The following is a 136,327-nucleotide window of genomic DNA, read 5'->3' on the forward strand; positions in this document are numbered from 1 at the left end:
CAGATTATTACTACAGCTATAGGGGAGAGCAGAGAGCAGCAGTGACAGACTCTGCTGATGTGAAGTCTCCCCAAACGGGACAGTTACGGAGTTTATACACCTTAGGGTTATACAACCCGTTCTTCACCAAAACTATGTCAGATAATAAGGATATGGCAAATAACAACAGTGATTAAAATCCTTCAGATAAGGAGGCTTTAGACAGTACATCCTTTCACAAATAATCCACTCCGTTAATGAAATCGTGATGACTGGCAAGACAATTAGCTGCAAATGTTTCTTAACTACTGAGGTCTGGAAAGGCCTATGAGACATTAACTATTTTGCTTCCACACTGTCTATAGCCAAGGTATTGCAGGTCTAAGCTTGCAGTGGAGCTGCATGCCCATGTCCAAGTTATAATTCATGTGGCTGCAGGGGACATTTAGAATTAGGTGAATCATGGCTATGACTCCATTGACTGTATTAATGAATTGACTTTACATGGCAAGGTTTTGGTAGCAGGGGGGCTACAGGGGTGAATTCTGTGAGAAGACACCAGAAGCTGTCCCCAAGTCAGACAGAGCCAGTAATAGCTGGCTCCAAGACAGACACACCACTGGCCAAAGCTGAGCCAATCAGCGACATTGGTAGTGCCTCTGTGATAACATATTTAAGAAAGGGAAAAGAAGTTACAGGGGAGTAGCAGTTGCAGCGAGAGAGGGAAGTGAGAATATGTGAGAGAAACAACTCTGCATACCCCAAGGTCAGTGAAGAAGGAGGGGGAGGAGGTGCTCCAGGTGCCACAGCAGAGATTCCCCTGCAGCCCGTTGTGAAGACCATGGTGAGGCAGGCTGTCCCCCTGCAGCCCATGGAGAGCCTGTGCTGGAACAGGTTCCTGGCAGGAACTGCGGTCTCGTGGAGAGGAGCCCACGCTGAAGTAGGTTTTCTGGCTAGACCTGTGGCCCTGTGGGGGACCCACACTGGAGCAGTCTGCTGCTGAACAACTGCACCCCTTGGAAAGGACCCACTCTGGAGCAGTTCATGAAGAACTGCAGCCTGTGGGAAGGACCCACATTGGAGGACTGTCTCCCATCGGTGGGACCCCACGCTGGAGCAGGGGAAGAGTGTGAGGAGGAAGGAGCGGCAAAGAGAATGTGTAATGAACTGATTACGACCCCAGTTGATCCCTCTCTGTCCCACAGCTACTTGGTCCCAGGGCAGCAGCAAGAACCAACCCTTTCACTCCTGACTGCCCAGGAAAGGGCCAGTGATGCCAAAGGCTGATGGCAGCCTCCTTCAGCCCCACATGCCATGCCTGGGTACTGCACCCCAGGGACTGTGCTGGGCCGCCTGCTACGGGTTCACCTCCTTGTTGTGATCCCAATAAAGAAGCAGCCCGATTTCTTCACAATGTGTGGGTATCTTTTATTTATGTAACAATAGGAAGTAAGAAAAACAACCCCTGTAAAGAACCAGGATCATCTGAGAGTGGCATGGTTCCCAGGGTTGTCTGCAGCCCAAGGTAGCCCAGAACAATCAGATCCAACTTTTTTTTTTTTTTTTTTTTTTTTGCCAGAAAACACCAGTATCTCCACTGGGCCCCAAAACCTGGAGGGTGGAAGAGAGCTTTAGCCAATCCTGCCCTCTCCAGAGACATCCTGGGGTAAGAAAAGACACCTGCTCTATGGAAAGCTTGCATCACATGCCTTCTTTTGTCCTGGTGCCTGGCTGTGGCACCTTCTCTCCCCCTCAAGGGAAAGTGCCAGAGAGAAGGAGCTTGGGGCTCGACTCCAGGCTGCCCAAACCTTTCCAAGGGGAAGGTGCTCCTGGGGCAGCACAGCTGCCAGGCTGGGCTCTGTGCATCTTGTGAGCCTGCGTACTATGCTGTTTTACAGAATGCTGACCTCTCCAGCTAAGGGGCTGTCATGGTTTAACTCCAGCCAGCAACTAAGCACCATACAGCTGCTCGCTCACTCCCCCCTGGTGGGATGGGGGAGAGAATCAAAAGAGTAAAAGTGAGTAAACTCGTGGGTTGAGATAAAGACAGTTTAACAGGTAAAGCAAAAGCCGCGCACGCAAGCAAAGCAAAATAAGGAATTCATTCGCTACTTCCCATCAGCAGGCAGGTGTTCAGCCATCCCCAGGAAACCAGGGCTCCATCACATGCAACGGTTACTTGGGAAGACAAGTAACTCTAAACGTCCCCCCTTCCTTCTTCTTCCCCCAGCTTTATATGCTGAGCATGACATCATATGGTATGGAATATCCCTTTGGTCAGTTGGGGTCAGCTGTCCCGGCTGTGTCTCCTTCCAACTTCTTGAGCACCCCCAGCCTACTGACTGGTGGGGTGATGTGAGAAGCAGAAAAGGCCTTGACTCTGTGTAAGCACTGCTCAGCAATAAAGAAAACATCTCCATATTATCAACACTGTTTTCAGCACAAATCCAAAACATAGCCCCATACTAGCTACTGTGAAGAAAATTAACTCTATCCCTGCCAAAACCAGCACATGTTGTCAAAAAGAGGTGGCATAAACAGGCCATGTGTCCAGCAGAGGGGTGGGACTTCTGGGGCAAGAGAGACATGCGCTGGCCCAGAGGATGGGATTCCACCCACAGGACAGGACTTTCATAGGAAGCTGGGGATGTGGCACTTGTGACATTGTGGATAAAATTTGCCCTTATACTGCCAATCTGTTCCAGTGTTTTATTCCCTAGTATTAAAGACAGAATTACCAAGATAAAGGAGCATAGTAAAAAGCTTTGGTTTCTTTTCCGGCCAGAACCTTCTGTTCCAGGTGGAGTATTTTGTTCTCTCCCTCCACATGTATCAATGGCTGTGTCAGCATAACCACCCATGACAGCAGATTTATCTTGTCGCTTGTGACTGCAAGCTGCGCAGCTGAAACAGAAAAGCCATCACAAAGACATCCAAATTCTTCTAGACACAGGCAGTCTGTGGCAGGCTTTCTTACAAATGCACACACACACTTGCTACAGGTGTCTACAGGGAGCTGTTATTGAATAATGGCAAAATGCTGTGAAATAGATCACGTGTGGGTTTATGCCTGTTTTCTCAAGGTGCTGTTACTGCTGGAAAAGAAAAAAGAAGACAGAGAGGAAAAAGGCATTTCCTTCCTGATCCCAAAAACAACCTTCTTCCTTTTTCCTTTCTCCATCCATCCCTCTCTCTCTTACTGTCTCTTCTGATGGACCTGGGACTAATGTTTATAGATGTTGTATTGGGTTTATATGGAAAGGTTTTGGTAGCAAGGGGGAAAAGAAGGGAGCGGGAGGAGGGGGGCTTCTGTGAGAAGACACCAGAAGCTGCCCTCATGTTGGATAGAGCCAGTTTCAGCTGGCTCCAAGATGGATCTGCCACTGGCCAAATCTATGTCAATCAGTGACATTGGTAGCACCTCTGTGATAACATATTTAAGAATGGGTAAAAAACATTGTGCAACAGCTGAGAGAGAGAAGTGAGAAAATGTAAGAGAAACAACCTTGCCAACATCAAGGTCAGTGGAGAAGGAGGGGGATGAGGTGCTCCAGGCACCCACACTGGAGCAGTCTGCTGCTGAACAACTGCACCCCTTGGAAAGGACCCACGCTGGAGCAATTCATGAAGAACTGTAGCCCGTGGGAAGGACCTACATTGAAGAAGTTCATGGAGGACTGTCTCCCACGGGAAGGACCTCATGCTGGAGCAGGGGAGCAGTGTGAGGTGGAAGGAGCAGCAGAGACAAAGCGTTATGACCTGACCACAGCCATTCCTTACCCCCTTGCACAGCTCAGGGCAGTGAAGGAGGAGGTAAAAGAGTCAGGAGTGAAGTTGAACCTGAGAAGAAAGGGGGTGGGGGCGAAGTGGTTTTAGATTTGTTTTATTTCTCACTACCCTACTCTTATTTATTGGCATTAAATTAAATTACTTTCTCCAAGACAAGTCTGGTTTTACTGTGACGGTAATTGGTAAGTGGTCTCCCTGGCCTTATCCCAATCCACGGCTTTTTTCATCATATTTTCTCCCCCTGTCCTGTTGAGTAGGGGAGTGATGGAGCAGCTTGGTGGGCACCTGGTAGCCAGCCAAGGTTAACCCACTACAGATGTGTATAACTGTGGGAGCTCTCTGTTGCCCTGCAGATGTGAATTTTTCCTTTTACAACATAGATACATCAATCTTTTGCAAAGAGAGCAGGAAATTGAAAGTTCTTTTCCTGTTAACAGTATTAGGATATCCCAGTCTCTCTCATGGCTGACACATGCAATGCAGCATGCTGTGGCTACCACTTTCTTCCTGCATGTCAACACCTCTAGGGCTTACTATTCCCTCCCTTCCAGCTCTGCTTTCTGAGTACTCAGGGACCCAGGAGAAACCCAAGATGACAGGGAGTGGGAAGTGGGATGTAACTTTCACAGCAACTCCCAATTCTCTCACCCTGCTGGAGGTGTCCTGGTCCCAGCACATAAGGGCCAGGCACTACAGGCTGTTCCCTGGGGCTCTGGGCAGCAGCAGAGCAGGGGCACAGCACAGCTCCCCTACCAGGCCATCCTACAAGAGGTGATGGGCATTATTGTACTGCAGAATCCACACTGAGCTGAGAGCTCTGAGCTCCTGCCTCAAACCACTGTCCATCTTGCTGTCTCCAGCCTTCCAGTTCTTGCTGCGGAGTCAGGAACATGTTGCCTTCTCCAGGATCATCTGGATTGTGCAGCCACTGACTCCCACTTTTTCCAGATTCCATGGACCACTGCCACTCAGCAGAAGGGACTAGTCATGGTGGAGGAAAGAGGCATCTTCCAGACTACCAGCTCTTATGAGACATACAACTTTGGTGCCATGCTCTGGTACCAGCAGAGGGGAGGCCAAACTCCACATCTGCTGCCGTATCACACAGCAGCTGACCTCAAGCAGAGCAGCCAACTCACAACATTGCTGAACACCACGGGGAAATACAAACTCCAGCCGGTGGAGGAACTGATGCCGGTTTGTGTCTCTGTGCTGTCCATGACACTCTGGTGCAGGGAGCTTCCTTGGCTGGGCAAAAACCTGGGAAAGGGAGGAGGTGTTCCTATGCAAGGCTGAACTGTGGGGCCATCTCTCCCCTGGCTGTGCTATTTCACCTCCACAGCCAGGAATGCCCAGTCAATGAACTTCTTTCTAAAAGTGGCCACTCTTCAGAGGATGGACAAAGTGGTGAGAAAGCCTCTGCCATGGAAATTTTCTCTCTCCACATCCCAGGTCAGGACCACACTCACTGTAGGCTACACAGGGATATTTTGACTGGGTCTCACTGCATGGTCCAAAGGGCTGAAACAAACTGGTAAAGGCTCCTCCAAGTCCAGCAGTCCTGTGTCAAAAACTTTTTTGCTCTCTGCAGAGGACTTTTTCAAACAATACAGAAAGAAGGGATTATTCCCAGATGGAGCATTTATGCAGAACAAAAGAGATCCTGGCATGCAGCTTCCATGGGAAGTGGACACACAGCCCACAAGACAGTGGAAATTTTATGGCATGGGAAGGATTGCCAAATGTAGACACAGTTATCTGGTGCACTGGAGAAACACAGTGGCACTCTGGATTAACTTTCCCTACACGGAGTTTGAGGTTAGTCATGGGTGTAACTCACAGAAAAATCTCTTTTGCAGTTGGAATATTATCAGCCAGCTGGTTTTGGAAAAGGCAGAGAAGTTTAGAAACCACAGAGTAACCCAATGACGATTAAGCACACTCTAAGCAAGCCTATGTTAACACTTACTGCACAACTATCCTCAAACACCTCCTCCCAGAACCAACTTTGAGCAACATCTCTCTGCCTGGGCACCTTCGCAAAGCGTCTGCAGGGGAGAGGACGAGACGAAGGCATGGGCGGGGATGCAGCAGAACTTTAATGCGTCAAAAGAGGGAAACGAGGTCGATCCGAGTGGAGACCTCAGGGCAGGGAGCAGCTTTAGCAGGGGAGACACCTCCTGCCGCAGAGGCGGCCGCCCAAGCCGGAGAGGCCAAAGCCCCCGGAGGAGATGGGCACTCCCTCAGAGCTGAGGATGCTGCCAACGGCAGCGGAGGTGGAGGATCCCACGGCGGTGCTCTGCGGGAAGGAGCTGAGGATGGGGCCGGGCAGGGTGACCACCACGGGGGAGGGCTGGATGACGACGGTGGAGTCCTGGCACTGCCTGACACAGGGCTCATTGCAGCTGTTGGCCAGCGGGGTCGGGCCGCAGGGCTGGCATGGCAGGCACTGGCTGTAGCAGGACATGTCTCGGGGCCGCAGGTGCACCTGGGAGAGAGGGCAGGGGGAAGCAGAGCAGGGGAGATGGGTGAGGAGCAGCCTGTCACCCCACCACGAGGGAGCCAAGGCACGAGCTGGAGACATAAGCTGGAGGCTGTGTACGGAGACCCACAGGCTTCTCCTCAGCCCGGAAGAGCCCTACCGTGAGCTACCAAGCCCAGGGAGATCCCCTCCAAGCCCATAGATCAGGAGACACCTCAGCCAAGCCCCAGCTTCTCTCCATAGCAAAATTTCTGCCCCCTCCCCTCCCCCACGACAAGCCGCTCCAAGACCCTGCATGGGACAAAGGGGCACGTATGCGTTGAGATACACTGGAGGAGAACGACGACGAGCAGGAGAAAGGGCTTCAGACTCACCTTGTTCCCAAGGAGATGGAGGCGAGAGGAGTGGATGAGAGAGGGAGGAGAAGGGCCCGCTTTTATACTGCTCCTGCACCGCCCCAGGCGCACAGTCACTGCACGCGGGCACTAATTTTCCAACGGACTCACCTCCAAAGCAAAATATCCTACTTAATGGCACAGGTTGTGCTTTGGTTTCCCTCAACGCTGCCATTACATTTCCTCATTTCTGACACGACCATTAAGCCATCGCGGCTCTTTTGAAGTATCGGGGTGAGAGGCCCAAGCATTTCCTGAGCTTGGGCTCAGTCAGTACAGGCAGAAGATGTTCCCGCGATTGCTGGAGGGCTCTGTGCAGACGGAGGACATCAGTCTCAGGAAACGTGGTGAGGTTGTCTTCAAACCCCTGTGCAGGAAGGCGCGCTTGTCTTCCCACCAATGCAGTCCTCTCCTGAGTGCCCAAAGGCTTCTCCGAATGAGGACATGTCGCATCCTTCTCCCTCCCTGCCTGCCGCCCTGCTCGCTCCAGCAGTCACTGATCATTGCCCCTATAGGCAGGTGGGCTGTGCTACTGATTTCACATGCCTCCACCCAAGGAAAGCTTCTCCTTCTGGGACGACACGGTATATTTGGCAAAGTCATCCCCTCTCATGGCAGTCTCTGGGGGTCCCCAAGCAGTGCCGACAGCAGGCTTGCGGAAGGAGAACACTGCCCTCCCAAAACCTCTGATTACTCAACAAGCCCTGTGGAGTCAGCTTCCTCCCCTCTCACTGCCAGAGGGTGTGCTGGGGCTCGGGACAACATCTTGTTCCTCCCACTCTCCTCACACCACCGTGCACGTTGGCCGCATGCTTTGGACCCTGACCAGCATGACACACAAAGGCCTGGCCACTTTTCCAATACACGCTGACTGTCCTGCAAGCCCCGCGAGCTACGGGAGTGCCGGCAAGAAGGTGAGGCTGAGGGCAATGGCCGTTGGGGCTGCCTGGAGCTGTGTGTCTGGGCACAGCCCAGTGCTCAGAGCTCGTTTTCCCAGGGCAGGGAGGGAACTGCCCTGTCCAGAAAGGAACTCAGCCCTGCATGGGACACGGGCCTGCAGACAGCACGCACTCCCAAGGGCATTCCCTTGCCCTCCTGGAACGCGTCCCAGCTGCCTCCATCTCTGCAGGGCAGGGAGGCGCATCGCCTCCTCGATGTAGTCTGAGAGCTGGTTTTGTACGCAGGGCCCTTCTGAGCACCTCCCCTCCCCGCGCATCCCCAGGCACGGCGCACTGCAGGGTCCTGCCAGCCCTCACTCCCCGGGCCGTTGGAGGAACTTTTCTTGCCTCCCCACTGGAGCTGGTTTGTGCTCCCGGCTGAGGAGGCCTTTGGGGCACGGGAGGGGAGGCGTGCTGAAGCCCTAATGCCGGGAGAAGATGTATCGCCTGGGACCCAGGGATGAGTCCCAGCCGGTGGGGAGATGTTTTCCGCAAACCCTTCTTTACCTTCATGAAGGTCCTGCACCAGGGTTGGGGCAATCCCCTGTATCAATACAGCCTGGAGGATGAATGGTTGAGAGCAGCTCTGCAGAGAAGGACTTGGGGATACCGGAGGTTGCAAAATTGGACATGAGCCAGCAAAGTGCGCTTGCAGCCCAGAAAGTCAATCCTTTACTGGGCTGCATCAACAGAAGGGCGGCCAGCAGGTCGAGGGAGGTGGTTCTCCGCTTCTAGTCCGCTCTCACGAGACCCCACCTGGGACACTGTGTCCAGTCTGGGGTCCCCAGTACAAAAGAGACGTGGACCTGATAGAGCAGCTCCAGAGAAGGGCTACAAAAATGATCAGAGGCCTGCAACAGCTCTCCTATGAAGAAAGGCTGAGGGAGTTTGGGTTTTTCAGCCTGGAGAAGAGAAGGCTCTGGGGAGACCTTATTGCAGCCTTTCACTACTTAAAGGGGGCTTTTAAGGAAGTCGGAGAGAGACGTGAAATCAAGGCCTGTAGCGATAGGGCAAGGAGCAACAGCTTAAAAGTGAAATAGGGTAGATGTAGATTGGACACAAGGAAGACATTTTTTATGATGAGGGTGGTGAGACACTGGAAAAGGTTGCCCAGAGAACGATGGGATGCCCCATCACTGGAAGTGTTCAAGGTCAGGTTTGACGGAACCTTGAGTAACGTGATGCAGTGACGTGACAGATATCCCTGCCCCTGGCGGAGGGGTTGGACTAGATGATCTTTAAAGGTCCCTTCCAACCAAAACTATTCTCTGATTCTATGGGCCTATGGTCCTATGATAGGCAGCCCACTGCACTGTGTCCCTCCCTTTGAGGATGCTATGGTTAGGATGGGTTCTCCTGGCCTCTCCTGGGAAGCTAGTGCCTATGTCTTGTCAATACCACATTCCTTCCTGACTACTTGCATCACAGTGTCGAGCTTAACGAGGAGAAAGAAAAAGTGTGCACCACAAAGTGGATGGTAGTCACTGAACTACGTCGGGTAATTCTAACCAGACCCAAAGAGGCGGACAAATTTAGAAACTAGAGGATCACCCGATGCATGACTAAGCACACTAAATGCAAGCCTGTGTTGGCAATCAGTGCAAAGCCATCTGCAACAACCCCCTGCCAGAACCACCCTTGAGCAACATCTCTCTGCCTGGGCATCTTGGGAGAGCATCTGCACGGGAATGGATGACACAGAGGGGCAGGCTGAGATGCAGCAGAACTTTAATGCGTCAAAAGAGGGAAACGAGGTCGATCCGAGTGGAGACCTCAGGGCAGGGAGCAGCTTTAGCAGGGGAGACACCTCCTGCCGCAGAGGCGGCCGCCCAAGCCGGAGAGGCCAAAGCCCCCGGAGGAGATGGGCACTCCCTCAGAGCTGAGGATGCTGCCAACGGCAGCGGAGGTGGAGGATCCCACGGCGGTGCTCTGCGGGAAGGAGCTGAGGATGGGGCCGGGCAGGGTGACCACCACGGGGGAGGGCTGGATGACGACGGTGGAGTCCTGGCACTGCCTGACACAGGGCTCATTGCAGCTGTTGGCCAGCGGGGTCGGGCCGCAGGGCTGGCATGGCAGGCACTGGCTGTAGCAGGACATGTCTCGGGGCCGCAGGTGCACCTGGGAGAGAGGGCAGGGGGAAGCAGAGCAGGGGAGATGGGTGAGGAGCAACCTGTCACCCCACCACGAGGGAGCCAAGGCACGAGCTGGAGACATAAGCTGGAGGCTGTGTACGGAGACCCACAGGCTTCTCCTCAGCCCGGAAGAGCCCTACCGTGAGCTACCAAGCCCAGGGAGATCCCCTCCAAGCCCATAGATCAGGAGACACCTCAGCCAAGCCCCAGCTTCTCTCCATAGCAAAATTTCTGCCCCCTCCCCTCCCCCACGACAAGCCGCTCCAAGACCCTGCATGGGACAAAGGGGCACGTATGCGTTGAGATACACTGGAGGAGAACGACGACGAGCAGGAGAAAGGGCTTCAGACTCACCTTGTTCCCAAGGAGATGGAGGCGAGAGGAGTGGATGAGAGAGGGAGGAGAAGGGCACGCTTTTATACTGCTCCTGCACCGCCCCAGGCGCACAGTCACTGCACGCGGGCACTAATTTTCCAACGGACTCACCTCCAAAGCAAAATATCCTACTTAATGGCACAGGTTGTGCTTTGGTTTCCCTCAACGCTGCCATTACATTTCCTCATTTCTGACACGACCATTAAGCCATCGCGGCTCTTTTGAAGTATCGGGGTGAGAGGCCCAAGCATTTCCTGAGCTTGGGCTCAGTCAGTACAGGCAGAAGATGTTCCCGCGATTGCTGGAGGGCTCTGTGCAGACGGAGGACATCAGTCTCAGGAAACGTGGTGAGGTTGTCTTCAAACCCCTGTGCAGGAAGGCGCGCTTGTCTTCCCACCAATGCAGTCCTCTCCTGAGTGCCCAAAGGCTTCTCCGAATGAGGACATGTCACATCCTTCTCCCTCCCTGCCTGCCGCCCTGCTCGCTCCAGCAGTCACTGATCATTGCCCCTATAGGCAGGTGGGCTGTGCTACTGATTTCACATGCCTCCACCCAAGGAAAGCTTCTCCTTCTGGGACGACACGGTATATTTGGCAAAGTCATCCCCTCTCATGGCAGTCTCTGGGGGTCCCCAAGCAGTGCCGACAGCAGGCTTGCGGAAGGAGAACACTGCCCTCCCAAAACCTCTGATTACTCAACAAGCCCTGTGGAGTCAGCTTCCTCCCCTCTCACTGCCAGAGGGGTGTGCTGGGGCTCGGGACAACATCTTGTTCCTCCCACTCTCCTCACACCACCGTGCACGTTGGCCGCATGCTTTGGACCCTGACCAGCATGACACACAAAGGCCTGGCCACTTTTCCAATACACGCTGACTGTCCTGCAAGCCCCGCGAGCTACGGGAGTGCCGGCAAGAAGGTGAGGCTGAGGGCAATGGCCGTTGGGGCTGCCTGGAGCTGTGTGTCTGGGCACAGCCCAGTGCTCAGAGCTCGTTTTCCCAGGGCAGGGAGGGAACTGCCCTGTCCAGAAAGGAACTCAGCCCTGCATGGGACACGGGCCTGCAGACAGCACGCACTCCCAAGGGCATTCCCTTGCCCTCCTGGAACGCGTCCCAGCTGCCTCCATCTCTGCAGGGCAGGGAGGCGCATCGCCTCCTCGATGTAGTCTGAGAGCTGGTTTTGTACGCAGGGCCCTTCTGAGCACCTCCCCTCCCGCGCATCCCCAGGCACGGCGCACTGCAGGGTCCTGCCAGCCCTCACTCCCCGGGCCGTTGGAGGAACTTTTCTTGCCTCCCCACTGGAGCTGGTTTGTGCTCCCGGCTGAGGAGGCCTTTGGGGCACGGGAGGGGAGGCGTGCTGAAGCCCTAATGCCGGGAGAAGATGTATCGCCTGGGACCCAGGGATGAGTCCCAGCCGGTGGGGAGATGTTTTCCGCAAACCCTTCTTTACCTTCATGAAGGTCCTGCACCAGGGTTGGGGCAATCCCCTGTATCAATACAGCCTGGAGGATGAATGGTTGAGAGCAGCTCTGCAGAGAAGGACTTGGGGATACCGGAGGTTGCAAAATTGGACATGAGCCAGCAAAGTGCGCTTGCAGCCCAGAAAGTCAATCCTTTACTGGGCTGCATCAACAGAAGGGCGGCCAGCAGGTCGAGGGAGGTGGTTCTCCGCTTCTAGTCCGCTCTCACGAGACCCCACCTGGGACACTGTGTCCAGTCTGGGGTCCCCAGTACAAAAGAGACGTGGACCTGATAGAGCAGCTCCAGAGAAGGGCTACAAAAATGATCACAGGCCTGCAACAGCTCTCCTATGAAGAAAGGCTGAGGGAGTTTGGGTTTTTCAGCCTGGAGAAGAGAAGGCTCTGGGGAGACCTTATTGCAGCCTTTCACTACTTAAAGGGGGCTTTTAAGGAAGTCGGAGAGAGACGTGAAATCAAGGCCTGTAGCGATAGGGCAAGGAGCAACAGCTTAAAAGTGAAATAGGGTAGATGTAGATTGGACACAAGGAAGACATTTTTTATGATGAGGGTGGTGAGACACTGGAAAAGGTTGCCCAGAGAACGATGGGATGCCCCATCACTGGAAGTGTTCAAGGTCAGGTTTGACGGAACCTTGAGTAACGTGATGCAGTGACGTGACAGATATCCCTGCCCCTGGCGGAGGGGTTGGACTAGATGATCTTTAAAGGTCCCTTCCAACCAAAACTATTCTCTGATTCTATGGGCCTATGGTCCTATGATAGGCAGCCCACTGCACTGTGTCCCTCCCTTTGAGGATGCTATGGTTAGGATGGGTTCTCCTGGCCTCTCCTGGGAAGCTAGTGCCTATGTCTTGTCAATACCACATTCCTTCCTGACTACTTGCATCACAGTGTCGAGCTTAACGAGGAGAAAGAAAAAGTGTGCACCACAAAGTGGATGGTAGTCACTGAACTACGTCGGGTAATTCTAACCAGACCCAAAGAGGCGGACAAATTTAGAAACTAGAGGATCACCCGATGCATGACTAAGCACACTAAATGCAAGCCTGTGTTGGCAATCAGTGCAAAGCCATCTGCAACAACCCCCTGCCAGAACCACCCTTGAGCAACATCTCTCTGCCTGGGCATCTTGGGAGAGCATCTGCACGGGAATGGATGACACAGAGGGGCAGGCTGAGATGCAGCAGAACTTTAATGCGTCAAAAGAGGGAAACGAGGTCGATCCGAGTGGAGACCTCAGGGCAGGGAGCAGCTTTAGCAGGGGAGACACCTCCTGCCGCAGAGGCGGCCGCCCAAGCCGGAGAGGCCAAAGCCCCCGGAGGAGATGGGCACTCCCTCAGAGCTGAGGATGCTGCCAACGGCAGCGGAGGTGGAGGATCCCACGGCGGTGCTCTGCGGGAAGGAGCTGAGGATGGGGCCGGGCAGGGTGACCACCACGGGGGAGGGCTGGATGACGACGGTGGAGTCCTGGCACTGCCTGACACAGGGCTCATTGCAGCTGTTGGCCAGCGGGGTCGGGCCGCAGGGCTGGCATGGCAGGCACTGGCTGTAGCAGGACATGTCTCGGGGCCGCAGGTGCACCTGGGAGAGAGGGCAGGGGGAAGCAGAGCAGGGGAGATGGGTGAGGAGCAGCCTGTCACCCCACCACGAGGGAGCCAAGGCACGAGCTGGAGACATAAGCTGGAGGCTGTGTACGGAGACCCACAGGCTTCTCCTCAGCCCGGAAGAGCCCTACCGTGAGCTACCAAGCCCAGGGAGATCCCCTCCAAGCCCATAGATCAGGAGACACCTCAGCCAAGCCCCAGCTTCTCTCCATAGCAAAATTTCTGCCCCCTCCCCTCCCCCACGACAAGCCGCTCCAAGACCCTGCATGGGACAAAGGGGCACGTATGCGTTGAGATACACTGGAGGAGAACGACGACGAGCAGGAGAAAGGGCTTCAGACTCACCTTGTTCCCAAGGAGATGGAGGCGAGAGGAGTGGATGAGAGAGGGAGGAGAAGGGCCCGCTTTTATACTGCTCCTGCACCGCCCCAGGCGCACAGTCACTGCACGCGGGCACTAATTTTCCAACGGACTCACCTCCAAAGCAAAATATCCTACTTAATGGCACAGGTTGTGCTTTGGTTTCCCTCAACGCTGCCATTACATTTCCTCATTTCTGACACGACCATTAAGCCATCGTGGCTCTTTTGAAGTATCGGGGTGAGAGGCCCAAGCATTTCCTGAGCTTGGGCTCAGTCAGTACAGGCAGAAGATGTTCCCGCGATTGCTGGAGGGCTCTGTGCAGATGGAGGACATCAGTCTCAGGAAACGTGGTGAGGTTGTCTTCAAACCCCTGTGCAGGAAGGCGCGCTTGTCTTCCCACCAATGCAGTCCTCTCCTGAGTGCCCAAAGGCTTCTCCGAATGAGGACATGTCACATCCTTCTCCCTCCCTGCCTGCCGCCCTGCTCGCTCCAGCAGTCACTGATCATTGCCCCTATAGGCAGGTGGGCTGTGCTACTGATTTCACATGCCTCCACCCAAGGAAAGCTTCTCCTTCTGGGACGACACGGTATATTTGGCAAAGTCATCCCCTCTCATGGCAGTCTCTGGGGGTCCCCAAGCAGTGCCGACAGCAGGCTTGCGGAAGGAGAACACTGCCCTCCCAAAACCTCTGATTACTCAACAAGCCCTGTGGAGTCAGCTTCCTCCCCTCTCACTGCCAGAGGGGTGTGCTGGGGCTCGGGACAACATCTTGTTCCTCCCACTCTCCTCACACCACCGTGCACGTTGGCCGCATGCTTTGGACCCTGACCAGCATGACACACAAAGGCCTGGCCACTTTTCCAATACACGCTGACTGTCCTGCAAGCCCCGCGAGCTACGGGAGTGCCGGCAAGAAGGTGAGGCTGAGGGCAATGGCCGTTGGGGCTGCCTGGAGCTGTGTGTCTGGGCACAGCCCAGTGCTCAGAGCTCGTTTTCCCAGGGCAGGGAGGGAACTGCCCTGTCCAGAAAGGAACTCAGCCCTGCATGGGACACGGGCCTGCAGACAGCACGCACTCCCAAGGGCATTCCCTTGCCCTCCTGGAACGCGTCCCAGCTGCCTCCATCTCTGCAGGGCAGGGAGGCGCATCGCCTCCTCGATGTAGTCTGAGAGCTGGTTTTGTACGCAGGGCCCTTCTGAGCACCTCCCCTCCCCGCGCATCCCCAGGCACGGCGCACTGCAGGGTCCTGCCAGCCCTCACTCCCCGGGCCGTTGGAGGAACTTTTCTTGCCTCCCCACTGGAGCTGGTTTGTGCTCCCGGCTGAGGAGGCCTTTGGGGCACGGGAGGGGAGGCGTGCTGAAGCCCTAATGCCGGGAGAAGATGTATCGCCTGGGACCCAGGGATGAGTCCCAGCCGGTGGGGAGATGTTTTCCGCAACCCTTTCTTTCCCTCCGCGGAGTATTCAGGAGAGCTCCTCACCACTGCCCCGTCTCCTTGGCCAGGAAGATGAGGCCTCTGCATCCGTTCCCTTCCACGCTCCCACTCTCTCCCCAGTGCTGACCCTGCCCCCGCGGGCAGATCTACCCGGAGGAGGTCTGTGGGCTCTAAGATCGTAGCATAGTTCTGTCCCCAGTCTGTACTGATGCAAGACGTTCTTCCTTTCCAGGTGCAGGACTTGCCATTTGTCTTCCTTGAATGCCATGAGGCTCCTGTGGGCCCATTCCTCCACCCCGTCTAGGTCTACCTGTACGGCAGCTCTGCCCTGGAGCACATCAGCTGGTATGTACGGGTCGCCTTTTCCCAGGCAGGCCTTGATTTGATGCCCACCCGCTGCTGCAAAGGCTCCCCCTCCTTCCTTCAACTCTTTCAGAGTCCACAGCGGCCTGGGAGACCTTGCAGGTGAAGACTGAGACAGAGAAGGCATTGACTCCCCACAGCCTGCTCTCTGTCCGCTCTTCAGGAAATCAGCTGCCCCACTCAGCAGCGGGCCCACATTTTCCTCCATCAGTCTTCAGCTGCTCTTGTAGGACTGGATGTTGCTCTTGACGCTTGTGGCCTGTTTCTCTCGATGCCCCTTGCAAGACTCAAAGCCAGACGAGCTTTGCTTTAATATTCTTTGCTCGCCTGTGTGGCCCTTTGCTGCACTCCGGGATGGCAGTGCGTCTCTCCTACCGAAGAGCCGCGAGCTCGACGCATTTCATGGCAGTTGTGGTCTCAGCAGTGCTGAGCAGTGAAGAGGGACCACCTTCCGCCATCTGATAGCAACCCTCTTCCTCATGCAGCCCAGGATGCTGTTGGATGCCGTTGCTGCAAGGGCGCAGGGCTGCCTCACGGTGTCCACCAGGACCCACGTCCTCGGCTGCAAAGCTCTTTTGCAGCCCATCGGCCCCAGCCTGTAGTGAGGTGCATGAGGTTCTTCCTCCCCCACTGCAGGACTTTGCACAAAGAGGTGTCTGCATTTCCCTTGGCTGAACCTCAGGACATTCCTGTCTGCCCATGTCTCCAGCCTCTCAACATCCCTCTGAACAGCAGAGGACAGCTGTCTGCTCGATCAACGCCCTCCTCCCCCAAGCTGCGTCTCATCTGCAGACTTGCTGAGGGTGTCATCCTCCCAACCCCGCAGGTCATTAAAAAAGGGCTTAAACAATACTCACCCTAGTCTGGATCCCTGCGGTGCACCAAGAGTGACTGGCCTCTGCCTGGAATTGGTGCCACTCATCACGACCCTTGGGCACCAGCAGCCCTGCCAGATTTCAATCCCCTGCACTGCCCTCGTCCCCAGCCGGTATTTCATCAGTTGGCCTGTAAGGATGGTTACAGCAGACAGCATCAAAAGCCTTGGTTAGATGAGATGAACAACATTTGCTGCACTTCCCTCACCCACCGGAGCCAGGCACGTCACCAAAGGAGGCCGTGAGGTTGGTCAGGCCTGCTTTCCCCTCCATAAATCCATGCTGACCACTCACGATCCCCTTCTTGTCCTTTCATGTTCGGAAAAGGCTTCCGGGATGATTTGCTCCGTCACCTTTGCAGGGATCGAGGGGACGCTGACGGGCCTGTCATTCCCCGGCTCCTCCTTCGTGCCCTTCTTGAAGACAGGAGGCCCACTGCCTCTCTTCCAGTCCTCAGATACATTCCGTGACTGCTGTGACTTTCAAAGGGAGTTGAGAGTGGCCTTGTAGGGACACCGTGTCACTCCAATCTGTTCAAATGTTCCCACACCTGATCCTCCTCTACTCTGAGTAAGTCTTCCCGGCTCCAGGCGTTCCGAGGAATGTCAGGAGCCCGAATTCTCAACAGCAAAACCTACCAGGAAAGACCAAGGCCAAGAACCCTTTGAGTATCTCCACCTTTCCTGTTATCTCCTCTCCTCAGGCAAGCTGCCCCGTTCAACGCTGGGGTTGCCTTTGCCCAAGCTTTGCTTTTGCTGACGACCTACCTGGAAGAAGACCTTCTTCTTCGCCTCCATGTGCTTTGCCCGATTCAACGCCAGGTGGGCTTTGGCTTTCCTAACCCCAGCCCTCCATACTCAGGCAGCCTGGCAAACGTTCTCCCCAGAACAAACGGGCATCAAGAGGAAGGCAGACAAAACCATTGGCACAGCCTGGCTGCCCAGGGATGCAACGGCCGGTCACTGTTGCAGCGAGCTGAGAGACAGGGAGGAGAGAGAAGCACGTGGCACATCCTTAAAAAGAGGAGCCTTTGGGTGCTCTGCTGACGTGTGCGGTGCGGGGCAGTGCTGGGCCGCTTCCTGCAAAGGGAGTTGCAAACAAGCGCACTTCACTGCACCAAGCCAACACCCCCGGCCTGCATGGGACCCCTCCAGCACTTGGGACTCGTTGTCTTCTGCCCGCACGGACACGATTCTGCCTGGGATATCCTTTGGCCTCTCATCCCAGCACGTGAAAGGAGCCTGCATGGCAGACCAGGAATGTCAGAAATGAGGAAAGGAAATGGCAGCATTGACGGAAACCAAGACACAACCTGTGCCATTAAGTAGGATATTTTGCTTTGGAGGTGAGTCTGTTGGAAAATTGCTGCCCGCGTGCAGTGACTGTGCGCCTGGGGCGGTGCAGGAGCAGTATAAAAGCGGGCCCTTCTCCTCCCTCTCTCATCCACTCCTCTCGCCTCCATCTCCTTGGAACAAGGTGAGTCTGAAGCCCTTTCTCCTCCTTCTCCTCCTCCTCCTTTGGGATTTCTCAGCGCATCCTTGCCCCTTTGTCCCATGCGGGGTCTTGGCACTGCTTGTCGTGGGAGAGGGAAGGGAGCAGAAGGTGTGTCATGGCTGGGTCTTGGCTGCGGTGTGTCCTCAGCTATGGGGAGGTGGGTATCTCCCTGGGCTTGGTCACTCTCAGCGGGGCTCTTCTGAGGGGAAGGCGAAGCCTGTGGGCCTCCCTACACAGCCTCCAACTCTCGTCTCCAGCTCGTGCCTTGGCTCCCTCGTGGTGGGGTGACAGGCTGCTCCTCACCCATCTCCCCTGCTCTGCTTCCCCCTGCCCTCTCTCCCAGGTGCACCTGCGGCCCCGAGACATGTCCTGCTACAACCAGTGCCTGCCATGCCAGCCCTGCGGCCCGACCCCGCTGGCCAACAGCTGCAATGAGCCCTGTGTCAGGCAGTGCCAGGACTCCACCGTCGTCATCCAGCCCTCCCCCGTGGTGGTCACCCTGCCCGGCCCCATCCTCAGCTCCTTCCCACAGAGCACCGCCGTGGGATCCTCCACCTCCGCTGCCGTTGGCAGCATCCTCAGCTCTGAGGGAGTGCCCATCTCCTCCGGGGGCTTTGGCCTCTCCGGCTTGGGCAGCCGCCTCTGCGGCAGGAGGTGTCTCCCCTGCTAAAGCTGCTGGCGATGGCCCTGGGGAAGGCCCCCAGGCACCCACAAGATGGTACCGCACTGGCGACAGAGCATGCGCTTGCTGCTTTCAGAGGGGCTGAGCAATCCCAGCACCCCGTGCAAAAGGACGGGGCCAGCCTGGGCTCTCGGAAGGCATGGCCCATGCCGGCCTTTCCCCTCGTCCACTCTCTCCTTTCCCTCCCATGTCCTTGTCCTCTTGTGCTCCCCTGGGCTGTGAGCTCCACAAAGGCAGCCTAGGGAAGACCTGCTGGCCCTGCTCCCTCTGTGGGGCAGGCAGAGGGACACCTGGCAGGACCTCTGCCACAGCTATGGGGCGCAGACTCCTTTCTGCCTTGGCGCTCCCTGCACTGGGGCCTCCACTCGGATCGACCTCGTTTCCCTCTTTTGACACATTAAAGTTCTGCTGCATCCTAGCCCATGCCTTCGTCTCGTCCTTTCCCCTGCAGACCCTCTCCCAAGATGCCCAGGGAGAGAGATGTGGCTCACGGGTGGTTCTGGGAGGGCTGTTGGGGACGGTGTTGCAGTGATTGTCAACACACCTTTGCATTGAGTATGCTTAGTCGTGAATTGGGTGTACCCGCTCGTTACTAAACTTCTCTGCCTAGGTGGGCTATTCCGGGATAGAATGACCCAACGTAGTTCAGTCACTACCATCGCTTTGTTGTGCACGCCTTTTCTTTTTCCTTGGGAAGCTCAACATTGTGAAGCCAGTAGTCAGGAGGAGCAGGGATGAATGTGTTACTGACAAGGCAGAGGCAATACCTTCCCCGGAAAGCCTAGGGAACCTCTCCTCACCACAGCCCTGAGATTTAGAGTTACGGGGTGAGGAGAAGACCAGCTGGAAAACAAAAGCCTGAGAACAGTAAGGGAACATACTGCCACAGCATCTTTGGGAAAACATTGTCCCAACAGCTGGGGTCCACAGGTCTTGTGGTCTTCTAGCTGCTGCAGCGATGCTTTTTGCAATCGTTTGTTTCCTTCCACAGAGCATTCCAGAGAGCTCCTGCATACTGCCTGTCTCCTCAGCTGGGAAGCTGAGCCCCTCCTCCTCATTCCTGGCCCTGTCCCCAATGGGCAGAGGCACAAAAAGGCGGTCCTGGGGCCATAGCATCATAGCATAATCACGTTGGAAAGGACCTCCAGAGGTCATCGGGCCCAACCCCTTGCTCCAAGATCAGTCAGCCATGAGCGTCCAAGGCGGGTGACTGCACAACCTCCCCAGGCAACCTGTGCCACTGCTTGACTCTCCTCTTGGTGAAGACCATTTTCCACCTATCGAGTCCAAACCTCTCATCTTTCAACGTGAGCCCAGTGTCTCTAGTCCTCCAGCCACGCACCGCCACAGTGTCGAGCCTGGATCTGTCTTCTGGGGGACCTCACCACAGCTACTCCAAAGCTGCTCTTAGGGCTCCCACCAAAGCCTTCTCTTCACGCTCAGCAAGCCCCGTGCCCACAGCCTCTTCTCCCCAACCAAGCGCTCCGGCTCCTCACCAGCCGGGACACCCTCTGCTGAACTCACGCCACTTGGTCAAGGTCTTTCTTGCGTTACGTCATTCTTGTATTAGAGCAGCGCTCTAGATGCCATCAGGTGAGTGCTGAGCACAGTGGGATAGTCACTACCCTCTATCTCCTAGCTCAGGTCCTGCTCATATTGCCCAGGATGTTGAGGACAGTCCTTGGTGTCCAGGAACAGTGCTAGGAGTCGCACCTGTTTTGATGGCCTTACCGCAAAAGCACCTTTTCCTGGCCCTGCTTTTGGGCTGCTGCTTCTCAGAGGCTCAGGGATTCGTGGGGAGACAGGGCTGGTTGCTACCAAGCCAGCTGCCAAGCGGGGCTCTGGCGGACGTGTCTCTTCTTGTCCAGCTGTGCCCTGCAGCAGTTCAGCAGCTCCTCTTCCTCAGCTGCCAGTCTCTCTGCAGCCTTTGCTGCTGGTCACCGCACTGCTTTGGAGAGCTCCTGGACAGCCCTCCGAGACACTCAGCCTGCACCCGCTGCCTCTCTTCCTGCCCTATGTCTCTCCCTGCCTCCCCCTCTCCAGAAACTTTCCCAGGAAGCCCTGGGCGCAGACAGGGAAGGAGCAGGGCAAGGACCACATGCACTGCCTGGGGGCCTGTGTTGTGTGGTGACCAGCACTAAGCACCCACCAGCTGTTCTCTCGATCTGCTGTCTCAGTGGGATGGCGGCAGAACTGGAAGAGCAAGAGAGCAAAATACCACGGGGTCAGGATCAGGACACTCTAAGACGGGAAGGGAAAAAAGAGAAAAAGACGAGTGAGGGTGCAATCACCCACCACCTCGCACCAGCACACCGATGCCCAGCCGTTCTCCAAAGAACAGCTACTTTGGAAAGACTGCCCACAGTCTTTCAATTAACAATCATTGTGTTAACAACCACTGCAAAACCATCTCCAACAACTCCCTATCAGAAGCACCCCGAGGAAACACCTCTCTCCCTGGGCATCTTGGCAGAGCGTCTGCACGGGAAAGGACGAGACAAAGGCAAGGGCTGGATGCAGCAGAACTTTAATGCGTCAAAAGAGGGAAACGAGGTCGATCCGAGTGGAGGCCCCAGTGCACGGAGCACCAGGGACAGAAAGGAGTCTGCGCCCCATAGCTGTGGCAGAGGTCCTGCCAGGTGTCCGTCTGCCTGCCCCACAGAGGGAGCAGGGCCAGCAGGTCTTCCCTAGGCTGCCTTTGTGGAGCTCACAGCCCAGGGGAGCACAAGAGGACAAAGACACGGGAGGGAAAGGAGAGAGTGGAAGAGGGGAAAGGCCGGCATGGGCCATGCCTTCCGAGAGCCCAGGCTGGCCCCGTCCTTTTGCACGGGGTGCTGGGATTGCTCAGCCCCTCTGAAAGCAGCAAGCGCATGCTCCGTCGCCAGTGCGGTACCATCTTGTGGGTGCCTGGGGGCCTTCCCCAGGGCCATCGCCAGCAGCTTTAGCAGGGGAGACACCTCCTGCCGCAGAGGCGGCTGCCCAAGCTGGAGAGGCCAAAGCCCCCGGAGGAGATGGGCACTCCCTCAGAGCTGAGGATGCTGCCAACGGCAGCGGAGGTGGAGGATCCCACGGCGGTGCTCTGCGGGAAGGAGCTGAGGATGGGGCCGGGCAGGGTGACCACCACGGGGGAGGGCTGGATGACGACGGTGGAGTCCTGGCACTGCCTGACACAGGGCTCATTGCAGCTGTTGGCCAGCGGGGTCGGGCCGCAGGGCTGGCATGGCAGGCACTGGCTGTAGCAGGACATGTCTCGGGGCCGCAGGTGCACCTGGGAGAGAGGGCAGGGGAAGCAGAGCAGGGGAGATGGGTGAGGAGCAGCCTGTCACCCCACCACGAGGGAGCCAAGGCACGAGCTGGAGACATAAGCTGGAGGCTGTGTACGGAGACCCACAGGCTTCTCCTCAGCCCGGAAGAGCCCTACCGTGAGCTACCAAGCCCAGGGAGATCCCCTCCAAGCCCATAGATCAGGAGACACCTCAGCCAAGCCCCAGCTTCTCTCCATAGCAAAATTTCTGCCCCCTCCCCTCCCCCACGACAAGCCGCTCCAAGACCCTGCATGGGACAAAGGGGCACGTATGCGTTGAGATACACTGGAGGAGAACGACGACGAGCAGGAGAAAGGGCTTCAGACTCACCTTGTTCCCAAGGAGATGGAGGCGAGAGGAGTGGATGAGAGAGGGAGGAGAAGGGCCCGCTTTTATACTGCTCCTGCACCGCCCCAGGCGCACAGTCACTGCACGCGGGCACTAATTTTCCAACGGACTCACCTCCAAAGCAAAATATCCTACTTAATGGCACAGGTTGTGCTTTGGTTTCCCTCAACGCTGCCATTACATTTCCTCATTTCTGACACGACCATTAAGCCATCGCGGCTCTTTTGAAGTATCGGGGTGAGAGGCCCAAGCATTTCCTGAGCTTGGGCTCAGTCAGTACAGGCAGAAGATGTTCCCGCGATTGCTGGAGGGCTCTGTGCAGACGGAGGACATCAGTCTCAGGAAACGTGGTGAGGTTGTCTTCAAACCCCTGTGCAGGAAGGCGCGCTTGTCTTCCCACCAATGCAGTCCTCTCCTGAGTGCCCAAAGGCTTCTCCGAATGAGGACATGTCACATCCTTCTCCTCCCTGCCTGCCGCCCTGCTCGCTCCAGCAGTCACTGATCATTGCCCCTATAGGCAGGTGGGCTGTGCTACTGATTTCACATGCCTCCACCCAAGGAAAGCTTCTCCTTCTGGACGACACGGTATATTTGGCAAAGTCATCCCCTCTCATGGCAGTCTCTGGGGTCCCAAGCAGTGCCGACAGCAGGCTTGCGGAAGGAGAACACTGCCCTCCCAAAACCTCTGATTACTCAACAAGCCCTGTGGAGTCAGCTTCCTCCCCTCTCACTGCCAGAGGGGTGTGCTGGGGCTCGGGACAACATCTTGTTCCTCCCACTCTCCTCACACCACCGTGCACGTTGGCCGCATGCTTTGGACCCTGACCAGCATGACACACAAAGGCCTGGCCACTTTTCCAATACACGCTGACTGTCCTGCAAGCCCCGCGAGCTACGGGAGTGCCGGCAAGAAGGTGAGGCTGAGGGCAATGGCCGTTGGGGCTGCCTGGAGCTGTGTGTCTGGGCACAGCCCAGTGCTCAGAGCTCGTTTTCCCAGGGCAGGGAGGGAACTGCCCTGTCCAGAAAGGAACTCAGCCCTGCATGGGACACGGCCTGCAGACAGCACGCACTCCCAAGGGCATTCCCTTGCCCTCCTGGAACGCGTCCCAGCTGCCTCCATCTCTGCAGGACAGGGAGGCGCATCGCCTCCTCGATGTAGTCTGAGAGCTGGTTTTGTACGCAGGGCCCTTCTGAGCACCTCCCCTCCCCGCGCATCCCCAGGCACGGCGCACTGCAGGGTCCTGCCAGCCCTCACTCCCCGGGCCGTTGGAGGAACTTTTCTTGCCTCCCCACTGGAGCTGGTTTGTGCTCCCGGCTGAGGAGGCCTTTGGGGCACGGGAGGGGAGGCGTGCTGAAGCCCTAATGCCGGGAGAAGATGTATCGCCTGGGACCCAGGGATGAGTCCCAGCCGGTGGGGAGATGTTTTCCGCAAACCCTTCTTTACCTTCATGAAGGTCCTGCACCAGGGTTGGGGCAATCCCCTGTATCGATACAGCCTGGAGGATGAATGGTTGAGAGCAGCCCTGCAGAGAAGGACTTGGGGATACCGGAGGTTGCAAAATTGGACATGAGCCAGCAAAGTGCGCTTGCAGCCCAGAAAGTCAATCCTTTACTGGGCTGCATCAACAGAAGGGCGGCCAGCAGGTCGAGGGAGGTGGTTCTCCGCTTCTAGTCCGCTCTCACGAGACCCCACCTGGGACACTGTGTCCAGTCTGGGGTCCCCAGTACAAAAGAGACGTGGACCTGATAGAGCAGCTCCAGAGAAGGGCTACAAAAATGATCAGAGGCCTGCAACAGCTCTCCTATGAAGAAAGGCTGAGGGAGTTTGGGTTTTTCAGCCTGGAGAAGAGAAGGCTCTGGGGAGACCTTATTGCAGCCTTTCACTACTTAAAGGGGGCTTTTAAGGAAGTCGGAGAGAGACGTGAAATCAAGGCCTGTAGCGATAGGGCAAGGAGCAACAGCTTAAAAGTGAAATAGGGTAGATGTAGATTGGACACAAGGAAGACGTTTTTTATGATGAGGGTGGTGAGACACTGGAAAAGGTTGCCCAGAGAACGATGGGATGCCCCATCACTGGAAGTGTTCAAGGTCAGGTTTGACGGAACCTTGAGTAACGTGATGCAGTGACGTGACAGATATCCCTGCCCCTGGCGGAGGGGTTGGACTAGATGATCTTTAAAGGTCCCTTCCAACCAAAACTATTCTCTGATTCTATGGGCCTATGGTCCTATGATAGGCAGCCCACTGCACTGTGTCCCTCCCTTTGAGGATGCTATGGTTAGGATGGGTTCTCCTGGCCTCTCCTGGGAAGCTAGTGCCTATGTCTTGTCAATACCACATTCCTTCCTGACTACTTGCATCACAGTGTCAAGCTTAACGAGGAGAAAGAAAAAGTGTGCACCACAAAGTGGATGGTAGTCACTGAACTACGTCGGGTAATTCTAACCAGACCCAAAGAGGCGGACAAATTTAGAAACTAGAGGATCACCCGACGCATGACTAAGCACACTAAATGCAAGCCTGTGTTGGCAATCAGTGCAAAGCCATCTGCAACAACCCCCTGCCAGAACCACCCTTGAGCAACATCTCTCTGCCTGGGCATCTTGGGAGAGCATCTGCACGGGAATGGATGACACAGAGGGGCAGGCTGAGATGCAGCAGAACTTTAATGCGTCAAAAGAGGGAAACGAGGTCGATCCGAGTGGAGACCTCAAGGCAGGGAGCAGCTTTAGCAGGGGAGACACCTCCTGCCGCAGAGGCGGCCGCCCAAGCCGGAGAGGCCAAAGCCCCCGGAGGAGATGGGCACTCCCTCAGAGCTGAGGATGCTGCCAACGGCAGCGGAGGTGGAGGATCCCACGGCGGTGCTCTGCGGGAAGGAGCTGAGGATGGGGCCGGGCAGGGTGACCACCACGGGGGAGGGCTGGATGACGACGGTGGAGTCCTGGCACTGCCTGACACAGGGCTCATTGCAGCTGTTGGCCAGCGGGGTCGGGCCGCAGGGCTGGCATGGCAGGCACTGGTTGTAGCAGGACATGTCTCGGGGCCGCAGGTGCACCTGGGAGAGAGGGCAGGGGGAAGCAGAGCAGGGGAGATGGGTGAGGAGCAGCCTGTCACCCCACCACGAGGGAGCCAAGGCACGAGCTGGAGACATAAGCTGGAGGCTGTGTACGGAGACCCACAGGCTTCTCCTCAGCCCGGAAGAGCCCTACCGTGAGCTACCAAGCCCAGGGAGATCCCCTCCAAGCCCATAGATCAGGAGACACCTCAGCCAAGCCCCAGCTTCTCTCCATAGCAAAATTTCTGCCCCCTCCCCTCCCCCACGACAAGCCGCTCCAAGACCCTGCATGGGACAAAGGGGCACGTATGCGTTGAGATACACTGGAGGAGAACGACGACGAGCAGGAGAAAGGGCTTCAGACTCACCTTGTTCCCAAGGAGATGGAGGCGAGAGGAGTGGATGAGAGAGGGAGGAGAAGGGCCCGCTTTTATACTGCTCCTGCACCGCCCCAGGCGCACAGTCACTGCACGCGGGCACTAATTTTCCAACGGACTCACCTCCAAAGCAAAATATCCTACTTAATGGCACAGGTTGTGCTTTGGTTTCCCTCAACGCTGCCATTACATTTCCTCATTTCTGACACGACCATTAAGCCATCGTGGCTCTTTTGAAGTATCGGGGTGAGAGGCCCAAGCATTTCCTGAGCTTGGGCTCAGTCAGTACAGGCAGAAGATGTTCCCGCGATTGCTGGAGGGCTCTGTGCAGACGGAGGACATCAGTCTCAGGAAACGTGGTGAGGTTGTCTTCAAACCCCTGTGCAGGAAGGCGCGCTTGTCTTCCCACCAATGCAGTCCTCTCCTGAGTGCCCAAAGGCTTCTCCGAATGAGGACATGTCACATCCTTCTCCCTCCCTGCCTGCCGCCCTGCTCGCTCCAGCAGTCACTGATCATTGCCCCTATAGGCAGGTGGGCTGTGCTACTGATTTCACATGCCTCCACCCAAGGAAAGCTTCTCCTTCTGGGACGACACGGTATATTTGGCAAAGTCATCCCCTCTCATGGCAGTCTCTGGGGGTCCCCAAGCAGTGCCGACAGCAGGCTTGCGGAAGGAGAACACTGCCCTCCCAAAACCTCTGATTACTCAACAAGCCCTGTGGAGTCAGCTTCCTCCCCTCTCACTGCCAGAGGGGTGTGCTGGGGCTCGGGACAACATCTTGTTCCTCCCACTCTCCTCACACCACCGTGCACGTTGGCCGCATGCTTTGGACCCTGACCAGCATGACACACAAAGGCCTGGCCACTTTTCCAATACACGCTGACTGTCCTGCAAGCCCCGCGAGCTACGGGAGTGCCGGCAAGAAGGTGAGGCTGAGGGCAATGGCCGTTGGGGCTGCCTGGAGCTGTGTGTCTGGGCACAGCCCAGTGCTCAGAGCTCGTTTTCCCAGGGCAGGGAGGGAACTGCCCTGTCCAGAAAGGAACTCAGCCCTGCATGGGACACGGGCCTGCAGACAGCACGCACTCCCAAGGGCATTCCCTTGCCCTCCTGGAACGCGTCCCAGCTGCCTCCATCTCTGCAGGACAGGGAGGCGCATCGCCTCCTCGATGTAGTCTGAGAGCTGGTTTTGTACGCAGGGCCCTTCTGAGCACCTCCCCTCCCCGCGCATCCCCAGGCACGGCGCACTGCAGGGTCCTGCCAGCCCTCACTCCCCGGGCCGTTGGAGGAACTTTTCTTGCCTCCCCACTGGAGCTGGTTTGTGCTCCCGGCTGAGGAGGCCTTTGGGGCACGGGAGGGGAGGCGTGCTGAAGCCCTAATGCCAGGAGAAGATGTATCGCCTGGGACTCAGGGATGAGTCCCAGCCGGTGGGGAGATGTTTTCTGCAACCCTTTCTTTCCCTCCGCGGAGTATTCAGGAGAGCTCCTCACCACAGCCCCGTCTCCTTGGCCAGGAAGATGAGGCCTCTGCATCCGTTCCCTTCCACGCTCCCACTCTCTCCCCAGTGCTGACCCTGCCCCCGCGGGCAGAGCTACCCGGAGGAGGTCTGTGGGCTCTAAGATCGTAGCATAGTTCTGTCCCCAGTCTGTACTGATGCAAGACGTTCTTCCTTTCCAGGTGCAGGACTTGCCATTTGTCTTCCTTGAATGCCATGAGGCTCCTGTGGGCCCATTCCTCCACCCCGTCTAGGTCTACCTGTACGGCAGCTCTGCCCTGGAGCACATCAGCTGGTATGTACGGGTCGCCTTTTCCCAGGCAGGCCTTGATTTGATGCCCACCCGCTGCTGCAAAGGCTCCCCTCCTTCCTTCAACTCTTTCAGAGTCCACAGCGGCCTGGGAGACCTTGCAGGTGAAGACTGAGACAGAGAAGGCATTGACTCCCCACAGCCTGCTCTCTGTCCGCTCTTCAGGAAATCAGCTGCCCCACTCAGCAGCGGGCCCACATTTTCCTCCATCAGTCTTCAGCTGCTCTTGTAGGACTGGATGTTGCTCTTGACGCTTGTGGCCTGTTTCTCTCGATGCCCCTTGCAAGACTCAAAGCCAGACGAGCTTTGCTTTAATATTCTTTGCTCGCCTGTGTGGCCCTTTGCTGCACTCCGGGATGGCAGTGCGTCTCTCCTACCAAAGAGCCGCGAGCTCGACGCATTTCATGGCAGTTGTGGTCTCAGCAGTGCTGAGCAGTGAAGAGGGACCACCTTCCGCCATCTGATAGCAACCCTCTTCCTCATGCAGCCCAGGATGCTGTTGGATGCCGTTGCTGCAAGGGCGCAGGGCTGCCTCACGGTGTCCACCAGGACCCACGTCCTCGGCTGCAAAGCTCTTTTGCAGCCCATCGGCCCCAGCCTGTAGTGAGGTGCATGAGGTTCTTCCTCCCCCACTGCAGGACTTTGCACAAAGAGGTGTCTGCATTTCCCTTGGCTGAACCTCAGGACATTCCTGTCTGCCCATGTCTCCAGCCTCTCAACATCCCTCTGAACAGCAGAGGACAGCTGTCTGCTCGATCAACGCCCTCCTCCCCCAAGCTGCGTCTCATCTGCAGACTTGCTGAGGGTGTCATCCTCCCAACCCCGCAGGTCATTAAAAAAGGGCTTAAACAATACTCACCCTAGTCTGGATCCCTGCGGTGCACCAAGAGTGACTGGCCTCCGCCTGGAATTGGTGCCACTCATCACGACCCTTGGGCACCAGCAGCCCTGCCAGATTTCAATCCCCTGCACTGCCCTCGTCCCCAGCCGGTATTTCATCAGTTGGCCTGTAAGGATGGTTACAGCAGACAGCATCAAAAGCCTTGGTTAGATGAGATGAACAACATTTGCTGCACTTCCCTCACCCACCGGAGCCAGGCACGTCACCAAAGGAGGCCGTGAGGTTGGTCAGGCCTGCTTTCCCCTCCATAAATCCATGCTGACCACTCACGATCCCCTTCTTGTCCTTTCATGTTCGGAAAAGGCTTCTGGGATGATTTGCTCCGTCACCTTTGCAGGGATCGAGGGGACGCTGACGGGCCTGTCATTCCCGGGCTCCTCCTTCGTGCCCTTCTTGAAGACAGGAGGCCCACTGCCTCTCTTCCAGTCCTCAGATACATTCCGTGACTGCTGTGACTTTCAAAGGGAGTTGAGAGTGGCCTTGTAGGGACACCGTGTCACTCCAATCTGTTTAAATGTTCCCACACCTGATCCTCCTCTACTCTGAGTAAGTCTTCCCGGCTCCAGGCGTTCCGAGGAATGTCAGGAGCCTGAATTCTCAACAGCAAAACCTACCAGGAAAGACCAAGGCCAAGAACCCTTTGAGTATCTCCACCTTTCCTGTTATCTCCTCTCCTCAGGCAAGCTGCCCCGTTCAACGCTGGGGTTGCCTTTGCCCAAGCTTTGCTTTTGCTGACGACCTACCTGGAAGAAGACCTTCTTCTTCGCCTCCATGTGCTTTGCCCGATTCAACGCCAGGTGGGCTTTGGCTTTCCTAACCCCAGCCCTCCATACTCAGGCAGCCTGGCAAACGTTCTCCCCAGAACAAACGGGCATCAAGAGGAAGGCAGACAAAACCATTGGCACAGCCTGGCTGCCCAGGGATGCAACGGCCGGTCACTGTTGCAGCGAGCTGAGAGACAGGGAGGAGAGAGAAGCACGTGGCACATCCTTAAAAAGAGGAGCCTTTGGGTGCTCTGCTGACGTGTGCGGTGCGGGGCAGTGCTGGGCCGCTTCCTGCAAAGGGAGTTGCAAACAAGCGCACTTCACTGCACCAAGCCAACACCCCCGGCCTGCATGGGACCCCTCCAGCACTTGGGACTCGTTGTCTTCTGCCCGCACGGACACGATTCTGCCTGGGATATCCTTTGGCCTCTCATCCCAGCACGTGAAAGGAGCCTGCATGGCAGACCAGGAATGTCAGAAATGAGGAAAGGAAATGGCAGCATTGACGGAAACCAAGACACAACCTGTGCCATTAAGTAGGATATTTTGCTTTGGAGGTGAGTCTGTTGGAAAATTGCTGCCCGCGTGCAGTGACTGTGCGCCTGGGGCGGTGCAGGAGCAGTATAAAAGCGGGCCCTTCTCCTCCCTCTCTCATCCACTCCTCTCGCCTCCATCTCCTTGGAACAAGGTGAGTCTGAAGCCCTTTCTCCTCCTTCTCCTCCTCCTCCTTTGGGATTTCTCAGCGCATCCTTGCCCCTTTGTCCCATGCGGGGTCTTGGCACTGCTTGTCGTGGGAGAGGGAAGGGAGCAGAAGGTGTGTCATGGCTGGGTCTTGGCTGCGGTGTGTCCTCAGCTATGGGGAGGTGGGGATCTCCCTGGGCTTGGTCACTCTCGGCGGGGCTCTTCTGAGGGGAAGGCGAAGCCTGTGGGCCTCCCTACACAGCCTCCAACTCTCGTCTCCAGCTCGTGCCTTGGCTCCCTCGTGGTGGGGTGACAGGCTGCTCCTCACCCATCTCCCCTGCTCTGCTTCCCCCTGCCCTCTCTCCCAGGTGCACCTGCGGCCCCGAGACATGTCCTGCTACAGCCAGTGCCTGCCATGCCAGCCCTGCGGCCCGACCCCGCTGGCCAACAGCTGCAATGAGCCCTGTGTCAGGCAGTGCCAGGACTCCACCGTCGTCATCCAGCCCTCCCCCGTGGTGGTCACCCTGCCCGGCCCCATCCTCAGCTCCTTCCCACAGAGCACCGCCGTGGGATCCTCCACCTCCGCTGCCGTTGGCAGCATCCTCAGCTCTGAGGGAGTGCCCATCTCCTCCGGGGGCTTTGGCCTCTCCGGCTTGGGCAGCCGCCTCTGCGGCAGGAGGTGTCTCCCCTGCTAAAGCTGCTGGCGATGGCCCTGGGGAAGGCCCCAGGCACCCACAAGATGGTACCGCACTGGCGACGGAGCATGCGCTTGCTGCTTTCAGAGGGGCTGAGCAATCCCAGCACCCCGTGCAAAAGGACGGGGCCAGCCTGGGCTCTCGGAAGGCACGGCCCATACCGGCCTTTCCCCTCGTCCACTCTCTCCTTTCCCTCCCGTGTCCTTGTCCTCTTGTGCTCCCCTGGGCTGTGAGCTCCACAAAGGCAGCCTAGGGAAGACCTGCTGGCCCTGCTCCCTCTGTGGGGCAGGCAGACGGACACCTGGCAGGACCTCTGCCACAGCTATGGGGCGCAGACTCCTTTCTGCCTTGGCGCTCCCTGCACTGGGGCCTCCACTCGGATCGACCTCTTTTCCCTCTTTTGACACATTAAAGTTCTGCTGCATCCTAGCCCATGCCTTCGTCTCGTCCTTTCCCCTGCAGACCCTCTCCCAAGATGCCCAGGGAGAGAGATGTGGCTCACGGGTGGTTCTGGGAGGGGCTGTTGGGGACGGTGTTGCAGTGATTGTCAACACACCTTTGCATTGAGTATGCTTAGTCGTGAATTGGGTGTACCCGCTCGTTACTAAACTTCTCTGCCTAGGTGGGCTATTCCGGGATAGAATGACCCAACGTAGTTCAGTCACTACCATCGCTTTGTTGTGCACGCCTTTTCTTTTTCCTTGGGAAGCTCAACATTGTGAAGCCAGTAGTCAGGAGGAGCAGGGATGAATGTGTTACTGACAAGGCAGAGGCAATACCTTCCCCGGAAAGCCTAGGGGAACCTCTCCTCACCACAGCCCTGAGATTTAGAGTTGCGGGGTGAGGAGAAGACCAGCTGGAAAACAAAAGCCTGAGAACAGTAAGGGAACATACTGCCACAGCATCTTTGGGAAAACATTGTCCCAACAGCTGGGGTCCACAGGTCTTGTGGTCTTCTAGCTGCTGCAGCGATGCTTTTTGCAATCGTTTGTTTCCTTCCACAGAGCATTCCAGAGAGCTCCTGCATACTGCCTGTCTCCTCAGCTGGGAAGCTGAGCCCCTCCTCCTCATTCCTGGCCCTGTCCCCAATGGGCAGAGGCACAAAAAGGCGGTCCTGGGGCCATAGCATCATAGCATAATCACGTTGGAAAGGACCTCCAGAGGTCATCGGGCCCAACCCCTTGCTCCAAGATCAGTCAGCCATGAGCATCCAAGGCGGGTGACTGCACAACCTCCCCAGGCAACCTGTGCCACTGCTTGACTCTCCTCTTGGTGAAGACCATTTTCCACCTATCGAGTCCAAACCTCTCATCTTTCAACGTGAGCCCAGTGTCTCTAGTCCTCCAGCCACGCACCGCCACAGTGTCGAGCCTGGATCTGTCTTCTGGGGGACCTCACCACAGCTACTCCAAAGCTGCTCTTAGGGCTCCCACCAAAGCCTTCTCTTCACGCTCAGCAAGCCCCGTGCCCACAGCCTCTTCTCCCCAACCAAGCGCTCCGGCTCCTCACCAGCCGGGACACCCTCTGCTGAACTCACGCCACTTGGTCAAGGTCTTTCTTGCGTTACGTCATTCTTGTATTAGAGCAGCGCTCTAGATGCCATCAGGTGAGTGCTGAGCACAGTGGGATAGTCACTACCCTCTATCTCCTAGCTCAGGTCCTGCTCATATTGCCCAGGATGTTGAGGACAGTCCTTGGTGTCCAGGAACAGTGCTAGGAGTCGCACCTGTTTTGATGGCCTTACCGCAAAAGCACCTTTTCCTGGCCCTGCTTTTGGGCTGCTGCTTCTCAGAGGCTCAGGGATTTGTGGGGAGACAGGGCTGGTTGCTACCAAGCCAGCTGCCAAGCGGGGCTCTGGGCGGACGTGTCTCTTCTTGTCCAGCTGTGCCCTGCAGCAGTTCAGCAGCTCCTCTTCCTCAGCTGCCAGTCTCTCTGCAGCCTTTGCTGCTGGTCACCGCACTGCTTTGGAGAGCTCCTGGACAGCCCTCCGAGACACTCAGCCTGCACCCGCTGCCTCTCTTCCTGCCCTATGTCTCTCCCTGCCTCCCCCTCTCCAGAAACTTTCCCAGGAAGCCCTGGGCGCAGACAGGGAAGGAGCAGGGCAAGGACCACATGCACTGCCTGGGGCCTGTGTTGTGTGGTGACCAGCACTAAGCACCCACCAGCTGTTCTCTCGATCTGCTGTCTCAGTGGGATGGCGGCAGAATTGGAAGAGCAAGAGAGCAAAATACCACGGGGTCAGGATCAGGACACTCTAAGACGGGAAGGGAAAAAAGAGAAAAAGACGAGTGAGGGTGCAATCACCCACCACCTCGCACCAGCACACCGATGCCCAGCCGTTCTCCAAAGAACAGCTACTTTGGAAAGACTGCCCACAGTCTTTCAATTAACAATCATTGTGTTAACAACCACTGCAAAACCATCTCCAACAACTCCCTATCAGAAGCACCCCGAGGAAACACCTCTCTCCCTGGGCATCTTGGCAGAGCGTCTGCATGGGAAAGGACGAGACAAAGGCAAGGGCTGGATGCAGCAGAACTTTAATGCGTCAAAAGAGGGAAACGAGGTCGATCCGAGTGGAGGCCCCAGTGCACGGAGCACCAGGGACAGAAAGGAGTCTGCGCCCCATAGCTGTGGCAGAGGTCCTGCCAGGTGTCCGTCTGCCTGCCCCACAGAGGGAGCAGGGCCAGCAGGTCTTCCGTAGGCTGCCTTTGTGGAGCTCACAGCCCAGGGGAGCACAAGAGGACAAGGACACGGGAGGGAAAGGAGAGAGTGGAAGAGGGGAAAGGCCGGCATGGGCCATGCCTTCCGAGAGCCCAGGCTGGCCCCGTCCTTTTGCACGGGGTGCTGGGATTGCTCAGCCCCTCTGAAAGCAGCAAGCGCATGCTCCGTCGCCAGTGCGGTACCATCTTGTGGGTGCCTGGGGGCCTTCCCCAGGGCCATCGCCAGCAGCTTTAGCAGGGGAGACACCTCCTGCCGCAGAGGCGGCTGCCCAAGCCGAGAGGCCAAAGCCCCGGAGGAGATGGGCACTCCCTCAGAGCTGAGGATGCTGCCAACGGCAGCGGAGGTGGAGGATCCCACGGCGGTGCTCTGCGGGAAGGAGCTGAGGATGGGGCCGGGCAGGGTCACCACCACGGGGGAGGGCTGGATGACGACGGTGGAGTCCTGGCACTGCCTGACACAGGGCTCATTGCAGCTGTTGGCCAGCGGGGTCGGGCCGCAGGGCTGGCATGGCAGGCACTGGTTGTAGCAGGACATGTCTCGGGGCCGTAGGTGCACCTGGGAGAGAGGGCAGGGGGAAGCAGAGCAGGGGAGATGGGTGAGGAGCAGCCTGTCACCCCACCACGAGGGAGCCAAGGCACGAGCTGGAGATGAGAGATGGAGGCTGTGTAGGGAGGCCCACAGGCTTCGCCTTCTCCTCAGAAGAGCCCTGCCGAGAGTGACCAAGCCCAGGGAGATCCCCACCTCCTCATAGCTGAGGACACACCGCAGCCAAGACCCAGCCATGACACACCTTCTGCTCCCTTCCCTCTCCCACGACAAGCAGTGCCAAGACCCCGCATGGGACAAAGGGGCAAGGATGCGCTGAGAAATCCCAAAGGAGGAGGAGGAGAAGGAGGAGAAAGGGCTTCAGACTCACCTTGTTCCAAGGAGATGGAGGCGAGAGGAGTGGATGAGAGAGGGAGGAGAAGGGCCCGCTTTTATACTGCTCCTGCACCGCCCCAGGCGCACAGTCACTGCACGCGGGCAGCAATTTTCCAACAGACTCACCTCCAGGAGTGGCAAACAAGACTCACTCAAAGCAAAATATCCTACTTAATGGCACAGGTTGTGCTTTGGTTTCCATCAACACTGCCATTTCATTTCCTCGTTTCTGACATGCCCACTAGGCCATGCAGGCTCCTTTCAAGTGCTGGGATGAGAAGCCCAAGGATTTCCAGTGCAGGAACGCAGCAGTACAGGCAGAAGACAACGAGTCCCAAGTGGAGCCCCGTGTTGTTGGATTCTTCCTCACTACCTGAGGGGTGTGTTGGGGCTCGGGACAACATCTTGTTCCTCCCACTCTCCTCACACCACCATGCACTTTGGCCGCGTGCTTTGGACTCTGACCAGCAAGAGACACAATGGCCTGCCCACTTTTCCAAACACATTGACCATCCTGCAATCCCCTCGAGCTGTGGGAGTGCCGGCAAGAAGGTCATGCTGAGAGCAACGGCCATTACGGCTTCCTGGAGCTGTGTACTTGGGTACAGCCCAGTGCTCAGAGCTCGTTTTCCCGGGCCTGGGATGGAGCTGCCCTGGCCGCGGGGGAATTCAGCCCTGCGGGGGACACGGGCCTGCCGACAGCACGCACTCCTGACTTGGCCTCACACCAAAAGGCTGGCACACAGCCAATCCAAAATTAGAGTGTGACTCGCCACGGGTAGGGAGAGTCTATCCCAGGAAGCTTGCCTACTGAAGGCATTCCCTTCCCCTCCTGGAACGCGTCCCAGCTGCCTCCATCTCTGCAGGGCAGGGAAGCGCATCGCCTCCTCGATGTAGTCTGAGAGCTGGTTTTGTACGCAGGGCCCTTCTGAGCACCTCCCCTCCCCGAGCATCCCCAGGCACGGCGCACTGCAGGGTCCTGCCAGCCCTCACTCCCCGGGCCGTTGGAGGAACTTTTCTTGCCTCCCCACTGGAGCTGGTTTGTGCTCCCGGCTGAGGAGGCCTTTGGGGCACGGGAGGGGAGGCTGCTGAAGCCCTAATGCTAGGAGAAGATGTATCGCCTGGGACTCAGGGATAAGTCCCAGCCGGTGGGGAGATGTTTTCTGCAACCCTTTCTTTCCCTCCGCGGAGTATTCAGGAGAGCTCCTCACCACAGCCCCGTCTCCTTGGCCAGGAAGATGAGGCCTCTGCATCCGTTCCCTTCCACGCTCCCACTCTCTCCCCAGTGCTGACCCTGCCCCCGCGGGCAGAGCTACCCGGAGGAGGTCTGTGGGCTCTAAGATCGTAGCATAGTTCTGTCCCCAGTCTGTACTGATGCAAGACGTTCTTCCTTTCCAGGTGCAGGACTTGCCATTTGTCTTCCTTGAATGCCATGAGGCTCCTGTGGGCCCATTCCTCCACCCCGTCTAGGTCTACCTGTACGGCAGCTCTGCCCTGGAGCACATCAGCTGGTATGTACGGGTCGCCTTTTCCCAGGCAGGCCTTGATTTGATGCCCACCCACTGCTGCAAAGGCTCCCCCTCCTTCCTTCAACTCTTTCAGAGTCCACAGCGGCCTGGGAGACCTTGCAGGTGAAGACTGAGACAGAGAAGGCATTGACTCCCCACAGCCTGCTCTCTGTCCGCTCTTCAGGAAATCAGCTGCCCCACTCAGCAGCGGGCCCACATTTTCCTCCATCAGTCTTCAGCTGCTCTTGTAGGACTGGATGTTGCTCTTGACGCTTGTGGCCTGTTTCTCTCGATGCCCCTTGCAAGACTCAAAGCCAGACGAGCTTTGCTTTAATATTCTTTGCTCGCCTGTGTGGCCCTTTGCTGCACTCCGGGATGGCAGTGCGTCTCTCCTACCAAAGAGCCGCGAGCTCGACGCATTTCATGGCAGTTGTGGTCTCAGCAGTGCTGAGCAGTGAAGAGGGACCACCTTCCGCCATCTGATAGCAACCCTCTTCCTCATGCAGCCCAGGATGCTGTTGGATGCCGTTGCTGCAAGGGCGCAGGGCTGCCTCACGGTGTCCACCAGGACCCACGTCCTCAGCTGCAAAGCTCTTTTGCAGCCCATCGGCCCCAGCCTGTAGTGAGGTGCATGAGGTTCTTCCTCCCCCACTGCAGGACTTTGCACAAAGAGGTGTCTGCATTTCCCTTGGCTGAACCTCAGGACATTCCTGTCTGCCATGTCTCCAGCCTCTCAACATCCCTCTGAACAGCAGAGGACAGCTGTCTGCTCGATCAACGCCCTCCTCCCCCAAGCTGCGTCTCATCTGCAGACTTGCTGAGGGTGTCATCCTCCCAACCCCGCAGGTCATTAAAAAAGGGCTTAAACAATACTCACCCTAGTCTGGATCCCTGCGGTGCACCAAGAGTGACTGGCCTCCGCCTGGAATTGGTGCCACTCATCACGACCCTTGGGCACCAGCAGCCCTGCCAGATTTCAATCCCCTGCACTGCCCTCGTCCCCAGCCGGTATTTCATCAGTTGGCCTGTAAGGATGGTTACAGCAGACAGCATCAAAAGCCTTGGTTAGATGAGATGAACAACATTTGCTGCACTTCCCTCACCCACCGGAGCCAGGCACGTCACCAAAGGAGGCCGTGAGGTTGGTCAGGCCTGCTTTCCCCTCCATAAATCCATGCTGACCACTCACGATCCCCTTCTTGTCCTTTCATGTTCGGAAAAGGCTTCTGGGATGATTTGCTCCGTCACCTTTGCAGGGATCGAGGGGACGCTGACGGGCCTGTCATTCCCGGGCTCCTCCTTCGTGCCCTTCTTGAAGACAGGAGGCCCACTGCCTCTCTTCCAGTCCTCAGATACATTCCGTGACTGCTGTGACTTTCAAAGGGAGTTGAGAGTGGCCTTGTAGGGACACCGTGTCACTCCAATCTGTTTAAATGTTCCCACACCTGATCCTCCTCTACTCTGAGTAAGTCTTCCCGGCTCCAGGCGTTCCGAGGAATGTCAGGAGCCTGAATTCTCAACAGCAAAACCTACCAGGAAAGACCAAGGCCAAGAACCCTTTGAGTATCTCCACCTTTCCTGTTATCTCCTCTCCTCAGGCAAGCTGCCCCGTTCAACGCTGGGGTTGCCTTTGCCCAAGCTTTGCTTTTGCTGACGACCTACCTGGAAGAAGACCTTCTTCTTCACCTCCATGTGCTTTGCCGATTCAACGCCAGGTGGGCTTTGGCTTTCCTAACCCCAGCCCTCCATACTCAGGCAGCCTGGCAAACGTTCTCCCCAGAACAAACGGGCATCAAGAGGAAGGCAGACAAAACCATTGGCACAGCCTGGCTGCCCAGGGATGCAACGGCCGGTCACTGTTGCAGCGAGCTGAGAGACAGGGAGGAGAGAGAAGCACGTGGCACATCCTTAAAAAGAGGAGCCTTTGGGTGCTCTGCTGACGTGTGCGGTGCGGGGCAGTGCTGGGCCGCTTCCTGCAAAGGGAGTTGCAAACAAGCGCACTTCACTGCACCAAGCCAACACCCCCGGCCTGCATGGGACCCCTCCAGCACTTGGGACTCGTTGTCTTCTGCCCGCACGGACACGATTCTGCCTGGGATATCCTTTGGCCTCTCATCCCAGCACGTGAAAGGAGCCTGCATGGCAGACCAGGAATGTCAGAAATGAGGAAAGGAAATGGCAGCATTGACGGAAACCAAGACACAACCTGTGCCATTAAGTAGGATATTTTGCTTTGGAGGTGAGTCTGTTGGAAAATTGCTGCCCGCGTGCAGTGACTGTGCGCCTGGGGCAGTGCAGGAGCAGTATAAAAGCGGGCCCTTCTCCTCCCTCTCTCATCCACTCCTCTCGCCTCCACCTCCTTGGAACAAGGTGAGTCTGAAGCCCTTTCTCCTCCGCCTCCTCCTCCTCCTTTGGGATTTCTCAGCGCATCCTTGCCCCTTTGTCCCATGCGGGGTCTTGGCACTGCTTGTCGTGGGAGAGGGAAGGGAGCAGAAGGTGTGTCATGGCTGGGTCTTGGCTGCGGTGTGTCCTCAGCTATGGGGAGGTGGGGATCTCCCTGGGCTTGGTCACTCTCAGCGGGGCTCTTCTGAGGGGAAGGCGAAGCCTGTGGGCCTCCCTACACAGCCTCCAACTCTCGTCTCCAGCTCGTGCCTTGGCTCCCTCGTGGTGGGGTGACAGGCTGCTCCTCACCCATCTCCCCTGCTCTGCTTCCCCCTGCCCTCTCTCCCAGGTGCACCTGCGGCCCCGAGACATGTCCTGCTACAACCAGTGCCTGCCATGCCAGCCCTGCGGCCCGACCCCGCTGGCCAACAGCTGCAATGAGCCCTGTGTCAGGCAGTGCCAGGACTCCACCGTCGTCATCCAGCCCTCCCCCGTGGTGGTCACCCTGCCCGGCCCCATCCTCAGCTCCTTCCCGCAGAGCACCGCCGTGGGATCCTCCACCTCCGCTGCCGTTGGCAGCATCCTCAGCTCTGAGGGAGTGCCCATCTCCTCCGGGGGCTTTGGCCTCTCCGGCTTGGGCAGCCGCCTCTGCGGCAGGAGGTGTCTCCCCTGCTAAAGCTGCTGGCGATGGCCCTGGGGAAGGCCCCCAGGCACCCACAAGATGGTACCGCACTGGCGACGGAGCATGCGCTTGCTGCTTTCAGAGGGGCTGAGCAATCCCAGCACCCCGTGCAAAAGGACGGGGCCAGCCTGGGCTCTCGGAAGGCACGGCCCATACCGGCCTTTCCCCTCGTCCACTCTCTCCTTTCCCTCCCGTGTCCTTGTCCTCTTGTGCTCCCCTGGGCTGTGAGCTCCACAAAGGCAGCCTAGGGAAGACCTGCTGGCCCTGCTCCCTCTGTGGGGCAGGCAGACGGACACCTGGCAGGACCTCTGCCACAGCTATGGGGCGCAGACTCCTTTCTGCCTTGGCGCTCCCTGCACTGGGGCCTCCACTCGGATCGACCTCGTTTCCCTCTTTTGACACATTAAAGTTCTGCTGCATCCCAGCCCATGCCTTTGTCTCGTCCTTTCCCCTGCAGACCCTCTCCCAAGATGCCCAGGGAGAGAGATGTGGCTCACGGGTGGTTCTGGGAGGGGCTGTTGGGGACGGTGTTGCAGTGATTGTCAACACACCTTTGCATTGAGTATGCTTAGTCGTGAATTGGGTGTACCCGCTCGTTACTAAACTTCTCTGCCTAGGTGGGCTATTCCGGGATAGAATGACCCAACGTAGTTCAGTCACTACCATCGCTTTGTTGTGCACGCCTTTTCTTTTTCCTTGGGAAGCTCAACATTGTGAAGCCAGTAGTCAGGAGGAGCAGGGATGAATGTGTTACTGACAAGGCAGAGGCAATACCTTCCCCGGAAAGCCTAGGGGAACCTCTCCTCACCACAGCACTGAGATTTAGAGTTACGGGGTGAGGAGAAGACCAGCTGGAAAACAAAAGCCTGAGAACAGTAAGGGAACATACTGCCACAGCATCTTTGGGAAAACATTGTCCCAACAGCTGGGGTCCACAGGTCTTGTGGTCTTCTAGCTGCTGCAGCGATGCTTTTTGCAATCGTTTGTTTCCTTCCACAGAGCATTCCAGAGAGCTCCTGCATACTGCCTGTCTCCTCAGCTGGGAAGCTGAGCCCCTCCTCCTCATTCCTGGCCCTGTCCCCAATGGGCAGAAGCACAAAAAGGCGGTCCTGGGGCCATAGCATCATAGCATAATCACGTTGGAAAGGACCTCCAGAGGTCATCGGGCCCAACCCCTTGCTCCAAGATCAGTCAGCCATGAGCATCCAAGGCGGGTGACTGCACAACCTCCCCAGGCAACCTGTGCCACTGCTGACTCTCCTCTTGGTGAAGACCATTTTCCACCTATCGAGTCCAAACCTCTCATCTTTCAACGTGAGCCCAGTGTCTCTAGTCCTCCAGCCACGCACCGCCACAGTGTCGAGCCTGGATCTGTCTTCTGGGGGACCTCACCACAGCTACTCCAAAGCTGCTCTTAGGGCTCCCACCAAAGCCTTCTCTTCACGCTCAGCAAGCCCCGTGCCCACAGCCTCTTCTCCCCAACCAAGCGCTCCGGCTCCTCACCAGCCGGGACACCCTCTGCTGAACTCACGCCACTTGGTCAAGGTCTTTCTTGCGTTACGTCATTCTTGTATTAGAGCAGCGCTCTAGATGCCATCAGGTGAGTGCTGAGCACAGTGGGATAGTCACTACCCTCTATCTCCTAGCTCAGGTCCTGCTCATATTGCCCAGGATGTTGAGGACAGTCCTTGGTGTCCAGGAACAGTGCTAGGAGTCGCACCTGTTTTGATGGCCTTACCGCAAAAGCACCTTTTCCTGGCCCTGCTTTTGGGCTGCTGCTTCTCAGAGGCTCAGGGATTCGTGGGGAGACAGGGCTGGTTGCTACCAAGCCAGCTGCCAAGCGGGGCTCTGGGCGGACGTGTCTCTTCTTGCCCAGCTGTGCCCTGCAGCAGTTCAGCAGCTCCTCTTCCTCAGCTGCCAGTCTCTCTGCAGCCTTTGCTGCTGGTCACCGCACTGCTTTGGAGAGCTCCTGGACAGCCCTCCGAGACACTCAGCCTGCACCCGCTGCCTCTCTTCCTGCCCTATGTCTCTCCCTGCCTCCCCCTCTCCAGAAACTTTCCCAGGAAGCCCTGGGCGCAGACAGGGAAGGAGCAGGGCAAGGACCACATGCACTGCCTGGGGGCCTGTGTTGTGTGGTGACCAGCACTAAGCACCCACCAGCTGTTCTCTCGATCTGCTGTCTCAGTGGGATGGCGGCAGAATTGGAAGAGCAAGAGAGCAAAATACCACGGGGTCAGGATCAGGACACTCTAAGACGGGAAGGGAAAAAAGAGAAAAAGACGAGTGAGGGTGCAATCACCCACCACCTCGCACCAGCACACCGATGCCCAGCCGTTCTCCAAAGAACAGCTACTTTGGAAAGACTGCCCACAGTCTTTCAATTAACAATCATTGTGTTAACAACCACTGCAAAACCATCTCCAACAACTCCCTATCAGAAGCACCCCGAGGAAACACCTCTCTCCCTGGGCATCTTGGCAGAGCGTCTGCACGGGAAAGGACGAGACAAAGGCAAGGGCTGGATGCAGCAGAACTTTAATGAGTCAAAAGAGGGAAACGAGGTCGATCCGAGTGGAGGCCCCAGTGCACGGAGCACCAGGGACAGAAAGGAGTCTGCGCCCCATAGCTGTGGCAGAGGTCCTGCCAGGTGTCCGTCTGCCTGCCCCACAGAGGGAGCAGGGCCAGCAGGTCTTCCCTAGGCTGCCTTTGTGGAGCTCACAGCCCAGGGGAGCACAAGAGGACAAGGACACGGGAGGGAAAGGAGAGAGTGGAAGAGGGGAAAGGCCGGCATGGGCCGTGCTTTCCGAGAGCCCAGGCTGGCCCCGTCCTTTTGCACGGGGTGCTGGGTTGCTCAGCCCCTCTGAAAGCAGCAAGCGCATGCTCTGTCGCCAGTGCGGTACCATCTTGTGGGTGCCTGGGGGCCTTCCCCAGGGCCATCGCCAGCAGCTTTAGCAGGGGAGACACCTCCTGCCGCAGAGGCGGCCGCCCAAGCCGGAGAGGCCAAAGCCCCCGGAGGAGATGGGCACTCCCTCAGAGCTGAGGATGCTGCCAACGGCAGCGGAGGTGGAGGATCCCACGGCGGTGCTCTGCGGGAAGGAGCTGAGGATGGGGCCGGGCAGGGTGACCACCACGGGGGAGGGCTGGATGACGACGGTGGAGTCCTGGCACTGCCTGACACAGGGCTCATTGCAGCTGTTGGCCAGCGGGGTCGGGCCGCAGGGCTGGCATGGCAGGCACTGGCTGTAGCAGGACATGTCTCGGGGCCGCAGGTGCACCTGGGAGAGAGGGCAGGGGGAAGCAGAGCAGGGGAGATGGGTGAGGAGCAGCCTGTCACCCCACCACGAGGGAGCCAAGGCACGAGCTGGAGACGAGAGTTGGAGGCTGTGTAGGGAGGCCCACAGGCTTCGCCTTCCCTCAGAAGAGCCCGCCGAGAGTGACCAAGCCCAGGGAGATCCCCACCTCCCCATAGCTGAGGACACACCGCAGCCAAGACCCAGCCATGACACACCTTCTGCTCCCTTCCCTCTCCCATGACAAGCAGTGCCAAGACCCCGCATGGGACAAAGGGGCAAGGATGCGCTGAGAAATCCCAAAGGAGGAGGAGGAGGCGGAGGAGAAAGGGCTTCAGACTCACCTTGTTCCAAGGAGGTGGAGGCGAGAGGAGTGGATGAGAGAGGGAGGAGAAGGGCCCGCTTTTATACTGCTCCTGCACCGCCCCAGGCGCACAGTCACTGCACGCGAGGCAGTAATTTTCCAACAGACTCACCTCCAGGAGTGGCAAACAAGACTCACTCAAAGCAAAATATCCTACTTAATGGCACAGGTTGTGCTTTGGTTTCCATCAACACTGCCATTTCATTTCCTCGTTTCTGACATGCCCACTAGGCCATGCAGGCTCCTTTCAAGTGCCGGGATGAGAAGCCCAAGGATTTCCAGTGCAGGAACGCAGCAGTACAGGCAGAAGACAACGAGTCCCAAGTGGAGCCCCGTGTTGTTGGATTCTTCCTCACTACCTGAGGGGTGTGTTGGGGCTCGGGACAACATCTTGTTCCTCCCACTCTCCTCACACCACCATGCACTTTGGCCGCGTGCTTTGGACTCTGACCAGCAAGAGACACAATGGCCTGCCCACTTTTCCAAACACATTGACCATCCTGCAATCCCCTCGAGCTGTGGGAGTGCCGGCAAGAAGGTCATGCTGAGAGCAACGGCCATTACGGCTTCCTGGAGCTGTGTACTTGGGTACAGCCCAGTGCTCAGAGCTCGTTTTCCCGGGCTGGGATGGAGCTGCCCTGGCCGCAGGGGAATTCAGCCCTGCGGGGGACACGGGCCTGCCGACAGCACGCACTCCCGACTTGGCCTCACACCAAAAGGCTGGCACACAGCCAATCCAAAATTAGAGTGTGACTCGCCACAGGTAGGGAGAGTCTGTCCCAGGAAGCTTGCCTACTGAAGGCATTCCCTTCCCCTCCTGGAACGCGTCCCAGCTGCCTCCATCTCTGCAGGGCAGGGAAGCGCATCGCCTCCTCGATGTAGTCTGAGAGCTGGTTTTGTACCCAGGGCCCTTCTGAGCACCTCCCCTCCCCGAGCATCCCCAGGCACGGCGCACTGCAGGGTCCTGCCAGCCCTCACTCCCTGGGCCGTTGGAAGAACTTTTCTTGCCTCCCCAACGGAGCTCGTTTGTGCTCCTGGCTGAGGAGGCCTCTGGGGCACGGGAGGGGAGGCGTGCTGAAGCCCTAATGCCAGGAGAAGATGTATCGCCTGGGACTCAGGGATGAGTCCCAGCCGGTGGGGAGATGTTTTCTGCAACCCTTTCTTTCCCTCCGCGGAGTATTCAGGAGAGCTCCTCACCACAGCCCCGTCTCCTTGGCCAGGAAGATGAGGCCTCTGCATCCGTTCCCTTCCACGCTCCCACTCTCTCCCCAGTGCTGACCCTGCCCCCGCGGGCAGATCTACCCGGAGGAGGTCTGTGGGCTCTAAGATCGTAGCATAGTTCTGTCCCCAGTCTGTACTGATGCAAGACGTTCTTCCTTTCCAGGTGCAGGACTTGCCATTTGTCTTCCTTGAATGCCATGAGGCTCCTGTGGGCCCATTCCTCCACCCCGTCTAGGTCTACCTGTACGGCAGCTCTGCCCTGGAGCACATCAGCTGGTATGTACGGGTCGCCTTTTCCCAGGCAGGCCTTGATTTGATGCCCACCCGCTGCTGCAAAGGCTCCCCCTCCTTCCTTCAACTCTTTCAGAGTCCACAGCGGCCTGGGAGACCTTGCAGGTGAAGACTGAGACAGAGAAGGCATTGACTCCCCACAGCCTGCTCTCTGTCCGCTCTTCAGGAAATCAGCTGCCCCACTCAGCAGCGGGCCCACATTTTCCTCCATCAGTCTTCAGCTGCTCTTGTAGGACTGGATGTTGCTCTTGACGCTTGTGGCCTGTTTCTCTCGATGCCCCTTGCAAGACTCAAAGCCAGACGAGCTTTGCTTTAATATTCTTTGCTCGCCTGTGTGGCCCTTTGCTGCACTCCGGGATGGCAGTGCGTCTCTCCTACCAAAGAGCCGCGAGCTCGACGCATTTCATGGCAGTTGTGGTCTCAGCAGTGCTGAGCAGTGAAGAGGGACCACCTTCCGCCATCTGATAGCAACCCTCTTCCTCATGCAGCCCAGGATGCTGTTGGATGCCGTTGCTGCAAGGGCGCAGGGCTGCCTCACGGTGTCCACCAGGACCCACGTCCTCAGCTGCAAAGCTCTTTTGCAGCCCATCGGCCCCAGCCTGTAGTGAGGTGCATGAGGTTCTTCCTCCCCCACTGCAGGACTTTGCACAAAGAGGTGTCTGCATTTCCCTTGGCTGAACCTCAGGACATTCCTGTCTGCCCATGTCTCCAGCCTCTCAACATCCCTCTGAACAGCAGAGGACAGCTGTCTGCTCGATCAACGCCCTCCTCCCCCAAGCTGCGTCTCATCTGCAGACTTGCTGAGGGTGTCAACCTCCCAACCCCGCAGGTCATTAAAAAAGGGCTTAAACAATACTCACCCTAGTCTGGATCCCTGCGGTGCACCAAGAGTGACTGGCCTCCGCCTGGAATTGGTGCCACTCATCACGACCCTTGGACACCAGCAGCCCTGCCAGATTTCAATCCCCTGCACTGCCCTCGTCCCCAGCCGGTATTTCATCAGTTGGCCTGTAAGGACGGTTACAGCAGACAGCATCAAAAGCCTTGGTTAGATGAGATGAACAACATTTGCTGCACTTCCCTCACCCACCGGAGCCAGGCACGTCACCAAAGGAGGCCGTGAGGTTGGTCAGGCCTGCTTTCCCCTCCATAAATCCATGCTGACCACTCACAATCCCCTTCTTGTCCTTTCATGTTCGGAAAAGGCTTCTGGCATGATTTGCTCCGTCACCTTTGCAGGGATCGAGGGGACGCTGACGGGCCTGTCATTCCCCGGCTCCTCCTTCGTGCCCTTCTTGAAGACAGGAGGCCCACTGCCTCTCTTCCAGTCCTCAGATGCATTCCGTGACTGCTGTGACTTTCAAAGGGAGTTGAGAGTGGCCTTGTAGGGACACCGTGTCACTCCAATCTGTTCAAATGTTCCCACACCTGATCCTCCTCTACTCTGAGTAAGTCTTCCCGGCTCCAGGCGTTCCGAGGAATGTCAGGAGCCCGAATTCTCAACAGCAAAACCTACCAGGAAAGACCAAGGCCAAGAACCCTTTGAGTATCTCCACCTTTCCTGTTATCTCCTCTCCTCAGGCAAGCTGCCCCGTTCAACGCTGGGGTTGCCTTTGCCCAAGCTTTGCTTTTGCTGACGACCTACCTGGAAGAAGACCTTCTTCTTCGCCTCCATGTGCTTTGCCGATTCAACGCCAGGTGGGCTTTGGCTTTCCTAACCCCAGCCCTCCATACTCAGGCAGCCTGGCAAACGTTCTCCCCAGAACAAACGGGCATCAAGAGGAAGGCAGACAAAACCATTGGCACAGCCTGGCTGCCCAGGGATGCAACGGCCGGTCACTGTTGCAGCGAGCTGAGAGACAGGGAGGAGAGAGAAGCACGTGGCACATCCTTAAAAAGAGGAGCCTTTGGGTGCTCTGCTGACGTGTGCGGTGCGGGGCAGTGCTGGGCCGCTTCCTGCAAAGGGAGTTGCAAACAAGCGCACTTCACTGCACCAAGCCAACACCCCCGGCCTGCATGGGACCCCTCCAGCACTTGGGACTCGTTGTCTTCTGCCCGCACGGACACGATTCTGCCTGGGATATCCTTTGGCCTCTCATCCCAGCACGTGAAAGGAGCCTGCATGGCAGACCAGGAATGTCAGAAATGAGGAAAGGAAATGGTAGCATTGACGGAAACCAAGACACAACCTGTGCCATTAAGTAGGATATTTTGCTTTGGAGGTGAGTCTGTTGGAAAATTGCTGCCTGCGTGCAGTGACTGTGCGCCTGGGGCAGTGCAGGAGCAGTATAAAAGCGGGCCCTTCTCCTCCCTCTCTCATCCACTCCTCTCGCCTCCACCTCCTTGGAACAAGGTGAGTCTGAAGCCCTTTCTCCTCCGCCTCCTCCTCCTCCTTTGGGATTTCTCAGTGCATCCTTGCCCCTTTGTCCCATGCAGGGTCTTGGCACTGCTTGTCATGGGAGAGGGAAGGGAGCAGAAGGTGTGTCATGGCTGGGTCTTGGCTGCGGTGTGTCCTCAGCTATGGGGAGGTGGGGATCTCCCTGGGCTTGGTCACTCTCGGCGGGGCTCTTCTGAGGGGAAGGCGAAGCCTGTGGGCCTCCCTACACAGCCTCCAACTCTCGTCTCCAGCTCGTGCCTTGGCTCCCTCGTGGTGGGGTGACAGGCTGCTCCTCACCCATCTCCCCTGCTCTGCTTCCCCCTGCCCTCTCTCCCAGGTGCACCTGCGGCCCCGAGACATGTCCTGCTACAACCAGTGCCTGCCATGCCAGCCCTGCGGCCCGACCCCGCTGGCCAACAGCTGCAATGAGCCCTGTGTCAGGCAGTGCCAGGACTCCACCGTCGTCATCCAGCCCTCCCCCGTGGTGGTCACCCTGCCCGGCCCCATCCTCAGCTCCTTCCCACAGAGCACCGCCGTGGGATCCTCCACCTCCGCTGCCGTTGGCAGCATCCTCAGCTCTGAGGGAGTGCCCATCTCCTCCGGGGGCTTTGGCCTCTCCGGCTTGGGCAGCCGCCTCTGCGGCAGGAGGTGTCTCCCCTGCTAAAGCTGCTGGCGATGGCCCTGGGGAAGGCCCCCAGGCACCCACAAGATGGTACCGCACTGGCGACAGAGCATGCGCTTGCTGCTTTCAGAGGGGCTGAGCAACCCCAGCACCCCGTGCAAAAGGACGGGGCCAGCCTGGGCTCTCGGAAAGCACGGCCCATGCCGGCCTTTCCCCTCGTCCACTCTCTCCTTTCCCTCCCGTGTCCTTGTTCTCTTGTGCTCCCCTGGGCTGTGAGCTCCACAAAGGCAGCCTACGGAAGACCTGCTGGCCCTGCTCCCTCTGTGGGGCAGGCAGACGGACACCTGGCAGGACCTCTGCCACAGCTATGGGGCGCAGACTCCTTTCTGCCTTGGTGCTCCCTGCACTGGGGCCTCCACTCGGATCGACCTCATTTCCCTCTTTTGACACATTAAAGTTCTGCTGCATCCCAGCCCATGCCTTTGTCTCGTCCTTTCCCCTGCAGACCCTCTCCCAAGATGCCCAGGGAGAGAGATGTGGCTCACGGGTGGTTCTGGGAGGGGCTGTTGGGGACGGTGTTGCTGTGATTGTCAACACACGTTTGCATTGAGTATGCTTAGTCGTGAATTGGGTGTACCCGCTCGTTACTAAACTTCTCTGCCTAGGTGGGCTATTCCGGGATAGATGACCCAACGTAGTTCAGTCACTACCATCGCTTTGATGTGCACGCCTTTTCTTTTTCCTTGGAAAGCTCAACATTGTGAAGCCAGTAGTCAGGAGGAGCAGGGATGAATGTGTTATTGACAAGGCAGAGGCAATACCTTCCCCGGAAAGCCTAGGGGAACCTCTCCTCACCACAGCACTGAGATTTAGAGTTGCGGGGTGAGGAGAAGACCAGCTGGAAAACAAAAGCCTGAGAACAGTAAGGGAACATACTGCCACAGCATCTTTGGGAAAACATTGTCCCAACAGCTGGGGTCCACAGGTCTTGTGGTCTTCTAGCTGCTGCAGCGATGCTTTTTGCACTCATTTGTTTCCTTCCACAGAGCATTCCAGAGAGCTCCTGCATACTGCCTGTCTCCTCGGCTGGGAAGATGAGCCCCTCCTCCTCATTCCTGGCCCTGTCCCCAATGGGCAGAAGCACAAAAAGGCGGTCCTGGGGCCATAGCATCATAGCATAATCACGTTGGAAAGGACCTCCAGAGGTCATCGGGCCCAACCCCTTGCTCCAAGATCAGTCAGCCATGAGCGTCCAAGGCGGGTGACTGCACAACCTCCCCAGGCAACCTGTGCCACTGCTGGACTCTCCTCTTGGTGAAGACCATTTTCCACCTATCGAGTCCAAACCTCTCATCCTTCAACGTGAGCCCAGTGTCTCTAGTCCTCCAGCCACGCACCGCCACAGTGTCGAGCCTGGATCTGTCTTCTGGGGGACCTCACCACAGCTACTCCAAAGCTGCTCTTAGGGCTCCCACCAAAGCCTTCTCTTCACGCTCAGCAAGCCCCGTGCCCACAGCCTCTTCTCCCCAACCAAGCGCTCCGGCTCCTCACCAGCCGGGACACCCTCTGCTGAACTCACGCCACTTGGTCAAGGTCTTTCTTGCGTTACGTCATTCTTGTATTAGAGCAGCACTCTAGATGCCATCAGGTGAGTGCTGAGCACAGTGGGATAGTCACCACCCTCTATCTCCTAGCTCAGGTCCTGCTCATATTGCCCAGGATGTTGAGGACAGTCCTTGGTGTCCAGGAACAGTGCTAGGAGTCGCACCTGTTTTGATGGCCTTACCGCAAAAGCACCTTTTCCTGGCCCTGCTTTTGGGCTGCTGCTTCTCAGAGGCTCAGGGATTCGTGGGGAGACAGGGCTGGTTGCTACCAAGCCAGCTGCCAAGCGGGGCACTGGGCGGACGTGTCTCTTCTTGTCCAGCTGTGCCCTGCAGCAGTTCAGCAGCTCCTCTTCCTCAGCTGCCAGTCTCTCTGCAGCCTTTGCTGCTGGTCACCGCACTGCTTTGGAGAGCTCCTGGACAGCCCTCCGAGACACTCAGCCTGCACCCGCTGCCTCTCTTCCTGCCCTATGTCTCTCCCTGCCTCCCCCTCTCCAGAAACTTTCCCAGGAAGCCCTGGGCGCAGACAGGGAAGGAGCAGGGCAAGGACCACATGCACTGCCTGGGGGCCTGTGTTGTGTGGTGACCAGCACTAAGCACCCACCAGCTGTTCTCTCGATCTGCTGTCTCAGTGGGATGGCGGCAGAATTGGAAGAGCAAGAGAGCAAAATACCACGGGGTCAGGATCAGGACACTCTAAGACGGGAAGGGAAAAAAGAGAAAAAGACGAGTGAGGGTGCAATCACCCACCACCTCGCACCAGCACACCGATGCCCAGCCGTTCTCCAAAGAACAGCTACTTTGGAAAGACTGCCCACAGTCTTTCAATTAACAATCATTGTGTTAACAACCACTGCAAAACCATCTCCAAAAACTCCCTATCAGAAGCACCCCGAGGAAACACCTCTCTCCCTGGGCATCTTGGCAGAGCGTCTGCACGGGAAAGGACGAGACAAAGGCATGGGCTGGGATGCAGCAGAACTTTAATGAGTCAAAAGAGGGAAACGAGGTCGATCCGAGTGGAGGCCCCAGTGCACGGAGCACCAGGGACAGAAAGGAGTCTGCGCCCCATAGCTGTGGCAGAGGTCCTGCCAGGTGTCCGTCTGCCTGCCCCACAGAGGGAGCAGGGCCAGCAGGTCTTCCCTAGGCTGCCTTTGTGGAGCTCACAGCCCAGGGGAGCACAAGAGAACAAGGACACGGGAGGGAAAGGAGAGAGTGGACGAGGGGAAAGGCCGGCATGGGCCGTGCTTTCCGAGAGCCCAGGCTGGCCCCGTCCTTTTGCACGGGGTGCTGGGGTTGCTCAGCCCCTCTGAAAGCAGCAAGCGCATGCTCTGTCGCCAGTGCGGTACCATCTTGTGGGTGCCTGGGGGCCTTCCCCAGGGCCATCGCCAGCAGCTTTAGCAGGGGAGACACCTCCTGCCGCAGAGGCTGCCGCCCAAGCCGGAGAAGCCAAAGCCCCCGGAGGAGATGGGCACTCCCTCAGAGCTGAGGATGCTGCCAACGGCAGCGGAGGTGGAGGATCCCACGGCGGTGCTCTGTGGGAAGGAGCTGAGGATGGGGCCGGGCAGGGTCACCACCACAGCAGGGGGCTGGATGGCGATGGTGGAGTCCTGGCACTGCCTGACACAGGGCTCATTGCAGCTGTTGGCCAGCGGGGTCGGGCCGCAGGGCTGGCATGGCAGGCACTGGCTGTAGCAGGACATGTCTCGGGGCCGCAGGTGCACCTGGGAGAGAGGGCAGGGGGAAGCAGAGCAGGGGAGATGGGTGAGGAGCAGCCTGTCACCCCACCACGAGGGAGCCAAGGCACGAGCTGGAGACGAGAGTTGGAGGCTGTGTAGGGAGGCCCACAGGCTTCGCCTGCCCCTCAGAAGAGCCCCGCCGAGAGTGACCAAGCCCAGGGAGATCCCCACCTCCCCATAGCTGAGGACACACCGCAGCCAAGACCCAGCCATGACACACCTTCTGCTCCCTTTCCTCTCCCATGACAAGCAGTGCCAAGACCCTGCATGGGACAAAGGGGCAAGGATGCACTGAGAAATCCCAAAGGAGGAGGAGGAGGCGGAGGAGAAAGGGCTTCAGACTCACCTTGTTCCAAGGAGGTGGAGGCGAGAGGAGTGGATGAGAGAGGGAGGAGAAGGGCCCGCTTTTATACTGCTCCTGCACCGCCCCAGGCGCACAGTCACTGCACGCAGGCGGTAATTTTCCAACAGACTCACCTCCAGGAGTTGCAAACAAGACTCACTCAAAGCAAAATATCCTACTTAATGGCACAGGTTGTGCTTTGGTTTTCATCAACACTGCCATTTCATTTCCTCGTTTCTGACATGCCCACTAGGCCATGCAGGCTCCTTTCAAGTGCCGGGATGAGAAGCCCAAGGATTTCCAGTGCAGGAACGCAGCAGTACAGGCAGAAGACAACGAGTCCCAAGTGGAGCCCCGTGTTGTTGGATTCTTCCTCACTACCTGAGGGGTGTGTTGGGGCTCGGGACAACATCTTGTTCCTCCCACTCTCCTCACACCACCATGCACTTTGGCCGCGTGCTTTGGACTCTGACCAGCAAGAGACACAATGGCCTGCCCACTTTTCCAAACACATTGACCATCCTGCAATCCCCTCGAGCTGTGGGAGTGCCGGCAAGAAGGTCATGCTGAGAGCAACGGCCATTACGGCTTCCTGGAGCTGTGTACTTGGGTACAGCCCAGTGCTCAGAGCTCGTTTTCCCGGGGCTGGGATGGAGCTGCCCTGGCCGCAGGGGAATTCAGCCCTGCGGGGGACACGGGCCTGCCGACAGCACGCACTCCCGACTTGGCCTCACACCAAAAGGCTGGCACACAGCCAATCCAAAATTAGAGTGTGACTCGCCACAGGTAGGGAGAGTCTGTCCCAGGAAGCTTGCCTACTGAAGGCATTCCCTTCCCCTCCTGGAACGCGTCCCAGCTGCCTCCATCTCTGCAGGGCAGGGAAGCGCATCGCCTCCTCGATGTAGTCTGAGAGCTGGTTTTGTACCCAGGGCCCTTCTGAGCACCTCCCCTCCCCGAGCATCCCCAGGCACGGCGCACTGCAGGGTTCTGCCAGCCCTCACTCCCTGGGCCGTTGGAAGAACTTTTCTTGCCTCCCCAACGGAGCTCGTTTGTGCTCCTGGCTGAGGAGGCCTCTGGGGCACGGGAGGGGAGGCGTGCTGAAGCCCTAATGCCAGGAGAAGATGTATCGCCTGGGACTCAGGGATGAGTCCCAGCCGGCGGGGAGATGTTTTCTGCAACCCTTTCTTTCCCTCCGCGGAGTATTCAGGAGAGCTCCTCACCACAGCCCCGTCTCCTTGGCCAGGAAGATGAGGCCTCTGCATCCGTTCCCTTCCACGCTCCCACTCTCTCCCCAGTGCTGACCCTGCCCCCGCGGGCAGATCTACCCGGAGGAGGTCTGTGGGCTCTAAGATCGTAGCATAGTTCTGTCCCCAGTCTGTACTGATGCAAGACGTTCTTCCTTTCCAGGTGCAGGACTTGCCATTTGTCTTCCTTGAATGCCATGAGGCTCCTGTGGGCCCATTCCTCCACCCCGTCTAGGTCTACCTGTACGGCAGCTCTGCCCTGGAGCATATCAGCTGGTATGTACGGGTCGCCTTTTCCCAGGCAGGCCTTGATTTGATGCCCACCCGCTGCTGCAAAGGCTCCCCCTCCTTCCTTCAACTCTTTCAGAGTCCACAGCGGCCTGGGAGACCTTGCAGGTGAAGACTGAGACAGAGAAGGCATTGACTCCCCACAGCCTGCTCTCTGTCCGCTCTTCAGGAAATCAGCTGCCCCACTCAGCAGCGGGCCCACATTTTCCTCCATCAGTCTTCAGCTGCTCTTGTAGGACTGGATGTTGCTCTTGACGCTTGTGGCCTGTTTCTCTCGATGCCCCTTGCAAGACTCAAAGCCAGACGAGCTTTGCTTTAATATTCTTTGCTCGCCTGTGTGGCCCTTTGCTGCACTCCGGGATGGCAGTGCGTCTCTCCTACCGAAGAGCCGCGAGCTCGACGCATTTCATGGCAGTTGTGGTCTCAGCAGTGCTGAGCAGTGAAGAGGGACCACCTTCCGCCATCTGATAGCAACCCTCTTCCTCATGCAGCCCAGGATGCTGTTGGATGCCGTTGCTGCAAGGGCGCAGGGCTGCCTCACGGTGTCCACCAGGACCCACGTCCTCAGCTGCAAAGCTCTTTTGCAGCCCATCGGCCCCAGCCTGTAGTGAGGTGCATGAGGTTCTTCCTCCCCCACTGCAGGACTTTGCACAAAGAGGTGTCTGCATTTCCCTTGGCTGAACCTCAGGACATTCCTGTCTGCCCATGTCTCCAGCCTCTCAACATCCCTCTGAACAGCAGAGGACAGCTGTCTGCTCGATCAACGCCCTCCTCCCCCAAGCTGCGTCTCATCTGCAGACTTGCTGAGGGTGTCAACCTCCCAACCCCGCAGGTCATTAAAAAAGGGCTTAAACAATACTCACCCTAGTCTGGATCCCTGCGGTGCACCAAGAGTGACTGGCCTCCGCCTGGAATTGGTGCCACTCATCACGACCCTTGGACACCAGCAGCCCTGCCAGATTTCAATCCCCTGCACTGCCCTCGTCCCCAGCCGGTATTTCATCAGTTGGCCTGTAAGGACGGTTACAGCAGACAGCATCAAAAGCCTTGGTTAGATGAGATGAACAACATTTGCTGCACTTCCCTCACCCACCGGAGCCAGGCACGTCACCAAAGGAGGCCGTGAGGTTGGTCAGGCCTGCATTCCCCTCCATAAATCCATGCTGACCACTCACAATCCCCTTCTTGTCCTTTCATGTTCGGAAAAGGCTTCTGGCATGATTTGCTCCGTCACCTTTGCAGGGATCGAGGGGACGCTGACGGGCCTGTCATTCCCCGGCTCCTCCTTCGTGCCCTTCTTGAAGACAGGAGGCCCACTGCCTCTCTTCCAGTCCTCAGATGCATTCCGTGACTGCTGTGACTTTCAAAGGGAGTTGAGAGTGGCCTTGTAGGGACACCGTGTCACTCCAATCTGTTCAAATGTTCCCACACCTGATCCTCCTCTACTCTGAGTAAGTCTTCCCGGCTCCAGGCGTTCCGAGGAATGTCAGGAGCCCGAATTCTCAACAGCAAAACCTACCAGGAAAGACCAAGGCCAAGAACCCTTTGAGTATCTCCACCTTTCCTGTTATCTCCTCTCCTCAGGCAAGCTGCCCCGTTCAACGCTGGGGTTGCCTTTGCCCAAGCTTTGCTTTTGCTGACGACCTACCTGGAAGAAGACCTTCTTCTTCACCTCCATGTGCTTTGCCGATTCAACGCCAGGTGGGCTTTGGCTTTCCTAACCCCAGCCCTCCATACTCAGGCAGCCTGGCAAACGTTCTCCCCAGAACAAACGGGCATCAAGAGGAAGGCAGACAAAACCATTGGCACAGCCTGGCTGCCCAGGGATGCAACGGCCGGTCACTGTTGCAGCGAGCTGAGAGACAGGGAGGAGAGAGAAGCACGTGGCACATCCTTAAAAAGAGGAGCCTTTGGGTGCTCTGCTGACGTGTGCGGTGCGGGGCAGTGCTGGGCCGCTTCCTGCAAAGGGAGTTGCAAACAAGCGCACTTCACTGCACCAAGCCAACACCCCCGGCCTGCATGGGACCCCTCCAGCACTTGGGACTCGTTGTCTTCTGCCCGCACGGACACGATTCTGCCTGGGATATCCTTTGGCCTCTCATCCCAGCACGTGAAAGGAGCCTGCATGGCAGACCAGGAATGTCAGAAATGAGGAAAGGAAATGGTAGCATTGACGGAAACCAAGACACAACCTGTGCCATTAAGTAGGATATTTTGCTTTGGAGGTGAGTCTGTTGGAAAATTGCTGCCTGCGTGCAGTGACTGTGTGCCTGGGGCAGTGCAGGAGCAGTATAAAAGCGGGCCCTTCTCCTCCCTCTCTCATCCACTCCTCTCGCCTCCACCTCCTTGGAACAAGGTGAGTCTGAAGCCCTTTCTCCTCCGCCTCCTCCTCCTCCTTTGGGATTTCTCAGTGCATCCTTGCCCCTTTGTCCCATGCAGGGTCTTGGCACTGCTTGTCATGGGTGAGGGAAGGGAGCAGAAGGTGTGTCATGGCTGGGTCTTGGCTGCGGTGTGTCCTCAGCTATGGGGAGGTGGGGATCTCCCTGGGCTTGGTCACTCTCGGCGGGGCTCTTCTGAGGGGCAGGCAAAGCCTGTGGGCCTCCCTACACAGCCTCCAACTCTCGTCTCCAGCTCGTGCCTTGGCTCCCTCGTGGTGGGGTGACAGGCTGCTCCTCACCCATCTCCCCTGCTCTGCTTCCCCCTGCCCTCTCTCCCAGGTGCACCTGCGGCCCCGAGACATGTCCTGCTACAACCAGTGCCTGCCATGCCAGCCCTGTGGCCCGACCCCGCTGGCCAACAGCTGCAATGAGCCCTGTGTCAGGCAGTGCCAGGACTCCACCGTCGTCATCCAGCCCTCCCCCGTGGTGGTCACCCTGCCCGGCCCCATCCTCAGCTCCTTCCCACAGAGCACCGCCGTGGGATCCTCCACCTCCGCTGCCGTTGGCAGCATCCTCAGCTCTGAGGGAGTGCCCATCTCCTCCGGGGGCTTTGGCCTCTCCGGCTTGGGCAGCCGCCTCTGCGGCAGGAGGTGTCTCCCCTGCTAAAGCTGCTGGCGATGGCCCTGGGGAAGGCCCCCAGGCACCCACAAGATGGTACCGCACTGGCGACAGAGCATGCGCTTGCTGCTTTCAGAGGGGCTGAGCAACCCCAGCACCCCGTGCAAAAGGACGGGGCCAGCCTGGGCTCTCGGAAAGCACGGCCCATGCCGGCCTTTCCCCTCGTCCACTCTCTCCTTTCCCTCCCGTGTCCTTGTTCTCTTGTGCTCCCCTGGGCTGTGAGCTCCACAAAGGCAGCCTACGGAAGACCTGCTGGCCCTGCTCCCTCTGTGGGGCAGGCAGACGGACACCTGGCAGGACCTCTGCCACAGCTATGGGGCGCAGACTCCTTTCTGCCTTGGTGCTCCCTGCACTGGGGCCTCCACTCGGATCGACCTCATTTCCCTCTTTTGACACATTAAAGTTCTGCTGCATCCCAGCCCATGCCTTTGTCTCGTCCTTTCCCCTGCAGACCCTCTCCCAAGATGCCCAGGGAGAGAGATGTGGCTCACGGGTGGTTCTGGGAGGGGCTGTTGGGGACGGTGTTGCTGTGATTGTCAACACACGTTTGCATTGAGTATGCTTAGTCGTGAATTGGGTGTACCCGCTCGTTACTAAACTTCTCTGCCTAGGTGGGCTATTCCGGGATAGATGACCCAACGTAGTTCAGTCACTACCATCGCTTTGATGTGCACGCCTTTTCTTTTTCCTTGGAAAGCTCAACATTGTGAAGCCAGTAGTCAGGAGGAGCAGGGATGAATGTGTTATTGACAAGGCAGAGGCAATACCTTCCCCGGAAAGCCTAGGGGAACCTCTCCTCACCACAGCACTGAGATTTAGAGTTGCGGGGTGAGGAGAAGACCAGCTGGAAAACAAAAGCCTGAGAACAGTAAGGGAACATACTGCCACAGCATCTTTGGGAAAACATTGTCCCAACAGCTGGGGTCCACAGGTCTTGTGGTCTTCTAGCTGCTGCAGCGATGCTTTTTGCACTCATTTGTTTCCTTCCACAGAGCATTCCAGAGAGCTCCTGCATACTGCCTGTCTCCTCGGCTGGGAAGATGAGCCCCTCCTCCTCATTCCTGGCCCTGTCCCCAATGGGCAGAAGCACAAAAAGGCGGTCCTGGGGCCATAGCATCATAGCATAATCACGTTGGAAAGGACCTCCAGAGGTCATCGGGCCCAACCCCTTGCTCCAAGATCAGTCAGCCATGAGCGTCCAAGGCGGGTGACTGCACAACCTCCCCAGGCAACCTGTGCCACTGCTGGACTCTCCTCTTGGTGAAGACCATTTTCCACCTATCGAGTCCAAACCTCTCATCCTTCAACGTGAGCCCAGTGTCTCTAGTCCTCCAGCCACGCACCGCCACAGTGTCGAGCCTGGATCTGTCTTCTGGGGGACCTCACCACAGCTACTCCAAAGCTGCTCTTAGGGCTCCCACCAAAGCCTTCTCTTCACGCTCAGCAAGCCCCGTGCCCACAGCCTCTTCTCCCCAACCAAGCGCTCCGGCTCCTCACCAGCCGGGACACCCTCTGCTGAACTCACGCCACTTGGTCAAGGTCTTTCTTGCGTTACGTCATTCTTGTATTAGAGCAGCACTCTAGATGCCATCAGGTGAGTGCTGAGCACAGTGGGATAGTCACCACCCTCTATCTCCTAGCTCAGGTCCTGCTCATATTGCCCAGGATGTTGAGGACAGTCCTTGGTGTCCAGGAACAGTGCTAGGAGTCGCACCTGTTTTGATGGCCTTACCGCAAAAGCACCTTTTCCTGGCCCTGCTTTTGGGCTGCTGCTTCTCAGAGGCTCAGGGATTCGTGGGGAGACAGGGCTGGTTGCTACCAAGCCAGCTGCCAAGCGGGGCACTGGGCGGACGTGTCTCTTCTTGTCCAGCTGTGCCCTGCAGCAGTTCAGCAGCTCCTCTTCCTCAGCTGCCAGTCTCTCTGCAGCCTTTGCTGCTGGTCACCGCACTGCTTTGGAGAGCTCCTGGACAGCCCTCCGAGACACTCAGCCTGCACCCGCTGCCTCTCTTCCTGCCCTATGTCTCTCCCTGCCTCCCCCTCTCCAGAAACTTTCCCAGGAAGCCCTGGGCGCAGACAGGGAAGGAGCAGGGCAAGGACCACATGCACTGCCTGGGGGCCTGTGTTGTGTGGTGACCAGCACTAAGCACCCACCAGCTGTTCTCTCGATCTGCTGTCTCAGTGGGATGGCGGCAGAATTGGAAGAGCAAGAGAGCAAAATACCACGGGGTCAGGATCAGGACACTCTAAGACGGGAAGGGAAAAAAGAGAAAAAGACGAGTGAGGGTGCAATCACCCACCACCTCGCACCAGCACACCGATGCCCAGCCGTTCTCCAAAGAACAGCTACTTTGGAAAGACTGCCCACAGTCTTTCAATTAACAATCATTGTGTTAACAACCACTGCAAAACCATCTCCAAAACTCCCTATCAGAAGCACCCCGAGGAAACACCTCTCTCCCTGGGCATCTTGGCAGAGCGTCTGCACGGGAAAGGACGAGACAAAGGCATGGGCTGGGATGCAGCAGAACTTTAATGAGTCAAAAGAGGGAAACGAGGTCGATCCGAGTGGAGGCCCCAGTGCACGGAGCACCAGGGACAGAAAGGAGTCTGCGCCCCATAGCTGTGGCAGAGGTCCTGCCAGGTGTCCGTCTGCCTGCCCCACAGAGGGAGCAGGGCCAGCAGGTCTTCCCTAGGCTGCCTTTGTGGAGCTCACAGCCCAGGGGAGCACAAGAGAACAAGGACACGGGAGGGAAAGGAGAGAGTGGACGAGGGGAAAGGCCGGCATGGGCCGTGCTTTCCGAGAGCCCAGGCTGGCCCCGTCCTTTTGCACGGGGTGCTGGGGTTGCTCAGCCCCTCTGAAAGCAGCAAGCGCATGCTCTGTCGCCAGTGCGGTACCATCTTGTGGGTGCCTGGGGGCCTTCCCCAGGGCCATCGCCAGCAGCTTTAGCAGGGGAGACACCTCCTGCCGCAGAGGCTGCCGCCCAAGCCGGAGAAGCCAAAGCCCCCGGAGGAGATGGGCACTCCCTCAGAGCTGAGGATGCTGCCAACGGCAGCGGAGGTGGAGGATCCCACGGCGGTGCTCTGTGGGAAGGAGCTGAGGATGGGGCCGGGCAGGGTCACCACCACAGCAGGGGGCTGGATGGCGATGGTGGAGTCCTGGCACTGCCTGACACAGGGCTCATTGCAGCTGTTGGCCAGCGGGGTCGGGCCGCAGGGCTGGCATGGCAGGCACTGGCTGTAGCAGGACATGTCTCGGGGCCGCAGGTGCACCTGGGAGAGAGGGCAGGGGGAAGCAGAGCAGGGGAGATGGGTGAGGAGCAGCCTGTCACCCCACCACGAGGGAGCCAAGGCACGAGCTGGAGACGAGAGTTGGAGGCTGTGTAGGGAGGCCCACAGGCTTCGCCTGCCCCTCAGAAGAGCCCCGCCGAGAGTGACCAAGCCCAGGGAGATCCCCACCTCCCCATAGCTGAGGACACACCGCAGCCAAGACCCAGCCATGACACACCTTCTGCTCCCTTCCCTCTCCCATGACAAGCAGTGCCAAGACCCTGCATGGGACAAAGGGGCAAGGATGCACTGAGAAATCCCAAAGGAGGAGGAGGAGGCGGAGGAGAAAGGGCTTCAGACTCACCTTGTTCCAAGGAGGTGGAGGCGAGAGGAGTGGATGAGAGAGGGAGGAGAAGGGCCGCTTTTATACTGCTCCTGCACCGCCCCAGGCGCACAGTCACTGCACGCAGGCGGTAATTTTCCAACAGACTCACCTCCAGGAGTTGCAAACAAGACTCACTCAAAGCAAAATATCCTACTTAATGGCACAGGTTGTGCTTTGGTTTTCATCAACACTGCCATTTCATTTCCTCGTTTCTGACATGCCCACTAGGCCATGCAGGCTCCTTTCAAGTGCCGGGATGAGAAGCCCAAGGATTTCCAGTGCAGGAACGCAGCAGTACAGGCAGAAGACAACGAGTCCCAAGTGGAGCCCCGTGTTGTTGGATTCTTCCTCACTACCTGAGGGGTGTGTTGGGGCTCGGGACAACATCTTGTTCCTCCCACTCTCCTCACACCACCATGCACTTTGGCCGCGTGCTTTGGACTCTGACCAGCAAGAGACACAATGGCCTGCCCACTTTTCCAAACACATTGACCATCCTGCAATCCCCTCGAGCTGTGGGAGTGCCGGCAAGAAGGTCATGCTGAGAGCAACGGCCATTACGGCTTCCTGGAGCTGTGTACTTGGGTACAGCCCAGTGCTCAGAGCTCGTTTTCCCGGGGCTGGGATGGAGCTGCCCTGGCCGCAGGGGAATTCAGCCCTGCGGGGGACACGGGCCTGCCGACAGCACGCACTCCCGACTTGGCCTCACACCAAAAGGCTGGCACACAGCCAATCCAAAATTAGAGTGTGACTCGCCACAGGTAGGGAGAGTCTGTCCCAGGAAGCTTGCCTACTGAAGGCATTCCCTTCCCCTCCTGGAACGCGTCCCAGCTGCCTCCATCTCTGCAGGGCAGGGAAGCGCATCGCCTCCTCGATGTAGTCTGAGAGCTGGTTTTGTACCCAGGGCCCTTCTGAGCACCTCCCCTCCCCGAGCATCCCCAGGCACGGCGCACTGCAGGGTTCTGCCAGCCCTCACTCCCTGGGCCGTTGGAAGAACTTTTCTTGCCTCCCCAACGGAGCTCGTTTGTGCTCCTGGCTGAGGAGGCCTCTGGGGCACGGGAGGGGAGGCGTGCTGAAGCCCTAATGCCAGGAGAAGATGTATCGCCTGGGACTCAGGGATGAGTCCCAGCCGGCGGGGAGATGTTTTCTGCAACCCTTTCTTTCCCTCCGCGGAGTATTCAGGAGAGCTCCTCACCACAGCCCCGTCTCCTTGGCCAGGAAGATGAGGCCTCTGCATCCGTTCCCTTCCACGCTCCCACTCTCTCCCCAGTGCTGACCCTGCCCCCGCGGGCAGATCTACCCGGAGGAGGTCTGTGGGCTCTAAGATCGTAGCATAGTTCTGTCCCCAGTCTGTACTGATGCAAGACGTTCTTCCTTTCCAGGTGCAGGACTTGCCATTTGTCTTCCTTGAATGCCATGAGGCTCCTGTGGGCCCATTCCTCCACCCCGTCTAGGTCTACCTGTACGGCAGCTCTGCCCTGGAGCATATCAGCTGGTATGTACGGGTCGCCTTTTCCCAGGCAGGCCTTGATTTGATGCCCACCCGCTGCTGCAAAGGCTCCCCCTCCTTCCTTCAACTCTTTCAGAGTCCACAGCGGCCTGGGAGACCTTGCAGGTGAAGACTGAGACAGAGAAGGCATTGACTCCCCACAGCCTGCTCTCTGTCCGCTCTTCAGGAAATCAGCTGCCCCACTCAGCAGCGGGCCCACATTTTCCTCCATCAGTCTTCAGCTGCTCTTGTAGGACTGGATGTTGCTCTTGACGCTTGTGGCCTGTTTCTCTCGATGCCCCTTGCAAGACTCAAAGCCAGACGAGCTTTGCTTTAATATTCTTTGCTCGCCTGTGTGGCCCTTTGCTGCACTCCGGGATGGCAGTGCGTCTCTCCTACCGAAGAGCCGCGAGCTCGACGCATTTCATGGCAGTTGTGGTCTCAGCAGTGCTGAGCAGTGAAGAGGGATCACCTTCCGCCATCTGATAGCAACCCTCTTCCTCATGCAGCCCAGGATGCTGTTGGATGCCGTTGCTGCAAGGGCGCAGGGCTGCCTCACGGTGTCCACCAGGACCCACGTCCTCAGCTGCAAAGCTCTTTTGCAGCCCATCGGCCCCAGCCTGTAGTGAGGTGCATGAGGTTCTTCCTCCCCCACTGCAGGACTTTGCACAAAGAGGTGTCTGCATTTCCCTTGGCTGAACCTCAGGACATTCCTGTCTGCCCATGTCTCCAGCCTCTCAACATCCCTCTGAACAGCAGAGGACAGCTGTCTGCTCGATCAACGCCCTCCTCCCCCAAGCTGCGTCTCATCTGCAGACTTGCTGAGGGTGTCAACCTCCCAACCCCGCAGGTCATTAAAAAAGGGCTTAAACAATACTCACCCTAGTCTGGATCCCTGCGGTGCACCAAGAGTGACTGGCCTCCGCCTGGAATTGGTGCCACTCATCACGACCCTTGGACACCAGCAGCCCTGCCAGATTTCAATCCCCTGCACTGCCCTCGTCCCCAGCCGGTATTTCATCAGTTGGCCTGTAAGGACGGTTACAGCAGACAGCATCAAAAGCCTTGGTTAGATGAGATGAACAACATTTGCTGCACTTCCCTCACCCACCGGAGCCAGGCACGTCACCAAAGGAGGCCGTGAGGTTGGTCAGGCCTGCATTCCCCTCCATAAATCCATGCTGACCACTCACAATCCCCTTCTTGTCCTTTCATGTTCGGAAAAGGCTTCTGGCATGATTTGCTCCGTCACCTTTGCAGGGATCGAGGGGACGCTGACGGGCCTGTCATTCCCCGGCTCCTCCTTCGTGCCCTTCTTGAAGACAGGAGCCCACTGCCTCTCTTCCAGTCCTCAGATGCATTCCGTGACTGCTGTGACTTTCAAAGGGAGTTGAGAGTGGCCTTGTAGGGACACCGTGTCACTCCAATCTGTTCAAATGTTCCCACACCTGATCCTCCTCTACTCTGAGTAAGTCTTCCCGCTCCAGGCGTTCCGAGGAATGTCAGGAGCCCGAATTCTCAACAGCAAAACCTACCAGGAAAGACCAAGGCCAAGAACCCTTTGAGTATCTCCACCTTTCCTGTTATCTCCTCTCCTCAGGCAAGCTGCCCCGTTCAACGCTGGGGTTGCCTTTGCCCAAGCTTTGCTTTTGCTGACGACCTACCTGGAAGAAGACCTTCTTCTTCGCCTCCATGTGCTTTGCCGATTCAACGCCAGGTGGGCTTTGGCTTTCCTAACCCCAGCCCTCCATACTCAGGCAGCCTGGCAAACGTTCTCCCCAGAACAAACGGGCATCAAGAGGAAGGCAGACAAAACCATTGGCACAGCCTGGCTGCCCAGGGATGCAACGGCCGGTCACTGTTGCAGCGAGCTGAGAGACAGGGAGGAGAGAGAAGCACGTGGCACATCCTTAAAAAGAGGAGCCTTTGGGTGCTCTGCTGACGTGTGCAGTGCGGGGCAGTGCTGGGCCGCTTCCTGCAAAGGGAGTTGCAAACAAGCGCACTTCACTGCACCAAGCCAACACCCCCGGCCTGCATGGGACCCCTCCAGCACTTGGGACTCGTTGTCTTCTGCCTGCACGGACACGATTCTGCCTGGGATATCCTTTTGGCCTCTCATCCCAGCACGTGAAAGGAGCCTGCATGGCAGACCAGGAATGTCAGAAATGAGGAAAGGAAATGGTAGCATTGACGGAAACCAAGACACAACCTGTGCCATTAAGTAGGATATTTTGCTTTGGAGGTGAGTCTGTTGGAAAATTGCTGCCCGCGTGCAGTGACTGTGTGCCTGGGCAGTGCAGGAGCAGTATAAAAGCGGGCCCTTCTCCTCCCTCTCTCATCCACTCCTCTTGCCTCCACCTCCTTGGAACAAGGTGAGTCTGAAGCCCTTTCTCCTCCGCCTCCTCCTCCTCCTTTGGGATTTCTCAGTGCATCCTTGCCCCTTTGTCCCGTGTGGGGTCTTGGCACTGCTTGTCATGGGAGAGGAAAGGGAGCAGAAGGTGTGTCATGGCTGGGTCTTGGCTGCGGTGTGTCCTCAGCTATGGGGAGGTGGGATCTCCCTGGGCTTGGTCACTCTCGGCGGGGCTCTTCTGAGGGAAGGCAAAGCCTGTGGCCTCCCTACACAGCCTCCAACTCTCGTCTCCAGCTCGTGCCTTGGCTCCCTCGTGGTGGGGTGACAGGCTGCTCCTCACCCATCTCCCCTGCTCTGCTTCCCCCTGCCCTCTCTCCCAGGTGCACCTGCGGCCCCGAGACATGTCCTGCTACAACCAGTGCCTGCCATGCCAGCCCTGTGGCCCGACCCCGCTGGCCAACAGCTGCAATGAGCCCTGTGTCAGGCAGTGCCAGGACTCCACCATCGCCATCCAGCCCCCTGCTGTGGTGGTGACCCTGCCCGGCCCCATCCTCAGCTCCTTCCCACAGAACACCGCCGTGGGATCCTCCACCTCCGCTGCCGTTGGCAGCATCCTCAGCTCTGAGGGAGTGCCCATCTCCTCCGGGGGCTTTGGCTTCTCCGGCTTGGCGGCAGCCTCTGCGGCAGGAGGTGTCTCCCCTGCTAAAGCTGCTGGCGATGGCCCTGGGGAAGGCCCCCAGGCACCCACAAGATGGTACCGCACTGGCGACAGAGCATGCGCTTGCTGCTTTCAGAGGGGCTGAGCAACCCCAGCACCCCGTGCAAAAGGACGGGGCCAGCCTGGGCTCTCGGAAAGCATGGCCCATGCCGGCCTTTCCCCTCGTCCACTCTCTCCTTTCCCTCCCGTGTCCTTGTTCTCTCGTGCTCCCCTGGGCTGTGAGCTCCACAAAGGCAGCCTACGGAAGACCTGCTGGCCCTGCTCCCTCTGTGGGGCAGGCAGACGGACACCTGGCAGGACCTCTGCCACAGCTATGGGGCGCAGACTCCTTTCTGCCTTGGCGCTCCCTGCACTGGGGCCTCCACTCGGATCGACCTCGTTTCCCTCTTTTGACACATTAAAGTTCTGCTGCATCCTAGCCCATGCCTTCGTCTCGTCCTTTCCCCTGCAGACCCTCTCCCAAGATGCCCAGGGAGAGAGATGTGGCTCACGGGTGGTTCTGGGAGGGCTGTTGGGACGGTGTTGCTGTGATTGTCAACACACGTTTGCATGAGTATGCTTAGTCGTGAATTGGGTGTACCCGCTCGTTACTAAACTTCTCTGCCTAGGTGGGCTATTCCGGGATAGAATGACCCAACGTAGTTCAGTCACTACCATCGCTTTGATGTGCACGCCTTTTCTTTTTCCTTGGAAAGCTCAACATTGTGAAGCCAGTAGTCAGGAGGAGCAGGGATGAATGTGTTATTGACAAGGCAGAGGCAATACCTTCCCCGGAAAGCCTAGGGGAACCTCTCCTCACCACAGCACTGAGATTAGAGTTGCGGGGTGAGGAGAAGACCAGCTGGAAAACAAAAGCCTGAGAACAGTAAGGGAACATACTGCCACAGCATCTTTGGGAAAACATTGTCCCAACAGCTGGGGTCCACAGGTCTTGTGGTCTTCTAGCTGCTGCAGCGATGCTTTTTGCACTCATTTGTTTCCTTCCACAGAGCATTCCAGAGAGCTCCTGCATACTGCCTGTCTCCTCGGCTGGGAAGATGAGCCCCTCCTCCTCATTCCTGGCCCTGTCCCCAATGGGCAGAAGCACAAAAAGGCGGTCCTGGGGCCATAGCATCATAGCATAATCACGTTGGAAAGGACCTCCAGAGGTCATCGGGCCCAACCCCTTGCTCCAAGATCAGTCAGCCATGAGCGTCCAAGGCGGGTGACTGCACAACCTCCCCAGGCAACCTGTGCCACTGCTGGACTCTCCTCTTGGTGAAGACCATTTTCCACCTATCGAGTCCAAACCTCTCATCCTTCAACGTGAGCCCAGTGTCTCTAGTCCTCCAGCCACGCACCGCCACAGTGTCGAGCCTGGATCTGTCTTCTGGGGACCTCACCACAGCTACTCCAAAGCTGCTCTTAGGGCTCCCACCAAAGCCTTCTCTTCACGCTCAGCAAGCCCCGTGCCCACAGCCTCTTCTCCCCAACCAAGCGCTCCGGCTCCTCACCAGCCGGGACACCCTCTGCTGAACTCACGCCACTTGGTCAAGGTCTTTCTTGCGTTACGTCATTCTTGTATTAGAGCAGCGCTCTAGATGCCATCAGGTGAGTGCTGAGCACAGTGGGATAGTCACCACCCTCTATCTCCTAGCTCAGGTCCTGCTCATATTGCCCAGGATGTTGAGGACAGTCCTTGGTGTCCAGGAACAGTGCTAGGAGTCGCACCTGTTTTGATGGCCTTACCGCAAAAGCACCTTTTCCTGGCCCTGCTTTTGGGCTGCTGCTTCTCAGAGGCTCAGGGATTCATGGGGAGACAGGGCTGGTTGCTACCAAGCCAGCTGCCAAGCGGGGCACTGGGCGGACGTGTCTCTTCTTGCCCAGCTGTGCCCTGCAGCAGTTCAGCAGCTCCTCTTCCTCAGCTGCCAGTCTCTCTGCAGCCTTTGCTGCTGGTCACCGCACTGCTTTGGAGAGCTCCTGGACAGCCCTCCGAGACACTCAGCCTGCACCCGCTGCCTCTCTTCCTGCCCTATGTCTCTCCCTGCCTCCCCCTCTCCAGAAACTTTCCCAGGAAGCCCTGGGCGCAGACAGGGAAGGAGCAGGGCAAGGACCACATGCACTGCCTGGGGGCCTGTGTTGTGTGGTGACCAGCACTAAGCACCCACCAGCTGTTCTCTCGATCTGCTGTCTCAGTGGGATGGCGGCAGAATTGGAAGAGCAAGAGAGCAAAATACCACGGGGTCAGGATCAGGACACTCTAAGACGGGAAGGGAAAAAAGAGAAAAAGACGAGTGAGGGTGCAATCACCCACCACCTCGCACCAGCACACCGATGCCCAGCCGTTCTCCAAAGAACAGCTACTTTGGAAAGACTGCCCACAGTCTTTCAATTAACAATCATTGTGTTAACAACCACTGCAAAACCATCTCCAACAACTCCCTATCAGAAGCACCCCGAGGAAACACCTCTCTCCCTGGGCATCTTGGCAGAGCGTCTGCACGGGAAAGGACGAGACAAAGGCATGGGCTAGGATGCAGCAGAACTTTAATGTGTCAAAAGAGGGAAACGAGGTCGATCCGAGTGGAGGCCCCAGTGCAGGGAGTGCCAAGGCAGAAAGGAGTCTGCGCCCCATAGCTGTGGCAGAGGTCCTGCCAGGTGTCCGTCTGCCTGCCCCACAGAGGGAGCAGGGCCAGCAGGTCTTCCGTAGGCTGCCTTTGTGGAGCTCACAGCCCAGGGGAGCACAAGAGAACAAGGACACGGGAGGGAAAGGAGAGAGTGGACGAGGGGAAAGGCCGGCATGGGCCGTGCTTTCCGAGAGCCCAGGCTGGCCCCGTCCTTTTGCACGGGGTGCTGGGGTTGCTCAGCCCCTCTGAAAGCAGCAAGCGCATGCTCTGTCGCCAGTGCGGTACCATCTTGTGGGTGCCTGGGGGCCTTCCCCAGGGCCATCGCCAGCAGCTTTAGCAGGGGAGACACCTCCTGCCGCAGAGGCTGCCGCCCAAGCCGGAGAAGCCAAAGCCCCCGGAGGAGATGGGCACTCCCTCAGAGCTGAGGATGCTGCCAACGGCAGCGGAGGTGGAGGATCCCACGGCGGTGCTCTGTGGGAAGGAGCTGAGGATGGGGCCGGGCAGGGTGACCACCACGGGGGAGGGCTGGATGACGACGGTGGAGTCCTGGCACTGCCTGACACAGGGCTCATTGCAGCTGTTGGCCAGCGGGGTCGGGCCACAGGGCTGGCATGGCAGGCACTGGTTGTAGCAGGACATGTCTCGGGGCCGCAGGTGCACCTGGGAGAGAGGGCAGGGGGAAGCAGAGCAGGGGAGATGGGTGAGGAGCAGCCTGTCACCCCACCACGAGGGAGCCAAGGCACGAGCTGGAGACGAGAGTTGGAGGCTGTGTAGGGAGGCCCACAGGCTTCGCCTGCCCCTCAGAAGAGCCCCGCCGAGAGTGACCAAGCCCAGGGAGATCCCCACCTCCCCATAGCTGAGGACACACCGCAGCCAAGACCCAGCCATGACACACCTTCTGCTCCCTTCCCTCTCCCATGACAAGCAGTGCCAAGACCCCACACGGGACAAAGGGGCAAGGATGCACTGAGAAATCCCAAAGGAGGAGGAGGAGGCGGAGGAGAAAGGGCTTCAGACTCACCTTGTTCCAAGGAGGTGGAGGCGAGAGGAGTGGATGAGAGAGGGAGGAGAAGGGCACGCTTTTATACTGCTCCTGCACCGCCCCAGGCGCACAGTCACTGCACGCAGGCGGTAATTTTCCAACAGACTCACCTCCAGGAGTTGCAAACAAGACTCACTCAAAGCAAAATATCCTACTTAATGGCACAGGTTGTGCTTTGGTTTCCATCAACACTGCCATTTCATTTCCTCGTTTCTGACATGCCCACTAGGCCATGCAGGCTCCTTTCAAGTGCCGGGATGAGAAGCCCAAGGATTTCCAGTGCAGGAACGCAGCAGTACAGGCAGAAGACAACAAGTCCCAAGTGGAGCCCCGTGTTGTTGGATTCTTCCTCACTACCTGAGGGGTGTGTTGGGGCTCGGGACAACATCTTGTTCCTCCCACTCTCCTCACACCACCATGCACTTTGGCCGCATGCTTTGGACTCTGACCAGCAAGAGACACAATGGCCTGCCCACTTTTCCAAACACATTGACCATCCTGCAATCCCCTCGAGCTGTGGGAGTGCCGGCAAGAAGGTCATGCTGAGAGCAACGGCCATTACGGCTTCCTGGAGCTGTGTACTTGGGTACAGCCCAGTGCTCAGAGCTCGTTTTCCCGGGGCTGGGATGGAGCTGCCCTGGCCGCAGGGGAATTCAGCCCTGCGGGGGACACGGGCCTGCCGACAGCACGCACTCCCGACTTGGCCTCACACCAAAAGGCTGGCACACAGCCAATCCAAAATTAGAGTGTGACTCGCCACAGGTAGGGAGAGTCTGTCCCAGGAAGCTTGCCTACTGAAGGCATTCCCTTCCCCTCCTGGAACGCGTCCCAGCTGCCTCCATCTCTGCAGGGCAGGGAAGCGCATCGCCTCCTCGATGTAGTCTGAGAGCTGGTTTTGTACCCAGGGCCCTTCTGAGCACCTCCCCTCCCCGAGCATCCCCAGGCACGGCGCACTGCAGGGTCCTGCCAGCCCTCACTCCCTGGGCCGTTGGAAGAACTTTTCTTGCCTCCCCAACGGAGCTCGTTTGTGCTCCTGGCTGAGGAGGCCTCTGGGCACGGGAGGGGAGGCGTGCTGAAGCCCTAATGCCAGGAGAAGATGTATCGCCTGGGACTCAGGGATGAGTCCCAGCCGGCGGGGAGATGTTTTCTGCAACCCTTTCTTTCCCTCCGCGGAGTATTCAGGAGAGCTCCTCACCACAGCCCCGTCTCCTTGGCCAGGAAGATGAGGCCTCTGCATCCGTTCCCTTCCACGCTCCCACTCTCTCCCCAGTGCTGACCCTGCCCCCGCGGGCAGATCTACCCGGAGGAGGTCTGTGGGCTCTAAGATCGTAGCATAGTTCTGTCCCCAGTCTGTACTGATGCAAGACGTTCTTCCTTTCCAGGTGCAGGACTTGCCATTTGTCTTCCTTGAATGCCATGAGGCTCCTGTGGGCCCATTCCTCCACCCCGTCTAGGTTTACCTGTATGGCAGCTCTGCCCTGGAGCATATCAGCTGGTATGTACAGGTCGCCTTTTCCCAGGCAGGCCTTGTCTCCTACCCCAAGGGAGCCGAGACACATGCTGTGCAGAGAGCTGGAGTTTCTGTAGGGAGGCCCACAGGCTTCTCCTTCCCCTCAGCCCACAACTGCCCTGCCAAGAGCGGCCAAGTCTAGGGATGTCCCCACCTAGCCCATAGCTCAGCAGACACGTCAGCCAAGACCTAGCCTCTCTCCATGCTAGACCTTTTTCCTCCTTCCTGCTTTTATGACAAGGACCTCCAAGTCCTGCTGTGGCATGATGGAGCAGGCATCTGCTGAGGTGTCCATTGGTATGAGACCTCAGCCTGGGGAAGGATGAGAAGTAGAAAGGGCTGCAGACTCACCTGATTCTCAAGGAGAGCAAGGCGAGAGAAGTGGATGAGAGATCAAGGCTTTGAGTTTTCTTTTATACTGCTCTTGCACCACCCCAGGCTCTGAGGCTGTCTTTGTGCAGTCAGTAATTTTCCAACAGACTCATCTTAAATGGAGAATACCTTTCCTAATCACACAGCTTGTAATTTGGTTTCCTTCATTGCCTCTTTTTCATTTCCTCGTTTCTGAAATGCCCTTTGTGCCAGAGACGCTCCTGCCAAATGGTGGAATGAGACGCCCAAGGACTTCCGGGGCAGGAACGCAACAGTGCTGAGGACAGAACTCAAGTGCTGAAGAGGTCCCATGCAGGCAGGTGACACCAGCTTGGGGTACCTTGGTGGGTTCATTTGCAACTCTTTTTTCAGGAAAGGTCCCAGGTACTCCAGGTGTTGCAGTCCTCAGCTGTATACCCACAGGTTTCCATGCACAAGGACTTGCTCCGTCCTCTCTCCCTCTATCCCAGCTCACTCTGACAATTAGTGGTAGTCACTCCTCAGGCTGGTGGGCTGTGCTTCTGGTTTCATCTCTCTTTCTCCCTATACTGCTTGGTTTGAGGAGAAATTTCCCCCCTTTCTTGACCTCCTCTCCTCTCTGGTCTCTCTCTAAGTGTGCAACCCAGCCTGGGCCATCTAAGTGGTTGTAGCACCCAGAAGTGACAGGATTCCCACTTCCATATTTCAGGGACTGGATAAAACGTCTTGGGAATGGAATCAGCAGAGTGAGAGCCTGCCTCTTGGAGCCTCTCAGCAGGCCAAGGCCAATGCTTCTTACCTGTGCTGAGGCGAAGGGGGTGTGGGCAGAAATGTGCCCAGGGGTGTTCAGGGGCCATGGAGGAATGGGGCAAGAGGGGATTCAGTCACAGGCAGAGAATTTGTCTCTGCTGTTGCACATTCCATTCCCCACCAGCAAGCACCACTGTGAAGTGATTAGAGACATGGAAAGCCTGGCTGGAAGAGAGGAAGAAGGTCACTGAGAGGAACAGCCCAAGCTGAAACGCAAAGAAGTTTCTTGCAGAAGCAGTTCTCAATAGGGAGAGCATTTCCCCCTCTCGTGCACTGTCCTTCCTTTCACTGCCAATACTCTCCAAGGGAAAGAGTTCTTCTGACACTCCTCATAGGATAGCAGCAGCGTTTGGGGAGTGTGGCCATGAATCAGACAATTCTTCCCTCCTAGGCAGTTCCTGGCAGAATAGGATCTCAGTGTGGGACATAAAAGCTCTGTGTGGCTGAAGACTAAATGAGTTGTCAGGTGTTTGGCTCTCCCTTTGCAGCCTAGATGGTCTGTCCTTCCTCCCAAAGCACAGTGGCACTAGGTCATCTGTCCTTGTGTCTGGTAGTGAGTGACTCAAGGTCTCAGCCCCTGCCCGATTCAGTGTCAGGTCTAGTAGCTGCAGAGGTGCCCATGGCTTTGACTTGGACATGAGGGGCCTATGTCCCATCCCGGACACTGTTAACACTGCAACAGAAGCAGATTCACTCAGGAGTGCCCTTCATGAGGTGGGCAGGATTTCCTGGCTTTTCTCCCTGTACATAAAGCTAATGCCATTGTTTTGAACTCCTTAACACTGGGAGAGGAAGATGTATCCTGACCTGGAGAGGCAGGGAGTGGTGACTGGCAGTCATGCTAAGGCACTTTGAATGTTGATACACTGAATTAAACTGTGTTTCCAAACTGGCATGAAACTGTACTCGCTAGGCTCTGAAATTTGCAGTAGCACAGTGTGAGCTTTGGAGGAGCACGAAAAGGAGAGCTCAGGAGACAGGGGTTGTGTTTCAGTGCCGGCGCCCAGGGCAGGTCTCCACCAGGTCCATGCCATTGCTGTTCAGCTGCCACTGGGCTCCTTTTGGCCTGTGGAACCTGCTGCTCTGTGGTGCTCATGTACAGAGGAGTGGAGCGTGCCCCTGCCATGACCAGCACATCTCCTCATGAGGAGGAGATGTATGCAGGGACACACAGACAGGTGCTCATGCACACCTGTGTGCATGCACACACTTAAGCATGCATATATACTCAGATTTTAGGTAAAACAAATTATTTTGATACAAAAATGAATACAGACACACAAGTGAGAAAACATATATGCATATGTGAAGTTACACTGATGCTGTTTGCACATAGATTGGACAGAGAAATAACCCTAATATGCTGAAGGCATTGGTTGGAGACCCCAAGAGATTGCTCAGAGAGAGGATGTGGCAAAACAGGCTGGCAGATTTCTCCCAAAAGCAAGAGCATCAGGAGGAGGAGATTCAAAAATGAGCAGTGCAGCCCACTCACTGGAAAATAGACCAGTGACCATCAGAGCATGCTGGACCCCTTATTTTGAACAGGGTGACAAACAACCCGACAGGAAAATCTCAGGCCATTGTTACTTGCCTCCACTGGACCTCTGTCCAGCAACTGGTCCAGGTCTTCAGTCCATAATGATGCATTCCTGACCTGAAAATCCTTGGGTCTCTCATCTCAGCACTTGAAAGGAGACTCAAAGGGAAATGGCCATGGCATAAATCACAATATGAAAGCATTGAACTGTGGAAAACCAAAAGAGCCTGTGCTATTGGCTGGGATGTCTTCAATTAGTGAGTCTTTTGGAAAATTACTGCCTGTATACAGCATGACTGTGCACCTGGGGCAGTGCTGGAGCAGTATAAAGCCAGCGCAAATACCCAGTCTTTCATCCACTTCTCTCACCTCTTTCTCCTTGAGGATCAGGTGAGTCTGAAGCCCTTTCTCTTCCTTTCTCTCCTCCGCTGAGCAGCATTCAGCTCCCCACCCAGCATGTGCCTTGGCTCCCTCGTGGTGGGGTGACAGGCTGCTCCTCACCCATCTCCCCTGCTCTGCTTCCCCCTGCCCTCTCTCCCAGGTGCACCTGCGGCCCCGAGACATGTCCTGCTACAACCAGTGCCTGCCATGCCAGCCCTGTGGCCCGACCCCACTGGCCAACAGCTGCAATGAGCCCTGTGTCAGGCAGTGCCAGGACTCCACCATCGCCATCCAGCCCCCTGCTGTGGTGGTGACCCTGCCCGGCCCCATCCTCAGCTCCTTCCCACAGAACACCGCCGTGGGATCCTCCACCTCCGCTGCCGTTGGCAGCATCCTCAGCTCTGAGGGAGTGCCCATCTCCTCCGGGGGCTTTGGCTTCTCCAGCTTGGGCGGCAGCCTCTGCGGCAGGAGGTGTCTCCCCTGCTAAAGCTGCTGGCGATGGCCCTGGGGAAGGCCCCCAGGCACCCACAAGATGGTACCGCACTGGCGACAGAGCATGCGCTTGCTGCTTTCAGAGGGGCTGAGCAACCCCAGCACCCCGTGCAAAAGGACGGGGCCAGCCTGGGCTCTCGGAAAGCACGGCCCATGCCGGCCTTTCCCCTCGTCCACTCTCTCCTTTCCCTCCTGTGTCCTTGTTCTCTTGTGCTCCCCTGGGCTGTGAGCTCCACAAAGGCAGCCTACGGAAGACCTGCTGGCCCTGCTCCCTCTGTGGGGCAGGCAGACGGACACCTGGCAGGACCTCTGCCACAGCTATGGGGCGCAGACTCCTTTCTGCCTTGGCACTCCCTGCACTGGGGCCTCCACTCGGATCGACCTCGTTTCCCTCTTTTGACACATTAAAGTTCTGCTGCATCCCAGCCCATGCCTTTGTCTCATCCTTTCCCCTGCAGACCCTCTCCCAAGATGCCCAGGGAGAGAGATGTGGCTCAGGGGTGGCTCTGGGAGGGGGTTTTTGGGGCTGGTTGTGCAGTGGTTGTTAACACAATGATTGTTGTCACTGTGTGGTCCTTTCCTCTGTGGACACTCTAGACACATACAGTCAGGAGGAAGGGTGTTTCTCTGGGGAAGTTAGGGGTGTGGGGGGCACACGGAGAGTCTTCACCATTCCCAGACGAGGGGAGGGTGGGACACAGTGCAGTGGGCCCCCTTCAGGCACTGTCACTTGCAGGTGAGGAAGGCATCCATGACTCCTCCAGAGCCCCTGGCCATCAGGCCCAACTCTGTTGAGCCTCTGCCCAGAAATGCCCTCTTGGCCTCGGTGCACATGCTACAGAAGGAGTGCACGGCCAGTCTCAAGCTTGATTGAGGAACCTGGGCTGTGGAAGGCCCTGGGAGGGCAGCAGCCCCATAAGGTCTTGAGGAGGGGAGGAATGGGAATCCTTCTTGCTCTGGATGCCACTGTGCTGGGGGGGAAAGGCTCAGGTAGAAAATGTTCCCAGAGAACAGCAGGAGTGAGAATGAGGTGAATAGACTCACAGTGCACATCATCCTCCTGCTTCCATCTATGCTGTGGGTTTCCTGGGGAAAGTTTCTGGAGAGACACTGAGGGCAAGGAGAGAGGCAGGGGATTGTGGCCAATCATTCTTTAAGGGGAGTCCGGAAGCTCTCCAAAGCAGTGCTGTCACCAGCAGGAAAGACTGCATAGAGGGTTGCAGCTGCGGAAGGGGAGCTGTTGAACTGCTTCAGGACATTCATGAGCATGATGATGCAGGAACCTCCCAGAGCCCTAATCAGCAGTTTGCTCGGTAGCAGACACTGCCAACTTTCTCCACATACATCTTCCATCCCCCTGCAAGCAAAAGCTCAAATGCGAGTCAGGTAAATGTGTTCTGCTGGAGAACTGCATCAATATAAACATGTCCCCCACTGGAGAGATCTTCCCACTGGGGGCAGGGTCTGCTGTGGGGGCAGGGTCTGCTGTGGGAGCAGGGTCTGCTGTGGGGGCAGGTGCTAATCAGTCTAAGAAGGGAACAGACACACATGGCTCAGCTTCCTTGCCAAAGAGGCTGGCCATGTTCATGACATCTCTTGAATTCACAACAACACGTACCCCTGAATTTGGGAGAGTCTTTTCACTATGCCCATGATTGGAGAGCAGCACATAGTATTCAGCACTTCAAGGCTTGTCAGGACAGACTGTCAGCAAGCAAGGAGCTGCTTTCCCTTCTGCTTGCCTTTTCTTCAAGAAAACAGGTGAAGATCAAATGTGGAAACAAGAAAGGAGAAGGCAAGGCAAGACACATTGCTGCTCAGGGTGAGTTTTGCAGAAGTCATGCATGCTCTGTCACCGAGTGACCTGTGACTGTGAAGAGACAGTTTCCTGTCAGAACTTCTCCCAGTCGCTTTGAGAAGGGAGCATAGCCCATCCTCATATCAGCAATGGCCACTTTAGATCCTGCAGCCCAACAGACAGCTCAGGACAGGCATCCAAGACACATGTCAATCATTCCCTGACTGGGGAGCATTCTGGAAATGGGGATAAAAAGGGTCATTCCTGTGTGTAATCCCTTGGGTTTACATAATGGTCAGAGTTGTTTTATGATCTGCAGTAGTGCAGATGAGAAATATGCCACTGCAAGATCATGTATGCAGGGAGACATCTCAATCCTTTGACAGATTTAGTCCATCCCAGGCTCCTGGAAACAGTTTAAGTTTTTACATATTTTTGCAGATAAAGGACAGGAAGACGCAAGCCTCTCTGTGCTTGAAAATGTCTGTTGTTAATATTTCTATTCAAGAGAAGCCTACACTGTTCTCCTGATCTACTATTATGATGCTATAAACACACTATCTCTTGTACCTTAAGATGATTCTGCTGTTGCTACTACCAGAGATCATTGGTAAGTCTTCAGTTACCTCCTGGAATTAAATTAGGCAGGGGAGGACCTCCTGCCAGAAAACCTTGTCTAGTAATTTCTAACTGAAACAGTGGGAAACCCTCTAATGTATCTTCTTCCCCTCAAGCAAATAAGGGGATTGAAGGTCAGTTCCTTTTGCTTGCATCCATGAGTCTCCTCATTTGAATTCAGTTCCGAGAAAGGGCTATTGCCTTGAGGAGATGTGGGCTGTGAGCATATATTGTCCAGGGAGGACAGAAGTAGAGGCCGAATGATGGAGAAGAGAATGTTTTCATCTCTACAGCAAATGGTCCCCAAAATCTCATTTAGAGGGAGAAAAAGTGGTTCTTTCTTTGCAGAAAAACTACCTAGATTCTAAATCAGAAGCCATCCACCCTCTCATCCCTTGCCTGTCTCACTACTGAGAAAACCTGTTCAGCTGCAACAGGAATTCACTGTAGATGGAGGGGGGATGTGTAGGAGGACATACGAATGCAAAGCAAGTTTTGTAAGAAAATGCTGGCCATGATGCTGGCCAGGCTTGTGTTGGTGCAGCATATGGCAGAGCAGTAATCATGAATGTCACTGTCAGGGATATAATTTTCACAGCATAATGAATGCCAGGAGGACTATGCAGTAAAAATATTCAGTGTGCGTGACTTACCCAGCAGTGCATGCACAAGTCGACTTTCTCTGTAGGCTCTGTAATCTCTTGGTTCGCCCTTTGTCCTGAAGTACTTGTACCTGACCATAGCTGTGTCCCCTAACATGGCATCTACAGCAGATTTGCTGCAGTCAGACAACATGAGGTAGAGGACTTTGTTTTCTCATGGACAACCAAATGGAAGATGAAAAGGCATCTCAGCAATGCAAGCCCAGAGGGGACAGTCAGCCAGAAAGTAAAACAACAGCTTCAGTGGGCCTTAGGAGCATCAGCGCAGCAGTGACTCACCTTCAGCAGGGACTCCAGATCCTTCAGCTCTAGGGGATGCTTATCGGGCCCTGCCAGGATGGGGATGTGTCTCAGTTGAAAATCTCCCTCCAGGCTTGCAAATTCACATGCATAGGAGAAGAGAGCTGGGAGCACCCCACTGCGATCCTGGGAGACCAACCACTTGCTTGGGGCAGTGATGAGACCCCTTGATTGCCCAGGCCTCCTGGAGAGATTTCACGCCTCTAGGAAGGGTTCATTGTGTCAGAGCAGGTAGCATAAGGGGGCCAGAGTCTCAGCCTAACAGCAGGCATTTCCGTGGATATGTCTTCAATCTATGGGTCCTACATTCACCTGAACTATCTGCAAATGTGCCCCTCTGAGAGGGGCTTTCCAGCTCAGAGCCCCACTGGAACCAGTGAAAGGTCACAGCAGAGATGCAGCCCTGGAAGCCAAATTGCTCCAGAAGTGCTTCGTGGGCAGTATCAAAGTCTGTGTGGTGGAGGGGAATGGATGAGTTCCATGCCGCCATGCTGTGATGCTCTTGGCCTGTTTTTATCAGGAAACTTTGCAATGGAGCAACACAGTGGAGTCTACACTGACCTCCAAAGAGCAGCAAACTCTTTCCAGATGTTGGTTTTCTCTTCTTGCCCTGGAAAAAGGGGGCACTGGGGGGACAAGCTAAGACCATGCTGCAGTGGAAAACACACTTCTTCCAGTCGTTCAGGTTTCCTTCCCTCATCCCTGAAAGACAGTATGTATCATCAGGGCAGGGATCCTCTCATGGAGCAGAGCATGTCTGTGCCCCTGGGAAGCTCATGAACTCTGTAACCAGCCATCTGCCACACACATCCATGCTCTCTAGGCCTGTGTGTCCCACTCCCCAGCAGCACAGGCAGGCCTGAGACCTGCTCTTGAATGCAGTCCACACGAGCCAGCACTCAAGCAGATGCTGTGCTCTAACCACTGGGCTGCACCCCCATCCTGCAGCTGAAGGGACCTGGGTGGTGATTTGCAGAATTCAGGTCCCTGCATCGCCAGTCTTCTGCTTCAAAAAAGTATCTCTCCATTCATTTCTACATCCACTGAACATTTATATTTTCGTTGCAAAGTGAGGCAATCATGAAGCAAAAGCAAGTGGTTTTGAACCCAGCAATGTGGGGAGAGGAAGCAGCAGGGATCTCTGATTTCATTTGACAGTAAAACCTCTGTTTTTTTCCTCCTGCATCACATGTGCCCAAAAGCAGGGCGTAAAAACGCGGCCTTTGTTCAAAGCTGTCTCTTTGCTCAGAGCCTTCAAGGTAGGAGACCTGTGGGAGCAGAAATCAAGCGGGGTAACCAAATCGCCTTGCTCCAAACATCTGGAAACAGCCCGGCAGGTCAGGCTACCCACCAGGGCTGCACGGTGCATGGCTCCACTATGCCCTCGGCTGCCTTCCAGCTCCCCCTCCGCAGCAGCCTCCTGCAAGACTTCCAGGGGAGGGACACACTCTCCGTGCGCTGGGAAGGGGGTTCGAGTTTTCAGTCCCCATCTTGGGTGCCGGTGGCAAGGAGGGCCGTGGCGCCAGGCCAGCGTTCCTCGAAGCGTGGTTTGTTCTGGAGGAACCGGGCTCCCCCGCACGGCCAGGGCCGGGGAAGATGGCGCCCGACAGCGACCCAGGACGCGCCGTTGCCCTGACAACCGCTCCACGGCGGGAGGGGCCTCGAGCGGGGAGGGGGCGGTTGCTAGGAAACAGCCGCGCAGGCGCAAAGGCGCTGAGCGGCACGCGGCCACGGCTACGGGAGGCGCGGCGGACGCCTCGGCCCCGGCCCGGCGAGCTCTCCCGGCCCCGTAGGCCCAGGCTCTGCGGAGCCCTTCTCCGCCATGGAGTTGGAGGATGACTTCGGTGAGGCTCGGGGTGGGGTGTCGCGGGGAGAAGGGGAAGGAAGGGGAAGGCGGCTGCCATCTGCTGCGAGCCGGCCCCGGCCCGGCCCGGCCCGGCCCAGCTCTGGCCCGCCCCGCGCCCGTAGCTGTGGGTCTGTCTCCGTGCTCTCTGTGTCTGAGCCAAGCAGACTCCAGTGGGTTGTTGATTATTTTAACTAGGCCAATGTTATGAGTGGTTACCACACCAGGTGTGCTTCTGGTGTGGATGGGGTCTGGCCTTTAGGAAGTATCTGAATAAAGTGACTTAATTTGGTTCAAGTGTTGCTCCTGCCTGTAGCTGTTGTCTCAGCTGACTCCAGACATACATTTTTAGGATTGTTTTGGATTTGTGTTTCCATGCAGTATGGCTAGGGATAGGGATCTCATTTGCACATGGCATTGCTATGGTGCCGTGGAGGCTTTGCTCATTGCAGCTTTGTGTTAACTACGTCTATTTACCTGATCAAGCTAGCTCCTGTGATTTTTTGTGTTTGCTGTTTTATGTACTGTGGTGAGGGCTTTCCTCTTCCTCTGGTACTCATCTTTGTCTCCTTCCTTTTACTTGTAATGCACTTGGTCTGATCTTGTGGTGAGCCAGTTCACAGAGAGAAACCACTTCTGATTGCTCTTCCAGGGGCAGCTGAACCACTACAAAGCTTGTCAATCCTTCTTAATGATGAAGTCTTTAGTTTTGAGCTCTTCTAATGACCTAAACTGGCTAATGGAGGTGAGAGGTGCTCATAGGTGGCAGAGCTGACAGCAGTAGCACTGCACAGCTGAGAAGGAAAGAAGGATTAGGTCTGTCCTTCCTAGTGGCTCACAGCATGAAGTCTGGTCATTGTGACCGTGGAACAACATCTTAACTAGCTGTCAGCCTGTGGGTGGATGTAGTTCCCTGACCTGGCTGTTGAGACAACTGAACACCAATGCATATGTAAGAGAAGGGGATGTGATGGCAGGGGAGAGGCTAAACAGCAGCAGCCCATATTCAGATCTGTTTAAGCTACTGTGTAATCAAATCCTAAATGTGCTAAAAGCCTGTGCAAAAAAGAGTGGCAGAGCAGGAAGGCTGAAAGAAGCCTGGTCTGGCTCCCTGGTGTGTACCCCACAAACAGACCCACAGGCAGCAGAGGGCACCTGTGTCTCCTTCTGGCTGCCTCTCTTCCTCACTAAGAATATGGAAATGTGTTTTTTTAATAGAGATATTAATATTTATATTAATATATTTTATCTATAGGTAGATTTAAAAGTTGTGTCATGTATGCATGCACTCATGCTGCTTCATTGTTCAGTGCCTAGAGTCTTAGGTGGTTTAGCCAGTATAGTAACTCCTCAGCTCCTAAATAATTGCATGACTTATGAAAAATTTCATTTAGAAGTCACGTGCACCATGTTAGGCACGCTGCTTCCTCAGAAATGAAACTCAATTGCCTGGCATTCTTCCTCCAGCAAAACTAGCTGTTGATCAAAAAAGATTTGGTTCAGACTGACAACGCTCCTGAACGTGCTGGTGGGTGTGTCATCATCCCACTGATTCTCCCCTAAGATACCTGGAAAAGTACTGCTGTCTTCATTAACTTTGAGTAAGTGTGGTTACCTACCTAATATGGTAACTTAAAGAGTTGTTATGCTCAGTGCTACAGACTATTCTCTGTCTGTTTTGACTAACATCCCAGTCACTGCAAACTTCAAAATGAATTTGCTTGGTTATGCAAAACAGGTGCCTGCCTTAATGAATGGTTTCAAACTAAGAACAATTGGTTTAACTCCCTAAGATCACAGCCCTGATGTAGCAGTATGTTTTTTTCCCGCTTTGCTGTGTTAGTGATGCTAGATCTTGTCTTTCTAACTAGTTTTTTTTTTCTCTGTTCTTCTGTTCTACTAGATATTTTGGATCCAGAGAGATTAATACAATGTCCATATAATAAACATCATCGAATCAGAGCCTGTCGATTTCCCTATCACCTTGTAAAGTGTAGGAAGGTAAGCTGGACTGCCAAACAAGGCGCTAAATGGGAGTAATTCTGTGCATGTAAATATGACATGCATGTTCTCATTCTTGTTGCATTTTCTGGCTGGCTGGAGTAAGTTCCTGACAAATACCCTTGTTTAGTCTTTATTTCATGTAACTTTATTATTTGTTTCAAGCACATGTTAATTCACCCAAGACCAGTGTGGCTCTCTTGAAAGGAGATAGAGATTCTTCACGGTTAGGTCAGGGAGGAAATTCTGGTCTCTTCCAGCAGCTCACATGGAGGTCAGATACATTTTTCCACTTGAAGAGGGAAATCAGTCTGAGTTACGTGCACCCCTTCTGGCTAGTCAAGAGTAGAAGTGTTGTAATGTTGCAATTCATTCTTTAAGTGCTGCAAATGCAGCTGCATAGCAGGGTTTTGGGGGGGGGTTTTGTTTTGCTAATAACTATTCAATGTGCATCTGGCAGAAACTGCACATCCTGGGCTCAGCACATATGGGAGACGGTTTTTTCCCCTCTCCATCTTTTATCCAGAATTTGAATACAAATCATTGAATAGAAAGTATTCCTTCCTCTCTTCTCCTCTGTTGTTGTCATGGTTTGTTTTCTTTAAACCTGTCAAGTGCTAGCATCTGACTGAGCTCTGGGTTTTTGCTGAAACCTTTTATAACCCAATTGTTCTTCTTTAAGTATACCAATAAGTTTGCCAATGTGTTTTTAAAATAGTATAACAGTGCTGTGCCTTCCAGTTAAGATGCAGTTGTAGGGTGTGTGTTCTGGTATCAGTACTTATGAACAATTAATTTTGGTGGAACTAGAACCTTAAAAAACATTAAGTAACTAGTGAAAGTGGTGGGCAGAGCTAAATGGCAAGTACCTCCATCTTTCCAACATTCAAGAGGGCTGAAATTTTCCTTGTTGACCCCCTGCAAATTTTGGCAAGAATGTGCATGTGAGCTGGGTGAACAGTGTTGGCAAGTAAACTTTTAACCATGTTGGTTTGGTCCTTGTGTTGCATAACTGATGACCAGACAGTTTTGGCAAGCTTACCTAGTTAGGAGGATGAGGTGAGATAGTGATCACCAATCAGATGCAGTTGGTGTCTGTAAGTAATTAGCAGAAGAAAGGTTCGGGGATTATCATCTGATCCATCTGAAGGTGCCACTGTGTGATTATTTGCAGTGGCAAGTGTCTGGGCGCAGATTGTCCTTCTTGCTTGGTAGTTGTTGAATTTCCTTTGCATACCCTATGCATAAAATCCAATTAAATGCTTCCATCTGCCTCAGCTTCCCATTGCTTTGTGCAGAATGCAGCCCTGCCACACAAATGGGGACACTGCAAGCAGAGCAAGTTGAATCCTCTCAGCTTGAACTGCATTAGCATTGAGAAGTTTCTGCTATGTGGCCAGAATAGCTTGCTCAAGCTAGTTGAAGCAAATGATGGATACATGAGGATGCAGCAAACCTGGCTATATAGATGGGGTAATGACAACTGCCTTGGATGTGACTGCAGCCTGTGCTGCAGTCATGTATCAGCAGTAGTGGAGGAGACACTGCCTTCAGCAGCATCTGTACGAGGCACATCTGCATCTGCCTCAGGTGCAAGTCTGATCCCTGACCAGCAGAGCTGCATCAGGCAGGTCCTGGTACAGTGGCAAAGTTGTGCTTTTCCCAATAAAGGCTGTATCATTTGCAGGGAGTGGACTAATTTACTGTAGTGACAGCTGAGCACTGCCAGTAGAACCTGTGTCTGTGATAAAGTTTTACTTGAATGGTAATCCTGTAGCACTAAAGTCTGCAGGTGGAATGCTACCAGCTCCCTAGCTGTTTTGAAAGGTTTAAGGTGCCTGATTACTTAAAAAATATCTGAACGGTTTAGATTTGCCTAACGTCTCTCCCCTATTGTTTTTAAGATGTTTTCATCTGTGCTTTAAACCATGCAGCCATATTGCCAGTGTTGCAGCAAATTGTAGGGAGTTTAGCTGAGGGTATGTTTCATTTCAGTCAACTCAAGGGTGGCTCAGTTTCTCAGTGAATTGTGTTTTAAAGAACAGTGATGTTAGTTTCCTCTTGCATTTTTAGTGTCTGAACAATATATTGCCATTCCTTTTTAGTCTTTTTTTTTTAAAGCAACATCACAAATATCCTTGGGGTTTTTTCTATGGATTAGCAAGAAATAAGTGAACTTCAGAGAGATAGCACATGATTTTGGTTTTCCCTTGTCTAGAGCTACCCTGAAGTTGCAAAGGAATTGGCCACGTGCCCCTTCAACGCTCGCCATCTAGTTCCGCAAGCTGACCTCAGCGATCACATAATGAAGTGCAATGACAAAGGGTTCATTGAGCAAGATATAGGTAAAAGAACCACCCGTGCTCCGAGATGTTTGTTCACCCTGGGGACTGAGGTCTCCTGTTTGTAAGGATAGCTCATAGAATAACTGAAAAGTGGGGGTGAAATTATTATCTATAGTTTTGTGTGACACAGCAGCTTTGGGGAAACTTGAGTCTTACTTGTTTATGATTTATTGGGTAGGTTCGTGAGAATATTGCAGATGCTCCCGGTAGGCCTTGCACATATTTTGTTACCGGGCTTGTTGAATAAAAAGGTTGTACCCTAGACTGTGCATGTTGAAGTACCTCCAGCAGGAGCTGGGATGTTTTAATGACCAGAAAGACAGGCCTTTCTTTTTGTAGAGCTGATCTCCCTTTGTTGAGGCTCGACCACTGATGCCATGTGAAAAGTTGATTTCTACCAAACAGGTGTCTAAGCTATGGGAACCCCTGCAGCTGTTCTCCTCCAGGGCAACCTGAATAGTTCACTCCCACCAAGAGATGGGGCAGTTCCTCTTCCAGGCTGCTCTACTGCTGCACTTGCTTCATCTGCCATACAATTAAGATCTCAGTCTCCTGCCCAGTTAGATAAGGTGGGAGGGGGGCTGTCCAAAACCCCCAAAATATTTAGGAAGGCATCCTGTGCTATGCAGTGTCTTTGCCATCCCCTGCAGTGCCCCTTTAACTATTGCCACATTGCAGAGCAGATAGATAGTTTTCTGTCTTCTGTAGAGTTGCACTGAGGCTAGCAGTGATGCCTGCATTCATTTAAGCAGGTTTCCTCTTCACTCAAGCATTCCTGCCACAAAGTTCCAGGGGGCAACGTCTTTTCCTGTTCATTGAAAAAGGCGAATTCAGATCAATACCTGGCTCCTGCGTGTACCTAACCTGTTTGTATTGTGCAGGGTTTCCTCTAAAGCCAAGAGATGTTTTACAGCTTGATCCAATGCACTTAATGCCTCTGAAGCAGGACTGACTGCTAGTCACTGAGTTTTCTCTCTTCCTGAAGTGAATCAGTCCTCTGGCTTCCAGAGAGAGCAGATGAATGCTGTGAGCACGTGGCAGGCACCTCCGTGTGATGAGGACTGGGAAACAGGTAAGGAACTTCCACATCTGCCACACTGCTGCCTTATCCCTGGTCCTGTCCTTCAACTCCACTTGGGACAGTGTGAGTCCAGAGATTCTGTTCGCTTAGGTCTCACTTCGAGGACACCTTGCTTATGCTCATTCCTAAAAACATGCATCTCTCCACCCAGCAGGCTTTTCTTGGTATAGAGAACTATTCAACATGCCTGCCATAACTGGCATGGAAATATATTTCCAAGCATCTGCTCCTTCCCATGTAAGCTTTTTTACCTTATGTGCAATGATGACAATGGAAGCATGATAACTTTTTATGTTCCTCAGTTAAATGAGGATTTTCATTTATTTCATTCATCATCAGATCAACTTTTACTACCTCTTGAACATGCAGAAATATGACAGAGATATTCCTGATCTGATGGTGGTTGCTGGAGTTTCTTAGTTCTGAGCCGCAACATCTATTTCCTTTTGCAGAGTCGTCGGAGCAGTCAGATTCTCCTTTTGTTTGGGGCATGACCAACTCTGGCATAAACAGGTAGCAAATGCGAGTTTGATTCCTTACAACAATGCCTTGTATAGAGGAATATTGCAGCCTACTCCCAGCCCAGCCTCGATGGCTGGACATGGTGACTTTGCTGCTGTACAAGCCCTGGGAGGAGGGATACTGATTAACAGTGAATGTTCTTAGGGTGCTGATTCAGTGTTACTTGCTTTCTCATATGACTGGCCTGTACAAGAGAAGGAAGCCCTTAGGAACACAGATACTCTCTGCTCTTGTATACGTGTGGCAGGGTGCTCTTCCTGCCTGTGGCCTATGTTCAGTTCCTGCTGGATGTCTGGCCAATGTGCAGGGGAGAAAGGTGCTGAGCCTTTATACTGACTTCGGAAATGTGGCCCGGTGCCTCTCTCTGGAGCCTTTTCAAACAGTTACTGAGCTTCTGTAGAGCTAATGGTTAGCTAGCAGTCCCTTGTGACCTCCTGTCACCTTAGACTTGGCAGATGTGCTGGCATTAGGGCCCTACGTTAGCAGAAATCTCCCCCTCTTGCCCTTTTGCAAAGTGTAATCACAGTTTGGGTTTGGGGGAGTGGGGAGCTTAATGGCCAGCTGCGAACTGGATGGAGCTGCCTTGACTGGTTTCATTGATCTGACAGTGGATCATGATTACAGGCTATATACAAGATGTGATGGCCCCACCGGAGTTGCCAAAGCATGTTTTAAGGTTCGTCTAAGCCCATATGCAGCAACAGTCCTGAACTTGACAGCTCTGCAGTTCTGTATGAGCTCAACCATGATATGCCTCCCCTTCCATAAGGGGTGACAACACTGCTGTCTGGTTTCACTTCTTACATTTTCTGGAAAACTTTCTAGTGTTTAGAGCATATATAGCTCTTCTAAGCATCACCACCTCCGAGTGGCAAGGTACCATCCCCTTATGTCCTGGCTGTCCTCCATGCTATAGTAAAACTCATAAATTTGAGCAAGTGCATTTGTCAGGAGAAGTAACTGAAGTCTTTCAGTTCCAGTACCGCCTTTGAACAAAAGAATTGCTTGCCTTCAAGAGTACGTGCCCCTGAGTCCTTCCCATACACCGTATCGTGGAAAGGCTGTGAGTACTATGCATGTGGTTTTGGCACTGTGACTTCTGTAGATGGTGACAGTTGCTGAAATCTCTGGCTGCAGCAGTGCTTTATGGCCACCGCTGCATGGACAGGAGGGGGTAGTATATAACACCTGCCTCCTTGAGAGCAGCTTCTGAGGGAATCTGATGCTTGGATCATCCTCTGTATCCTTTCTTTGAAGCATCCTCTGTATTTTTTATTTCATATTCTTGACAGGCCCTTCATTACAGTGGTCCAAGTAAAGCAGCCCTGCTCCCCAGCCACCTTGGCTCTGTCTCTCTAAACAAGTCCTTCCACACTATCTACACTAACTCCTTTCACCTCCCTCCCCCCCCCCCCCCCCCGACTTAAACCAAATGATTTCCTTGCTTTGTGCAACTCTGCTCACTGTCAGACACAGCTAAGTCAGAGCAGGGGTAAAACTAGGGCAGCTGAAACAAGCACTACTGGGGGAAAAAAAAACTATCAAATTACATCTGGAGGTGGGAGGGAGGCAGCTACCCTGTTGAAGTGTCTGATGCTGAAATCACAGACCATTATTTGCCATTAGCAGCAAAGCAAAAGCTTAAAGCTGCTTTGAGGAATGACTGTCTTGTTTCCCACTTGGAGCAACTAAACCCAGTACTCTTGGGGCTTTGCAGGCATGGCTTCTGCACAAGCCAGTGACTGTGCAGTTGCCATAGTGTCAGGCTGAATGCCAAACCAAATTGAAGTGTCACTTGTAGATAAGCCTTGTTGCCAAGGTGACAGGTGCTGCTTCAGCAAAGGCCACTCTCACTTGGGGGAGTGGAGGAAATTCTTGTATTTTTCCTCCATCTCATGCAAAAAATGTGTCTTGGCCTTTTCAGAGTTTGGAGTATTAGCGTCTCTTCCCCCTGGAAGTTTGTTCCCCCCAGCACTAAATGGCTCCCTTTCTAGGACCATAGAGCTCCTGGGGATGGCAGATATGCTCTGGACCTGATGGCAGGGCTCTCTAGACTAGGCTGTAGCTGCGTGACATGTTTTTACAACATTTGAGTTTATAAAACCGTCCTTGGTTGCCACATCTTTTTCCCAAGCATTTGTTTCGTAAGTTACCCTCATCTTCATTTGGTGATCTTTGTTACTGTTATTGAGTAAATGGACTGATAAATTTACACAGCACCAACTCAGAAACCTTCCCTCCTCAGACAGCAGTGAGTGGTGAACAGGAAAAATGCAGGAATTGGCAAGTCTCTGTTGGTTCACTTGTCAAATGGCAGCGCTGATGATCTGTGAATTTATTCTATTTGCTCCAGTGATTTGGAAACAGCAGAACTCTTCTGAAGTGGTGATGGGTTTTAAGGGGTGGGGAAGGGGGGTGATTTTAAGTAGAGGAGGGAGGGTCTGATTAGGTTCCTGGTCAGAGAAGTGATAGTGGGAAACAGAACAGCATGGGGGGTTGCACATAGCACTAAAATCTTGTCCCTTAGCTTGATGCTTTAAAACAAGTGTGTGCATTTGCAAAAGAGGCCCCTTCAGAGTTGTGTACTTATGATATTTTGTGCTAACTGTAAATGAAGGGATGCAATTATGCTGGGAGCAGGGGGGAGAGGAAATGCCCTGCAAAAATGGCAGATTTGTGTCAATTCAAGCCTTGGTGTAGCAGGAACTATTATAGTCCCATTTCAGTGGAAGTCAGGAACCACACAACAGAGTAATTTCCTGGAATTTCTACCCTGCACTATAAGCACGTGTCTTGCATCTGCAAAGCAACACTACATATTACTGTTCTCGGGATTATATGGTGTCTAGAGTAATTTTTGTGGAACTTCTACTGGACATTCGTGAAAACATCTGGTTGTTTGCTGGGGAGGTGCAGAAAACTGTTTCTGCAGTAAGCTGTGGTCATAACATCTGTAGCTAGTGAAGTCATATCTGAGGGCCTGTTACAGCCTGGAGAGCATCAAGCAAGTTCTGAGAGTTTCTCCAGCCTGTAAAGAGGCTGAGACTTCCTACTGCATAAAGTTTAATTAAAATCATCTGGATCAGCCAAACCTGAAAGTATTTTTTCTGTGCATGCACTTTTTGCTTTTTATCTTGTCAGCATCTGAGTTTGTCCACACAGGGTATGTGAAGTGGACAGTTTTGGTTTTAAACTACGTTGTCATTTACAGAGACTTCTGTCTTCTTCCTAGAAAGCATCATGATCACGCCTTTGCAGCTTCAAGCCTTAAGCCTTAACTTTGTCACGTGGGTGCGTGGTGCTTCAAGTCATACAATAATGGGGAATCCTCTGTGAATTCCTTACAATATGCATAATACCAAACAGGTGACGTTTAGACAAGTACTTAAGTGTACTCTTTAGTTTCCATTAGGGTTTTGTAGTTTTCTAACACTTAAAACACGTTTGAGAGCTCTAACGTAACTGTTCTTTGTTGGGGGGGGGGGGGGGGGAGCAGTTTGGGGAGGGAGGAGGCAGGAATGGTTTACATCACTAAAAATACATGTTTGGGACTGTGTAAATGTTTGGATCAAGCAGTATATTTCTAGAAATGGATGCAAAGTACAAAATAGGATCTAAATATACAAACATAAAGAATTAAGAAACCAGACATGGTGTTTGTCTAGAAAGAAATTAATGCCTTTCACATTTTGAAAAGAATGTTCCTCATAATACTGAATTTTCACCATTTGTATTACTACGAATGTAAAATAATACATGTTGACTAGAATGTGCAAAATTAGGATTATTTTAAAGTTCGGTTCTGTCAAGGTTCTTGTTGGCAATTTAGAATAAAAAGGTTATGAATACTCTTGGACCCATTTTATATTTCTAAAAGACATCTGCAGTGACTTGTTATACACTCTTGTTCTGTTGAATAAGTAAATGCTTACACAGTAAGCCCTCCACTCAACCTTTATTTGATGGGTTTTTTTGTCACTTTGAATGAAAGTGGTGACAAATGTCAGCTGTTTGATTGTTTCTGGTTTGACTGCAGTAGCTTATTTGCAGGATTTGTGGGCCAGAGCATTATAATTTTACAGATAGATGCCATAATTGGGCCCCATTGTCCTAAGCTCATTTAATTGCCAGTTGGTGAAAGACTGACAGTACTTAGTGCAGTAACTGTCTGCTTTTTGTTGGGTCTCGACACTTGTCTGCACTGCGGAGGAGGAGAGCTTCGGGTGCACCTACTCCCAGAAGGCACGTTATCCCAGGCCCCAGCTCTTTGTCGGGGTGAGTCCTGGGAGAGCACTGTTCTCCAATAGCCCTGCCTTCCTGGAAGGGACCAGATGGGTTTGGAAGGTCATGGTTGTGACTTCAAAACATCCCCTGGCCACAATGATTGGGGGATAGGGATCACAAGAAGTGGGTTTGTCTTGTAGGGTAGGTGCAGCCAACACATGACAGAGCTCTGAGACCTGAAATCCCATATCCTTCTGGGCAGCTTCCTCAAGCATGTCCTGCACGTGCCACTGCCTGTGAAGAGCAGGAAACCCATCATTTTACTGTTCCCTGCAGTGAGTTGGGAATGCAGTATTACCAGGCTGTAAGGATGTAGAACACAAAGATGACCCTCCTCCAGCATTATGACTGTTTAAAATCCCAGTATCGTCTATCATTGGGCTGTTGGCTCCCTCTGACTGTTTTGTATTTACCACAGGACAAGGAATATTTTAAAAAGTGTGCCAAATGGCACTTTACTCCAAGGTGGCAGAGCAAGGACTTTCATCTGACTATCACTGCAGTCACAGCCACATATTCCTGTGTTAAATCCTCAGTCTCTCTTGTGATGGGCAGGCTCTGCAGCACTGGAGCCTTCACCCCCTTCCCTAGAGGCTGGTTGTGTCCCTTGCCAGGAGAAGCTGATGGGATGTAGGGAAATATCAACCCCTTTTGGCCTGCCAGGGAGGGTTTCGGAGCACATGCCTGGGTGACTCTCCCCCAGCCTGAGTTTCTTGGTAGCTCAACAGTGCCTGTGCTCACTCTGAGCACTCCTATGGGTGCACCCTGCCTGCTGGGCCATTTCTGCCTTGTCTGACCTACCAGCTCTGCAGCAGTAGGACTGGTCTGACTAGAAATGCCTCTGGAAATTTGGGATAGAAATGGTTGTGTCTGCAGTTGTCACTGGTGACTCAGGAGGGAGGAGAGGAGGCAGTGTTTACCTTTAGGCAGATTCTTCTGTGCTGGGGAGCCTGGACACACTGGAGCTCCTTGTTTCTCCTGGTGCCCCCAGCCCTGTGTGGTGTCTGATGGGTCTCCTGACCCCTGATTTGCACCTGGCTACAGAGGTGCAGCAGCTCTGCTCAGTGGTGAGGTGCACCCATGCTGTTGGTGCAGCTCCTGGACCCACAGATGTCTAGTGCTCTGCTTTGTCCCTGTGGCTCACTGTATGGTTCTGCAGACTTTATCCCACTGAAGGGCTGAGCCTGCACTGCAGGACACCCCCATGCCATTGCTGTGCCCCACTGGGGCTGGAGCACAGCAAGGTGCACAGGCCTACATGGATCAGTGGGGAACCAGATCGCTTCCCCCTTGTGGGCTCTGTGTTCCCCATGGGGCATGATCTGGTCAGTGCAGCCAGCTCCCTACAGTTCCCTCTGTGGGGGCCCCTGCTTGCTGGATCTTTGCTGAGTCAGACCTTCCTCCACACCTTGGAGGTCTGGTCTAGGGTGCCTAGCTCCTCTCTGCTTGGCCACTGCCTGCAGCTGGAGGAGGGACACCATGGGCAGGGTCTTCTGCCACTTCCCACACTGTCCCTCCTGTTTTCATCTGCAGGATGCAGCACATGCTTTCCCTCAGCAGAGCTGCAGTCAACTGGCACAGGAAAGTGTCCTTTCTCCAGCCTTCCCTCTCCTCCCACCAGTTCCAGAGCACTGAGGAAGGGGTAAGCCCCTTTTCTCCCCACTCGCATGGCCAAAGCCAAGCCTGCACATGGATTTGTTTATTTTTCACTTCACTGTGTTGGGGGAAGAAGGAGGAGCTCTACCTTCAGCTGCACATCTTTTCAGGGTCAAGATCTGGATGGATGGCTTTCGTTCTTTCAGACTGCCTTTCTGTCACTCAGCAGTTTGGACTGCTGAGGTCTCTGGGCCCTTTGCTGACTCCAGAAGTCCATGCAATCCTCTGGTCACAGCTGGTCGCACCCCTTTCTCCTTCTGTTCCCCTCCACTTTCCCCATGATCTAGAGATGAACGCAGGGTGCCTGTAATCCCACAGAGATGCGCTTGCAGCTGCAGTGTGTCCATATGCATGGTTCACATCCAGTGGTATAGTGCTGGAAAAACACGCTCCCCTGTCGCTCCCTCCCCCAGTAGTTCAGACTGTGCTCTTTCCTCAGTGCTGTCTTCAGCTAATTGGGATTTGGTGTAGTCGTATTTGTTCCCAGCCGATACCCAGGAGACCAGCACTGTACAGTGTCCCCTCATCAAAGGGGGCAGGAATCCTTGCTACTGTGAATAAGCAGCTTTGAATCTGATCAGTTAAATCCTGCTTAGTCACTCTTGTAACCTAATCATCACACATAAATACAGGGTCCTGAACTATATTGGCTCCTACCCAGTGCAAAAGGGAAGAGGGTGAGAGAAACAGAGGGAAGAAGGAAGACTTCCCATCATGGGGGTGTTTACAAGCAAACATAAAGTGCTGGAGGTGGGAGAGAAAGGAACAGATCTACCTGGTGGGGCAAGGAAACACCAGCTGCAAAAATGCCCCTTCACACTTGTTCTGGAAGGTGAACAAGCTCCTAGTATTGTTTTGCCTTTGGAGTTCAGTGTCCAGCTCCTTTGTCAGTGCTGTGGTCAGGAAGGCTGGACGAGAAGAGCTGGGTGGTGGTGGGGACTAGGCTGTCCAGGGACTCCCTCCAGACTACAGCCTTTGTGTTCTAGGTATACCCCTCACTTTGCAGCAGTTGTTCAGCCTGAGTTACACTGATTAGTTGCATGTGGTGTTTCCTTTAACTCCCCAGGGAACCACCTCCTGCTTCTGAACTTCAGGTTCCAGCAGGCGAGACTGCCTGGGGTTACTGAAGGCGGCACAAAGTCTCCTTTTTCTGGCAGATCAGGCTCTGGCCCCAGATCTCAACTTTACAAGCAAAGCACATTTAAGAAGTCATTTCCCCTTTCCTGGCTTTTAGTCCAGGTTATAACTCATAAAACCAAAAGCATGGTTTCAGCCTGGAGATCATTTACAAGTGCTGGCTCAGCAACAGGCTGGAAATCAAAGCAGTGTCTGCCTGGGCTGACCACACAGCTGCAGAGCTGAGCATATTTCTTTTGAAGCGTGAGCCAAACCATGCAGACGAGGTGTCTCTTTATGCAGCCCTGACATGCATGTGCCAGAGCAGGTAGACTGAAACAGCGCATTCGCCTCCTATCCAGTGTCCGGGAAGGACCTTCTGACAGAGTTCCCATTATTACTATGTTACTATGTCCAGCACAACTGATTTCTCTGACAATATACTTGCCCTGTATAGGCAAAGTCTGATGATATCATTTGAAGTCTAGCCGGGTTGTCATTTCTTCTGCCCATTTCCAGAACGTTGATATGACTTACTGCTCTTCTCTGGTCCCCTGTCACTGTTTTATTCCCCTCTCTTTTGCTCTTGGCTTTTCACCTCCCTAAATCAAGTTATGAAGATAACCAAGAGTGGTAGAACAAGAGCCAAATGATTGCCTAGGGAAGGAAGAGGGCAGATTGCTGCCAAGAATCCACCCAGGACTGCAGCAGCGAGTGCTTGCTGGATACACGGAGGGCTGGGGGAGGCGGGGGGCTGTGTACAGGGAAAGTCTTCAGCACCTGCAGGCCTTGGGCAAGACAAAACAGAGCAAGGCAGGAGCACCCTCTGCAGAGCAACCATCAAAATTGTTATACTTACACAGTGTTACTGTGAAAACATGATACCATCACCTTTGGATTATGTTATAGCTCATGAAGAGAAATTGGTCTTCTACAGTTGAGACATTCAATATTGTCGCTATAGTCATGAGTAGTGTTACCATTGTTTTTGTTTTATGCTAAAGGAGGTGTTGATTTTTAACACATAACCGTTGTAATCATGCATTATAGGGTTAACATTTGGAAACAGTGTAGGCATACATATTAAGCTTTGGTTACTAGACAAGTATAAACATCCTCTAGTACTTATCTGTACTACTTTCCTTCTAAATTAATTCTGTCCCACCCAATCATAATGTCTTATTATTCATTATCTCTCCCTCCAATCTGCATATACGTTAGCCACATTTCACTCTGTTTTTAACTGCTAAAATACTGGCTGCACTTAGTCTCTTTGTTCCAAAACTTGTACCTCTCTGTTTTATACCCTCCTAGATTTCTTTTACACATGTAGTCACACCTTAAAGCATGCTGCTGACGCAACAATACTATTTCTAGTCTTGAGCTGCTGCTTATCATATTGAAGTCCTTCAGGGGACCACCCTAGAAGATAAACTGTGAAGACCTGTCTCAGCAGACTGCCAAAGGCTGATCTGATCTATGTATCTAGTTTATACCTACACCACTGGATGACTTTTTAACTTTTTGCATTCTTTGCTGGATATTTTCTGATTTAGTGTTTTGTAGCTGTGGGCACCTTGAATTACTGCAAAGCAAAACATAATTGCAGGAGAAAGATAATCTAACCCTTTGATCTCACATTTTAAATCCACAATCTCTTTATCAACAGCCACATTTTGCCCTCCAAGTTCTTCCTTTGCTATCCTTAATTAGAACCTAGAAAGAAGGTTGAGCAGGACACCGGGACTCCAGCCCCCACCACCTGCATCATTAGCAGGTAGAGGGCAGAAGAGAGGAAGGTCTGGCCCCTCTCCAGTGCCAAAGAGGGAGCAGGCAGAGCACGCCGAGGTCCTGGGTGTCTTCCCTGCAGCATAGCTCCCACCTGCACCCAGCTCCCCGCTGCCCCCACACTCCTGTTCCACCACCCAGCCAGCAGAGTCCACCACCACCATTTCTACCACCCTTCTGAGCCACCACCAGTTCCAGGGCCATACAAGCCTGCTGTGTCACCACCAGTCTCACCAGTGAGATCCATCACTGGGAGCGCCTGGTCTGGAGCCAGCACACACACTCTCCCACACCTTCCAACCCCACGGTGCGGTGGGACCCACTTCCTACTGAAAGACACAGACTGGGCTACTCCATAGCATCCCTGCAACCCTCTCCCTGCTGGTGCCTTCTCCTCTGCAGAACCCTCCTCCTCTCTCCATCCATTCTCAGTGAACTGGGAAGAAAAGCCACCCCATTTCCCATCTCCTTTCTCCTCATTGCACACTTTCTCCCACAGCATGCAGGACTTCCCTGGTTTATGCCTCCCTGTGTGTTTCCATCTGGCTCCACACTCCCCCGCTTCACAGAAGCCTGAAGAGACAGTCCTCTCCCCTTGTGGCACTGCTTCCCCCTCAGGTGGGGCATCTGCCACCGCATACCTTCCTGTGTGGGCAAACAGTGGGAGGGACTGCAGGAGGAAAGACCATCACCCAGCTGCCACCTGCAGTGTCCCCTTCCCTTTGGCTGGTGGCTTTGGTTCCTTTTGCTATCAATGCATTTGTGCAAGCCCCCCTTATCCCTCACTAGTTTCAATGCCAGCTGAGCTTTGGCTTTGACCCTTGAGTAACATCTATCCATCCTGTGCGGTAGCTGACCCCTGCTTCTGCTTTCTGTGAACTTCCTTTTCACATCTGAGCTCAGGCAGGGGTTCCCCATTTGGCCCAGCCAGCCTTCTGCCTTACCTGCCTCAATATTTAGAGTATTGGAATTTGTCCAGCTTGTTTAAGTATTTGGGCACCTTACATGTTAGTTAAGGTAAAAAACTTCATTTTGGTTGAAAAATCTTTATTCACATAACACGTCACATGAATCACATCATGTCCCACCCTTGCCCCTTTATGTATAAAATACTGGTAGAAAGTTTTGTTCCAGAGGCAAGTTAATTTCCACAGTGTCCTCTCGTGAGAGAGCAGTTCATCCAACAGCTAGAACGCTTGCTGTGCCACAGAAGTTCAGAAGCTAAGCAGCTCTGTTGAAGGAAATGTAGTCTTCAGTAAGAAAGGAAACTTTACAGACAGCTGTAGCAGCAATATGTGTAAAGCCACCAGGGTTTCAGCTCTGTCTCATTTCATGTTAGCAGGGATCTTGATCCTACCTGTGCTCCTGCTGTGGCACACTGTAATGACAGAGGCTTTGAGGGTTTTACACTAACCATCTGAGATAGCACAGATGCTCTTGTAAGTCATTTTGGACTTAACATGTAGTACAAATTTGTCTGAAGTTACACGTCAAATCCAGTTACCTAAGTGGTTCCTTCAGGCCCCACATCTCACCTTTAGACATCATGAATAGCAAGGACACTTGGCTTACAAAAGGGAAATTAGCCTACACAAGAACAAGGAGACTCTAAAAGGGCATAATAAGTGAACAGAGAAACGCGTATTAAAATGCTAAGCTGGTCTCAAAAACAGAAAAAACATCCAGTTCCAATTATTTTATGGCTCCTACCACAAGCCAAAAAAGGAAACAAATTGGCTAGAGTTCCACCTTGGTATAAGACAAATCCTGCTACACCAGGTCACAACTATATAAACTTTAAACATTCTCAAATGACATCCTTTAAACACTAAACGATAAAGTTGTAAAATCAAGGTGGAATTGGACCAGTTTATCGGAACAGAAAAAGATTTGCCAGGGATGCCTTACAAGGTGCCCATCTGATCTCACAGAATATGATCTCGCAAGTGCATGGTATGCTAAATCTATCAGATTTCATATTTAAAATAAATTTCAGGTAAATTTAGATTTAAGATTTAAAGATACAGTAAGACAGATGATCTATCACTGCAGACTTCCTCTTTTCCTTTTAATTCCCTAGCCCCTCGGGCTCAAATGAAAACCGGTCTGCTAATGAGTTTCCTTGGGACAGCAGACTGAACACAAAGAGCACGAAACATCTCAGAAGCATCAAACACATTGAGAATCACAAAACGGACAGCCAGAAGGCGGGCAGCACACAGGATATTCAACAAGCATTGAGGCTTTCCTGCTTTCTTCTGCTGAACCATCTGATAGGATTATCCAGGCACTGACAGCATCTTGGCCTCCACTCTTGTGTCTGCAGTGCAGCCAGCTAGCGCTCTGAGTGCCGACTCCTCTCTTGCCCCGGGTTCCAAGTATGAAGCTGACTGGCCTGTGACAGCTGATCAAATTGGGTACTCTCATCTGGGCTGTAAAGCTATGCCACAGCACACAGGTCAGTCAATACTTTAGTTATGCAACTGTAAACAAGCACAGCTAAAGCCTGTTTCATTTGCCCATATTAACTGAAATTCATTTTTTACAGTTATTAATACCATTTCTCCGAGTTTGCAACAGGCTACATAATAAAAGCAAAGCTTATTGCAGCAAAGATAGAATGCAGAACTTGTAATCTGTTACTAATTAAGAGACCCACAACCATTCCAGACAGAAAAAAAATGAAGGAATTGCCAGCATTATGCCACATCATCTGAATATGACACTTCTGCGCCACTGCCAGACATCTGGAAATGCTCCAGACTTGTACACAAATTGGGATGGGAATGCATCTGAAGGCTGATTGAAATGGATGACGCCCAAAATCTTAGGATGGCCGTTCTAACAGAGCCCCCACAGTCTGCAGGGAAAGGAGTACCATATTTAAACAAGGAGGCATTTCATAACTGTGAATGTTTAAATGTGGATAGATATCTACAACCAAGGAGATACGTCTAAGTTGGCTATCATCTCTGTGAGATGATACGTATGAGAATGTCTTTCACAGTAATTTTGCAGGTACAAAGGATAACGCAAAGAACACCCTTCCCAAGGATGCGGGATGTTTACCATCCCAAGGCACATAACTTCAGGAAACTCTTCTGATGACAACTGATTTTAAGGGAAAGGTCTGTTGCCCGGATCCCACTGTTATTCTGAATGTAAAGAACAGCAGAGAGAGCCAATTCCAGCTCTGTGAACATAAAAATCACAAATCTGAATCTGAGCACAGCGAGGACTTGCCTGCTTCACTGGTTCAAAAAATACCAGCTACAGAGCACAAAACCCCAACCAACCACCTCAGAAAATGAATACAACTCACCAAAACGTGATGTGCAACTACCATGAAAAATGTCAGTCTTACGGTTTTTGGAGGCTGGATTTGGTACTAGGCATGGTAAGCTAACACAGGCTTGATGTGCATCTGACCGAAAGCAGGCAGGAGTACAGCATTCAGCTTCCACTGGGAAGCAGCGGGGCATAAAAAGGTACCAAAACATACCTCAGATAAGATGAGAAGCATTTCAGCCTAAAATAGGAAGATTTGTGCTGGTTAATACTGTACGTGTAAACAAAAAAGTTAGCTGAGGTTATAACCGTGCTTTAAGACCCTTCCCCACAAATCCTTCTCCCTCCAAGCAAAACGGTGAGTTTGCAGATGGGAACCCTTCACTTCCCACCTCTTTTTGCACACCTACTCTGCAGGAGCGTGCCCACAATGTGCAATTCTCCTCAGTGGCATTCTTTCATTGCAAAATACAGTGATCACGGTCACTTCTAGCTAGCACAGGAAAGGCTCACTACATCTTATGCTCTGCCTTTGCATGCTCTTATCCCTATCTACCCAAAAGGACACTCCTACCTTGCAATACAGCTGGGCAAAATTTTCCGCTTCTGCTTCCTATTTAACCAGATTCTTAAACTTGCAGACAATAAGGTGAGAGCAGTAAAGGCTAGGGTTATTTTTATAGGGCCATTCTCAACTACAGCATCCCCAGAAAAATTTGTTTCCCTACGTGCTTTCCACATGACATGTGTCTGAGCGTGATTTGTAAACTCTGAAGTTCACAGGAGGGGCTCATCCAAAGCAGCACTCAGAGGAAAGTACAGTTTGGAGGACAGTTCATCTTGCTCCAAAAGACAATCTCCTCTGGCAATAGTTCAGTAGCTCAGGTCAGATACTGCACGACGAGAAACATAATTACACAAGTTAAAATCATTCCCCCAATCATGAAGTATTTATCTTGAAAGGCTCGCTTCTCAATCAGCCGCATTACTGTATTGGATAAGCCCAACATGTTGGCAACATCCAGGATCTTCTTGTGAGTACCCTAGGAATAAAAAGACAGCAAAAAACCAATTAATCTCATGGTCCAACACTTCTTACTCCACAGTCCAAGAATATTTCATCATGGGTGGCAAGTGATGAATTCTGATCAAGGGAACTTGCTATCAGCCAACAGTTCCTAGAATTTAAGAGGAGATGGCCACAGGACCCTGGAAATAGCTGGATGATGAGACTAATTAATTCACACACATGAACAGGAATATGGTTAAAGATACAAAACAATCTGTCCAGACAGAGACATCATAAAGAGTGGCTCAGAGAAAATGCACTCCCTACGGAGGCAGTAAGAGTTTTTCTGGTCCTTTTTCAGACACACAGTCTAGTAAGAGCTTGAAGCTTCTTGATCAGACAACCTTTCTTGCAGAACTTCCCTCCTGCTGAAGTACAGTTCATACCAACAAGAGATTGAAAAGGAGGTCCAGAAACTTGTAAGGCTAATGGTAGAGTGCAATGAAAAGGCATATAAAAGTGTAATTAATGCAATTTCAAGAAATACTTCCGGAGAAAAGCACTGAACAAAGACTGCTAGCAGGTGTACCGCAGGCAGGCCCACACCTCAGTTTTGTTTCACTGCTGAAGCAGTTGGTATTATTAAGAATGTTACTACCACATCAGCAGTAAGCACATGACAGATAAACACAGTGAGCTGCAGAACTGGAGGTACCAGGAAATGAGCTGGGGGAGTCACTGCTGCACTGCAGCAGGAATACTCCTACTTTATTTCAGGGCAACAGTCAAAGGAAACTGTATGAAATACAGGCACATAGATGTGCTCTGGGCACAGCTCAGAGCTGGATATTGTCCCATCTGGGAAGACGGGAGAGAACTCACGGCTACAGTCACGAGGGTACAGGTGGGTGAGAAGGACCTTTCTAGATAAGCTAGACAAATGGGTAACACCGATGGGCAGGCAGAGATGTTGCACTGAGCACCACAGCTCAGCTCACAGCATGCCATCAAGAGAGACGCTGGCCAGGGCCAGCCTCCATCACACCTATGTGTGCACAAAGATGGGTACTGCTAGAAAGTAGCCTTGTCACGCCATGGAAATTATAATGAACCTAGTCTCTCAAAATGACTTCCAGGTCCAAGTCCTTAACAGAACACCGTGCTTCAGAAAGCTGTAAGACTTAAGTTATTTCTTCTCTGAGCAAGGTCAATAGCACAGATTCCCATCACAATGCTCTACTACCATGCTTTAACTTTAAAATAAAAACTCTAGCTTCTGTTCTTACAGTCCACTGTATCTTTGGTCTCAGAAGAATAAAAAGGTGAAATTTGGGAATTGTTTTGAATATAGACCTGACTTAAGATCAGAAAAGCTGAGGACAGAATTTTTATCAACTATATTAGACATACATGCACAAACAGTTTCTCAATCCATAAAATATACAGATTTGCAATACCAAATTAGATAATCAGTTTCTTCTGTAGAAGTCTGTGTAGGTATTCAGGCCCTTTGCTGAAATCAGGTTATGTCTGTGCTAGTAAAACATAATCACATTTTTCACCTTCTTTTTATATACCTCACATTAAACCCCTGGGTACTACGCTTTCAAGTTCAGCACTTTTCATGTCTCTGCAGCAATCTTTTCACAGTACTTCAGAACAAAAGAAAACCTTGCTTGGAGAAGAGAAACCAAATATGAAGCTTTAAAATGAAAGCAAACAATAGGAAGGTGAAGACTCTTCAATTCTTGCAGTCCATGGAACAGTGGAATTGTACAACTAGAACAGTTAAAGCCTTGTGACAATTTGGGAATACTTGGTTCATACCTGTCTATTTATATCCAATACCCAAGAAGTTACATAGAATAACATGCTTCCAAATAAACCCATTTATCTCTGTAAGTTGTCTCTATGCTAGCTGCTTCTCCCAGATCTGTAAACGGGCAACAAAGTCTTTGATAGTGTAAGAAAAGCTATGCTAAGGGGAAAAGGAATATGAACAGATGTCTCCTCATCTGTGAGTGAGAAGAAATATCCCCCTGAAAAGATAAGAACGTGATGCTCCCAGAAGAACAGACTAGCAGCAGCAAGTGGGCAGAGCCACACTAACAACTACTATTACAGTTCTGACCTGAAGTATGCTTGACTTGCTACAAGTTGGCAGCTGAGACAAGGCATGCTTACGTTTGCAGAAGGCCTGTCATGATCTAATAGAAATCCAGGCACGTTACTGCAATCTAACAAGGAAAAGAACTGCCTATGCACTTTACGGGCGAGACCCATATGTGTGTACAGTTCAGCTATCTGTATGTAAGCTGGCTAGACTGCCTTTATAGCCAGTGAAACCCTAGTCTATGCAATCCATGGAGCTTAAGGTGTGATTCATCTGACCAAATGTAGGGGTTTATGTTAGCCATTAAAAATGCCTAAATCCTCTGGCAGATACATCCCAAAACAAAGCAGTATCACAAAGCAGACAACAATAGTTATCCCCATCAGAAGATGAATAGAACGGAGATAGGGATTTCCCCACGTTTTTCAGAAATCCAGCTTTCCCCCAACACACACTTCTTATTAAAAAGCTTTTTGTATCTTTGAGCTATTTGCTCAAAATTTAACATCACTTTGAACAGTCTTTAAAATAAAAGACAAATATTTCTTCTTAAGAGACATGAAGAAATACAGCTGTTGTTAACAGTATTCAGGGAAGGATGTATTGTTGAGGTGCATTAGACATGAGAGAGTATTATCTTTATCACTAAACACAAGTACTTTACACCAGCTTTGTGGTTGCTCTGAGTGATGTTCATCTGAATCAACATCTGTGTGTGAGCTAGCCATTACTTCCCATTCTTCACTTGAACAAAAAAACCTCAACCAAACAAACAAAAAAAACCCATAAGGGAACAAAACATAACATTCAGCACTCCAGATACTAACTACCATGCAGGTGAAGACTGCTAGGCCATCCAGCCACAAAAAGAGCTTAAAGATGTTCCTAATAAGATGATAAAATGTGAAGATTTCAGGTTTAGTTAAAATGGAGTTTGGGCCTTTCCCAGCATTCGCAGCTTGAAGCAGTGTACGGAAACAAACTCATGTATTTATTTTACTTAGCCTGGTCATCATAAACAGAGAAAAACGTGGGGTCTTTCTGGTAAAAAATGATGCCCCCACCTTTAATGTCACTCTCTGGTCCCTCAGCCCCTGAAGGATGTTGGTCCCACTGCCAATAAGATCATCCATGCCACGATGGGCATTCTGGAGGGATTCATTAAACTGTAATGTTTCGTCGATCGGTATGGTGGTGTCAGAGTCCTGTAGGGGAAATGCAGGGTCTTGGTTACCTTGCCTGCTGACTCATACTGCCCACACATAGTTAGATCCAGAAAAAGAACATGCAGAAACAAATGTGGCAAAAACTTGACAGGACTTGAAGGATTATGTTTTAAACATTTTTTCGTAAGGATATTAAATACAACATTAATATTTGAGTGAAAAAAGTAACTTAGAGAAGCCTACAGGAAGCAAGCCAAAAGGCAAAGTTGATCAGCTGTTCAACTGCAATTAGATCTCGAAGGATAAAAAGTCAGATTAAAAGCAGAGAATTTTTTATAATCTCAGTTTGTGATATACGTAGGAAAGAGTATTACAAGAGAGAACATCAAAACTAACAGGTGTTTAACAAGGAGTCATTTGATCATTGCAAATGAAAGACTTTTGAAAGATTTAGTATCACATTTCTAAGCGACAAAGGCCTGCAAAACACAGTGTCTGGGAGATGACATTCTATAAATCTACAACATGGTGCAGATTTCTGATAGTGAGGGCAAACAGACATGAACCTAGTTCCCTGAAGGTCTGACTCACTCAACACCCAGTGCCTTTTCTAAAAAAAAAAAAAATTTAAACGTTTTTCCACAAAAGATGCATTAGCTCAACTAGAAACTATGAATCTTGAAATGGAAAAAACTGGATAAAATTCTGTAATCTGGATTGCACAAGAGGTCAGAGGATGTGATCACTTTTGTCTTTCCAAGGCCTCCAATTTAATCTTCTCTGGACACCATTCCATCGAGAGAGTCAAGATAATAGCTCATCATTCCCACATGGTTTTATGAACAGGAATCATGATATTGGTAAGAGGTAAGTGTGGCAGCACTGGCTTACCTGCTTCCACGTACTCAGAACAAGAACTACCAACATGCGGAATTCATATTTAGGGCAGAAGATGGTTAATACCCTACATCTGACTGTTGGCTGTAGGTTACATGCATGTAACAATACCAAACTTGCTCTGAGTAGATTCTGGTGATTACTGTATAAAAAACCAATGTTAATATGGGAATGACATGTACGATCCAGTGTTGGATGTGGTACTGCCTAGGCAGGTGTTCTGCTTGCTGTAAAAGAATGAAGAATAAAGGACAGAGCTGTTAGCAGTTGCAGGGTCAAAGTTACTAGATGAAGAAGCTGTGACAGCATACACATCTCTTTGATCAAATGTTAATGAAGCACTAAGGTTGAAACAAGTGTCTTGTCTTACATGAGTCTGCAGAGCAGAAGCACTCGGATTTGCATCTGAATGGCTATTATTTCAGATATTTATCAAACTTCAGATCATTTCCTATATGAGGAGCTTGTAGGGGTTTTTTTATACACCACAAGGCAGCAAGAAAAATATTGAAGTAGATTTTTTACTCTCCTCACAGGGAGACTAGATGGCATCATATCTTTCATTTGCTGTTAGTGGTTTTCTCCAGAATGGTCCAATGGAAGGCTTTAAAGATAAAGACCATGTTTATCTTCAAATTAAGCAAAATGCTTAAAAACTGCTACAGCTTTCAAAAGCTGTTATGTATGTTACAGTGATTTATTCAGGATGCTTACACGCTCAGCTGACATTTCTATTTAATAGAATAGGGTAGTATATAAATAGAAACCGTGTAAACTTCTAACCAAAACAGACAGGCCAATAACTGACAAATAAATTATCATTTTCCTATTAAAGGGTCATTCTACTTTAAAAGTCACATTTTTGTAATGAGTTAAAAGAAATACAAAATAATCATACTTTTTTTTTTTTCATCTTGAGACACCTTTCAACATCTAAAGGAGAAAAAAAAACAGTTCGCCATTTATTTTGCATTTGTAAGCCTGCTACTGCTCTTCAAGACTGTTCCACTTATGTGTTTTATTTCTGGAAAACTTCTCCATATTTGCCGAGGAACACCACAGTGTTTTGAAAACCAATCAGGTTTCAAATTTCAGTGTTCCTTTCAAGTCTTGTTTATAATTTCAAAATAGCCAACAAAATGCTAGATGTCATCTTTATGTCAGGCTTTGAGAAGTGCATAGAACTTCCCAAATCTCAAGAAAACAGGACCACTCACATTCATTCTTCCTTGCCCTAGCAGTGAATGACAACACAGATAATGAATGTTAGGTTATATGCCTTTAACAACAAAACAAAACAAAAAAACCACCCAAAAACAAAAACAAAAAACCCACAAAAAACAAAACAAGAAAAAGTCTAGCTTTTGAGTTACAGAAAAGTGAAATCTGAAAGCCAACCTACATTATTCAGAGAAAAATTCCTCTAGGAATTTGCACTGGGAGGACTTAGCAGTGGAGGAACTAAGAATTAACAAGAACAGGTGGAAACACATTCCTGTTATTAAAAACTTTTGAATCATTCATAGGTAAAAAGCAAGGATTTTTTTCTCAGCTGTGTGATTTATATTTGGACAAATTAAAGCTTGCTGAAATCTACTAACAGCAGGGTGTATAAAAGCCAGACATTTTACAAATCTCAGGATTTGACAAAGACATCTGACACAAATCCAAGTAAAATGTATACTTTGGTACATACCTCATTCACCCTTTTGAAACTGCTATATAAAGTCAGGTAGAACTGCACTGGATAAAACAGGAGCAGCAGTTTCTGGAGTCTTCTACTACTGCCTCTTAATAGCCCAACTTTTCCTCATGAGAGCGCTGTACTTTTTCAACACGTATTGTTATTCTTTTCTATCTTTATTCCGTTTACATCTCACAGCAGCAATCTAACAGAGTCATGCCTACATCTTGCCTGAAACTTCTCTGAAAGACTACAGGTTCTAGAGCACAGAGATCTAAAACAAAGAATATTTACATTAGTAGTGAATGTACGTGCAAGCAACTCTTCTCGCTGTCGCTCCTGCTGCTCCCGGATGTAACGGCGATGTTGAAAGTTCCTCAGAGCTGTCTGCAGATGCTGAACATCATACTTCAGCTGGTCAACTCGGCTAGAAAGGATCAACAACAAGAAGACATTCCCAAGGATAAAAGTACCATTCTTTTCTGGTGTTTTTTATATGAACAGTGGAGCATTATAAATTAACAGTGACGAATAATAATGATGGGTTCTATCTAGAAGATAAAGGACGTTCAAAGTTAGGCCTGTATTCCAGACTTAGATCTTCCGTGCCTCGTTTTTCTACTAAACAGGTGGTTATTTAACTGGAGGCTAATGACAGAATGTGAAGCAGAATTCTTGAGCTGTCTTGGACATCCTATCCCATGACTAGTCTCTTCAGGAGTTATATATATATTCCTTATTTAACACAGATTTGGAAAGATGGTAGGATTTGAACAGTTTCTATTTTATGACCCTCATGCACATAAAACATGAAGCTTTCAAGTTTCATGAATTAGCACCATGTTCTTAAGTCTGAGTTTTTATTAAAAGGAGTTTAAAACATGAAATCTACCCCTAGTATCTACAAAGGCATTTTGGGACTAAATGTTAATAGTAGAGTTACAGAATAAATTAGAACAGAAGTCCTGAGGTCTCTGGTCCAGCCTCCTGCTCAAACCAGTGCTAACTTTAGAAACCTCCTTATTTTAGTCACCAACAGCTAGGAAAATGGTCCAGAGAAAATGACACCAACCGAAGTAATTTTACTCCTTACCTCCACAAATGCCATTAAAAGCAAATGCCATACAGAATAGAAATTTTTTTAAGCCTCAAAGTGCCATGTTCTGCTTGTCTCAGAACAGAGCCATGAATCCAGCTCCATCACCAGTCTGTGGTTAAATGCAGGAAAGTGATTTTGCCTCTGTGCCTCAATTTTGCTACTGCAGAGCACAGAGATAAGTTATGCGGAGTATAAAGGTTTCACTCAAATCGAAAGGCAAAGGGCTTCGATAAATTTAATGAAAATAATTACAAAGACTACAGTACGCTATCATAGCAAAGAAGGTGAACTTACAGTTTAGCATTCTGTCGCTTATTGGGAGGTTCTTTGCTGGACAGGATTTCCAGACGTTCCAAGTTGCTGAATATATTGTCTATTCTTGCCTGAATCTCATTTTCTACTACTGCAAGGAAATAAAAATGTGATTTGATTTGAATTAAAGAACTGCAATCTGAGTGAAGGTAAAAGCTCAAAAGCATTCAAACCAGTATTTAAAACCTGACAGATGCAAATCCTTACTGGATGAAAAAAAAATCAGATAACTGAGAACTATACGTATCATGAAAAGCCACTTCTTTAACTCAATAATTTGAGACTCTTGCCTTTCCCTCCTCCTCTGAGGAGGGAGCTAGGAAAGCCCCTGCTCTTTCAAGATATCTGAGCCTCCTTCCCTATCAGCTCCATGTATTGGGATTTAAAGCTCCTACATTCCCCCCTGCAGCCCCTTCCTGCTTCCTCAGCAGGATTTGCTCACACAAGCTAATAGCCAATATGATTCTCAATTTAAAGGTCAATTTAAACCGCTGAAGACTGTTAAACACAGAGTTAATATACATCATCCATACCTATAGCAGGGGAGATTGATAGAGCATGGGAAGGATTCTGAGTTGACAGGAATTGGCAGACTGGACAAACAGCTCAGAAAGGCATGGCCAAAACAGGGCTGAAGCCCTTGCAAGTGGGAAAACAAGGCCACAAAATAATTGCCTCTGTAATCATCTACATTGCAATTGGTTCTGATAATCTGCGTAGAAATAGCAGAGGGGCAATAGTACACAACGCAAACTCATACACTTGTACTTTAATGAAGTGGGAAACTGATACAACTGGGAAAAAGTCATATGCTTTCAGTTACTGTAGTCATTGTACAGCAAAACTCGGTGCAAGCCACAACCCCCTTCCTCATTTGACAACCACATTTTCTAACCATGTCACAATCCAGCATTTCACAACTTAAAGAATTGCACAGAAGGACGAAAGACAGGAGCACTATTAATCATCTGACATTCTTGTGTTTAAAGGTGAGCTGTAAGGCTGAAGGTAGGCACCCTCCAGCGCATGTCCACAGACTGATTATTAGAGGACAGAAGCACCGTCATGTCTGTGCAGCCATGAAGACAGTCCTGAAGGCCCAGACTGCCATGGTCAGACCCAGTATAAATAATCACCAAATCCTACAGACACCATTTGTTCTTATTATTTTGCATTTAGACTAAAGAGGTATACAGAAAAGTATTATTAACCAACTGCTAACTACTCCACAGGATTTCAGGACTTGCCAGAAAAATTGCATTCAGCAGAACCCAGAAAAGCAAACAGCACATACAGCTCCTCTTCTTTGCCCTTTGGTCTCACGCAATCAAAAAGTAACTAACTCACATATATAGACACAAATCAACCAAATTGTCCTAATTCATCTCTCCATCATTTAGTACAACTAAACTTAACAGAAGAGCAACCAGGAGAGCAGACAGACAATTACAACAGCTTTTGCTAGTCAAAACAACAGTATTACTATCTTGGTCATCTTATGCTTTTCTGAGCAAGAAGGGATTATTTGCCCAAAGTTGGAAAAGGAAAGCTGCAACAGAAAGTTTGAGTTCCTGGCTCCTATTCCTGCTCTTCAGCCAAAAGAGAATCCTTTTTCCCATAAATTCTGAAATACACACTAGCATCTAGAGCACATATCTGTATCTTTACATATATACAGAAACTATGTTCATTTATTGACTATGTAAGACGGTACATAATACTATCTCTTGAAATGGTCTCAAGTAGCAGAGGCAAGATGGCAAAGTATGCTAATTTTCAAGAGATTTGAAATCGCATCCAGTGAACAGCAGTCCGAGAAGTCTGGCATTGTACTAGAAGCAGTACAGCCACCACAAAAAACAGAACCAGTACACAAGTCATTATTTTTTGATAGGAAAGTTATCATAGCCCTTTCTACAGCAAAGTCATGCTTCACAAATGTATTTAGGGTAATAGAAGTCAGTCAACATGTGCATAAATGTATCCAGTCAACGCAGTGTTGTTTCATTTCAGAAGTTCCTGATGAAGCCCATAAGCGATTACTCATACAGGAATTAAGGCTTCAAACACAGGTCCAAAATACACTTGCCAATTCTGCACTGGGGTAAAAAGTCCTGCCACAATATATCACAGCATTTTATTACAGTCATTTTATTAGCACGGGGTTATAGTCCAAATTTACTGAAGCAATTTCAGACCTAGTTGTTCTACATATTTCTCATCAGCAGATGGAACTACAGGTTCTGACTCTGATGCAAGCAGGAACTATCAGAATCATCCTGCTCAAATTCCTGCACACCAAATCCCGGCATTTTCCCCAGAAATTGGACGAAGCATCTTCTGGGGAAGACTGCCAATTAGTGGATGCTTAAGGAATAGCAAAATAACAGGACAAATACATAATCACATTTCTCAGCTTTTTGAGCTTCTAACAAACTAGCCCGGTGATGTTCTAAATTTGCAGTTCTGTCCGCATTAATGTGTTCACTATACCTCCATGAATGCATCAGTGTGGGGTTTTTTAACCTGTTTATGCTGAAGGCCTCCACAGCATAACCTGACAATGAGTTCCAAAATCTAACAGCACTAAAAACTATCCGGCATTTCCATATCAAGACGCTGTAGAAGGATCCACAGTAAGCACTATTTGTCAATTAAAGAATTACAATAGGAAGATGATTTGAAGTAAATCCTTGTTCTGTCTTTTCCACTCTGTCCTCCATACAAAACATCACCTTACCGAAATCAAATAGTAAAATAATTTTAATGCATTCCAAATTGGTGATGTGTCTCACCAGTTGATCACAATGACTGAGGAGCCAAATTTGTTCCAATGATGACTGTAAATACAATGATAAAGCATACTAGGTAAAAGATGCAAGCTAAATCAAATCAGTACTGGAGTGGGACTTTTCTCACTGATTAATTACTTACAGTGTACTGACTCTTTGTCTGAAGTCTCCAGGCGCCCCATGTAAGATTGGACCTCATGGACTTGCCTATCAAAAGACAAAGAGTAAATTAACAGGACAAGTCGGTTAACAGCTATAAAGTCAAATCATTTTTCAATACCTCAATTTTCAGCTTCTTTTACTTAAAAGTACTTTTTAGAACAGAATAGGAATCAGCTACGTGCTATTCAGTGCAGACAGCCCATCACTGAACACAAAAAACCAACCCAATTCTTCAGTATGAAGAAAGCTGTGCTTTCACTTAATATGCATCTACAAAATAACTTTCAGTTTAAAAACAAATATCAAGGTGAAAGGGCTTTTATTTCTTCAAAGATTTCCAATCCAGTTCTAGCTCCCTTTTCATATTTATAACCCGAACTGGAGCTCTCCCCCGTGCCACACACCTGGCATGCTGAAAGCCATTAAGATCTACCTACTCCAAGACAACCATGGAGACAAGATTTCAGATTCACACTAGGAACGCACAAGTGGCGAGCATGGCAGAGGGAAGATCTGACTGGGAGAAGAGTTGGTACAAGTGAGACCTTAATAACAGATCTGCAGTGAAATACTACCTACGTACACCACTAAAGAGTGCTGATGAGACACCATACCTTTATGTCACTGCATAAATGGGTAGTACACATCTTCAACACTAAACACAGGTTTTGTCCCTTCCTTCTCAAAAAGAAAACAGAAGCACTGGCAAAGGCTCAGAGAAGGACAATAAAGATTATGAAAAGTACTGAACAGCTTTTATACAAGGAACAGTTGTTCAGTCTGGACTGGAGATGATAGTGGGGAGATATCCTAGAGCATAAATGGCACACGAGAAGGTGAATAAAGAATGATTTTCACTCTCTCACATGACATATGAATTACAGAGGCATCAAATAAAATTAAAAGCTTAAAATCAAAGAGAAGGAACTACTGTTGCTGGACAAGCAGTGGCAAAGGGAGAAAAAAAAAAAACAAAAAACCACAACACACTGATGGTTGTTAAATTCCTCTGTTTCAAGAAGCCCCCAAGCCCCACATTTCTGGGAGACTGGGACAATATTCAACAAAAGTATCACATGTTTGCCCATTTCTTGCTGCCTTTCCTAGAGATCTGCAGTTAGGCATGCTGAACATACACTGGGACACACAGGCCTTTGGCCATACTTGGTGTGAACAATCTCACAGCAGCTGGGATTCAGACTTCAAGAAATACACTTAAAAAGTAATAAAAATATCACGACCTTTTTTCAAAAAAATTTTAAGAGATCATAATATTGGTCACTTTAGTGACTCTTTTTCTGGTGTATGTACCATTTCATACCTACTGCACAAATGTTTATGAAGCCAGACCTCTGAAACAAACTTACCTCACAGAGTAATAAAATATTTACTCTTCAGTTATGAGATTTTTTTTAATAACTATCAGGGCTACCTTCCAAATCACGACACTGTGCTGCTAAAGAGATCATCAAGTATGTCATAAGTACCACATTACTTGGAATTAACTAGAGAACCAATTCAATATCCAGTATCTTGCAACCCATACTTGCTCTATAGTTTTGTTTTCAATCAGTTTCTCTAGGGCGCCCCAGACAGCTTGAGAGTCGCATTGCTCTTAAAATGCCTATTTAGAAAGCCAGGTGTAGGAGTCAAATCAGATCATGTGCAACTCGATCAGAAAAACTACTTCACGCTCACCAGGACCCTTCCCATGCCAGAAAACACAGTAAGTGTGGGGAAAAGGTGGGAAGAGAGTTAAAAATTCAGAGTATCCCCAGACTGACAAACTACAACAAAAACACAACTCAGTGACTACGATCCCCAGAGAAGTTGTGGATGCCCCATCCCTGGATGTGTCCAAGGTCAGGCTGGACGGAGCTTTGAGCGACCTGATCTAGTGATGGATGTCCCTGCCCATGGCAGGGGGTTGGACTGGATGATCTTTAAAGGTCCCTTCCAACCCAAACCATTCTGTGATCACAGAATAAGGTGATACAGAAATGGGAATAAAACAAGATTATTCCCCTTGTCAATAACAGTTACAATTATGGGTATGCATTTCTAGGTCAACAGCAGGATTTCCTGCTCCTCCTTACAGAGTCACTCATTATTCGATGAAAGTCTCTTACTTACCACACTACCTCCTTCAACAGAGCTCAACGAAGAAACCCATTACCACAGAAATTTGGAATATTTGGATTAACTGTCTCCTTTGGCCTCTTTTCCATCAGTTATTCCGTATCACACAGAGCTGCAAGATTTTTTGCCTTATTTTGCAATTTTCATACCACTTCTACCTCACCAGATTAGCATTATCTGTGAAACTGAGTGGTTTTTATCACCAAGGAGTCATACGTTTCTCAAGGTGGTTTAAATTGTGTCTGCTAGCCATCTGAAAACCCCTGCTGCCATAAAAATCCTACTAAATTAGTATGCCTTAAATGTATGTACGTTTAGTAAAACCGAATCACTTGTTTTCACTGAATACTTGCAATCCTGTGCTTTAAAATCCCGAGGCGAGCAGGCTTTGCTGGCGTTCGGACTGACGTGGCTAACAGCAGGCTGGGACTCCGGACAGACACACGGCCAGCCCGGAGGGACAGGCTTTTGCTTCCTTCGGCGGCTGAAACACAGTTCTCACGGCAACGCTCCGGGGTGGAAGACGAGAACTTTTATGAGAGAAAAGCTTCTAAGGCCGCTGGGAGCGCGCTGGGCCGCAGGCAGGGTGTCCGCCCTCAAACTCTTCCCCCGCACCCCCTCAGGCAGACCGCTACGGCCGGGCCGGGCCCGCGGGCCCGACCCCGGGCTGCCCGCGGGCCCTCGGGGGTTACGCCCCGCTACCGTGCCGCCCGCCCCCCGCCGCCTCACGCACTTGTTGGTCTGGTGGTAGAGCCCCTCCATGACGGCGGCGCGGCCCGCCCGGCTCCGCTCCACCGCCCACGTCGCCGCCGTCCACTTCCGGCCCCGCCGACTTCCGCTTCCGCCGGCCGCGGGAACCTCCCCCCCCTTCAGGCGCCTGCGCCGCTCGCAGCGCCAGGCGCGGCCGCCAGGGGGCGCTGCTTGATCGCGGTCCCGCCGCCGCCCGCCTGCGGGGCGTCGGGGCGGGCAGTGATGGGGGGGGGGGGTCTGTGTGCAGCGGTACATCCCAGCCTCGCAGTCTGGACTGGAAGAGTTCCATGCCTTGGTCCTGAGTCTGGCACCGGCCGGGTTTCCTTGGTGGCCAGGTGAAGCGGGCAGTTGTCCCCTGCTCGCCTTTCCCCCGTCTGTCCTCATTTGCCTCCACATCTCCTCGTCGTCGCCTCTTCCAGGCTCAAGACTGCCAGGAGAGAGGGGTCATCCGAGTGTGGGTGTCTGAAGTGCACCCAGACCATTCCATGACTCTGCCAGAGAAGGTGTGGATGCCTCCTCCGTGGAAGTGTTCAAGGCCAGGTTGGACGGGGCTTTGAGCAACCTGGTCTGGTGGAAGGTGTCCCTGTCCACAGCATGGGGTTTGGACTAGATGATCTTTAAACGTCCCTTCCAACCCAAACCAATCCATGAGTCTATCAGCTATCCACACTGCGAAATAGTTCCTTTAGATTCCCATCACAGTCAGTGAAGATGTTGTCAGCTAAGACAGCTTCCTTTGGTCATATGAACTGCATCCACTTCATAGGATCACAGAATGGTTTGGGTCAGAAGGGACCTTCAAAGGCCATCTAGTTCCAACCCCCTGCCATGGGCAGGGACACCTTCCACTAGATCAGGTTGCTCAAAGCCCCATCCAACCTGGCCTTGAACACTTCGAGGGATGGGGCATCCACAACTTTTCTGGGCAACCTGTGCCAGTGTCCCACCACCCTCAAAGTAAAGAATTTCTTCCTAGATCTAATCTAAATCTACCCTCTGTCAGTTTAAAACCGTTACCCCTCATCCTATCACTACACTCCCTGACAAAGAGTCCCTCCCCATCTTTCCTGTAGGCCCCCTTTAAGTACTGGAAGGCCACTGTAAGGTCCCCTCAGGGCCTCCTCTTCTCCAGGCTGAACAACACCAACACCCTCTCATCCTGTCCTCACAGGGGAGGTGCTCCAGCCCCCCGATCATCTTCGTGGCCTCCTCTGGACCCGCTCAAGCAGGTCCATGTCTTTCTCATGCTGAGGGCCCCAGAGCTGAACGCAGTACTCCCGGTGGGGTCTCTAGAAGTCAGGTCACCTCTAGAAGTCTAGGTGACTAGCACACGTGGAGATGCAGATACCGAGCAAGAAGTACATCTAGGCATCCCTTCTAAAATAGCTGTTCCAGCTCTTTGATCATCATTACCATCTGTCCTGGTTTCAGCTGGGATAGAGTTAATTTTCTTCCAAGTAGCTGGTACAGTGCTGTGTTTTGGATTTAGTGTGAGAATAATGTTGATAACACACTGATGTCTTAGTTGTTGCTAAGTGGCGCTTATCCTAAGTTAAGGACTTTTCAGTTTCCCATGCTCTGCCAGCAAGCAGGTGTGCAAGAAGCTGGGAGGGAGCACGGCCGGGGCAGCTGACCTGAACTAGCCAAAGGGGTATTCCATACCATGGAACGTCATGCCCAGTATATAAACAGGGGGGAGCTGGCCGGGAGGGGTGGATCGCTGCTCGGGCATCAGTCAGCGGGTGGTGAGCAATTGCATTGTGCATCACTTGTCTTTTCTTGGGTGTTATTTCTCTCTCTTTTTGTTATATTCCATTTCATTACATTTATTATTATAATAATATTTTATTATTATTATTGTTATTATTATTATAGTTTAGTTTAGTTTAGTTATTAAACCATTCTTACCTCAACCCATGAGGGTTTTTTTTCCAGTTCTCCTCCCCATCCCACTGGGAGTGGAAAGGAGTGAGCAAGCGGCTCCATGGTACCTAGTTGCTGGCTGGGGTTAAACCACAACACCATCTTCTCTGAACCTTGCCTACCTGTCCCATTCAGTCTTTCATTTTCATAGAACTACTTCAACTCCAAAGGCTTGTTCACAAGTGGTCATGGTCAGCTCAGGGCATCCATTGTGCAGATAGCTTTGTTTTCCTAATAATCCTGGGTTTTCCCCTTACCTTCAGATACACTAAATTCCTTACACCAGGTTATCACCCATTCATCATGTAACAGCAGGTTCCTCTGTCATTTTTCACAGGGCTGGCAGTTTAGGCCTTGCTCTGGGGTTGTATGAAAGACTGCTTTCAGTTAGCTCATCTGTACATAGTTGTTTTGACCAGATAATCAACCGCAGTTGAAGCCAGAACCCTTTCTTGTATGTGCTGGACTACAAAACCTGACGTGCTTTATGGTCGTAGTCTGCTGAGCCACCTGAACTCCTGCAATGTTTTAACTTATGGGAGAATCAAGGAGAAGGTGGATTATCAACAACAGGGTAGATATAGGCCAGTTAATCAGGGCACCAGGACATTAGAAATACAGATACAAAAATTGATTGATTAAAAAGCTAAAATTAGGACTACAACTCATTCTTGTCAGTGTACTTTAGTGGAAAATAGTTCTTGTCAAGAAACATAACTTCATGCTAATAAGAGCTTGATTGGGAAAAATTGGGAAAGACATGTATTTTGTAAAGCATTCAACTTAATACCACAATATCAGTCATTTAAAAATTAGTAGGAGTAGCTTCTGCCCTATGGACCAGGCAAGCACTCAGCTCTTTCCTTCTCCACTATTTCTTCCCTCTCTTAAATGTTGTCTTTTTACACTTGTTCCTCAGGCGCTGAATTCTCCCTGATGTTGGAATGATACTACGCTTTTCTGGGTTCATGTTACCTGTCCCACTTGTGGAGAGAAACCTGCTCTGTCACAAAGAATAATGTGGTAAACTGGGTCCCTCCAAATAAAATGCTCTAATACAGTTAAATACAATGTTTTAAATCATAAGCTCTCTTCAGCAACCTCAGCCCTATTCTGCACTTTTCTTCACTTAGGCAAAGCCTAAATAACTTTACAGCAAAAATTCAAGTTACTGAAGGATGACAAACATTGTAGGAAAGATGAGAAATTATTTTAAGAGGTGGGGAAGCTTAAGGCGACCTTCTTATGTGACACTGGGCAAAATGTGAAACCTCGAGACTGGAACAGTCTCCAAAGTGTTGTTTTTTTCTGCTGTTGTTCATTTAGAGTTAAGGGTGTGCACCTGAAAAATACAGTCTAGTCAGATGAGAGCAAGTCATTAAGCATCATACAGACATAAATGAGTGAAATAACTACATATCTTTAATTAATGAGAGCTTCTTGTTCCTGTGGATCCATCCCTTGCGTCTCAGATGATGCATGAAACTTTTTTGTCCGCCCTGCCCTGCCATTCAGCAAGCCAGGTCTCTGGCAAAAGATTATCCTCTGGATGTCTAATAGTAACTCAAGCCACAGAAATCACATCAGTCTAGGAATAAACAGCATATCAATAAAAAGCATTAACTGCAGCAGTAACAAATACATTCAGTCCTTGTTCTTTGCTCTCCCTTATCTGAGTCACTATACCCTGTTTTCAAACACTTTCTGGAAATAGAGAGGTTGAATGAAAATAGATGCTGGGATTTCCCTCCTGGCCAGGGCTTTAAGAAGTATCACAAGAGTTTTGATGAAGTGGCAAGCACTGAAATACAAGAATGAATTTCTGTTCTTTTGTGAAGAAATTGATTTTTGCCAGAAACAACATGCTGCAACCAAGCGTCTGTTCTTGTTAGACTTCAAGTCCTTCCAGGAGGAGTCCTTCAGCAAATTGGCTCATTTAGACACAACAGCCAGGAGCATGGAGAGTAAAAAAAAGGGTTTTGTTCAAGGAAAGCCTCTGTATTGTAAACAGGATAAAAGGGGATGGAGAGAGTCACTTATCACTGTCTAATGTGTCCCCAGGTCATTCCTGTGTAGCACCTACTGAAGAAAAAGGATTTCATATTCACTGCTCTCTTAGAAACCCCAAGCCAACTGTGGGGATTTTCTCTATCAAACAATCTACAGACATCATGTGCATTCAACAGCAGCGTTCAAACCCCCATCGGTGCATTCCCCATTGCTCTCCTCTGGCTTGTAGTTTAAAGCCTTGCAGCACCAAAGGGAAAGCTGGATCCTTATAGGGTCTCCTTTGTTCTGCCTGCACCAGCCCGTTTTCCCCTCACAGCTACGGGACTTTGTTCTCTCTCTGAAAAAACAGACCCTGATGCTCTATGTAAAACCAGACCCTAATAATGTGTCTCTCCCTGTTTCTCTATGCATGATCCCAACAGGCATAGAAACTCTCTTCCCCCCTCCTCTCTCCCTCCCTCCCTCTCTTTTTCGGGCACACAAAGTATTCCCCAGCTCTTTGCATGCTTTCTTAATACTAATAACTGTGGCTTTAAAAACAAAGGAGTGCCGAACCTGAGGGCATGCCGCAGAGGCAAGACATTTAGATGAATGCTTGATGGAGACTCCTCACTTAGTCCAGCTGCAGGCCATGGGGCTGCATGTCCCAGCTCTGACAGACTCCCTTACACAAGCCAGACCTCACAGCACGCCTCTCAGCATTTTGAGGCTGTGGAAGTGGAGAAAAAGAGAAGGGGAGACACGACAAGAATGTCGGAGACTCATCTATCAAATTTCTTGGACTGTTGGGTGATGTGCTGGACCCAGGTCTTTCTGGGCAGTAAGCTTTTTAAAGACACATTGCACCTTCCTTCTCATCTTCCCAAATTAAGAACGTTTCTGTGCTACTATCGCGGTCAGTTTTGAGACTGATCTGTGGCCAGAAGAGTCACAAATGCTTGGACCATCATTCCCTTCTTCATAAATGTAACAGGTAAAGGGATACAGCAAGGGTGGGGAAGGTCAGGCCAATGGAAATAGAAGTCAAGCAACATCTCTACCATTTCACTAACTCCCTCCCTTCTGCAATGACACCAGGGAAATATGATAGAAATAGAAATAGAAGGGAAAAAAAATCACCCGGTGGTGAGAAACACCGCAGCATCCCCCAGCCTTAGGGATCTTGGAGACACAAATGGCTGGAGGTTCGGAGAATATCCTGGGCAAGGATATTTGCCTCATGCTTTTATTCTTCCCTGGGCAACAGCCACAGATGACTGCTGGAGATGAAACACTGACTTTGATGGATTTTTGGTCCATGCACTACAGTAGGTATGTTTGGTACCTCCATGCCTCCAGTGCAGTATAATGTGTTATATTATCATAGTAATGATTAAACATGACTCAGTTCTCCATGCAGGACTGAGTTCCTTGTGCCTTTTCCCTGCCGATCACATCTCAGTTTGACCTTATCAATGAAATTCAGAAAACAGGAACAGAAGAGCCTCCGCCAACAAAGCCAAGGAGGCAGAAGGGGCAAGAAATTACATTGCCTTCCCCAGTCAATGAATAGATGAAATTACAATAATCCTGCCAAGAAATGTAGCACCTTGCATCCTTTTACCCAGCATCAGGAACTTGTTAGGAGCCTCATCTGCCTTCTACTGAGATGGCATTCCCCCCTTAATCCCAAATCCCGTAGCAGTCTCTGGGTCCAGGCCTTAAAAGCTCTGGCTTTGAAAATCTGAATTTATTTACTGGGCAGCCCTGTTTGATACATAAACGTATTAGGACAGATTCTGTTTTGGCACTAATGTAGCCCTGAACTGTATGCATAATTTAACACTTACATAGGAAAATCTTAACATATGTGAGCAAAACCATGTGCTATTATCCTGATTTTTCCAGGGGTCGGTTCCCTGACAGTCAGTCTCTCTGAAATGTGTCAGGTTAAGAATTCCATCAGAATTAGACAAAATCATCAGCTGCTTTGGGAAATTTTAGACACAGATCTTTTATGTGCTACTCTTTTCCACTGAATAAACACCCATTTGCTAGGTCTAATTTTGGCAAACCAATCTGGATAACTGTACTGCTTTATTCGTTAGTTTAATAGGTTTATTCTGAACTGCTTCCCAAGTCAAATCTGGATGTCAATCTGCCTCACACTCACATTTTGTCAATATGGGGGATCTCAAAATTTAAAAAAAAAAGTAAAAATTGTTTTCATCCATGTTTCATCAACTGGGTAATCCAGGCATAAATAGATGGATGTGCCAGGCTACCTTTCCCTGCTTCTCACACACTGGACTGGATGCTCCAGGGCCTGTGATATGTTTGTTGTTAAAACAGCCTGACACAAAGAGGCCCCCGGGAGCTGCATGCATCCACAGGATAGATGTCTTCTTCTGTCAATCCAGCTGGAGTCCCCCAAGAGGGAAAACTGGATTGTCTGTATGGGTGAGGGGAGGGTGGGGAGAGTCCTCTGAAGAATGTCATAGAGGAATTTTCCTAAAACCTTCTCCAGTAATCTGAACAAAACCTTACCAAGTCTTTTGCCATTAACAGAGGCCAGGAGAAAGTGTGAGGACTGAATGCAGACATAAAAGATGCAATTTGCCATTCAGTCCAGCCTGGTAGCTCCCATGCCAGAGAGTCCATAGTAGCCAGTTTGATTGGGTGTTGCTCAGATAGAATGTAATTACAACAGCGTGATGCTTCTCAGGCCATTTTCCAATGCCCCGATAAGACTGATGCTGCACTCAGAGAGGTCCCAGGAGTTTCTTATAGTCCAGTAAACTATGGTCTATAGTGACATTTAGGAATGTATAGCATAGGGTCCAGACAGGCATCTCTTCAGGGGGGTTTCTTTTTACCAAGTCTGCGCTCATCATCCAACACACTCCGCCATATAGAAAATCCAGCCCTAACGCTGACTTTTCTGGTGCTTTTGCAAACTTTCTCCTTGGGGATTTAATTTTGCCATCTTCTCACAAGATGGTTTTGGTACCAGTAAGTAACATAAATTATATTTCTTTGGGGCTGTAAAATACCTGAAAAGGGATGGAGAAGCTGATTGTATCTCATTAGCTTTTATATTCTTTAAGAGCGAGTCACACATCACAGGCTGAGAAGCATTGTTTGCATTAGTTTGGTTCAGCCTCCTCGACAGCAGGAGTGGACCAGGCACTGATGCAGGCACCTAGAGCTGCAGATGTCCCCTTGGAAGTGAGGTCACTCCACTGGTGCAGTGGCATTTACCCACTTGCCAGGATGTCTGCAGGGAGAGGGAAGGTGCCACAGCAGGAGCTGTTAGACTGCCTGTCGCATCACTGTGTTGGAGATCTTATCTCCAGTGATTAGCTTGGCCCTGCTGTACTGCTCTGTTCACTATCCTGAGCTATCTGTCAATTTGCTACTTCTATTTCAAATTCAAAGAAGGGCTTGTTTTTCCTAAAGCTTATCTGCTTTTTCTGACCAGATTGGATGGTCTAATTGCAAAAAAATCTACCTCCAGCAGCCAACCTTACACCTCTTATGTTACAATTCAGTCTTCTTGAAGGTTCAGTTGCATTTGCCCACTCCAGTCATTGATTGCACTGGCAGCAGGGTTTTATTTACCCCAGTACAAGGCAGGTTGGTTAACAACAAATGAGATCTGCAAAATTACGTCTACCAGTCCTCTGTTTTAATGAAATGGATTTACTTTATTGCTCCTCCTTCAAGTTTTCCAACACTGTTCCAGTGACCCAAGCATCACGGTGCAACTAGGTGCAGCATGGTGCAGCAGCTGGGGCTACGAGGGGTGGCACAAGAGTTCCAGGATTCGTTGCACTCTTCAAGTAATTTTGGATTGCCCATGTTGGGAGGAATCCATAATCACTTCAGTCCCTGGTAAACCAATGTCTCGTGAGACTAGCCAGAGGTGCTCACCTCCCTGGTCACACTGCCCACAGCCAGGGTGGCTCTGCTGACAGCAAGCAATATGCCCAGCAAGCTAAACTGACCATGAAGTGCAAGTGAAAGGTGTGGGAGTCTTTGGAGGAAGTGGGAGGGCTGAATATGAAAGGTGATCGGAGTGAAAGATGACCAACACATCATGGAGAGATTTTTTGAACATGGTTTTTATCGGTTTTTCTTCCTGTTTTTGGAAAAGTGCCTGAAATTCAAGATCATTTTCTGTTGACCATATCCATCACTGAATTGGTGGTAGCTTAGTATCCTTGTGGATCTGACTTTCTGTCGTGGTTTAACCCCAGACGGCCACAAAGCACCACGCAGCCACTCGCTCACTCCTCCACCCCAGTGGGATGGGGAGGAGAAAATACAGAAAAAAAAGCTCGTGGGTCGAGACAAGGCCAGGGAGGGATCACTCACCGATTATGGTCACAGGCAAAACAGACTCGATTTTGGGGAAAAATAAACCAATTTAATTTGTTACCAATCAAATCAGAGTAGGATGATGAGAAATAGAACCATATCTTAAAAACACACCTTCCCCCCACCCCTCCCTTCTTCCCGCGCTCAGCTTTGCTCCCGATTCCTCTACCTCCTCCCCGCCAGCGGCACAGGGGGATGGCAATGGGGGCTGCCGTCAGTTCATCACACGTTGTCTCTGCCGCTCCTTCCACAGGGGGAGGATTCCTCACACTCTTCCCCTGCTCCAGCTTGGGGTCCCTCTCACGGGGGTCAGCCCTCCATGAGTTTCTCCAACTCAAGTCCTTTCCACGCACTGCAGTCCTCCGCAAACTGCTCCAGCGTGGGCTTTCCCACGGAGTCACGGCCTTCTCCAGGCTCAGCCACCGGCTCCGGTGTGGGATCCTCCACGGGCTGCAGGGGAACCTCTGCTCCCCCGCACCTCCTCCCTCTGCTTCTTCACTGACCTCGGTGTCTGCATGGTTGTTTCTCACATCCCACTCCTCTCCTCACAGTAGCTCCTCTTCTTCTCCCATCTTCTTCCTCTCCTCCTCTTTTTTTTCTGTAGCTCTTCTTCTTCTTCTTCTTCTTCTTCTTCTTCTTCTTCTTCTTCTTCTTCTTCTTCTTCTTTCTCCTCCTCTTCCTCTTCTTCCTCCTCCATCTTACCCTCACCCCCCACGGAGATTTTTTTTTCCCATTCTTAAATATGCTGTCACAGAGGCACTACCACTGTTGCTGATGGGCTCGGCCTTGGGCAGAGGCAGGTCTGGGTTGGAGCCAGGGAAGCTTCGAGCAGCTTCTGACAGGAGCCACCCCTGTAGCCCCTCTCTCGCTACACAAACCTAATACACTTTCCCAAGATACAGTTTTAACTCCTGCTGGATGATTTGATTAATTATAAAAATTATGTAATATTATAACATTAGATACTATAATTATATAATTCTAGAATATTATAAAACTGTGTTGGTAACGGGCATTCACAGCTTATCTCTACCTGTCCGGTCACAGATCTTTCTGCATCACTTCTCTGCAGCCTCCAAACCAGATAAGTTCTTTGTTCACAGCAAGTGATGCAAAATCAGCCCGTCTCCACTGATGGCAAAAGACTTTGGTGCATATCCACCTGCCAAGACTCTTCTCCCCAGTGTCCGTATCACAAGCTGGTTGGGAGAACCACTCTTGCTTCCCCAAGCCCATTTCACTTTCCTGCTACAGCTGTTGTAAAACACCTGCTTTTCGAGCATTTCAGATGCCACAAGCTTCACTTCCATGATTATGAGTTAAAACTAGAAATATGACATGTATTTTTAGGGAATCTTTATACTACAAAGAAAAATATCGTATCATTTTTATTGCAAATGCTGAGGTTAATTCTTCTTGCCTGTGTCAGGTAAGGTGATCTCTCAAACCTGCATGTTAAAATAACATTATTTCAGCTGTAAGGCTGAACACAAGGATACTCACGAAGTCTCCACTTTTTATTTGAATCACTAACCATCTGTCTGAAATAAGACAGAGGAAAAGCAGAAAGAAAAGTGGCATCATTATGTAATTACCAGGCACATCACTTCAGCAAGGAGAGCTGTGTTTGCCAAGACCACATTAATGACTGTGTGCTGGCCCTGAGTGCTTGATGCTCAACCTTGTACAGATTTGCAGTGTAGATCTCTTTCCCTCCTCCTAACCAGGATTGCTTTATTTATATCTACAGCAGCATCAGGTCCATTCCTGCATTCTGGCAGCTGTAATGTGGGAGCCCTGCCTTTCATGTGCTCGAGCTGACACTGCTGTTGCCCACGCTGCAGGGCTAAACACATAAGGGCTGGAGTATTTGTCAGGCAGATGCAAGCTCTGTCTGCCTGTGCTCTGCCATGAGCAGAAGGGATGTGGCTGTGGGTGGTTCAGCGTGGGGTACAACACTGCCCAGTGTGGAGCATAGTTCACCATGGGGTCCCACATTGCCCAATGACAAGGCTGACTGAGGCTCAGCAGGAGACCACCATGGCAATACCGCTGACTTGGCACCAGGAGGTCACATTTGCCTGCGGAACCACTAGCTATTTCTTCCCTCAAAATGGTCATGAGGGTAGCCAGCGACAGCATGACTTGCCCTCTCCATCACCCTCTTGGGAAGTGGGGATGCTCTTTTCTCCACACTGCCCCTGAGTGCGAGGTTGCTTGCTGGAGTTGAGGGCTGGAACTAGAATTTGTTCAGCAGCATTCTTACCTGGGTGACACAGTCACCTTCTCCTGCCCCTCAGCAAGGTTTCAGCCCTGTGGGTGCTACTGCATATAAGAGTTGGAGGGAGAAACAGAGCAAGCACAAGGGCAAGAGAAATCCTTTGAGAGGGGAAGCCAGGACCGTTAGCTCTGTGAGCAACTAGACACCAGTGGTGGACTTGGAGACTGAGGAGTTCAGCACAGGTCTCCAGCTCTTCTTCAGCTGCTGACAGCTCCTGGATGTTCACAGTGAAAGACAGGATGGGCTCAGTTTTGGAGCACTGGTTAAGGCCTGTCTATACTGGGTGCAAGAACTCAGCAAAAGGAGGGAGATGGTGACTGCACAGGTTGGCCAGAGCACAGGAACATACTTCTGCAGCGTGGGAGCCTGTTCTTGGCTGTGGTCTTGCTGCCAGTGTCCATGTATGGTCCTGTACAGCAACACTTCACCTTCTTTCATCATTATACTACCCACAGACATCAAAGTGCTATCAGTTTCTTTGCTGGAGAATTTGAGGCAGAAGGAGGAGACCCAAGTTGTCTAATAGTAGACTTGAGGAAAGACTAGAGCACAACCCTCTTGTCCCTGCTGCTCTGACCACTGGTCCCCATTGGTATCTCCTCTCATTACTAAGATGCTGAGTATACCTGCAGCCCTGAACTGGGTTGTTTTGCCCAGTTGCAGACTGGGGAGAAGCAGCACTGCAGCTCCTCCCAGAGAGCTCAAGGAGTGGCAGTGCCTCAGGGCACTCAGTAAATGAATAAAAAAACAGAGTCAGAACTGATTAGGGAGCTCAGGTTTTGGCTCGGACTCTCTAGAGCCTCCAAGGCATTGCAGAGGCTCAGAACCTCATTACTTCTATAAAGTGAATTCAGTAATTAGCTCAGGTCAAAAGTTTATGGCTTGGAGAGTGCTGCTGGGGAAATGGTTCCTCCTGGACGTTAGAAACCAAAGTGCAGAAAGCAGCAGTAGCTGGCATCAAGGCAAAACACTTAATCAAGGATCCTTTTGATGGGACTGTCTTTCTGTATAGTCTTATTGGACAGTGAGTGTTGCAGTGATGTCCCCTCAGAAGGAAATACATCACACTGGAGAAGAAGACAGGACATTGCCACAAATACTTGTGAACCTAGGAATTGCCTAACTGGATGGGTCCTGGTCTAGCTAAGCCAAAATCCTGCCATGGCCAGACAAGGTTTTTCAAACAAGGCTGCAAGTAGCTGTTACAGGCTGTATCCTACCCCTGTTGCCTCCAGTCTAGCTGAAGAGCAGCCGAGACCTAAAGCAATAATTCATTCCAGTGGGATAGTGTTGTCATCAGTTTAAATAGCTGATCTCTACTTAAATGTTTCTATGTTCCTGGTTTCAAAGATAGCCCAAAGCAGCAATTCTACATCCTTGATTCATCCTACATACAAAAGCCTTTCAGTGGCTGAAATTTTTTTATTTTCCAATTTCATGTAATATCTCTTAATAATATGTTATGGGACAGGAAAGCCCAGTATCATTCGCTGTGTAATCATTTTGGTTATGTTTTTAATGATTTACCTGGCTAAGAGACAATTAATTTTCCTTGTAATGATCAGACCTCTGGGTCTCATCCCACTCTTAGAGGCCTCTGCAATTCTGCTACATCCAATGGGATGCGAAGTATGTATTGCCAGCAGTCAGAGCTGCACTGCTGAGCTCTGACATGGCACTGGAGAATTTTCCATCCTGGCCTTTACCTGCTATTATGCACCCTCACATCCTGCCCATTTCGAGACCACAAGGCAGAGATTGTGCCACACTGCCCAGCATGACACCCTACCTCCTTTCCCCTTGCTTTACTATGCCAGAGAGAAAGTGCGATGGGGAGGAGGGAAGGGAGAGGCTGAAGGATTAAACAAGACAGACCAGAAAGCCTTGAATTTTTCCCCTAATACTCAGCCATTTAATGACTAGTTTGATGATAAGCATGAAATTAAATAGACAAAGAAAATTCTCTCATGTCTAAGAAGTCAGCAGATAATTAGGCTTTGATGGGGACATTCTGAGATACTTTCTACTTATTTTGTGAGTCTGATTTAATGCTGTGGCTGTCTTGGTTGTCCCTGCAGTTGAACTCTGCTGATCTCTCCTGGCCAGACCTTGGATAGATGCTAGTGCTGGCTGACGCCTCCTTTACTGAGGGAGGTGCTAGTCCTCTGGAAGAACCTTCCTCAATAGGGAAAAGCTTTCTGTTCCTCTCAGTTTCCATTTCCCATGTTCATCCTCTTTTAAACTCTTTATAGCTCACTTCATCCAGAGCAATATTAACATAAAGCTGTATGAAGAATTTGGTATGCATATTTGTTTTCTCTTCTTGTGAGGGTAAAACCAGTAGCAGCAGTGTGAGGAACAGTTCTTCAGCAGCTTTGAAACTCAAATGCATTGTTCCTGTACCTATTTATAGATGTAAGTGCTTTATTTTAATTCCAAAAAGATCAAAAGCCAGAAAAGAATTAATCAGCTCAAAGACTCAGACTCAAACCAACCAGCTTCAAGGGTCTGAGGACTATCTAGATAAAAAAATCATTGCACACCAGATAGCATGTGAATTCACAGTATCCTGGTCCCTCCCAAGGTAGCCATAATTTGAGCACTCCTAAGTGCCAGGAAAAAAATCCCTTTCCTCACATATAAGCACTCCTAAAGATATATTAGGCTTTATTTTCAGGCAAATGCTGGCTCATTATGCCAACACTTCAAGCCAAAATCACCAAATGCAAGCTAGCTCCAAACTAGAAGCCATGAAATCACAGGTGATACAAGGCTGCCTGCAAAGTAAGGCACGTTAGCTGTTTGCCAGAAGCATCTCTAAAACCTTGAGGTAGGAAAGAGGTGATTAAATGAGGGAGAACTAGAAAATAGGGGAGAAATAGAAGGCAGGGAAAGACACAAGAACTCCCATTTGAGAAGCAAAAGTGGACAGCGTGCCTTTTGACACAGGATTTAAAAAAACAATGCAAAGCTGAGTGCGTGAGAGAGGAGAGGTGAACCTGAGGCTGCTGGCTTTTTCACAGTAAACTTTGGACTTGAAGAAAAGTAGAAGGATTGTCTGGCTCTGGCTCACAGCATCAATAGCCAAGTGTCATCTGAGAGCATAGAAAGCACAAGCTTTGATAAAGTCACTGTCCCTAAAACAGCATCTCTCCAGGTTTTGAAAAGAAGTTCACTTCTTTCCATTTAAAATGCTCCCAAAATGACAAATCTGATTGACCCCATTGAAAAATCAGACTGTCAGCTCACCCTGACACTCCACAATTTTTGCTTTGATCACAATATATGATGGGAAAAATTCCAAATCTTTGAAAACTTGCCCTGGGAAGGAAAGAAAACCATTTCCTACTAAGCTCTGATCTCAAATACGTTTTGCTGTTTATTTTTGGAGGGAGAAGACCAGCAAACTTGACAGTGCCCATAAGGAATGTCCAGCTGCCAGCAAGCTGTTCACAGCTTTCAGGCTCCTGGAGGAGTGATGGGAGGCGGGGAGGGAGAGTCCACTTCAGGAATGCTGCTCGGGTGTTTAGGAAGGCTGAGCTGTGTTTGACAGTGTAATAGACCCCCAGAGAAGCACCGAGTCTTATGCATAGCCCGCAGCTATTCAAGAACTCAAAGCTCAAACATACACACAGAAAGGTTAGCTTTTAATGGATGGTAAATGTTTGGAGAGACCTTTGACCAGCTCTAATACTGCAGCTGACCGTTCAGAAAGTCTGTAATGAATGACCACGCATTAGGCTCGGCTGCTCACTTTAGCGAACAATAACTGTCAAACCTTGCTGCTTAACCCCCAGCAAGCTCTCCTGCCTGTCAAGTGGTAACTGAGCAGGTATCGAGGGGGTTAGACCTGGCTTTGGATCACACTTGTTCTGTACAACCATCAAAGCAGTCCAGAGCACCATGCTGAGTTGGAGAAGATGCAAGAATACCTTTGGATGCCTCCAAAAATGCTTTTTTCCTAATTTTTCAAAGGAGCCAAATCTGTTTCAGCCCTGGTCATTGTCAGTAGCTTCATCTGCTCTGGCAAGGATAAGAAAGCAATCAAGTATCTAGCACTTGGATACTGTCTTGGTCTTTCTGAGGAAGCCATGAAAGGAGACATTTTGCTTTCCATGTTCTTAGCATATACCACTGGGCTCAAATTCCCCCAAGAATCTCACACTTGAGGATGTTCAGCATAGACACCTGTGCGGATTTCCTGAAAATATTCACAATATTCACTTCAGAAATTTGCACAAGCGTTTTTTGTCAAACTGGAAACTCCTGGAGCCCCCAAGTAAAATATTACTCACAGTAGCCATATTTCGGTGCCTTCTTCACTAGTCTTCCATGTCAGACATTTAATTTTTTCCCTCTTTAAAGATTTAAACACTTTCAAGAGACTTTCAGCTTGCCAAAAATCATTCTGATAACCTGGGGCAAAGCCATTGATACAAAATGAGTCCTCATTCTTACTGCCATGCACTGTCCACAGAGCAATGATGTCTCCATTTATAATGCCTATGGCTGGTCTGCTTTGAGGACTGATTGGACAGCAGCCTCCATGGCTTTCTGTCCAGTATCTTCTACTAGGAATTTCAGGAAAAATTATTTTACAGAAAGGGAGGTGTGAATGGCTCATTAGGGATAAGTGAGTAGGAAAGAATACACCATATTCCATGATGATGTATCATGGAGGAAACTTGATTAAAATGAATAGGAAACAGCAGAGAAAAGGCTCCAGGCCTTGGGCCAGTTCATCAAGAGACCCCTTGAAGCAAATACTAGCTTTCTCCTCTCTCTGTGGTTACAGGATCATTATGTGGTTTCATGATCCTATTGCCAGCCCGTTGTCTTGGGAGGCTTGGAGACTCTGTAAGTCTTCTGAAGTGCCACCAAACTGCATAACAAATCAGGAATATTTCAGCTTAGTAAATATCTCAGAGCTTTTCAGAGTGCTTAGTGTTGAGATGAAGTAACATGAGTGTGTCACTGAGCCTTACAAATGGAGTGTCATGCCAGTAGCAACTGTTGTTAAGCCCACCTAGATCAATGGATCCACCATGCTTCTTTCAACATCAGTCATCCTGCCTACCAGTAGCCCCAGTCCCTTGGACCTCCTTAAATATCACCTCAGATGCTCTGTATGACTGTGCAGTGTATATGGTCATCTGAAGGGAGGATGGAAGGCCTTCAGTGTCAGATCTGAGGCTGATCGTCCATGTCTTACCCCAATACTGTTTGCCTGCACATGACAATGAGAGCAAAGAGAGCATTTAGCAGAAGAGGTTGGATTAGGGTCAGGGAGGTCACCTGAAACTACCAGCAACTACACAAGCTGTTGTTGGGTGTCTTTACTTTGAGAACCAGTAAGGAAAATCATCATGATTGATTTACAGAGAATCCCTGACAAATGCTTTCTATAAGCTGCCATTTTGCATAGAGTGGACAGAAACAATAAACTTGCGATTTTGCTACATTTCTTATTGGCAGGTGGTGTTTTCCCTTGCAGGCCCTGGATCAACCCTGCAGGTTCTGCCAACCAAGTCCTTGTAACTTTTAAAATCTCAGCCACAGAAATAATCTCAATTCACATGAGAATTGAAGTATTTACTGGCATTGAAGTGCTAGAACCAAAGCTAGTGATGTGTAGAAGTTGACTGGAGAGGAGAAAAGAGTGCCTGAAGGGTCACTCTACAAGAGTCACTGTAATGAATGTACAGACTTTCAAGTTGCCTGACTTTGCTTCCTAAGTCCAACCCAGATCAGACTGCAGGAGGAACATGAGATCTTGGGAAGACAGTAGGTGATGGGTCCTATGGAAGATATCCCATATATTATGCTTCAGACTATATCATAGTCAGAGGCCAAGCTGAGTCTGATTCATACATCTCTGAAATGCTTCACCTTTTCCAGAAGTGCATATGTTCACTTTCCCATGGACTCACAATCACAAGTAGCTTCTTCCTTACTCTTTAGAGGTTCTCATCGCAGACTGTGCATCCACTCTGGGACAGTGCATCCATATCCTCAAGAGTCCGGCCACAGGTATCATAGATCTTAAGCAAGAGAATGAAAGTGGTCACTAGTGTTTTCACGGCTTGGAAAATGAATCCTTCCTTCAGGTAGTCAACGGGTTCCTCATCGTGACCTTCTTTGCACTGTTGTTAGCTGTGGTGGTAATAGGTCCTATTTGGATGTCCCTGAAATGAGTAGACCTTGGTCAAATACGGGAAAGTCAGTTCCTGGCCTGGACCTCTGACCTGTGCTTGCAAGATGAGTCATAGGATGGATCCCTGGTAGAACAGAGATGTCATCACACACTGTCCTGGTTTCAGCTCAGATAGAGTTGCTTTTCTTCCTAGTAGCTGGCATAGTGTTATGTTTTGGATTTAGTAGGAAAATAATGTGGATAACACACTGATGTTTTTAGTTGTTGCTAAGTAGTGTTTATACTAAGTCAAGGATTTTTCAGCTTCTCATGCCCAGCCAGCAAGAAGGCTGGAGGGGCACAAGAAGTTGGGAGAGGACACAGCCAGGACAGCCAACCCAAACTGACCAAAGGAATATTCCATACCATATGACGTCATGCCCAGTATATAAACTGGGGGGAGTTGGCTGGGGGGGGCGGATTGCTGCTCGGGAACTAACTGGGCATCAGTCCGTAAGTGGTGAGCAATTGCATTGTGCATCACTTGTTTTGTATATTCTAATTCTTTTAGTAGTAGTAGTAGTATTTTTCTTCCTTTCTGTCCTATTAAACTGTCTTTATCTCAACCCACGAGTTTATGGTTTTTTCCAATTCTCTCCCCCATTCCACTGGGTGGGGAGAGTGAGCGAGCAGTTGCCGGCTGGGATTAAAACACAACACACACCCAGTGCCCTGCCACTGACACCTCTGCTGCTTTTCAGGCAACCCTAGGGGCTGGATGCCATGGCATTGGTCCAAACTAACATCTAGCATGGTGAAAAGATGACCAGGATAAGAATGTATCTTGTCCTAGGAATCATTTGGGCATTGCTGCTGTACACTGTTAAGTTTCACAGCATTTTTTTAAGTCCTGGCGTATTTACAGAGGTCAGGCACTTGGTGGATGATTATTTGGAGACTGGGATCCAGCTGATGCCCCTTACACCAAGTGGGATGAATATAGAGGATGGTGAGGCAATGAACTATCATTGTAACTTTGCAGGTGAGTGTGTACATGTGCCCCTGTGTGTGCATGGTGTGTGGGGGGGGTGGATGCATATTTGTATAGAGCTGTTTCCACCTGTGTGCATCTGTATGTGTATCTTCCTGTGTGAGTGGGTATATGTGCTGATGTGCATGCATACGTATGCCTGTGTCCATACGTGCATGTGCCTGTGTATCCGTACGTGTACGTGCCTGTACGCATGTGTACATGTGAATGACTGCAAATGTGCATATGTGTGCATATGTGTGCATGCATGTGTACAAATAAGTGTGCATACACGTGCACGTGTGAGCATGCCTACATTTGTGTATAGGCACAGATGTGCACATGTAAGAACAGAAAAGAGGAGCTTTTCTGGCAAAGGGATGAAAAGTAAAGCTCCCAGTAGAGCTCTCAGTGTTCTCAGTCTGGGATTGCTCATTGTGGTGGAAAGCAGTAGGATGTGACACAGCCTTGATCAACGTCCAAAGCAGGGACAGGCACAGAAGCCCAGTCTCCAAGCCTGACACAGGCTCTGGGAGCAGCAAAGCATGCAAAGACCGGTAGAGTGCATGCAAAATGATGAAACAGAAGAACACATCTAGCCATGAAAAACTAAAGAGGCTTTTGCACCATCATTCATAGCATTCTCATCGGTAGGCTGAGAAAATATGGGCTGGAAAAGCAGACAATTCAGCTGAATTGCTGGGCTCAGAGGACAGTCATCAATGACATGACATCCAGCTGGTGGCTGTCAGTGCCAGGGTCACTCCTCAGGGGCTGATACGCCGGACCATAGGGCTCAAAATCTTTACCAGTGACTTCCATTGTGATATGAACTCACCTAGAATCACAGGATCATTCAAGTTGCAAGGGATGTTGGGAGTCTCCAGTCTAATGTCCCGCTCAAAGCAGCACCAGCTATTGGATCAGACCAGGTTGCACCAAACTTTAAACTTCCAGCAGCTTTGTGGATGATGCTAAATTAGGGCAGCGGGTGTGCGTGGGGGGCTGTTTGACAAGCTGAATGGCTGAACCTCAGTGCAGAAGGACCTTAAACTTCAAGACTGGGCCAAGCAAAAATCTCATTATGTTAACAGAGGAAGAGTCAACCGTTGTTATACTATCTGTCACGCCTTAGCCTTGTCTTCACTCATTCTGCACCAGGGTCAGGATTACCCTCTGCATTGCTACAGGCTGGGAGCAGACTGGCTGAGCAACAATCCTGCTGCCAAAGACTGGTGGTGATGGTGGATGCCAGGGTGAATATGAGCTGGCAGTCACTCTCACTGCAAATAAGACAAACTGCTTGCTGGACTATATGTGGAGGAGCATAGACAGAAAGTAGAAGGAAGTTATTGTCCCTCTGCTCAGTACTGGGAACGCTGCCTTCAGTTTTGAGCTCCCAGTTCAGAAATGATGTGGAGAAACTGGAGAGGGACCAGTCAAGGCAACCAAGATGGTCAAGGCCTGGGGTACATCATCTGCCAGGAGAGGTAAAGGGAGCAGGGCTGATTTAGCAGAGAGGTGGAGAGAAGGCTTCACCTCTTCTACTGGGTGAAGGGAGACTGAGCAGTGTCTAAGAGCAGTCTATAAAGTTTTGAAGGGCTGTTACAAGGATGACAGAGCCAAACTCTTCTCACTGGTGCCAGACAACACAGCAAGGGTCAACAAACATGAACTGGAGCTTAGGAGGTTCCGGTTAGGCATTAGGAAATACTCACTCTCCAGAAGGGTGATGCAGCCTTGGGCCAATTGCCTAGACAGTCTTTATCCTTTAGTATTTACAGGGTTCAGTTGTACAAAGCCCTGGTTACCCTGATCTAGTCCTGAGGATCATCCTGCTCCAGGGAAGGTTGGGCTGGAGACTTCCAAGGGTCCCTTTCCACCAGCACTGTTGTGATTCCTATGATTCAGTTTCTTTGAGAGTTGCTTTCCCATGGAGGTACACTCTTCTCCAGGTTGCCACTCTTTCACAGACGGGAAGAAGTTATCTTAACACTCTTGCAAGGTTTCCCCCACACCCTCCATACGAGGTCTCTGCCCTGTCACAAATTCCAGCCTAGATGCTTGTTGCACAGACAGAATTTCTCTTCAGTAATGAGAGGCCACCAGTATCATTGTCCTTCCTATAGGCTTTTTCCAGGGCTTTGACCTTGGTCCTACACTTCTCCAATCTTGCAGCACAGCAGCCCTCCCACATAAGACTCTGCCTGGGTGTCATCAGAACTGCAGTGAACAGAGTTATGTCTGCAGGAGATAAAAGGGCTGGGAGTGTGAATCTGGCTTGGGGAGGATGCTAAACTGCAGTATCAGAAGGTCAATGTTATTGTGACAGTAAAGCCTGATGTGGAGGCAATGAGCAAGGCAAGGTCCATGTGAAGGTCCATGACAAGGACAGGACCAAAGATGCTGAATGTCCAAAGTGGAAAGAAACATATAAGGCCCTCAGCTACATATGGAAGCTGTGGTGATGCATGGAGGCAGTGACTTGAAGATTATATGGGTGGGAAGAGAGCAAGAAGGGACTGATGAAAAGGCCTACAGACAAGCCGAGGGAGGTCCAACAAAATGCTACTTCTGTTTGCATGCTGATGGCATATCTGACATGAAATATGCTGGCACAAAGTTGACCAATCAGCCCTATTTGAACAAATGTGAACTGGCACAAAAATTTTATTCCAGATCAGCACGTTGAGTCATGAGGCTGTGGTATTTCTGCTGTAGCACTAAAAGCCCTCAGGTTAGATTTAGCATATCACTGAACTGCAGTTTTAAATCACAACTTCCCCCTGTACTCTTTCGTTTCAGGAAAAAACAAGCATCAAAGGACTCTCTTAGGAGCTTCCCCTCCTACTCCTTCCATCTCATTTTTCAATTTGAGGAAATACATTGTATGCTAATTTCACCTCCCTTCTCTCAGTTTCTTCCATTTGGCTGATGCCTTTGGATACTGTTCCAGTGTCAGTGAATATGCAAATACCATTTTGTTTGTCTTGCCTTGGGACAATGAAGCCTTTGAAATGTAGATGTGGGATCTTCAATTTATCTTGCTGTCTAAGAACCTACTTTCTCTTTAACTCCTCTTAATTTTTGATGCAATTCAGTAGAAGGACTCTTCTCTTGTCTTTCACTTTCATTGCCAACTAGCCGTTCACTCTGATTTAGACAAAGTGGAATATATTTAATCTGTTCACTGTTTTTGTTTGCTGAACTACATCAAAAGAAGTTATGTATTTTTAAAAACCATTCTCATTCAATGCCTTAGCAGCAAGACAGCTGTCTATTTTTTCCCAGAATTATATGAAGTGTGAACCATATACCTAAACATAGCTGAGAAAAGAACAGACTATACAGAGCCCTCCTGGTTTAGACCTGAGGACACAGGATTGTCAAATCTGAATCAAGCCCAAGATCCTTTTAGCTCAGTGCTGTGTCCCTGGCTATGGCCACAAGAAATCTCTAAGGAAGGTGGACAGGAACAAGTTGAGTAGAGAATGAAGCCCAGTCAATGAAGCACCAGGGCACTTACTTACATAGCAGGAGGTACCTGGGAGTCTGGGACCTCCATAAATTCAGTGAATCTGTATTTGACAAAGGACCAATATAGAACAGGGCCACCCATGTGTCAGCAGAGATCTACCTGTCCCTGGTCACAGGACCTCATCCCTCATGAAATACCCATGTAGAAGAACTCGCAATCCCAGTGTTATGAACCAAACATGACGCTGTCTGGTTATGTGATGCACCCCATGGTGCACTCTGCACAATCCTTTCACACCATGAGAGTGGATACAGTCCTATTTGAATGAACATAGTGAGAGCTGGCTGGTTGCACTGAGATTAAACTTCCTGTTGGCATATCACAAGAAGCTCCCACATCTTTCATGTGGTTGTTTCAAGAAATGATTATCCAGCTGTGCTGGCCTGTCCACCCGAGACACCTCTCCTGGTAAGGTACCTCAGTATGGTGGAAGTTCATGATGAGAAGCTAATCTGGCAGCTGCCACCTCAAGAACCAAGCTAGTAGCCCATTGTGTTGTGACTCTCCCCTGATTGAACACTTCAGTCTCATCAAAAGCCTGGCTGGTGACTCACAACTTCCAATGACCCAGGGCTGACATACTGCTTGCTCTGCTTCTACAAGTGCAGCGTAGTGGTTGCTCAACTTGCTACAAACCATCTCCACTTCGCCTTTCTCTACAGCCATCCTAACCACTGCAAATAATTAATTTAGTTGTTACCGTCAACTTTCACAGGCAATTTCACCCCACCTGCCCATGTGTGATCTTTTGACTGAAGTGATTGATTTTTTCTCTTTATTGAAGAGGTTTCTGTTACTCCAGAAATGTTTTCCTCCTTGAACCCCTGAACTGCAAGTTATGGAGACTGGAAGAACATCCTGGGGAAGTCTCCTACCTGCTTGCCCTGCTCACGTATGCATCCCTGAGTATCTTTAGGTGAACTTTTAATCCAGGATAACTGTTAGGTTCTTCTGTCTGCTTTGTTTACTCACGAGACTTACTCTGACAAGCACACATGCAGGTTATTTCTAGTCTTTGGGAGAAAATTTGACTGCATCTCATCATCCCATTCAGAGAGAATTATTGGATTAGGTTAATTGGGTTTAGAAGAATGTCACAGATTGAATTCTCAGCTGAGTTCTTCTAGCTGAATTTTCTTATAACTATATTCCTCTGTGCTGCAAACCAGGTTTTTATTTCAAGTGTAATTTTCACCTGTGGGTTCAAATGTTCTAAAGGCATCTCTTTTTTTTTTTGCGTCTGTTTATATGGTGCAATGTTTGAAGAGGCTGGGGGGAACTCAAGACATGGGCCAAGAACAACTGCAAAAAATACATAGATAAAGATCCACAGGATCTATTTACCAGTATGGCTTGGCTGCCAGAACTGAAGTTCACTCACAAAATCTCCAACACACTGGTCTCCACCATGTTGGTTCGTCATCTCAAAATCTTAGCTTAAAAAACACCTTCTTCTCTTTGTCTTCCTCCATGAAGATATACCTAACTTCCCTTGTCTTCTTAAAACCTCCCATGATAACCTTTTCCCCACACAATTGGCTCCCCTACCCAGACCACAGACTGATCAAGCCCTGGAAGAAATTTTTTTGATTGATCTTGAAAAAAATCTGATAGAAACTACAATCTGTAATTGACCAGGATGTAAGACCTAAGAATCAAAAAGCAGTCATACAAGCCCCTATGAAATAGTCAGGATGCAGTTGTGATGAAGAAATCTCTTCACATGTGTGCCCTTTCAACTCTTCACTCTGAGCCCACTCAGAAGGAACCCAGCAGAGCCAGCAGAGCTACTGAGGGCTCACTCGTACCGGGGACAAAATTACGCGCCCTTCCTGCAACTTCATCTCCATGCTTGATTAACAAACACCCACAGCAGGGGCATTTCTGCTGCTAATTCACAATGAGCTACTGGAAAGTACCAAGATAATTTGTGGTTTGACTCTTGGCTTTCAACTCCACTTCCTGATTTCTGTTCTGACTTGGCTCATGGCTTCAGTGCTGTCCCCATGGTCTGCCTATGACCCCCAGAGAGGCAGAATTAAGCCTCACTTCTTTGCTCTAGCATTGCTGTTGCCTGATTAGTTACTCCATGCTATCCTGCTTTGTAGGCAATCCACTCCTCACAAATGCTGTATTCAGGGTTGTGCATGACTGAACACCTCGAATCACGCATTGCACAGTTTGGTCACCACTGCTTGAGTCCCTATCATGAGTCTTACCACAAGTTTACAAAACGACCCAGGAGCAGATTTCCAGCACAAGTCAGGACTGGGGAAACAAAGGCTACAACAGGAAACAGAAAACAAAATCTGACAAGTAAAAAGTGCTTAAAATTAAAATACAATAACAGATTCTTTTCACAGACAATTTACGGAAAGTTCTCGTGAGGCCCTGTTTGTTATCTTTTAATTTCATGATAGGCTTGTTCATTGTTGCTCCAAGTTCTCCAGAATTTAAGGATGCTTGGAACACATTTTTAAAAAGAAAAGGAAACGTTCTGTATTTCACAGTGAAATTACAAAACCTCTTAAATATACTTTCAAGAATAGAAACAGCCTTGTTAAAAGAATGAACTGCCAGTGCAATGAAGGGTGAAATGCAATAGGAAACTGACTTGATAAAAGGATAATTCCAGTAAATGAATAACACTTCCCTTGTATCACACGAAATACATAATGCTTAGTTTATAAGAACAGCACCCGCAGCCCACGTTCTGAACTGCTTTTCTGGCAAACCTGGATGGGAGCCTGTTGAGAGGATGCTTTACAATCAGTCTAGCTGAAGCGCATGAAGCCCCATGACCAAAAGCAATCTTAGATGATCAGCACAGCTAAAAATTGTTTCAATTAATGTCATTAATGTCATTGAAAACATTACCCCCAATCAGCAAGAGGAGCATGCACGTGAGTGTCCAGGGCCGGAGACCACATGGATGGGATTCATTCTCCATCCTGGAGCTGGAAAGTGAGATGTCAAGTGTGAGGCAGTCACCTTAGGCTCTGCTTATACTCAGTGAAGAAAAAAGGCTCAGAGCAATTAATTTGGCCCTTCTTAGACAGCATTCATCCTTTGAGGGCCTGATTCTTCCACTGACCGTAAAGGGAGCAAAGAGTAACTAGCTCAGGTGGGGACATTGAATTATTAGGTGAGGAAGCTCTGACAAAGAGCCCTCACCATGTCAGGACTCCTTAGGAAGGATTGTTGACTAAATGGCAAATCTTGAAACTGATTATCATTGAAGTGGACAGTTTTTAATGCTTGCCAGAAGGAATGGGGAGTCCCACCTTTACCTCATGGCTGTAACTCTGATTTAGCAGATTACTCTGGATGAATCTCTTCCTCTGCTCTTCTTTTGCTAATTACACAATGATGGCTGTGAATTTGAGGCTCAAAGAAAAGCTGTGGATCTGGGGAACCGAAGGGCAGTGTCTGCAGGATGGCAATCAGCCAGCACCGCTTCCTGAGCCCACATAGCTCCAGACAGCATTGCTAAGTGCCAGACATACCATTTTCCTACTTCCCTCAAGTGCCAAGCTTTGCAGTCAGCCTCTAAAGGCACAGCTACCGGCAACAACTCATAGGTACCCAAGCCAGATATGAATGCACTCCCCTGACCACTGGAGTCAGAATAGACAGGTTGACACTAGATGCTAACATGCAACACACTGATTAGCCCTGCAAAGGAGGAGGGTGTGTGAACTGCCTGCCTAAATCATCTCTGCTACTGACACCGATGTATTCAGAGCCATGGGATGAGCCCCTGTGCCACTAAGCACACCTCAAATGGAAGGTGTTTTCCTAATCCCATGAAAATGTTTTTATTTCAGTACAGATGGGAGTTACAATGTACTGATTTTAGAGGTTGGAGGCATTAGGAATGAGTATGTCAAGCAAGGCGACCATTTAGTCCTCCCACCTTAGAAGACGTGTCAAGGTCCTGCAGTAAATCTACATGGCATGGTGCTGGCAAGTGACAGACACTCATCTGAGAATAGCCAACACTCAGGCCACACTGTGTTCGCACTTATGCTGAAAGGGGTGAATGAGGAAGAGGAAGGCTCCGTCCTGGCAAGCCCTCTGAAGAAGTGGGTTTCTCTTTCAGCATGGCCAACCTCTTTAAAACTCTTCTTCTAGCTGCTATGTTGGTGGCAAAAACAGCTGGAGCCCTTCTGAGGTCAGATAGTGGAATTTTAGCTAGAGGCATTTTTTGTCTCAACAGAGATGCCGCCGGTTTGTTCGGCTGAAAGATCTAAAGTAGGGGCCGCTGCAGCAGAAATCCACTTGCTTGGGCCAACCACTGCCCACCCACCCTGGAATTACTCCAACACACTCACTAGACCCCCCACCTCTTGTTTAATCTTTAATGCACCTCCAATTGCCCCAGGCTGGACACCGCAGCAAGGCAGGCAAGATAGGAGTGATGATTAGCTCCCTGACCCCACGTGCTATGCTGGGCATTGGGAAATGTATGTCTAACGGCTGACCCTCCATCGATCCCAACTGTGTCCTCCGGGCAGAAGGAATCATTAGCAGCAGCTTACGATGGAGGGGCATGCAATACCTCTCATTCTGCTGGGTGTAGGCACATGAAAAAGCCACAGGCACAGCAGACCCGTCCTACCTGTTCTTGCTCCCCTGACTCTCAGTTCGGCTATTCTTAGGTATCTAGTGTAATAAGGAATGGGGGAGGGATGAACAAGTGTGCCCTGTACATAGCCCCTTCGGTGCATGGCTAGATCCTTTTCTTCCTGTGATACCCATCCTGTGCCATAGGGAACCAGCTCTTGCACTAACAGGACAACTGTCCTATCTACAACCTGTCTACAACCCCTGACATCTGCCCAGGCACTAACACAAAACCCCAGAAATTCCAGGTGCAAATCTGGAGACCACTGCCTTTCGCTGCTTACCCAAGCCCTAACATCTATGCTCAATTTTGATGAAAGACAGTGCTAGAATGGAAATACACACAGGGAGGGAAAAGGATCAGGAGAGTCACTGGCCCCCACCAAAGAGGAACTTCTCCAAAGCTGGAGCAATCCAAGATTGCTTAGGGTCAAGCATCCTCTTATATGACAAAAGGTGGGGCTGCCAACAACAGAGGGGGAACTCAGACCAGAAAAGGCAACAGAAGATAGCAAAAGAAACGGATTTTATGGCCAACACATGAAATAAGGGAACTTCTCTCTGACCAATGAATAAAAGGAGCATTTGGGGACAACAAAAGAAGAGGTTGAGAACCTAACTGTGGAAGAAGAAAGCAGAAAGAAAATCAAGAGATGACAGAGCTTAGAAGATAGCTGGATAGCTCCATTGCTATCATGTCCCATGGGCTAGACACCAACAGTACAAAGGCTTCTAGAGACTAGAATAAAGATAAATTCCCCTAAGGGAAATAATTTCTATAAAAGAAAGCAACTGGTTAAGCAATACCAAAAATGTGTTTTGTCCAGGTTCTATCCGGGGTCCATCCAGTGGGCACTGTTCTGTGTATGAATGAAGCCTCAGTGGTGATATGACTTACATGGCAGGAAGAAATTACCCAATTGAAAATATCATTCAAGATACCAGTGCAAGAGCCTGGAGTAACAAGAACTTTGTTCAGGGAGACTTACTGAAGTCATGCATGGTAGTACCAAGATCAGTAACACTTGAATCAATTAATTGGCTGCTGAAACAGAAATTAATACCTGGAAATCATCATGCTCAAAGCAGCCTTAGGCAG

General features: G+C 51.5%; 13 protein-coding genes and 3 pseudogenes across 18 annotated transcripts; 8 read left to right on the forward strand and 8 right to left on the reverse strand.

The window, feature by feature from the left end:
- Window positions 1–9,374: 9,374 nt before the first annotated feature.
- LOC127026734 (feather beta keratin-like) lies at window positions 9,375–16,520 on the reverse strand. Its single transcript, XM_050912046.1, has 3 exons — window positions 16,499–16,520; window positions 10,070–10,167; window positions 9,375–9,701 (listed from the first exon to the last, which is right to left on the reverse strand). The coding sequence occupies exons 1-3, from the start codon at window positions 16,518–16,520 to the stop codon at window positions 9,375–9,377; spliced, it is 447 nt and encodes a 148-aa protein (XP_050768003.1).
- A 20-nt stretch (window positions 16,521–16,540) lies between these two features.
- Window positions 16,541–18,368, forward strand: LOC127026735 (uncharacterized). Its single transcript, XM_050912047.1, has 4 exons — window positions 16,541–16,710; window positions 16,908–17,025; window positions 17,609–17,680; window positions 18,042–18,368. Exons 1-4 carry the CDS (start codon window positions 16,541–16,543, stop codon window positions 18,366–18,368), a joined length of 687 nt encoding a protein of 228 aa, XP_050768004.1.
- A 2,953-nt stretch (window positions 18,369–21,321) lies between these two features.
- Window positions 21,322–28,942, reverse strand: LOC127026737 (feather keratin 1-like). Its single transcript, XM_050912048.1, has 4 exons — window positions 28,913–28,942; window positions 28,696–28,779; window positions 22,016–22,126; window positions 21,322–21,648 (listed from the first exon to the last, which is right to left on the reverse strand). The coding sequence occupies exons 1-4, from the start codon at window positions 28,940–28,942 to the stop codon at window positions 21,322–21,324; spliced, it is 552 nt and encodes a 183-aa protein (XP_050768005.1).
- Window positions 28,943–29,426: 484 nt separating this feature from the next.
- LOC127026738 (feather keratin 1-like) lies at window positions 29,427–30,309 on the forward strand. Its single transcript, XM_050912049.1, has 2 exons — window positions 29,427–29,621; window positions 29,983–30,309. Exons 1-2 carry the CDS (start codon window positions 29,427–29,429, stop codon window positions 30,307–30,309), a joined length of 522 nt encoding a protein of 173 aa, XP_050768006.1.
- Window positions 30,310–33,263: 2,954 nt separating this feature from the next.
- Window positions 33,264–37,154, reverse strand: LOC127026739 (feather keratin 1-like; annotated as a pseudogene).
- A 483-nt stretch (window positions 37,155–37,637) lies between these two features.
- LOC127026740 (feather keratin 1-like) lies at window positions 37,638–38,520 on the forward strand. The gene is made up of 2 exons (XM_050912051.1): window positions 37,638–37,832; window positions 38,194–38,520. Exons 1-2 carry the CDS (start codon window positions 37,638–37,640, stop codon window positions 38,518–38,520), a joined length of 522 nt encoding a protein of 173 aa, XP_050768008.1.
- A 2,954-nt stretch (window positions 38,521–41,474) lies between these two features.
- Window positions 41,475–45,367, reverse strand: LOC127026741 (feather beta keratin-like). The gene is made up of 4 exons (XM_050912052.1): window positions 45,338–45,367; window positions 45,121–45,204; window positions 42,161–42,232; window positions 41,475–41,801 (listed from the first exon to the last, which is right to left on the reverse strand). The coding sequence occupies exons 1-4, from the start codon at window positions 45,365–45,367 to the stop codon at window positions 41,475–41,477; spliced, it is 513 nt and encodes a 170-aa protein (XP_050768009.1).
- Window positions 45,366–46,733, forward strand: LOC127026742 (feather keratin 1-like). The gene is made up of 3 exons (XM_050912053.1): window positions 45,366–45,390; window positions 45,969–46,045; window positions 46,407–46,733. Exons 1-3 carry the CDS (start codon window positions 45,366–45,368, stop codon window positions 46,731–46,733), a joined length of 429 nt encoding a protein of 142 aa, XP_050768010.1.
- A 2,956-nt stretch (window positions 46,734–49,689) lies between these two features.
- On the reverse strand, window positions 49,690–53,584 carry LOC127026743 (feather keratin 1-like). Its single transcript, XM_050912054.1, has 4 exons — window positions 53,555–53,584; window positions 53,338–53,421; window positions 50,378–50,449; window positions 49,690–50,016 (listed from the first exon to the last, which is right to left on the reverse strand). Exons 1-4 carry the CDS (start codon window positions 53,582–53,584, stop codon window positions 49,690–49,692), a joined length of 513 nt encoding a protein of 170 aa, XP_050768011.1.
- A 483-nt stretch (window positions 53,585–54,067) lies between these two features.
- On the forward strand, window positions 54,068–54,950 carry LOC127026744 (feather keratin 1-like). Its single transcript, XM_050912055.1, has 2 exons — window positions 54,068–54,262; window positions 54,624–54,950. The coding sequence occupies exons 1-2, from the start codon at window positions 54,068–54,070 to the stop codon at window positions 54,948–54,950; spliced, it is 522 nt and encodes a 173-aa protein (XP_050768012.1).
- Window positions 54,951–57,905: 2,955 nt separating this feature from the next.
- Window positions 57,906–58,638, reverse strand: LOC127026390 (feather keratin 1-like). Its single transcript, XM_050911610.1, has 2 exons — window positions 58,594–58,638; window positions 57,906–58,232 (listed from the first exon to the last, which is right to left on the reverse strand). Exon 2 carries the CDS (start codon window positions 58,209–58,211, stop codon window positions 57,906–57,908), a length of 306 nt encoding a protein of 101 aa, XP_050767567.1. The 5' UTR covers window positions 58,212–58,232; window positions 58,594–58,638.
- A 3,157-nt stretch (window positions 58,639–61,795) lies between these two features.
- On the forward strand, window positions 61,796–63,159 carry LOC127026745 (feather keratin 1-like; annotated as a pseudogene).
- A 2,951-nt stretch (window positions 63,160–66,110) lies between these two features.
- LOC127026391 (feather keratin 1-like) lies at window positions 66,111–68,716 on the reverse strand. Its single transcript, XM_050911611.1, has 2 exons — window positions 68,681–68,716; window positions 66,111–66,437 (listed from the first exon to the last, which is right to left on the reverse strand). Exon 2 carries the CDS (start codon window positions 66,414–66,416, stop codon window positions 66,111–66,113), a length of 306 nt encoding a protein of 101 aa, XP_050767568.1. The 5' UTR covers window positions 66,417–66,437; window positions 68,681–68,716.
- A 2,558-nt stretch (window positions 68,717–71,274) lies between these two features.
- On the forward strand, window positions 71,275–71,898 carry LOC127026457 (feather keratin 1-like; annotated as a pseudogene).
- A 5,166-nt stretch (window positions 71,899–77,064) lies between these two features.
- On the forward strand, window positions 77,065–86,535 carry GTSF1 (gametocyte specific factor 1). Of its 2 annotated transcripts, XM_050911892.1 has the most exons (7): window positions 77,065–77,125; window positions 79,028–79,125; window positions 81,344–81,470; window positions 82,456–82,542; window positions 83,004–83,064; window positions 84,048–84,136; window positions 86,306–86,535. In XM_050911892.1, coding segments are annotated over exons 1-7 (486 nt in total). In that variant the 5' UTR covers window positions 77,065–77,103; the 3' UTR covers window positions 86,308–86,535. The 2 variants fall into 2 exon arrangements, with proteins under 2 accessions (XP_050767849.1, XP_050767848.1); XM_050911891.1 differs by lacking the exon at window positions 86,306–86,535 and having other exon boundaries at window positions 84,048–84,195.
- A 6,412-nt stretch (window positions 86,536–92,947) lies between these two features.
- On the reverse strand, window positions 92,948–109,350 carry GOSR2 (golgi SNAP receptor complex member 2). 5 transcript variants are annotated; one of them, XM_050911803.1, is made up of 6 exons: window positions 109,312–109,350; window positions 106,420–106,484; window positions 103,468–103,573; window positions 102,369–102,501; window positions 99,392–99,532; window positions 92,948–96,248 (listed from the first exon to the last, which is right to left on the reverse strand). In XM_050911803.1, the coding sequence occupies exons 1-6, from the start codon at window positions 109,338–109,340 to the stop codon at window positions 96,087–96,089; spliced, it is 636 nt and encodes a 211-aa protein (XP_050767760.1). In that variant the 5' UTR covers window positions 109,341–109,350; the 3' UTR covers window positions 92,948–96,086. The 5 variants fall into 5 exon arrangements, with proteins under 5 accessions (XP_050767760.1, XP_050767759.1, XP_050767761.1 ...); XM_050911802.1 differs by having other exon boundaries at window positions 103,468–103,576; XM_050911804.1 differs by lacking the exon at window positions 109,312–109,350 and adding an exon at window positions 108,928–109,118 and having other exon boundaries at window positions 103,468–103,576.
- Window positions 109,351–136,327: the final 26,977 nt, after the last annotated feature.

This window comes from Gymnogyps californianus, chromosome 28 (genome assembly GCF_018139145.2).
Source record: "Gymnogyps californianus isolate 813 chromosome 28, ASM1813914v2, whole genome shotgun sequence".
In the NCBI taxonomy this organism is placed as follows: Eukaryota; Metazoa; Chordata; class Aves; order Accipitriformes; family Cathartidae; genus Gymnogyps; species Gymnogyps californianus.

What these genes read in the sequence shown, in the direction of transcription:
- LOC127026734 (XM_050912046.1), bottom strand. Translation starts at nt 16,520, where the DNA reads ATGAAAGGACAAGAAGGGGATC. An exon ending in GAAAGGACAAGAAGGGGATC is followed by an intron (nt 10,168 to 16,498) that starts GTGAGTGGTCAG and finishes GCCCGCGTGCAG; the next exon opens with TGACTGTGCGCCTGGGGCGG. An exon ending in TCCATCTCCTTGGGAACAAG is followed by an intron (nt 9,702 to 10,069) that starts GTGAGTCTGAAG and finishes CCTCTCTCCCAG; the next exon opens with GTGCACCTGCGGCCCCGAGA.
- LOC127026735 (XM_050912047.1), top strand. Translation starts at nt 16,541, where the DNA reads ATGATTTGCTCCGTCACCTTTGCAGGGATCGAGGGGACGCTGACGGGC. An exon ending in TTTGCCCGATTCAACGCCAG is followed by an intron (nt 17,026 to 17,608) that starts GTGGGCTTTGGC and finishes GGGGCGGTGCAG; the next exon opens with GAGCAGTATAAAAGCGGGCC. An exon ending in CTCCATCTCCTTGGAACAAG is followed by an intron (nt 17,681 to 18,041) that starts GTGAGTCTGAAG and finishes CCTCTCTCCCAG; the next exon opens with GTGCACCTGCGGCCCCGAGA.
- LOC127026737 (XM_050912048.1), bottom strand. Translation starts at nt 28,942, where the DNA reads ATGGAGGCGAAGAAGAAGGTCTTCTTCCAG. An exon ending in AGAAGAAGGTCTTCTTCCAG is followed by an intron (nt 28,780 to 28,912) that starts GTAGGTCGTCAG and finishes CTTTCCTGGTAG; the next exon opens with GTTTTGCTGTTGAGAATTCA. An exon ending in TCCATCTCCTTGGGAACAAG is followed by an intron (nt 21,649 to 22,015) that starts GTGAGTCTGAAG and finishes CCTCTCTCCCAG; the next exon opens with GTGCACCTGCGGCCCCGAGA.
- LOC127026738 (XM_050912049.1), top strand. Translation starts at nt 29,427, where the DNA reads ATGGCAGCATTGACGGAAACCAAGACACAACCTGTGCCATTAAGTAGG. An exon ending in CTCCATCTCCTTGGAACAAG is followed by an intron (nt 29,622 to 29,982) that starts GTGAGTCTGAAG and finishes CCTCTCTCCCAG; the next exon opens with GTGCACCTGCGGCCCCGAGA.
- LOC127026740 (XM_050912051.1), top strand. Translation starts at nt 37,638, where the DNA reads ATGGCAGCATTGACGGAAACCAAGACACAACCTGTGCCATTAAGTAGG. An exon ending in CTCCACCTCCTTGGAACAAG is followed by an intron (nt 37,833 to 38,193) that starts GTGAGTCTGAAG and finishes CCTCTCTCCCAG; the next exon opens with GTGCACCTGCGGCCCCGAGA.
- LOC127026742 (XM_050912053.1), top strand. Translation starts at nt 45,366, where the DNA reads ATGTGCTTTGCCGATTCAACGCCAG. An exon ending in CTTTGCCGATTCAACGCCAG is followed by an intron (nt 45,391 to 45,968) that starts GTGGGCTTTGGC and finishes CGCCTGGGGCAG; the next exon opens with TGCAGGAGCAGTATAAAAGC. An exon ending in CTCCACCTCCTTGGAACAAG is followed by an intron (nt 46,046 to 46,406) that starts GTGAGTCTGAAG and finishes CCTCTCTCCCAG; the next exon opens with GTGCACCTGCGGCCCCGAGA.
- LOC127026741 (XM_050912052.1), bottom strand. Translation starts at nt 45,367, where the DNA reads ATGGAGGCGAAGAAGAAGGTCTTCTTCCAG. An exon ending in AGAAGAAGGTCTTCTTCCAG is followed by an intron (nt 45,205 to 45,337) that starts GTAGGTCGTCAG and finishes CTTTCCTGGTAG; the next exon opens with GTTTTGCTGTTGAGAATTCG. An exon ending in CTCCACCTCCTTGGAACAAG is followed by an intron (nt 41,802 to 42,160) that starts GTGAGTCTGAAG and finishes CCTCTCTCCCAG; the next exon opens with GTGCACCTGCGGCCCCGAGA.
- LOC127026743 (XM_050912054.1), bottom strand. Translation starts at nt 53,584, where the DNA reads ATGGAGGTGAAGAAGAAGGTCTTCTTCCAG. An exon ending in AGAAGAAGGTCTTCTTCCAG is followed by an intron (nt 53,422 to 53,554) that starts GTAGGTCGTCAG and finishes CTTTCCTGGTAG; the next exon opens with GTTTTGCTGTTGAGAATTCG. An exon ending in CTCCACCTCCTTGGAACAAG is followed by an intron (nt 50,017 to 50,377) that starts GTGAGTCTGAAG and finishes CCTCTCTCCCAG; the next exon opens with GTGCACCTGCGGCCCCGAGA.
- LOC127026744 (XM_050912055.1), top strand. Translation starts at nt 54,068, where the DNA reads ATGGTAGCATTGACGGAAACCAAGACACAACCTGTGCCATTAAGTAGG. An exon ending in CTCCACCTCCTTGGAACAAG is followed by an intron (nt 54,263 to 54,623) that starts GTGAGTCTGAAG and finishes CCTCTCTCCCAG; the next exon opens with GTGCACCTGCGGCCCCGAGA.
- LOC127026390 (XM_050911610.1), bottom strand. Translation starts at nt 58,211, where the DNA reads ATGTCCTGCTACAGCCAGTGCCTGCCATGCCAGCCCTGCGGCCCGACC.
- LOC127026391 (XM_050911611.1), bottom strand. Translation starts at nt 66,416, where the DNA reads ATGTCCTGCTACAACCAGTGCCTGCCATGCCAGCCCTGTGGCCCGACC.
- GTSF1 (XM_050911891.1), top strand. Translation starts at nt 77,104, where the DNA reads ATGGAGTTGGAGGATGACTTCG. An exon ending in GTTCATTGAGCAAGATATAG is followed by an intron (nt 81,471 to 82,455) that starts GTAAAAGAACCA and finishes CTCTTCCTGAAG; the next exon opens with TGAATCAGTCCTCTGGCTTC. An exon ending in TGATGAGGACTGGGAAACAG is followed by an intron (nt 82,543 to 83,003) that starts GTAAGGAACTTC and finishes TTCCTTTTGCAG; the next exon opens with AGTCGTCGGAGCAGTCAGAT.
- GOSR2 (XM_050911802.1), bottom strand. Translation starts at nt 109,340, where the DNA reads ATGGAGGGGCTCTACCACCAGACCAACAA. An exon ending in CTCTACCACCAGACCAACAA is followed by an intron (nt 106,485 to 109,311) that starts GTGCGTGAGGCG and finishes GTCTTTTGATAG; the next exon opens with GCAAGTCCATGAGGTCCAAT. An exon ending in AAGCGACAGAATGCTAAACT is followed by an intron (nt 102,502 to 103,467) that starts GTAAGTTCACCT and finishes GATCCTTTCTAG; the next exon opens with CCGAGTTGACCAGCTGAAGT.